This window comes from Ranitomeya variabilis, chromosome 5 (genome assembly GCF_051348905.1).
Source record: "Ranitomeya variabilis isolate aRanVar5 chromosome 5, aRanVar5.hap1, whole genome shotgun sequence".
NCBI classification, from domain to species: Eukaryota; Metazoa; Chordata; class Amphibia; order Anura; family Dendrobatidae; genus Ranitomeya; species Ranitomeya variabilis.
The window spans coordinates 266,131,499-266,242,422 of NC_135236.1; the positions used below are offsets into that span (position 1 = coordinate 266,131,499).

The following is a 110,924-nucleotide window of genomic DNA, read 5'->3' on the forward strand; positions in this document are numbered from 1 at the left end:
TGGCCCTGGTTCGAGCTTCAAGAGAAGGCAACTGGATGCTTCACCTAGGAGCAATCCGACAGATGATACCATGGTGTTTTGCCTATGACAAGGTCAACTATGCCCGATACCTAACCTATTACTATGCCACAATGTCTCGGCTGCCCATAGAACACCCAGAGGTCCATGAATACTTCATGCAAGGTGGCTTTTCGGTCCAGATCGGTAGCAAGAATCCTTTTGGACGAATTCCTGTGGACCAGACCATTGAAGAGACAATCAACAAAGACACCCAGACACCAGGGGGCACAAAAGGCTTCAGCCTCAAAGTTGGAGCTGTTTCCAGGTTCTACCTGACATCAGAGTACCGCAGTATGTACTTGAGGCAGCTGAGGGCCCTGGTAGGCCAACAATATACTGACTTCAGCCATTCAGACCTACAGGTGTCTAGGATTAGAAGAGATGAAGCCGATGTCCAATCTTTCGTTCAACTGCTGGAGACAGGTTGGGTGAACCCCTTCAACAAAGAGCATAATGGTGAACTTATCAGTTTGTCAACAGCGACTGTAGCACCACCAGATGTAGCCAAAGACCTTCAAGGGGCATACAGTATAGGAGAGGATGCATATCAAACATTCAAGGATGAGCGTTTGGGTACCGATAAGCCAACTACATTGTTTCATGACAAGATGACGAAGAACAAACTTAAAACGTTCTCTAACATCCAAATGAAGACACGCAGACAAGGTCTTGGCAAGGAGGTAATTTTGAAGGCTGACAGAAACCTATTTGGCCAGATGATACTTGTAGCTGAGAACAGAAAGCTACAAATGAGTGATGTCTTGACTCATCCCCTGGGTCCATTGCCATGGGCACTTGCCAATGGTGATGGGTCTATCCGCAAGACCAACAAGGCTGCCCTCGCAAGGGAGTTGGAGAGGAATGCTCGTCCTGCAGAAGTGATCCCCGAGCCCTCTGCAACCATCATTGATGGGATGAGCCTGGTTCAGAAACTGAAGGGAAACAATGCAACATTTGGCCAGCTAGCAGGCACAGCAATGAGTCGCGCTATCCATGAGGGTGCTAAGAGCAAGCGCATTGATATTGTCTTTGACGTCTACAAGGAGACATCCATCAAAGATACAGAAAGAGTCAACAGATATGAAGGCACAGGGATCCATTTCAAGAACATTCAACATGGGCACAACATCCAGCAGTGGAAAAAGCTTCTAAGTAGTTCCTCCAACAAGGCAAGTCTCATAAAGTTTCTGGTAGAAGAATGGAAGGCGAAACACCACAGGGAGAAGCTTGAGGAGAAGGAGCTGTATGTCACATGTGAGCAGCTCTGCTTTAAGATCACCAAAGAACAGTGGGAAGAGGCTGCTGACCTTAAGTCAAATCAAGAAGAAGCAGACACACGCCTCCTTCTCCATGCTCTTCATGCAGCAGAATCTGGTTACAAGTCGGTCATCATCACTTCGGAGGATACTGATGTCATGGTCCTGTGTCTGGGCATGTGCCACAAAATCCCATCCCACCTGTTCCAGAAATGCGGTACACAGAACCGGACAAGATTCCTGGATATCACCACTCTGAGCCGAACATTGGGAGGCAGCGTATGTGATTCATTGATTGGTATGCATGCATTTACAGGCTGTGACACCGTCAGTGCATTCGCTGGCCGTGGGAAGATGACGACACTCAAGCAGTTGAAGATGAACAAGACATACCAGGATGCCTTTCAGGAAGTTGGTCGTTCATGGGAAGTGTCTACCGAACTTTTTGAGAAGTTACAGGAAATCACCTGCCACATGTACCTGCCAACTACCCAAACAACTGAGGTAAACAGGCTCCGTTATCAGCTGTTCTGTGCCAGACGTGGAGTGGTAGAGTCAAGTCAACTCCCTCCTTGCCAGGACTGCCTTTTCATGCATGCACTGCGTGCAAACTACCAGGCTGCGATCTGGAGGAGAAGTCTGCAGAGCCAGCCATGGGTTGCAAACCCAACAGACTGCGGTTGGATGATAGATAACGACGGAAAGCTTGTTGTCAAGTGGATGCAAGGGGCACCAGCACCAGAAGCTATTATACAGCTACTGTCCTGCAAGTGTGTGCGGTCATGTGAACTTCCTCAGTGTACTTGCCTCAGCAATGGCCTGAAGTGCACAGACATGTGCAGATTACAGACATGCCAGAACAAGGGTACTGAAGACGAGCCAGTAGAACAACAGTCAGATTCAGAGTCCGATGTTGAAGATATTATGGAGTAACATATATATATATATATATATATATATATATATATATATATATATATATATATATATATATATATATATATGCACATGACATGTTCAGTGTGTATTTACATAACTTGGATTAAATTTTGTTACAAATACTACATCTAGTCACTCCGGGTGGTACCGATATCGTCATATTTGGTTCTTGGCTCATGCTAAAATTCCTGTGGAACACCTAAAGGGTTAACAGTTTTTAAAAATGAGTTTTGAACAGCTTGAGGGGTGTAGTTTGCAAAATGGGGTAATTTATGGGTGGTTTCTGTTATGTAAGCCCCTTAAAGTGACTTCAGAAGTGACTTGGTCCTTTGAAAAGTGGGTTTTGCTGTAAATGTGAAAAATTGCGCATAAAACTATAAGCCCTATTACGTCGTAAAACAATAAGGTTTCATTTTCAAAATGATGCCAATATGAAGTAAACATGTGGGGAGTGTAAATTAATAACTATTATGGGGGGTATCAGTATTTTTGTAAAAAGCAGAGAATTTCAAAGTTAAAAAATTGCCGATTTTTCCAAAATTTCCGAATATTTAGCATTTTTTTATATAGAAAGGTAAAATATATTGACTCCCATTTAGCACTGACGTGAAGTACAATATGTCACGAGAAAACAATCTCAGAATGGCTTGGATAGGTGAAAGCGTTCCAAAGTTATTAGCCCATGAAGTGGCACAGGTCAGATTGGCTTAGGCACTTGGGTACAAATAGGCCTAGGGCTGAAGGGGTTAATAAGCTACGTATATGTAAGGGCTATCATATCAAAAAATAAACTACAGACATGCATCTACCTAAAAATACCAAAGAGAATTAGTCACTCCGCTTGGTACCGATATCGTCAAATTTGGTTCTTGGCTCATGGACTACAGAGACCGATGGCCCTTTAATAGAAATCCCTTAAAAAATGCTGTCGTATATATGACTTCTACAGCACATAAGGCGGTATGGATCACAGAGAATGGTAAGTGGCCACAGAAGGCCGACATACCGTGAAACACAGCTGGGACCTTCTAAATTGGTTACATAAGCGAATAGCATGGTTTTATTTACTTTTTTTTAATTTTTTTTTTTTTAAAGTACTGTATTTTTAGTACTATAAGACACACCAGACCAAAAGAGACACCAAAAATTTTGGTGAGGAAAATAGGTGTAAAAAAAAAAAAAAAAAAAATCTTTAATAAAATAGGGGTCTGTCTTATAGTCTAAATTTCCAGTTGCTTACCTGGGTGGGCCCTGGATGGGAGGAGAGGGTGTCCCAGTGGTGCGAGGCTGCGTGTCCTGGCCTGGAAGGAGGGGTGTCAGCGGTGAGGCTGAGCAAAGTGCGTTGATCTCCTGGCGGTGGGCTTCAGGAAGATGGCCACCTCCAGCGACGCACGTGCAGACAGGGATCTCGGCTGAGGGCCCAGAGCCTCGTCCCACTTCTGCCGCCGCCTTCCTGCAGCAGAGACCCTGCCTCTTGTGACCCCGCTCCACAGGCGGCAACGCCCCTCCTCCCTGTAAGTTATAGTCAGACTATAAAAAGCACCTCAATTTTCCTCCCAAATTTGGAGGGAAAAAGAGTGTCTCTTACAGTCCGAAAAATATGCTAAATGTTGTTGAGGACAGGAAAGAAATGGTCAGTGAGGATTTTGCTGCAGATCGTTTCTCCAACAAATTTCAATGAAAATTCAACTCATAGTTCTCAAACAGTTTTATTAAAAACACAAATAAATCGAACAAAAAGGAGAAAAATGTAAATATATTTATACATACAAGTCTATAACAATCAACTTTACAAATCAATATGTAGAAGTAAGCTACATTAGAGATAAGTAACGAAAAAATAAAGCACACGAGCGACATCACCCTCTACAGCCCCACCAATATGCAGCCTCACAAAAGTGACATTAACCACAAGGGAGTTACAAATGTGAAGAAAATCCAGCTTCATGGAAATGGCAAAATTGGTTGAAAAATAGATAAAAATTCAAATATGCTAAATTGCAGAGATAGCGCAGCAACGCATTTCCGACGCACATGGAGCCATATGTGCTATTCTGTCTCCTCAATTTAGCATGCTTTGATTTTTTATCTATTTTTCACTAAATTTAGCAATTTCCAAGAAGCTGGAGTTTCTTCACATTTGGACACATTTGGAGGGATTCTGCACACCTACAGCTTGGGGAAACCAGAATGCATCATTACCCTTTGCCCGCATATTCCCTCCTCCTCATCACACCCCCTCCCCTTCTCCGCGATCACCCCCCCCTTCTCGCGCATCCCCTCATCACCCCCCCCCTTCTCGCGCATCCCCTCATCACCCCCCCCCCCTTCTCGCGCATCCCCTCATCACCCCCCCCTTCTCGCGCATCCCCTCATCACCCCCTCCCTTCTCCACGCATCCCCTCATCACACCCCCTCCCTTTTCCGTGCATCCCCCTCATCACTCCCCTCCCTTCTCCGCGCATCCCCTCATCACCCCCCCCCCCTTCTCGCGCATCCCCTCATCACCCCCCATCACCTGCATCCCCTCCCTTCTCCACACCTCTCCTCACCTCTCCTCATTACCTCCCCCCCCCTTTTCCACACATCTGATCGACGCTCCTCCTTCTCCACACAGCCCCTCGGCTTGCCCCCTTCTCCACACAGCCCCTCGGCTTGCCCCCTTCTCCACACAACCCCTCATCACCTTCCCTATGCAGCCCCACTCAAGTAACATCAACACTTTCCAAAATCCCTCCTCGGAGCACTCACACGGAGTCCTGGCTCCTCATTCCTATTTGGCCACTGTGCAGCCCCTCGGTCCTCTCCTCTCCACGGCTCCATTGCTCAGCTTCTCCGGCAGCCTCAGCAGTGCACAACACGGCTTCCCGCTATCTGTTCGTCAGTGGACTGAAGGAGGCCCCGCCCCTTCCGGTGACATCGTTACCTCAAAAAAATCTACTCCGTTCTAGACGCTCCCCTCACACATGGCGCCTCCGCCATTCTGCTCCCGGCCGCGCTCCTGCCTCTCCTCATACCCGCGTCTATCTTCTCCTCAGCTCCATTCCCGCGGCCTCCCTGTGCTGCGCGCACGCAGGCTCAGCGGCTCCCGGCGTGATACAGCTGAAGTCCCCGCCTCCATTAGCGGGCCTCCTCGCCCCTCCCTTCACTAGCCAGTCCCCTCCTCTTCCCCAGGCCCAGTCTTTCTCCGCCATGTTAGTTCCTCCAGGTCCCGGCCTACTGATCAGGCCAATTCCCTACATGATCCTGTGGTTGTGGACTGCGCTACGTCCCCGGTGGCAGTAGCGGTGGTCGGAGGACACAGGGCGGGGTAAGTGGGCGGCGGGGCCTGTGCAGAGAGCGGGCTGGATGTGTACTGGGGTCATGTATACACACTGGCACCGGAGTGTACCCGGTGTGTGCCAGGCACTGCAGCAGATGTGTGCAGGCCCCTGTGTAAGGTGTGTGCAGTCATGGCTGCTCCTGTGTGTGATGGAGGGCGTGCAGGGGACCTGTCACATGCATGTTGCTGGCACCTTACATCCCACCTCTGGGTACTGACAGTTCCGTGTGTCATCTATGGGGACCCCTCTGTCACATTTGTGGGTGGTGGTATCACGTTGGGGGCCACCCCTACTGTCATGCGTACTGGGGGGTGGTGTCACGTTGGGGGCCACCCCTACTGTCACGTGTGCGGGGGTGGTGTCACGTTGGGGGCCACCCCCTACTGTCACGCGTGCTGGGGGGGTGGTGTCACGTTGGGGGCCACCCCCTACTGTCACGTGTGAGGGGGTGGTGTCACGTTGGGGGCCACCCCCTACTGTCACGTGTGAGAGGGTGGTGTCACGTTGGGGGCCACCCCCTACTGTCACGTGTGAGGGGGTGGTGTCACGTTGGGGGCCACCCCTACTGTCACGTGTGAGGGGGTGGTGTCACGTTGGGGGCCACCCCCTACTGTCACGTGTGAGAGGGTGGTGTCACGTTGGGGGCCACCCCCTACTGTCACGTGTGAGGGGGTGGTGTCACGTTGGGGGCCACCCCTACTGTCACGTGTGAGGGGGTGGTGTCACGTTGGGGGCCACCCCCTACTGTCACATGTGCGGGGGGTGGTGTCGCGTTGGGGGCCACCCCCTACTGTCACGTGTGCGGGGGTGTGGTGTCGCATTGGTGGCCACCCCTATTGTCACGCGTGCTGAGGGGTGTCACGTTGGGGGGCCACCCCTACTGTGACGTGTGCGGGGGTGGTGTCACGTTGGGGGCCACCCCTACTGTCACGTGTGCGGGGTGGTGTCATGTTGGGGGCCACCCCTACTGTCACATGTGCGGGGGTGGTGTCGCGTTGGGGGCCACCCCCTACTGTCACGTGTGCGGGGGTGTGGTGTCGTGTTGGTGGCCACCCCTATTGTCACGCGTGCTGAGGGGTGGTGTCACGTTGGGGGCCACCCCTACTGTCACGTGTGCAGGGGTGGTGTCACGTTGGGGGCCACCCCTACTGTCACATGTGCGGGGTGGTGTCATGTTGGGGGCCACCCCTACTGTCATGCGTGCTGGGGGGTGGTATCATGTTGGGGGCCACCCCTACTGCCACGCGTGCTGGGGGGTGGTGTCACGTTGGGGACCACCCCCTACTGTCACGTGTGAGGGGGTGGTGTCACGTTGGGGGCCACCCCCTACTGTCACGTGTGAGGGGGTGGTGTCACGTTGGGGGCCACCCCCTACTGTCACGTGTGAGAGGGGGTGGTGTCACGTTGGGGGCCACCCCCTACTGTCACGTGTGAGAGGGGGTGGTGTCACGTTGGGGGCCACCCCTACTGTCACATGTGCAGGGGTGGTGTCGCGTTGGGGGCCACCCCTACTGTCACATGTGCAGGGGTGGTGTCGCGTTGGGGGCCACCCCCTACTGTCACGTGTGCGGGGGATGGTGTCACTTTTGGGGGTACACCCCCTCTCATGCATGCGGTGGGTGGGGTCACTTTGGGGGGACACTCCCTCTGTCACTTGTGTGGGGGGTGGTGTCACGTTGGGGGGGGGGCCTTTGTCATGCTTGTTACACGACTTCCCCAGAGATATTACTAGGAAACTGGTAAATAAAAAAGCGCCGCTCCATCAGGTTTTCTTATTTCAGCGCTGAAGTGGTGCCACTAATGTAAGTTTCCCTGACTCTACTCGCCCATTACTGTCTTCACCTGCTATCAGTGGCGCTCTGGTTGGTCTCCATCAGTTTATGACCTGCTGGGTCACTCCAGTGTGGAGGTCACTACTCAGTGACGAGAACGAGGCCATCATAGACTTACACTGAGCGCTTGTGACTGTTATATCTGGTTTTTGGTCAGTCAGAAGTCGCGGTTACAAGATGGCAGATCGGGACCGGAGCTGTGCCAAGAATAGCCATAGATGGCAGCTGGTGAGTAGAATACTAGGTGCAGGGATCTTGCATTAGTTGCATCACTCAAGTGCTGAAATAGAAGAAAACTGCTGGAGTGGTGCTTTATAGGGGACCTGTCACATCATGAATGCCGGCAGCGTGTTGAAGCTAAACACATAAGCATTTATGTTTGTCGGAAAAGATTATAACTTGTCATGTACTAATGTAAATCCCTGCTCTCACTGATCCTGCATGTCCATGTAGAAGATAAAGCTGTCGATCATAGATTTGGACCACCCATTGGAATCATATGCTCCAAATCATAAGGAACTTTACATTATGACATACCTGCAGTCTGACCTGTGTAGAGGAGGAGCACAGCAGAATGATGTTTAAGCATGTTGAAAAGTGTCACTGCAACCTGTATCTTATTAACTTAATTGAGATCCCTGGTGTCTGTATGGGTCCTGGAGGCCACTGGGTCGTCCTACTCTGTGATTGATAGACAGCTATGTCTACAGGCTCAGTCGTACAGGGCAGACTGTCAGTCACTGAGTAGAACCGCCCACTGGAACCATGCACACATACACCAGGGATTTCAGTGAATAAAATGCAAGTTTTACCTAAACTTTTCCCACAGATCTGCTCCGCTCCTGCTCTATAGCATCCTGTCTGCAGGTCAGATACAATTTACAATATGACAGGTTCTATTTACAGAGCGTATGCCATTTTTTTCAATCTACATGTATAAATTACATCTATATATATGTATGTATACGTATATTTATATATACATATTTTTAGCACATAATCCAATATACTGTGTATAGTTGCAGTGGATACGACATAGATTCTTTTTTCTTATATTCTCCCCCTTTCCCTCCCAAATAGTTTTATGCAGAAAGATGGGTGTTATTAGAACATTAATTGAGACATATGTCATATTAAAAATATATATATATTTGCTTATGCATAATATACGCAGACTTTAAGTTTATAATCCCTAATATAGGATATAGACTTATATTGCATATAGTATTTCCTCCCCCGTTTTTCTCCGCCTTTCCTTTCTTTTTCAGTTTTTTCATTCTCCTGTGTCCCCGCAGTCATATACAGAAAACTAAATAGCAATAGCGAGTGCTATGTGCTCTATTAGAATCGTACTATCGGTGTATTTTTCTTCCCACGCTGGGATCCCGGTGGTGCGCATGCGCGGTCTGTGTCTGTGAGTTCCGGTACTCTGCGTCCATGGTTTCTAGGTTACGCCGGGTACTCCGTCCCTGTGCGGCCGGCCATGTGACGTGGAGACCGGAAGTGGCGGACCTCCTGACCGCGCACGCGCCGATAACACTTGGGCTTCAGCGTTTGGTAGCGCACACTATAAAAACAGCCCATAATGATTTCCTAGCACCCCCTGACGAAGGAAATATCCGAAACGCGCGTCGGGCGCCCGCAGGTTCAGGACCCTACACACCCCCAGGTATTTGCAAGAGCGCTATTGTTGCAGCATTATACCGCTGTGTGTGGACATTTGTCCTGTCATTTTGATTCTGGCACCAGGCACGGAAGCACCTCTTTACATGTGGTGTTAATCATCTTGATATAGTGCACCTTTTTAGAAGTTTCTCTGCACACGATTTGGTTTTGCTTATTGCTGCTACTGCGTACTTTGCACATTCTTATGGTATTATGGCATGACTTTTATATAACGTTTTATATACCGCTGTGTGTGGACATTTGTCTTATTATTTTTGATTCAAGCACTAGGCACGAAAGCACTTTTTAAGATACGTGGTGCTAATCAATTCTGATATAGTGCACCTTTTTTAGAATTTCCCTTGCACACGATTTGGTTTTGTTTACAGCTGCTATTGCGTACTTTGCACATTCTCATGGTATTATGGCTTGATTTTTTCACAAATAAGAAGTTGTAATTATTTTTCTTTTGCACCTTTTAAAAAACTTTTTTTTAAAATTTTTTTTGCACTTTATTACGCACACAGCGTTATCAAATGAAAATATAATAGTTTTTTATATTTTATGCATATACTTGGGGTACAACTGTATAGGGGCATTTTTATCTTGTTCCTGCGGTGATTTCATATATACATGTTTATATAACTTTTATATTATATTGACCAAAAAATTTTTTTATTTACATTCTGTAGTAATTTTTTTGCCATTTCTAGAAATAAAGGCTCATTTAAATGACTCCCTAAGCCTCAAAACTTTCTGGTGTTTTCTGTATCTAAGGTGGTTTTAGTTCTTGGGTCTCCCACAATTTACAATATGACAGGTTCTATTTACAGAGCGTATGCCATTTTTTTCAATCCACCATACGGTTCCCGAGATGTAGGCCTTTTTATTTAGTGATAGGACATCATGAACTATGTGACAGGTTCCCTTTAAGAACAAATATGGTAGCATAAAAGGAACATACGGTACATCCATTCCTGCTCCTGGATACCGGCACATCCTGTTCTTCATCAGCTCTTTACTCATTGCACACAGTCTTTTACTTCTTGAAGTATGTTTCCATGGTCAGGAATGGCGTTTTTTCAGCATGCGTTTTTGATGAGTGTTTGATGCGTTTTTTCATTGCTTGCATTTTTTTTATCACTTGAAATAAAGCTAATTGAAAGTTGGCTTTTGGGAAGGGAAAAAAAGTGATTTTCTGTTTGCAGATATATTGGGGTATGTTCCCATGGTCAGTAAACGCTGCGGGTTGTACGCTGTGTACATCTGCAGCGTCCAACCCGCAGCCTCCAGCTGTTACAGCATAGTTGATGGGATTTCAAGAAATCCCATGCCCACTATGTGTGCACCAGTGCCCGCAGCTCACCCGCAGAGATGGACATGTGGCACGTTTTTCCAGACCGCAGCATGTCAATTTATGTAACGGAGACGCTCAGTCTCCGCTGCTTAAATTATCCATACACTATCGTTGGATGCGGTAAAACCGCATTATCTTCCTAGTCACATGCATATTAAGTGCGGTAACGCAGCTTACTATTCCTTTTGTACTAATTTACAGTAAATAATGGTAAATCTTTTGACACAGCTAGACATATATGGCACAGGAAGTGGAGGAAAGCACAGAGAGATGTCCCCTCCTTTTTATTAAATAATAATTAAAAAAGAAAAAATAAATGTGATCCCCCTATATTTGTCAACCAGCCAGAGTAAAGCAGACTACTGGGACTGGTATTTCAGGCTGGTAAGGATCCAATATCCATGAACTTTACCAGCCTGATAATACCAGGCCACAGCAGTCTGCTTACCTTTGATGGATTGCAGAAATAGTGGGATCGCCTCTAAAAAAACCAAACAAAATAGAGTGGGGTCCCCCTATTTTTGTTAACCAGCCAAGGATAAAGCAGACAGCTGTGGCCTAGTATTCACAGGCTGTCGAGGCCAATGGATTTTGGCCCTCACTAGCCTAAAAATAGCAGCCTGCAGCCGCCCCACAATTTGCACATTCAAAGATGTGCCAATTGTGGCAGTTTACCCGGCTCTTCCCACTTGCCCTGTAGCGGTGGAAGGTGGGGTAATATTTGTGGGGTTGATGTCACCTTTGTATTGTCGGGGTGACATCAAGCCCACGGCTTGGTAATGGAGAGGCATCTGTAAGACATCTATTACTAATCATATAGTTATATGGTAAATAAAGACACAGCGACAATAAAGTCCTTTAATTGAAATAATGACACAGACTCCTTTATTATTCTTAATTAAACCATACTTTCTGCATCACTTATTCCACCGACGTCCTTGTTCTCCTGTAAGAGAATTAAAATAAAAAAGCAACAATATCCTTGCCTGTCTGCCGAGAAGATATACAGACTGTCTCACGACGAGTCCAGCTCTTCTACATCTGGATGCCTTTGGTTATATGGTAAATAAGGACACAGCGACAATAAAGTCCTTTAACCCCTTAATGACAGCCAATACGTCTTTTAACTGACCTGAGATATAAGAGAATAGCCTCCCCATACATGTGACAATCCAGCAGCTGTCGGCTGTACACTATAGCTGACAACTTGCTGTATCAGCCATGATCAGTGTTTGCACCATCCAAATCTGTTTAACCCCTTAGATGCTGCTGTCAATAGTGACTACATCATTATAAATGGTTAAAAGAGTGTGAGGGCTTCCTCTTTAACCAAATTGGTGCCCTCAGATCATGATTTTGTGGTCCTGATGTTTGCCATGGCAATTCATGACCAAATAGTGGCCTTAGGGTACTGTCTCACAGTGGCACTTTTGTCGCTACGACGGTACGATCCGTGACGTTCCAGCGATATCCATACGATATCGCTGTATCTGACACGCAGCAGCGATCAGGGACCCTGCTGAGAATCGTACGTCGTAGCAGATCGTTTGGAACTTTCTTTCGTCGCTGGATCTCCCGCTGTCATCGTTGGATCGGTGTGTGTGACACCGATCCAACGATGCGTTCGCTTGTAACCAGGGTAAACATCGGGTTACTAAGCGCAGGGCCCCGCTTAGTAACCCGATGTTTACCCTGGTTACCATCGTAAAAGTAAAAAAACCCAAACAGTACATACTCACATTCCGGTGTCCGTCTGCTTCCCGCTCTGACTGACTGCCGGCCGGAATGTAAGAGCAGAGCACAGCGGTGACGTCACCGCTGTGATCTGCTTTCACTTTACGGCGGCACTCAGTCAGAGCGGGAAGCAGACGGCAAGGGACCTGACGGACACCGGAATGTGAGTATGTACTGTTTGTTTGTTTTTTTACTTTTACGATGGTAACCAGGGTAAACATCGGGTTACTAAGCGCGGCCCTGCGCTTAGTAACCCGATGTTTACCCTGGTTACCTGGGGCCTTCGGCATTGTTGGTCGCTGGAGAGCGGTCTGTGTGACAGCTCCCCAGCGACCACACAACGACTTTCCAACGATCACGGCCAGGTCGTATTGCTGGTCGTGATCGTTGGAAAGTTGCAGAGTGTGACAGTACCCTTAGAGTCTGACGGCTGTAGTAATCTGTTCAGAAGTTAGAGACATTTAGGTGGTAAAAATACACATTTTGATTTCTGTCATGTCACTTTGCATTAATTCTCCTTTATTATTCTTAATTAAACCATACTTTCTGCATCACTTATTCCACCGACGTCCTTGTTCTCCTGTAAGAGAATTAAAATAAAAAAGCAACAATATCCTTACCTGTCTGCCGAGAAGATATACAGACTGTCTCACAACGAGTCCAGCTCTTCTACATCTGGATGCCTTTGGCTGAACGGTGGCATTATGCCACCATTCAGCCTGACATCCAGACACAGCGGAGCTTGAAGATGATCACCGGAGTTATCCCCGGTGGTCACGTGCATGGCAGTTCTCGCGGTCAGCTCATCTCATCGCGAGAACTGCAGTGTAGGTGTACTTCTGGCAGAAACAAGGTACACCTTTATTTAAATTAGTACATATGCGTAGTAAGCTGCATTTCCGCATTTAATACGCATGTGACTATAAAGATAATGCGGTTTTATTGCATCTAATGATAGTGAATGGGTAATAGTCTCCCCTACATAAATTGACATGCTGAGGTCTGGAAAGAGGTGCCTCATGTCCGTCTCCGCAGGTAAGTCGGAGGCGTCCGTGCACACATTGTGGGCATAGGATTTATTGAAATCCCATCCACTATGCTGTAACATCATGACGCTGTGGGTTTGACGCTGCTGATGTACGCAGCGTCCAACCCGCAGCGTTTACTGACCTTGGGAACATACCCTTGTGGATCTGTCACTATACATCACATGTAATGTCTGATGAGGCTAGTCCAACACCTGCTTGCCCCCGGACACCTCAGAAATAACCTGAACATTTAACTGAATGCCCAAACATGTATGTTAGCAGGCTTTCACAGTTGAACAGAGCGGCACCATGCATGCTCAACTTTTTACAGTTACTGTCCAGACAACTAGATTCCAACTTTTACTTGGATGGACAGTATTCTTTTTTACAGGGAATAACTTCCTGAACGCTGGGGTCTAGCTGCTCAGACCCTCACTAATCCCAAAAATGGGGCTCTGAAGAGTGGAGTTGAGGCCGAGCAGGCACATGAACTTTCCGTTCATTCTCAACAAGGGGACCGAAGATAGCTAAGGGCAGTGCTCCGCTTTCTTCGGGGGTCTCATTGCGTGTGAATGGAGAGAAGACGTGCATGCTCATCCTCTGCTCCATTCTGACAGGGCCCTTCAGAGACCCATTCTCTGTATCGGTGGATGTTTCAGCAGTCGGACCCTCAGCGATTGGAAAGCTGTCCCTAATCCGTAGGGGTTCATTTGTAATCTTGGACCGCTCATCCAAAAATCATATATTGATCTAATGGCGCTAGGCAAAAATTTCCAAATCTGAACATGAGGCTCTTAGTTTAACATTCAGATCAGACTGTATGAAGCCCACTGCCACGTCACAGCGAACCTGTCAGTGAGTCCCTAACTATATATAGTCTTAGGGCTCCTACTCACTTGCTCGAGACTCGGATGAGTCTCGCACGGCAATGCACCTGGTACAGAGGAGCGGAGCATGCGGATGCATGTATTTCTATGCGGCCGCACGCTCCAATCTGGTTTTAAACATGCAAGACTCATCCGAGTTGCTCGCAAGTGAGTAGGAGCCCTTAAAGGTGCGGCACGCCTCCCATTTGGCACAGGCATTTTTAATTAGCAGGAAACACCAAGAGGGGTTCCGCCTAGTTTTGCTTTCAGTTCAGTCTGAGAGTTTGTGGATGGTGAGGTTTTTTTTTTTTTCTCTCCTCCTTTCACTTGGTGTTGGTGCTGTGTGGCGGCCATTGTTGCTGTGGTTTTGTGCCTGTGGGGCAGTATGGCCGGGAATCATGGGGCCTCAGCTTTGAAGCATGGACGCTGTGAGGGGCCCTGCTGATGCACTGCTGCTGCGACAGTGATTATCGCACAACACCACACCTTTAAGGCTATGAAAAGGTAGGGACCCCCTGAGAGGTTTGCCATGATATAGTCTGATTAGAATGTTAACCCCTTCCCGACCTTTGACGCCACGTAGGCGTCATGAAAGTCGGTGCCAATCCGACCCATGACGCCTATGTGGCGTCATGGAATGATCGCGTCCCTGCAGATCGGGTGAAAGGGTTAACTCCTATTTCACCCGATCTGCAGGGAGAGGGGGAGTTGTACTTCAGCCCAGGGGGGGTGGCTTTGCCCCCACGGGCCTACGATCGCTCTGAATGGCTGTTGAAAGTGCAACAGCCAATCAGAGCAATTTGCAATATTTCACCTATGAAAATGGTGAAATATTGCAATCCAGCCATGGCCGATGCTGCAATAGCATCTGCCATGGCTGGAAATCATGTTCTGCCCCCCCCACCGCCCCCGATCTCCTCCCCAGTCCTCCGTTCTGTCCGGTACCCCCCTCCGTCCCCCTGTCCGCTCCCCCGTGCTCCTGTCCGCTCCCCCCGTCCTCCGATCCCCCCATCCTGTGCTCCGATCCACCACCCCCTCATACTTACCGAGCCTCCCGAAGTCGGTCCGTCTTCTCCCTGGGCGCCGCCATCTTCCAAAATGGCGGGCGCATGCGCAGTGCGCCCGCCGAATCTGCCGGCCGGCAGATGCGTTCCATGTACATTTTGATCACTGTGGTAAACTTATCACAGTGATCAAAATAAAAAAATAGTAAATGACCCCCCCCCCCCCTTTATCACCCCCATAGGTAGGGACAATAATAAAATAAAGAAAATATTTTTTTTTCCCACTAGGGTTAGAACTAGGGTTAGGGGTAGGGTTAGCGTTAGAATTAGGCTATGTGCACACGGTGTGGATTTGGCTGCGGATCCGCAGCGGATTGGCCGCTGCGGATTCATAGCAGTGTTCCATCAGGTTTACAGTACCATGTAAACCTATGGAAAACAAAATCCGCTGTGCCCATGGTGCGGAAAATACCGCACGGAAATGCTGCGCTGTATTTTCCGCAGCATGTCAATTCTTTGTGCGGATTTCGCAGCGTTTTACAGCTGTTCCTCAATAGGAATCCGTAGGTGAAATCCGCATAAAAAACACTGGAAATCCGTGGTAAATCCGCAGGTAAAACGCAGTGCCTTTTACCTGCGGATTTTTCAAAAATGGTGCGGAAAAATCTCACACGAATCCGCAACGTGGGCACATAGCCTTAGGGTTAGGGTTGGAATTAGAGTTAGGGTTGGAATTAGGGCTAGGGTTGGAAATAGGATTAAGAATAGGCTTGTGGTTAGGGGTGTGTTGGGGTTAGGGTTGGGGTTAGGGTTGGGATTAGGGTTAGGGTTGTGGTTAGGGGTGTGTTGGGGTTGGGTTGTGATTAGGGTTATGGCTAGAGTTGGGATTAGGGTTAGGGGTGTGTTGGGGTTAGGGTTGGGATTAGGGTTAGGGGTGTGTTGGGGTTAGTGTTGGAGTTAGAATTGAGGGGTTTCCACTGTTTAGGCACATCAGGGGTCTCCAAACGCAACGTGGCGCCACCATTGATTCCAGCCAATCTTGCGTTCAAAAAGTCAAATGGTGCTCCCTCCCTTCCGAGCCCCGACGTGTGCCCAAACAGTGGTTTACCCCCACATATGGGGTACCAGCATACTCAGGACAAACTGGGCAACAATTATTGGGGTCCAATTTCTCCTGTTACCCTTGCAAAAATAAAACATTGCTTGCTAAAACATAATTTTAGAGGAATGAAAAATGATTTTTTATTTTCACGGCTCTGCGTTATAAACTTCTGTGAAGCACTTGGGGGTTCAAAGTGCTCACTATACATCTAGATAAGTTCCTTGGGGGGGTCTAGTTTCCAAAATGGGGTCACTTGTGGGGGTTTCTACTGTTTAGGCACATCAGGGGCTCTGGAAATGGAATGTGACGCACGCAGACCACTCCATCAAAGCCTGCATTTCAAAACGTCACTACCTCCCTTCCGAGCCCCGACTTGTGCCCAAACAGTGGTTTACCCCCACATATGGGGTATCAGTGTACTCAGGACAAACTGGGCAACAACTATTGGGGTCCAATTTCTCCTGTTACCCTTGTGAAAATAAAAAATTGCTTGCTAAAACATCATTTTTAAGGAAAGAAAAATGATTTTTTATTTTCACGGCTCTGCGTTGTAAACTTCTGTGAAGCACTTGGGGGTTCAAAGTGCTCACCACATATCTAGATAAGTTTCTTGGGGGGTCTAGTTTCCAAAATGGGGTCACTTGTGGGGGGTTTCTACTGTTTAGGCACATCAGGGGCTCTGCAAATGGAATGTGACGGATGCAGACCTCTCCATCAAAGCATGCATTTCAATACATCACTACCTCCCTTCCGAGCCCCGACTTGTGCCCAAACAGTGGTTTACCCCCACATATTGGGTATCAGCGTACTCAGGAGAAACTGGACAACAACTTTTGGGGTCCAATTTCTCCTGTTACCCTTGGGAAAATAAAAAATTGTGGGCTAAAATATCATTTTTGAGAAAAGAAAAATTATTTTTTATTTTCATGGCTCTGCGTTATAAACTTCTGTGAAGCACTTGGGGGTTCAAAGTACTCACCACACATCTAGATTAGTTCCTTGGGAGGTCTAGTTTCCAAAATGGGGTCACTTGTGGGGGAGCTCCAATGTTTAGGCACACAGGGGCTCTCCAAACGCGACATGGTGTCCGCTAATGATTGGAGCTAATCTTCCATTCAAAAAGCCAAATGGCGTGCCTTCCCTTCCGAGCCCTGCCGTGCGCCCAAACAGTGGTTTACCCCCACATATGGGGTATCATTGTACTCAGGACAAACTGGACAACAACATTTGGGGTCCAATTTCTCCTGTTACCCTTGGGAAAATAAAAAATTCTGGGCTAAAAATCATTTTTGAGGAAAGAAAAATTATTTTTTATTTTCACGGCTCTGCGGTATAAACTTCTGTGAAGTACTTGGGGGTTCAAAGTGCTCACCACACATCTAGATTAGTTCCTTGGGAGGTCTAGTTTCCAAAATGGGGTCACTTGTGGGGGAGCTCCAATGTTTAGGCACACAGGGGCTTTCCAAACGCGACATGGTGTCCACTAACGATGGAGATAATTTTTCATTCAAAAAGTGAAATGGCGCTCCTTCCCTTCCGAGCCTTGCCATGTGCCCAAACAGTGGTTTACCCCCACATGTGAGGTATCGGTGTACTCAGGAGAAATTGCCCAACAAATTTTAGGATCCATTTTATCCTGTTGCCCATGTGAAAATGAAAAAATTGAGGCTAAAATAATTTTTTTGTGAAAAAAAAGTACTTTTTCATTTTTATGGACCAATTTGTGAAGCACCTGGGGGTTTAAAGTGCTCACTATGCTTCTACATAAGTTCCTTGGGGGGTCTAGTTTCCAAAATGGGGTCACTTGTGGGGAAGCTCCAATGTTTAGGCACACGGGGGCTCTCCAAACGCGACATGGTGTCCGCTAAAGATTGGAGCCAATTTTTCATTCAAAAAGTCAAATGGCGCTCCTTCCCTTCCGAGCCCTGCCGTGCGCCCAAACAGTGGTTTACCCCCACATATGAGGTATCAGCGTACTCAGGACAAATTGGACAACAACGTTCGTGGTCCAGTTTCTCCTTTTACCCTTGGGAAAATAAAAAAATTGTTGCTAAAATATCATTTTTGTGACTAAAAAGTTAAATGTTCATTTTTTACTTCCATGTTGCTTCTGCTGCTGAGAAACACCTGAAGGGTTAATAAACTTCTTGAATGTGGTTTTGAGCACCTTGAGGGGTGCAGTTTTTAGAATGGTGTCACTTTTGGGTATTTTCAGCCATATAGAACCCTCAAAATGACTTCAAATGTGAGGTGGTCCCTAAAAAAAATGGTTTTGTAAATTTTGTTGTAAAAATGAGAAATCACTGGTCAAATTTTAACCCTTATAATTTCCTAGCAAAAAAAAAAATTTGTTTCCAAAATTGTGCTGATGTAAAGTAGACATGTGGGAAATGTTATTTATTAACTATTTTGTGTCACATAACTCTGGTTTAACAGAAAAAAAATTAAAAATGTGAAAATTGCAAAATTTTCAAAATTTTCACCAAATTTCTGTTTTTTTCACAAATAAACTCAGAAATTATCGACCTAAATTTACCACTAACATGAAGCCCAATATGTCATGAAAAAACAATCTCAGAATCGCTAGGATCCGTTGAAGCGTTCCTGAGTTATTACCTCATAAAGGGACACTGGTCAGAATTGCAAAAAACGGCAAGGTCATTAAGGCCAAAATAGGCTGGGTCATGAAGGGGTTAAAGGGACTCTGTGAGCAGAGAATGACTGTTCAAACCAAGCACAGGTGCTCGGTGCTCCATGGCTGAGAAAATTATTTATATACACTTTCCCAGCTGCTTGGTTTCCATCTATCTACAACACCCTTCCCTGGCTCTGTGAAACCAGAGTTGTCAATCAAATAAGGGGGGAGAGTGGAGATAGATGGAAACCTAGCAGTTGGGAAGGTGGATATAAATAAAAGACTCCGCCATGGAGCACCGAGCGCCTGTACTTGATTTGAACAATCATCCTGTGCTGACAGTCCCTTTAAACTAACAATCTCATGTTCAGTTTTGTAAATTTTTGCCTAGTGGCAACAGATCGATATATGATTTTTGCATGTGTGGTCCGTGCCCTTTTTCTACAGTGCAGCATGAATCAGACACTGGCCGCCGTGTTTTAACCCTGAGTATTTTACCGTGAAATGCAGTTTCAAAGATTACATACCGTACTTAAAAGAAATGTCCAGGAACTATAGCAGCACAAGTACATTTTGTTCTGTAGTTTATATGACTCTATGAAGTGATGGTATAGTGTAAGTTTGCTGAAATCAAATCTTCTGTTTAGGTCAAGGTTGCATTTTTAAAGTGAGCCTATTATCAATTTTTTGGGGGGACATGACAGTAGACACAACTGTACAGACACTAGTTCCCCCTCATAAACCTGATACACTTTTTTTTTTTTTTTTTTCCTAGAGCCTTGATATACCAGTCAAGAGAAGAAGCCATATGCAAATCTGGCATGGTGTGCAGGGGGCGTGTCAAGGCGCTTCTACTGCTTCTTCCTATTGCATTGGCACACCCCCATTGCACTTCCAGCCTGATTTGAATACAGTTTCTGTGGTAGGTTTCTTATATCTAGTATTGTTTTATTGGGGGTCAGACTCCGAGTCTGCTATACCACTACTTTTTATAGATAAAAGTATGCTGACAGGTTCCACTTACAGTGACCATACACATTAAGGGTATGTGCACACATATTTTTGAGGGCTGCGGATTTTTCCGCAGCGGATTTCATAACTCCGCAGGTAAAAGGCACTGAGTTTTACCTGCAGATTTACCGCGTTTTTTATGCTGAATTTGTGCGGATTCCTATTATGGAGCAGGTGTAAACCGCTGCGGAATCCGCACAAAGAATTGACATGCTGCGGAATGTAAACCGCAGCGTTTCCGCGCGTTTTTTTTCTGCAGCATGGGCACTGCGAATTGCGTTTTCCATAGGTTTACATGGTACTGTAAACTCATGGAAAGCTGCAAAATCCACAACGTGTGCACATAGCCTAAAGGAAAGTCAGCTGAAGCCTTGACCATCTACTGTGTATGGATGTGCCATGGCTTTCCCTGAATGGTAAGTGTCTTGGGGAAAGAATGGTCAGGCATGTTGGATTTCAGCATGCCTCATCATTTTGTTTTCCAGGTAGATAAACGATGGTGGACCACTTTCCCCCTTTTTGGGCACAGTTGCGCATTTAGTATAGTGTACACATTTAGGGAGGTAAAGAGGAATAACAGTCAGTTAGATGCTTATTTGTGTATCTTCGGTATATGGCCTCCTACAGTGATCACTGTGTGCAGTGCGTTATACGATTGCCTTCCATAGCCCTCACTGTTTTTCTTCTGGGTTTGTGTCTTCCAGGGTTTGTGTGCGGCATCTACATTAAGTGGAGCCATGCATTAGCACTACCAGGTAAGTCTCCAGTTTTCATTCGCTCGGTGTGAATAATTAACCACGTCTGTAACTTCCATGGAAGTCTTAAATAGGAAATGACTAATTCTTTTGTGTGCAACTAGAAATTGCAGGAACGGTGTTAGAAGAAATGCTTCCGGTGGATTACTGTGTGATCTTGTTAGATTCAGTCCATGAGTTCTCCATAGCCGGACTAATATTTCTATATTTATGGCCATAAGACTTTGGTGATAAATGTTAGTTCTTAGGTGATCAGATCATTTCTTGGGTAACGACGATTGGTGTGGGTATACACATTTATCTGCTGTGAGTAATCTAACATTGTCGCAGAACTGCTGTAGCCTATCCAGTATGGCTGTTGTTTTAGTTCCCACAATATTGATTTTGGTGAATATCAACATTTTTATTATCCCTCTCCCACCCTCTTTGGGCAGAGCTAATATTGGGATCAATGGTGAAGAGCCATGAGGTGGGTGTGTTGCTTGTCGGGGCTGTGCCACCGGAGGTTGTACTTGTCATGTGGTGGTCTCTGCTGCTCCTGTTTGCCGTGTAATGTTTGCTAGTAGCCGTGCTACAAGAGCATTCCCGCTGTGTGGTCATATGTTAATGAACCTGGTAAAACAGCCGTGGGCCCTGGTCTCATCTAGTCATCTAGTAGAACATGATGGACCGAGCCAGGCTCGCTCCATTGGGGACTATAAGTTGTAGTAAAGAGGGACTATGCACTACCTGAATGTCTGCGAGAGAAGGACACATCTGACCAGCACCCTGTACTCAGCCCTGCTTGTCATTCATGTACAACCCAACATATATTATACCTGCTATAACTGCATTGTTGTAGGGCTGAATGTTTTATAAGGTACACCATTATTATATCGCCCCAAAACAGGGTATAACACAGCTTGCATCATTATACTGTATAGTGCACTGCCCCACAATCATGTGAATTATAACACTGCCATAATATCACACAGCCCCACAAGTTATGGATAACACACCTTCCATTATATACCGTATTTCCAAAAATCATGTACACTATGCAACACTTTTGTCACATAGCCCCACAAGTCATATATAACACGCCTACCATTATATATAGCGCACCTTCCATTATATAGCATATCCCCCACAATCCTGTAAAGTATATGACTATTATGTCACACAGCCTCACAAACGTCCGGTATAATACACCTTACAGTATATAGCATACCACCCACAATCGTGTACACTATATAACTCCATTATATCACACAGCCTCACATCAGTCCGGTATAAGACACCTTACAGTATATAGCATACCACCCACAATCATGTACACTATATAACTATTATATCACACAGCCTCACATCAGTCCAGTATAATATACCTTACAGTATATAGCATACCTCCCACAATTATCTACACTATATAACACTTATGTCACACAGCCTTACAATAGTCCGGTATAATACACCTTACAGTATATAGCATACCTCCCACAATCGTGTACATTGTATAACACTATTATGTCTCACAGCCTCACAGCAGTCCGGTATAATACACTTTACAGTATATAGCATACCACCCACAATCATGTACACTATATAACTCCATTATATCACACAGCCTCACAACAGTCTGGTATAATACACATTACAGTATATAGCATACCTCCCACAATCATGTACACTATATAACTATTATATCACACAGCCTCACATCAGTCCGGTATAATACACATTACAGTATATAGCATACCTCCCACAATTATCTACACTATATAACACTTATGTCACACAGCCTTACAACAGTCCGGTATAATACACCTTACAGTATATAGCATACCTCCCACAATCATGTACACTATATAACTATTATATCACACAGCCTCACATCAGTCCGGTATAATACACATTACAGTATATAGCATACCTCCCACAATTATCTACACTATATAACACTTATGTCACACAGCCTTACAACAGTCCGGTATAATACACCTTGCGGTATATAGCATACCTCCCACAATCGTGTACATTGTATAACACTATTATGTCTCACAGCCTCACAGCAGTCCGGTATAATACACCTTACAGTATATAGCATACCACCCACAATCGTGTACACTATATAACTCTGTTATATCACACAGCCTCACAACAGTCCGGTATAATAGACCTTTCAGTATATAGCATTTCTCCCACAATCATGTACACTGTATAACATTATTGTATTATTGATGCGATTGTAACTCATGACCAGCAAACAATGTCAGACAAGTGTCTATATAGCATGAGAATTATGAATGAAATGATTGAATAGCCATTGTTACATCAAACATGGTGCACAATGTTCGCACAAGCAGATAATCTGAAGTGTAATTATTCTCAGCACATAAACGATTTCATGCGATGTGCAAACATTTTTGGATACATCCTTCAATCGCTCAATCTATTAACACAATTATCGTAAATGATGGCTCATTAAAGGCAGTGCTGTGGAGTCGGAGCCTGTCGGTATAAAATGGACCGACTCCTAAAATATATAATAAATTGGGTACAGTAGTACAATGCAGGATGTGCTGTAAATGTTTTCAGAAGAATTTGGGAAAGTTATAAAATGTCCTATAAATGTCTGTTCTGTTCCTGATCTATGGATCTCGGCTTTTGGTTGAGATGAATCTGCTGCACTTCATGCACATGCTCAGTAGTCGGGAATCAGAGAAATTGAGGAGTTGGAGGTTTGGCTTATCGACGACACAGCCCTGATTAAAAGGGGTATTCCCATCTCCAAGATCCTATCCCAATATGTAGTAGGTGTAATAATGTTATCAAATACCTCCAATTAGAAATGTAGTATAGTTCTTCTGATTTGTTATGTAGTTTACCTCATGTGCAGGGCATTGCAGTAGCTTAGATATCCCTGGTTACGACCACTCGTATAGTGATAGTTAGCTCTTAGTGGTTTTAAAATGGAGAGTTTTATAACTAATACTAGATAGTGGCCCGATTCTAACGCATCGGATATTCTAGAATATGCATGCCCACATAGTATATAGCCCAGCCACGTAGTATATAGCCCAGCCACGTAGTATATAGCCCAGCCACGTAGTATATAGCCCAGCCACGTAGTATATAGCCCAGCCACGTAGTATGTAGCCCAGCCACGTAGTATGTAGCCCAGCCACGTAGTATGTAGCCCAGCCACGTAGTATGTAGCCCAGCCACGTAGTATGTAGCCCAGCCACGTAGTATGTAGCCCAGCCACTTAGTATACAGCACAGAGCCACGTATGTCGCAGGTTAAAAAATAAAAAATAAACATACTCACCTTCCGATCCGAGGGCCCCTTGTAGTTCTAACATACTCACCATACTTGTAGTTCTGTCGCCTGTGCGCGGTACAGATGGCAGCTTCCGGTCCCAGAGTGTGACGTCATGGCAGGTCCTTCTCGCGCAGGGCCTGTGATGACGTCGCGGTCACATGACCGTGACGTCATGGCAGGTCCTTCTCCCACACGATCCTTGGTACCGGAACCTGCCGCTTGCACGGAGCAGTTACCGGAGGGTCGCGAGGACCGGGAAAGCGGCGGAAGGTGAGTATATAATGATTTTATATTTGTTTTATTATTTTTAACATTAGATCCTTTTACTATTGACGCTGCATAGGCAGCGTCAATAGTAAAAACTTGGTCACACAGGGTTAATAGCGGCGGTAATGGAGTGAGTTACCCGCGGCATAACGCGGTCCGTTACCGCTGGCATTAACCTTGTGTGAGCGGTGACTGCGGGGAGTATGGAGCGGGCACTGACTGCAGGCGAGTAGGGAGGGACTAATCGGACTGTGGCCTTCGCTGATTGGTCGCGGCAGCCATGACAGGAAGCTGGCGAGACCAATCAGCGACTGAATAACCGTGACGGAAGTTGCCGACAGACAGAAGGACAGACAGAAAGACGGAAGTGACCCTTAGACAATTATATAGTAGATACTTCGAAAAGCGCCTTGATCTCCAGCTTTCCATGTTAGCCATGGCCGTTCCACTTCCTGCTTCTGATTGACACAGGAGGGGGTTTCATGTGTCTAAGTGACTAGTACTTTGTGTGAAGAAGGCTAGCTGACCTGTTCATTTTAATATCTAAGCCAGCTTCCTTCTATGTCCTTGCATAGATGGGGAAGGGGTTGGCTCTGGTAGATGTTAAATGAGCCAGTCATTTTGAAGGGAAACTGTCACCAGGTTTATGTTCTGTCCTAGGGCAGCATAATATAATGATAGTAACCCTTAATTACAGCAGTGTGTTGCTTATTGGGATTCTTGTTGCAGTTTTGCTGAAAACGCTGATTTATTGCTGCAGCTCTGCTCTTCTCTAAGCCCTTGCTGTGCAGTTGCGGTTATTCATGAGCTCTTGTTGGCTCCAGCACCACAATTGATGGCTTTCTGTCCACATTTTACGTAGGCAGTAAGTTGATATTCATTGATGGTGGAGATAGCCACAACTCTTGAATGTGGAGGTCTGCAAAATAGGAACTCATCACGGAGAGGACTAGCAGAGCTGCAGCAGTTAAAGATGCACTCCTATCAAAATTTTATCCTATTTATATGTTTCAGACATCATATTTTATAGCGCTGTGTACTTACAATAGCTCATTTTGCTCTTCTACCCAGTTAATTCTTCTTTTCCATTAGGTCTATGACATCATGTGATTAAAAGCTGACTAGCTGAATCCTTCTAAGCTCCATGTAGAAACAGGAGGTCAGTTTTCTCTGTATAAGTCATAAGACACTGCTAAGGTCCCTGGCAGTGGGGAAGTAATGGAGCAGCTGGGTCAGGAGTTGAAGAGGGGAATGATAAATGCAGGGACAAGAGGCTTCCTGCTTCTGCATAGAGCAGAGAAAAGAGAAGAATTATCTGGGTAGAAAGGCAAAATGAGCAATTGTAAGTAGATGGTGCCATATAATATCACTATTACAATATATTAAGAGGATAAAAACTTTGTTAGTAGAGCTTCTTTAACCCCTTTCCGACATCGGGCGTAAATGTACGCTGATGCCGGACACCCTCCCTTTGATGTGGGCTCCGGCAGTGAGCCCACATCTTTCTCGGCACATCTCAGCTGTTTTGAACAGCTGACATGTGCCCGGAATAGCCACAGGTGGAATCGTGATCCGCCCGCTGCTATTAACCCGTTAAATGCCACTGTCAAAAGATGACAGCTGCATTTAACATGCGCTTCCGGCAATCATACCGGAAATCCGCTCATCGGTGACTCCGCCCATTGGTGACTCTGGTCACGTGATCGCGGGTCACCGATGGGTTGGCATGACAACCAGAGGTCTCCTGGACACCTCCATGGTTGTCACTGCCAGTTTGCTGTGAGCGCCGCCCCGTGGTCAGCGCTCATTACAGATCAGCAATTCTGCTACAATACAGGTGATCTGATCATTGCCTGTATGTAGCAGAGCCAATTGAGTTATGGCAGCTTCTAGTCTCCCATGGAGACTATTGAAGCATACCAAAAGTTAAAACAAAAACAAAAAATTAAATCCCTCCCCTTTAACCCCATTCAAAATAAAACAATAAATAAAATTACACATATTTGGCGTTCAGTATTGCCCGATGTAGCAATAAAAAAAAAAAAAAGATAAACCTGATTGCTAAACGACATAGCGAGAAAAAAAGTTAAAATGACAGAATTACTTTTTTTTTTTTTGTCGCCACAACATTGCATTAAAATGCAGTAACGGGCGATCAAAAGATTGTATCTGCACCAAAATGATATAATTAAAAACGTCAGCTTGGCGCGCAAAAAATAAGCCCTCATCCAATCCGAGATCACGGAAAATGGAGATGCTACGGGTATCGGAAAATGTTTCTTTTTGGGGGGGGGGGGAATTTTTTTCACCACTTGGATAAAAAAGAACCTAGACATGTTTGGTGTCTGTGAACTCCTAATGACCTGGAGAATCATAATGGCAGATCAAAACAAAAAACAAACAACTGTGGGATTGCACATTTTTTGCAATTTACCACACTTTAACCCCTTCATGACCCAGCCTATTTTGACCTTAATTTCAGCTTCTATGAAGAGGTAAGTTCCGGACTGGACCAAGGGAACCCAGTGGACGTAGTGTATATGGACTTTTCCAAAGCTTTTGATACGGTGCCACACAAAAGGTTGTTACATAAAATGAGAGTAATGGGGATAGGGGAAAATATGTGTAAGTGGGTTGAGAGCTGGCTCAGGGATAGGAAACAAAGGGTGGTTATTAATGGAGCACACTCGGACTGGGTCGCGGTTAGCAGTGGGGTACCACAGGGGTCAGTATTGGGCCCTCTTCTTTTTAACATATTTATTAATGACCTTGTAGGGGGCATTCAGAGTAGAATTTCAATATTTGCAGATGACACTAAACTCTGCAGGGTAATCAATACAGGGGAGGACAATTTTATATTACAGGATGATTTATGTAAACTAGAAGCTTGGGCTGATAAATGGCAAATGAGCTTTAATGGGGATAAATGTAAGGTCATGCACTTGGGTAGAAGTAATAAGATGTATAACTATGTGCTTAATTCTAAAACTCTGGGCAAAACCGTCAATGAAAAAGACCTGGGTATATGGGTGGATGACAAACTCATATTCAGTGGCCAGTGTCAGGCAGCTGCTACAAAGGCAAATAAAATAATGGGATGTATTAAAAGAGGTATAGATGCTCATGAGGAGAACATAATTTTACCTCTATACAAGTCACTAGTTCGACCACACTTAGAATACTGTGCACAGTTCTGGTCTCCGGTGTATAAGAAAGACATAGCTGAACTGGAGCGGGTGCAGAGAAGAGCGACCAAGGTTATTAGAGGACTGGGGGGTCTGCAATACCAAGATAGGTTATTACACTTGGGGCTATTTAATTTGGAAAAACGAAGACTAAGGGGTGATCTTATTTTAATGTATAAATATATGAGGGGACAGTACAAAGACCTTTCTGATGATCTTTTTAATCATAGACCTGAGACAGGGACAAGGGGGCATCCTCTACGTCTGGAGGAAAGAAGGTTTAAGCATAATAACAGACGTGGATTCTTTACTGTAAGAGCAGTGAGACTATGGAACTCTCTGCCGTATGATGTTGTAATGAGTGATTCATTAATTAAATTTAAGAGGGGACTGGATGCCTTCCTGGAAAAGTATAATGTTACAGGGTATATATATTAGATTCCTTGATAAGGCGTTGATCCAGGGATCTAGTCTGATTGCCGTATGTGGAGTCGGGAAGGAATTTTTTTCCCCATGGTGGAGTTACTCTTTGCCACATGGGTTTTTTTTGCCTTCCTCTGGATCAACATGTTAGGGCATGTTAGGTTAGGCTATGGGTTGAACTAGATGGACTTACAGTCTTCCTTCAACCTTAATAACTATGTAACTATGTAATGACCTGGCCATTTTTTGTAATTCTGACCAGTGTCCCTTTATGAGGTAATATTGTAACTCAGGAACACTTCAACGGATCCTACTGATTCTGAGATTTTTTCGTGACATATTGGGCTTCATGTTACTGGTAAATTTAGCTCAATAATTTTTACGTTTATTTGTGAAAAAATCGGAAATTTGGAGAAAATTTTGAAAATTTCACAATTTTCAAATTTTGAATTTTTATTCTGTTAAACCAGAGAGTTGTGTGGCACAAAATAGTTAATAAATAACATTTCCCACATGTCTACTTTACAGCAGCACAAATTTGGAAACAAATTTTTTTGGGGTTAGAAGGTGATAAGGGTTAAAAGTTGACCAGCGATTTCTCATTTTTACGACAAAGTTTACAAAACCATTTTTTTAGGGACCATCTCACATTTGAAGTCAGTTTGAGGGGTCTATATGGCTGAAAATACCCAAAAGTGACACCATTCAAAAAACTGCACCTCTCAAAACCACATTCAGGAAGTTTATTAACCCTTCAGGTGTTTAACAGCAATAGAAGCAACATGGAAGGAAAAATTGAACATTTAACTTTTTGGTCACAAAAATGATCTTTTAGCAACAATTTTTATTATTTTCCCAAGGATAAAAGGAGAAAGTAGATGCCAAAAGTTGTTGTCCAATTTGTCCTGAGTGCACCGATATCCCATATGTGGGGGTAAACCACTGTTTGGGCGCACGGCAGAGCTTGGAAGGGGAGGCGTGCCATTTGACTTCTTGAATGGAAAATTAGCTCCAATTGTTAGCGGACACCATGTCACGTTAGGAGAGCCCCTGTGTGCCTAAACATTGGAGCTCCCCCACAAGTGACCCCATTTTGGAAACTAGACCTCCCAATGAACTTATTTAGATGTGCGGTGAGCACTTTATGCCCCCAAGTGCTTCACAGAAGTTTATAACGCAGAGCCGTGAAAATAAAAAATATTTTTTTTCCTCAAAAATGATTTTTTTAGCGCGCTATTTTTTATTTTCACAAAGGTAACAGGAGAAATTAGACCCCAAAAGTTGTTGTCCAGCTTGTCCTGAGTACAATGGTACCACATATTTTGGGGGGGGGGACCACTATTTGGGCACACGTCGGGGCTCGGAAGGGAAGTAGTGACGTTTTGAAATACAGACTGATGGAATAGTCTGCGGGCATCATGTCACGTTTGGAGAGCCCCTGGTGTACCTTAACAGTGGAAACCCCCCAACACACCCCTAACCCTAACAAACCCCTAACCACAAACCTAACCCTAGCCCCAACCCTAACCTTAGTTTTAGCCCAACTCATTTTAGCCCAACTCTAACCCTAATGGGAAAACTGGGACGGGAGGGGGAGATCACTGGGGCAGGGGGGAGATCCGTGGGGCAGGGGGGAGATCCGTGGGGCGGGGGGGGGGGTGCTCTCAGGTGCGGGGGGGAGGAGTGGGCTGAGGAGATGCAACATGGAGATGGAGCCGGCAGCAGGTGGGGTGATCAGGGGGGCAGGGGGAAGAGAGCGGAGGTCGTTGTGGAATCGGATGGCGGGGGAGAGGAGGGCAGCAGAGGGGAGTACTGGATGGCAGGCGGCGGCAGAGCAGCAGAAGGGACATCGCTCTGCAGCTCCCACTGAAGGGATCAGGCTGCAGAGTGATGGCAGCCATATTTAACTCTGACCCTCCACATCTAATTGAAGGGATAGCGTCACATGGACACTAGCTCCAATCAGATCTGGGGGGGGGTGACAAAAAGGTCACCCGGAGCGATCGTAGCCCCAGGAGGGGGGGCAAAGCCACCCCCCCTGGGGTCAAGTACAGGTCCCCCTGTACCTGCGGGTCGGGTGACCTTTTAGTGACCCCGGTCACCAGACCCGCAGGAACGTGATTCTGCCATAAGCCACATAGGCATCACAGGTCGGATTGGCACCGACTTTCATGACGCCTATGTGGCGTCACAGGTCGGGAAGGGGTTAATTTTTTTCCCCAGTACACGATATGTTAAAACAATGATGTCATTCAAAAGTACAACTCGTCCCACAAAAAACAAGCCCTCACATGGCCATTTTGACCAAAAAAATAAAAAAAAGTTATGGCTCTGGGAAGAGGGGGAGCAAAAAATGAAAATGCAAAACCAAAAATACCTCTGGTTGTTAAGGAGTTAAATAAGTGTTTTAACTCAACTACTGCAGGTAGCGCAATAATTCAGGACTGGAAACTATCTGAAGATGGGTTTTGTCCAGTTCATAAGTTTTCTATAAAAAAAAAAATAATAATTTTAAGAGCATAGCTGTGTAAGGCAAACTATTAAATTTCATTTATTTTTCTTTGATTGCAGATACCGTTACATTTCCAGTCATGGGGGACATGAAAACTCCAGACTTTGACGATCTTCTTGCGGCTTTTGATATCCCTGATGCTACAAGTTTAGATGCCAAGGAAGCTATCCAAGCAACAAGTGATGAGCAAGAAAACCATCTCAAACCATCAGGAATGTGTTTGGATGAGAATCTGTCTTTGGCCCAGTCTGTACCTGTCCCTGATGTTCCAGCAGTTAGCGTTATTGTGAAAAACACCAGCCGACAGGAGTCATTTGAGGCATCTGAAAAGGACGGAAATCACATGGGTCCAACTTTACTGCAGAATGGTTTTCGTGGCCCTGAAGTGGGCCCTGATCCCCATGCTGTTGGACCAGGCTATGGAAAATTTGAACCAGGATTTATTAATGGAGACAACTCGCGGGGTTACACAGATAAATTAGAATCGCACAAGGCAGAACCATTGCCAACTTTTACCCAGTTTAGCCCTATTTCTAGCCCTGAGCCAGAAGATTCAAAAGAGAATATCCTCAGCAAGCAGAAGATAGCAGAGTCTCCATACTTTCCACAGCCTTCCATGTACGTTCCTGAAGAAGGATGCATGGTCGATTCTATAGGAAAACCCTCGGAACCAGAGCTGAGTATGTTTGATGAATACTGTAAAAAAGAGCAGAAATCTGACTGCATGGAAGCAGAGGCTAGATCTGAGCAAACCCGAGGTATCGACAAAAACAGCAGCTTGCTTGGTTCCTCTATGCCTTTTAGGGATGCTCAGGACAACAGCAATTCTCAGGAGAAAGTATTTTCTGGTGCAGGGGACTCTTTCAGTGAAGCAGCAGGTACATCAACTCTGTCTTCATCTGTGCCACCTAGGCAGCGGATTAAACCTGCTCATTCTAAATTATCATCTTGTGTAGCTGCTTTGGTGGCCTTGCAGGCTAAAAAAGTTGCAGTGGTCCCTAAGGAGGAATCTTTAAATACTTCTAAAGACATTAGTATCCCATTGAAAGAAAGTATTAAGGGTAGTCCAAAGATGCCAAAGTCACCTAAGAGTCCACGAAGTCCTCTGGAAGTAGTCAAGAAGATTATTAAAAACCCTGACAGTCCCATGAGTGTTTGCAGTGACACAAGTAGTAAAGACTCGCCTTCGGTTTGTGCTGGTTCTCCTCCTGCAATTCCCAAAGTTAGAATAAAAACAATAAAAATGTCATCAGGTGAGATCAAAAGAACTGTAACTCGGATTTTGCCAGAAGTTGAATCGGATGATTTGGTTAAATCTCCTGAGGATATTCCTGGGGAAAATTCATCTGGGGAAGATGTCAAATCTGTGCCCTTGGAAGAAGTGACTGACCCAGAAAAGGATAGAACAAAGAATTCTGGAAAAAGTACAACTAGTGTCCAAGGACAAAATGCTGCTGGCACTCAGTTATCAAATTCTAAAGGGGATAAGAAAAAAGGAGTGCACGGTTCAGGTCATCAGAATCCAGGCAGTGGCTTGGCAAAGTCCTCCAACAACTCTCAGAACAAGAAGCAGTCAACAGCTTCCACCAAGACTGCATCCAACTCGACAAGCTTGCTCCCCAAGGCTGTTCACCTTGCCAACCTTAACTTAGTCCCTAATAGTGTCACTTCTACTGTTGCAGTGAAGACTACGGCAGTAAGACAGACGCCAGGAACTCCTATGGCAGTGCCACTGGTACACCAAGTTAAAATGGCAGCGCCTGTTATTGTAGATGCTTTTAATAAACTTTTGCATAGTGCTAATCCTGTCCCAACCTATACTCCAAATTTAAGCCCACCTCCTGATAGCAATATTACACTGCCGCCTACAGGTTACAATTGTCTGGAGTGTGGAGATTCCTTTGCCTTGGAGAAGAGCCTTGCACAGCATCATAATAGACGAAGTATCCATATTGAAGTCATGTGCACTCAGTGCACTAAAACGGTCCAGTTCTACAACAAATGCAGTTTGCTAGGGCATGCCAGAGAACACAAAAGCAAAGGACTGATCATGCAGTGTTCACAGCTAATGATGAAGCCTATTTCTGCAGAGCAGATGCTGGCGACTCCTCCTTTAATTGCCTCTGTCCTGACCACTCAGCCTTTATCTTCCACCCAACGAACAGTAACACCAACAGCCTCACTTGGAGTGTGGTCTGGGTCTTCTTCCTATGGCCCACCAGCTATGCCACTTTATGCAGATCCATATGGACTTATACGCCATGGGTTTAAGTGCTTGGAGTGTAGCAAGCAGGTTGAGGACTATACCTGTCTAGCAGGACATTATCAGAGAGTGATAGAGGAAAAAGACGGACTTGTAAGTGAGACATTTCTCATTATTTGAACTTCTGTCGAATTCAGCCATAAGTTTTAGAAGTGTGTTTATTTCATGTACATTTTATTTACCCCAAACTGCATTTTAGGTCCAGTGTCCTTTTACACGAGTAGATTTCCCAAAATAAGCAATGACTGAGGATATACCAAGTCAAGTTTGTAATCTAACTGTTCTACCTAGTGCAGTCCTCTGCCAGCACAGAGCCATTATAGACCTCTCCAGTCGCCAATTCTGCAGCTTCTACTGACATCTTGTCGACAGAGCAGCAGCTTCTCTTCCTATCTACTTTGATGGGGTGTGACTGCCCATGTCATGGTGATTGACATCCCACACCCTGCTGCCTAACTGTAGGGAGCAGCCTGTCAATCAGCATGACGTCAGCAGTCACACCATGTCTACAGAGAAGCCCGGAAGAGGAAGAGCTGCTCTGTGGACATTAAAGGGAATCTGTCAGCAGGATTGTGCTCAGTAACCTACAGTGTCAGGTCGGTGCCGTTATATTGATTAAAATGATACCTTGGTTGGTGAAATCCGTCTTGTGATTGTTTAACCCCTTTCTGACTTCGGCCGGGATAGTGCGTCTGAGGTCAGAACCCCCGCTTTGATGCGTGCTCCGGCGGTGAGCGTCGGCATGACAACCAGAGGTCTATTGAAGACCTCTATGGTTGTTGATGCCGGATCGCCCCATTCAAAATAAAACAAAAAAATTTCAAACCTACACATATTTGGTATCGCAGCGTTCAGAATCGCCCGATCTATCAATAAAAAAAAGAATTAACCTGATCGCTAAACGGCGTAGCGAGAAAAAAAAATTGAAACACCAGAATTATGGGGGTTTTTTTCGCAATAACAGGCGATGAAAAGAACGTATCTGCACCAAAATGGTATCATTAAAAACATCAGCTCAGCATGCAAAAAATAAGCCCTCACCCAACCTGGCACCTGCCTGAAGAAGTGTTTTTTTTTTTCTTCAGTATGTACAGTTATTCAATATGTCAGCAAGTCTGCATTACAAATACCTAGTCAGAGCACCACATAACCACCCCCCCCCACACACACACACACACAGGCCGCCCGGAGCACGAGCATATCATTAACACAAAACTGAAAAATAAAGATTAAAGAACAACCATAAGACGGACTTCATCAACCCAAGTATCCGACACTGTGTGTAGGTTGAGCACAATCCTGTTGACAGGTTCCCTTTAACCATCAGAATCACCGGCTTTAGAGGTCCACTAGCTGAACAGCCCGGCGTTGCCTGGGCATAGTAAATATCTGTGGTTAGTTATAGCACCTCACTTCTCTTATTTTCCCATCACGCCTCTCATATTCCCCCTCACACCTCTCATTTTCCCCCTCACTCCTCTCATTCCCCCCTCACTCCTGTCATTCCCCACTAACACTTGTCATTTCGACCTCACATCTGTCATTTTCCGATCACTCCACTATTTTCCCTCACTCCTCTCATTTTCACCTCACACCTCTCATTTTCACCTCACACCTCTCATTTTCCCCTCAGTATATACATGTTTGTCATCTCCCTTATATATAGTATACACTTGTATGTCATCTACTGTATATAGTATATACCTGTATGTCATCTCCCCTGTTTATAGTATACACCTGCATGTCATCTCCCCTGTAAATAGTATATACCTGCTGTGTCATCTCCTCCTGTATATTGTATATACCTATGTGTCATCTCCTGTATATAGTATATACCTGTATGTCATCTCTTCTGTATATAGCAGAGGTCCCCAACCTTTTTTGCACCAGGGACCGGCTTTAAGCAAGACCAGTTTTCCATGACCCGATGGGGGTGGGGCAGGGGCGGGTCTTTGGTCATATGGGGGTGGGGTTATGGAGAGATGGAGCTTAGTGCATACTTATCATATAATTATGACATTTATAATGAGAATGTGATTCAACTTACCATAGGTTCAGAATGAGTGGGAGCACCATGCTTGTTTCCCTGGTGCTCTGCACCATTATTGCCCCATAGCTGTGCCATATAGTGCTCTGCACCATTATTGCCCCATAGCTGTGCCATACAGTGCTCTGCACCATTATTGCCCCATAGCTGTGCCATACAGTGCTCTGCACCATTATTGCCCCATAGCTGTGCCATATAGTGCTCTGCACCGTCCATTATTGCCCCATAGCTGTGCTGCTGCTGCAATAAAAATAATAAATGACATACTCACCTCTCTTGCTTGCAGCTCCTCAGCGTCCGGTCCCGGCGTCTCTCCGCACTGTCTGATCAGGCAGAGGGCGGCGCGCACACTATATGCGTCATCGCGCCCTTTGACCTGCACAGTCAGTGAGGAGAGACGCCGGGAAGATGGAGACAGCGCCCGGCGTGTGGAACGAGGACAGGTGACTATGTAATATTTACCTGCTCCCGGCGTCCCGCTCCTTCCCCCGGACAGCTGGTCTTCGGTGCCGCAGCCTCTTCCTCTATCAGCGGTCACCGTTACCCCTGATTAGAGAAATGAATTATGCGGCTCCGCCCCTATGGGAGGTGGAGCAGCTTATTCATTTCTCTAATGAGCGGTCCCACGTGACCGCTGTACAGGGGAAGAGCTGCTGCACCCGGAGACCGTGGGACGGGCAGGGGGAGCGTCAGGATCGCCGGGACTAGGTAAGTATGCCTCAGCGCCCTCTCCCCCTCACCCGCCGACCCCACCGCCGACCGTGACTCGAGTATAAGCCGAGGGGGCACTTTCAGCCCAAAAATTTGGGCTGAAAATCTCGGCTTATACTCGAGTATATACGGTAGCTGTCAGCGGTGCCGCGGACCGGCTGAAAAACCCCAACGGCCCGGTCCCGGTCCACGGACCGGCGGTTGGGGACCTCTGGTATATAGTATATACCTGTATGTCATCTCCTCCTATATATAGTATATACCTGTATGTCATCTCCTGTATATACCTGTATGTCATCTCCCCTGTATATAGTATATACCTGCTGTATGTCATCTCCTCCTGTATATAGTATATACCTGTAAGTCATCTCCTCCTGTACATAGTATATACCTGTAAGTCATCTCCTCCTGTATATAGTATATACCTGTGAGTTATCTGCTCCTGTATATAGTGTATATACAGTGGGGCAAAAAAGTATTTAGTCATTCAGCAATAGTGCAAGTTCCACCACTTAAAAAGATGAGAGGCGTCTGTAATTTACATCATAGGTAGACCTCAACTATGGGAGACAAACTGAGAAAAAAAAATCCAGAAAATCACATTGTCTGTTTTTTATCATTTTATTTGCATGTTATGGTGGAAAATAAGTATTTGGTCAGAAACAAAATTTAATCTCAATACTTTGTAATATATCCTTTGTTGGCAATGACAGAGGTCAAACGTTTTCTGTAAGTCTTCACAAGGTTGCCACACACTGTTGTTGGTATGTTGGCCCATTCCTCCATGCAGATCTCCTCTAGAGCAGTGATGTTTTTGGCTTTTCGCTTGGCAACACGGACGTTCAACTCCCTCCAAAGGTTTTCTATAGGGTTGAGATCTGGAGACTGGCTAGGCCACTCCAGGACCTTGAAATGCTTCTTACGAAGCCACTCCTTCGTTGCCCTGGCGGTGTGCTTTGGATCATTGTCATGTTGAAAGACCCAGCCACGTTTCATCTTCAATGCCCTTGCTGATGGAAGGAGGTTTGCACTCAAAATCTCACGATACATGGCCCCATTCATTCTTTCATGTACCCGGAACAGTCGTCCTGGCCCCTTTGCAGAGAAACAGCCCCAAAGCATGATGTTTCCACCACCATATGCTTTACAGTAGGTATGGTGTTTGATGGATGCATCTCAGTATTCTTTTTCCTCCAAACACGACAAGTTGTGTTTCTACCAAACAGTTCCAGTTTGGTTTCATCAGACCATAGGACATTCTCCCAAAACTCCTCTGGATCATCCAAATGCTCTCTAGCAAACTTCAGACGGGCCCGGACATGTACTGGCTTAAGCAGTGGGACACGTCTGGCACTGCAGGATCTGAGTCCATGGTGGCGTAGTGTGTTACTTATGGTAGGCCTTGTTACATTGGTCCCAGCTCTCTGCAGTTCATTCACTAGGTCCCCCCGCGTGGTTCTGGGATTTTTGCTCACCGTTCTTGTGATCATTCTGACCCCACGGGGTGGGATTTTGCGTGGAGCCCCAGATCGAGGGAGATTATCAGTGGTCTTGAATGTCTTCCATTTTCTAATTATTGCTCCCACTGTTGATTTCTTCACTCCAAGCTGGTTGGCTATTGCAGATTCAGTCTTCCCAGCCTGGTGCAGGGCTACAATTTTGTTTCTGGTGTCCTTTGACAGCTCTTTGGTCTTCACCATAGTGGAGTTTGGAGTCAGACTGTTTGAGGGTGTGCACAGGTGTCTTTTTATACTGATAAGTTTAAACAGGTGCCATTACTACAGGTAATGAGTGGAGGACAGAGGAGACTCTTAAAGAAGAAGTTACAGGTCTGTGAGAGCCAGAAATCTTGATTGTTTGTTTCTGACCAAATACTTGTTTTCCACCATAATATGCAAATAAAATGATAAAAAAACAGACAATGTGATTTTCTGGATTTTTATTTCTCAGTTTGTCTCCCATAGTTGAGGTCTACCTATGATGTAAATTACAGACGCCTCTCATCTTTTTAAGTGGTGGAACTTGCACTATTGCTGACTGACTAAATACTTTTTTGCCCCACTGTACCTGTGTGTCATCTCCCCTGTATATAGTATGTACCTGTATGTCATCTCCTTCTGTATTAGATCTCGTTCACACATTATTTGGTTAGTATTTTTACCTCAGTATTTGTAAGCTAAATTGGCAGCCTGGTAAATCCCCAGCCAACAGGAAGCCCTCCCCCCGGCAGTATATATTAGCTCACACATACACATAATAGACAGGTCATGTGACTGACAGCTGCCATATTTCCTATATGGTACAGTTGTTGCTCTTGTAGTTTGTCTGCTTATTAATCAGATTTTTATTTTTGAAGGATAATACCAGACTTGTGTGTGTTTTAGGGCGAGTTTCATGTTTCACGTTGTGTGTGTTCAGTTGCGTGTGGCGACATACGTGTAGAGACTTTTGTGAGATGAGTTTTGTGTGGCGGCATGCTTGTAGCAACTTTTTGTGTGTCGAGTTGCATGTGACAGGTTAGTGTAGCAAGTTGTGTGCAGCAAGTTTTGCGTGTGGCGAGTTTTATGTGTGGTGCGTTTTGAGTGTGCAAGTTTTGTGTGAGGCAACTTTTGCATGTGTAGCAACTTTTGTGCATGTGGCAATTTTTCCGCGTGTGCAAGTTTTGCGTGTGGCGAGTTTTCCATGAGGTGAGTTTTGCACGTGTGGCAAGTTTTGTGTGAGCCTAGTTTTGCATGTGGCGAGTTTTGCATGTGACAAATTTTGCGTGTGGCGACTTTTGTGTTTCGACTTTTATGTGGCGAGGTTGGTGTATGTGTGGTGAAATGTGTGCTGAGGGTGGTATATGTGTTCAAGCATGTGGTAGCGTGTGGCGCATTTTGTGTGTGTGTGTTCATATCCCTGTGTGTGGTGAGTATCCCATGTCGGGGCCCCACCTTAGCAACTGTACGGTATATACTCTTTGGTGCCATCGCTCTCATTCTTTAAGTCCCCCTTGTTCACATCTGGCAGCTGTCAATTTGCCTCCAACACTTTTCCTTTCACTTTTTCCCCATTATGTAGATAGGGGCAAAATTGTTTGGTGAATTGGAAAGCGCGGGGTTAAAATTTCACCTCACAACATAGCCTATGACGCTCTCGGGGTCCAGACGTGTGACTGTGCAAAAATTTGTGGCTGCAGCTGCGACGGTGCAGATGCCAATCCTGGACATTCACACATACACATACATACACGCACATTCAGCTTTATATATTAGATAACCACTGTGTGCCAGCAGAGATCTGCACTGGGCAGAACAGACAGGTAGTTGCTAACTACCTGCCTGTTAGTTCTTGGGCCCTTAGTAAAAACAGAAAAAATAATAAGTCCCTGATAATCCTTTTAAAGGGCCACTGTCACCCCCCTCCAGCCGTTATAAACTAAAAGAGCCACCTTGTGCAGCAGTAATGCTGCATTCTAACAAGGTGGCTCTTTTAGTTTTAGGTTCAAGTATACCCCAAATAAAGCGTTTTTATACTTAGCCACAATTCCTTTCTCTAGCCAGGTAGGCGGGTCCTCACTCCCCAGCTTGACCAGCTCCTCTGCCGTCACTCCAATCTTCCTGCGCTTTCGGCGCCGCCCCCTCAGCGCTGTTCGTTTCAAAACCGGCGCCTGCGCAGTGTACTGGTGTCCTGCGCAGTGTACTGGTGTCCTGCGCAGACGCAGTAAGCTCTGGCCGTCTGACGTCCCGGCCAGGCTTGCACACTGCGCCTGCGCGGGCATTGTGGCCGCCGGCCAGCCACCTTTAGAATCCCCGCCCCGCACTGTGCATAATGCCCCGCCCCCTCCTCCCTGGACATTACAATGGGGCAGCGGATGCGTTGAAAAACTGCATCCGCTGCCCCCGTTGTGGTTTTATTTCACACCGTGCGTCGGCCCGACGCACTGCGACGGGCCCGTACCGACGCTAGTGTGAAAGTAGCCTTAGATGCTGCTGTCAATCTCGGACAGTGTTATTTAAGCTGCGTCACATTCGGTATTGCAACGTCCGGTAACGTCTGATCTATGGAAATATGAAATGGATTTAACAAATTAGGTGATTATTGTAAAGAAAATAAAAATTGAAAAAGCCATTTCTCGGTTGCCACAGATCCATCAAAAAATCTATATAAAGTGATTACAACATTGTATCCCAAAATAGTATCATTAAAACAACGGATCAGCACGCATAAAAACAAGCTCAGGGAAATGGTGACATAAATAATAAACTAATTTATTTTAAAATACAAATTACAGAATTTTTTTTAAGCCATTCTAATAATAATTAAAAAACAAACTTGTATATATGTATTTTTTATGTAATAGTACCATCCTAAAAATCAGGTTGTCAGGTAATTTTTACTGCACGTTAAACACTTCTAAAAATTAAGCCCAAAAAACAATGGAAAAGAATGAAAGCTCAAAAACTAACAAATGGCTATGGCTGGAAGGTACTGTTGTCCAAGTAAAAGATGCAATCGTATTTACACCGGTCGGTCAGAAATGAGCTCTCATCTGCCTAATCTTTCACCTATGTAAAGTTGCCTTTCGACTTGGGCTATGGCCATTTTTATATATTTAGATTGATGAACTTGAAGTATTCTGCTGTATCCATTTAACAGATATTCTCAAATATAATGCCAATATATATAATGCTATCTACTTCCAAAAAGAAGTAACAAATAAAAAAATGTCCTCGTATAAATTATATTTTGTATTGTCTTAACCAAACTTCTGTTTGATTTCCATTAAATTCTATTTTTTGCTTCTAAGCAGTGCCCTAATCTCCAAATGCTTACCTATTGCTTTATATTTCATTTCTTTCCATAGACCTGCCAGGTGTGTCAGATGATGCTCCCTAACAAATGTAGTTATGGGGCTCACCAGCGCATTCACACCCACAAGTCTCCATACTGCTGCCCAGAATGTGGCGTCCTGTGTAGATCTGCTTATTTCCAAACCCATGTTAAGGAGAACTGCCTGCATTATACACGCAAAGTGGCTTTCCGGTAATGGTCATCATTCAATTTTATCCCAATTTTTCATGTTGAAATAGTGAACCCATCTCATCCTATGTGAAACCTGACCTCTACGTCGTACTGTAATCGGGTACCAGGTGTCCTTGATCTTCTTCAGTGACGATTGTGATGGTACATGAAACAAGTGTGGTATAAAAGGTTCTGTATTTAACAGGCGTTGTCCAACATGACCAACTTGTGATTGTTATAAAAAAAACAAAAACAAAACATTTTGCCTATCTTTTTATGTTAACTCATTAAAGGGGTTGTCCTCTAGTAGGACAACTCATTTCTCAATCTGAATGTTTGCCCCCCATGAAAATGAGAACCCCTATACTCCCCTCCGGCTTCGTCCCAGCAGTGTCTGCATTAGTGTTCGCAGGGCTCCCGTGTCTGTGTGTTGTGACACGTGAGCCCTGCGCCCTGTCCGTGGTGGTATCACTGTACCCTCCTTTGGACGTATTAGTAATCAAGAGGCAGTAAGAGGCACACGTCAATACCCGGCACTGCACCCGGTACTCGGATCGGAGCGTGCGGCCGCGTAGCAATGCATGCAGCCGCACGTTCTGCTCCTGAGTGCTGGATATTGACGTGCGAGACTCATCCGAGTTTTTCGCATGTGAGTATGAGCCCTAAACGGCAGCCGAGGTTCTCCTTTCCCCTTGGTTAGGCCTCTTTCACACTTCCGTCTTTCAGCTCCCGTCACAATCCGTCGTTTTTTGACAATGCAGGATCCTGCAAAAAAGTTTGCAGGATCCTGCATTTTCTCATAGACTTGTATTAGTGACGGATGGCCATCCGTTTCATCCGTCGTGCACTGGATCCTGCGTAAAAAAATTCAGATGAACGTTTTTTCTGCACGTCGGAAAATCGGTCAGCGACGCATCCAGCGATGCGTCGCTGCCTGTGAAAAGCAGGAATCCAGCGACGGGTCCCGCCTTTTCAAAGAGAGCATGCGTGGAAGAATTTCCCGTCAGGAAAATTCTCGCTCGCTCTTTCTCTTTCTCTTTCTGTTTTTACTATTGATGCTGCCTATGCAGCATCAATAGTAACAAGATATAATGTTAAAAATAATTTTAAAAAATAAATCGCAATATTCTCACCTACCGATGTTCCCGGCAGCTAGTGTTCCTTCCTAGTAACACATTGCGAAATCTCGCGAGACCGCGACTTTTTGCGAGATTTTGCAATGTGTTACTAGGAACGCTAGCTGCCGGGAGCATCGCTGCGTGGGAACGCCGGTAGGTGAGAATACTGCGATTTTTTTTTTTTTTTTTTAATTTTATTTTTTTAACCTGGTTTGTGTTGTGTATGCGTTTTCACAGCGGAAAACCGCTGCGTAGACGCATACACAACAGGTGCACATAGCCTCGACGGGTCCATCAGAAAGACAGGCCCAGTGCACACTATTTCCACAATCTGCACAAGTTCCGTCTTTCAACGTCTTGACGGTTCCTGTGCAGATTTGGAAGACGGAAGTGTGAAAGAAGCCTTACATATACATCTGAAGGAGGGGACTCTGACAACATGATTGATTGTAGGGTTCATATGTCATAATAAACACACACAAGCCCTGTGAACGTGAGTGTAGACAGTGTGGAAGCTACAGCGGAGGTGAGTGTTTTTATTTTCATGGGGGTAAACGCTCAGATCAAGAGAGGGTTGTCCTAGTAGTGGACAACCCCTTTCAGTTTGGAAAAATGCTGAGTGGAGGAACAATATGAATACTCATCAGCTAGGGTATATTTTATAAAGTGTTCCTAAAATCCTACCATCATTCTTTGAATGAACACTTACCGAGGCTGCACCCCTTGCCTAAGTGTGGATGAAGGGCACAATCAGCAATTTTTCATAAGCAATAACGTGTTCTCAGGAACTTTTTAATGTCCTCCCTTAAAAAATAGATAAAAAAGGCTCCTGTGTTCTGTATGGCTTTTAATTTGGCTTCTAAAATTCAGTTGTGAGCACGGCTGTTTACAGATTTAGTGACGTATAATGCAGCTTGTTGTCCATGTCGTTTTTTTTTTTTTTTTTTTTTTTTTTAAATAAATTGTGGACTTTCTTTCTTTTCAAGAGATGTAGTAATTTGAAAATAGGTACCGTAATCCATCAGATTGGTCCTATTGGAGCCAACAAGTAATCGTGATTGCCTATCCTGCTTATGATTATAGACCATTATGGAGCCAACTTGTAGTGTGCCAGATCTATTTGATGGGATATATTTTTCTTGCAAATGAGAAAAAACAAGTTACCATGCAATGGTATAACCTATGTATACATAATGTTGCACACAATAAAGGGTGTCTGTTGGCACAAACTGACAGTATAGATTAAGAATATAGAAAGGAATATAGCCCTGAAATAAATCCCATCTTAGTGTTCTCATCGCTGATTCTGCTCTGCAGGAACTGAAGTCTAATCAAATATGCTAATTGGGGTGCTCAGTGTACCCTCGGTGTAACCAAGAGGCTAGGTGCAATTTTCCGCCCACCGGTTTTGCATGCCTGCACTCATTCAATGAGATCATTGATTTTCCTTTAGCGAGCTTTTTCTGCAGAAAACTTAGACAAGCTAGTGCAGTCACTCCTATCCTCGTAGGAGATATGGCCTCCATACAAATCACATTTTTATTGTTGTAATCGTTGCCTCCATTCCTCAGAAACCAAAGTTTAATCACATACACTAATTAGGGAGTTTAGCGCAGGCTTGTGGCCAAGTTTTTACATGTTCTCACTACCCTCAATGGTGAGTGACCGGGTAGCGAGAAAACTCCCTAATTAGTGTATGTGATTAAATGTTGGTTTCTGAAGAATGGTGGCAACAATTCCAACAATAAGTGTGATTTGTATGCAGGCTATATCTCCTATAATGATATTTGCTTAGTTTATACTGTCAGTTTAGGCAGCAGGGTTGTTCTGAGGTCCACTAACCTATTTTGGAAGCCACTTCCAATGCTGAGATGGAACAGAATAGAAACCATAGATGGGAAGGCCTGACCCATGTTGCCCACTTTGTCCCAGCAAGTTGCTCAGTAAGAAACAAGTGACTGCTCAAGAGGGTAATATGCTTAAGACATACCGTAGTGCTTTTCTGTGAGAACATGGTTTTATAATGGTGACATTTTTTATACACTTTTATAAAAGGTTTTTTTTTCGTTATTACCGCTTGTTTAAACTGATGTAATTTTTCTCGCAGCGTAGCCAGTTACAATACTGATTCTCTTGTGCTACTCCTTTAGATGCATTCACTGTGGAGTCGTGTTTATGTCTCTGGGTTTGCTGAAAGGTCATATCCAGGACAAACATTGTGAGGTGTTCCACAAGTGCTCCTTCTGCCCCATGGCCTTCAAGAGCACAGAAAGTACAGCTGCTCATATCACTGCCCAGCATCCCACAGCAAGCCACAAGAATGCACAGTAAGTGGCCTTCCCAGTCCATAAATCATCTACAGGTTCCCAACTGTACACCTGATAATGTGTTTATAAACAATATGCATAATTATTTTGCCTTAAGGTACCTTCACACGAAACGACATTATAACGATATCGCTAGCGATCCGTGACGTTGCAGCGTCCTCGCTAGCGATATCGTTTAGTTTGACACGCAGCAGCGATCAGGATCCTGCTGTGATGTCGCTGGTCGCTGAATAAAGTCCAGAACTTTATTTGGTCGTCCGATCGCTGTGTATCGTTGTGTTTGACACCAAAAGCAACGATACCAGCGATGTTTTACACTGGTAACCAGGGTAAACATCGGGTAACTAAGCGCGGGGCCGCGCTTAGTAACCCGATGTTTACCCTGGTTACTAGCGTAAAATGTAAAAAAAACAGACAGCACATACTCACATTGCGTCCCCTGCAGTCTGCTTCCTCCTCTGACTCAGCGCCGCAAAGTGAAAGCAGCACAGCGGTGACGTCACCGCTCTGCTCTCACTGTACGGCGCTCAGTCAGTCAGGAAGTGGACGCAGGGGGACGTGAATGTAAGTATGTGCTGTTTGTTTTTTTTACATTTTACGCTGGTAACCAGGGTAAACATCGGGTTACTAAGCGCGGCCCTGCGCTTAGTTACCCGATGTTTACCCTGGTTACCAGGGGACCTCGGCATCGTTGGTCGCTGGAGAGCGGTCTGTGTGACAGCTCTCCAGCGACCAAACAGCGACGCTGCAGCGATCGACATCGTTGTCGCTATCGCTGCAGCGTCGCTTCGTGTGAAGGTACCTTTAGTTTCTGGTAATTGTAGCAAGTTAGCAGGCAGCATGTGATGTGTGCATATCTGGTACGATTGTGCAGAAGGGACTTGAGTAGTTGTAGTTTGAGTTTAGTTGAAGATCTAGATTTGCTAACCAAGAAACTTCTACTGTTTTTTACCATATGTTTTGCGTTGCAGAATAATCTACAAATGTTCGTGTGAGACTGTCTTCAATAAGAAGAGACTTCTGCACCAACATTTCTACCAGAATACAAACTCTCTGCTAGTCAGTGTCTTCAAGTGTCCAGAATGCCAGCTTGCTTACATGCAAAAACAGCTACTGGTGCAACATCTTAAGGTGAGGCGTGAAAATGAAATGCAAGTAACGCTTGTTCACATTTGTGTTGGAGGCTATGATCAAAGCAATGAATGTTACAGCGCAGTCTGGTGGACCCCATTATAAATCACTTGGGTTGATCAGGCTCGGGTGGAATGTGTCATATGACTGATCCAGCAATGTAATCTAGGTTGTTCAGATGGCTCTAATATACTTCCTACATGGTGGCCTGCCGCTCATCAGATAATTCATCACTAATCAAAAGTGCTTGCAGGATGCGTTTTTTCACCATTGACTAACCTTAGCGACGCATTTGCGACGCATTGCCACATGTCGCAACCGTCGCGCGATGGTTTTGCTGTGTTGTGGCGGACCGTCGGATGCAAAAAACGTTACATGTAACGTTTTTTGCTGCCGACGGACCACCATTTCCGACCGCCCATGCGCGGCCGGGACTCCGCTCCCACCTCCCCTCCCACCTCCCCGCACCTCACAATGGGGCGGCGGATGCGCTGGAAAAATGCATCCGCTGCCCCCGTTGTGCGGCGTATACAACGCTAGCGTCGGTAACCTCGGCTCGACGCACTGCGACGGGCCGAGCCCGACGCTAGTGTGAAAGAAGCCTAACTGATCTCTGACTGTGGCAGGGTGGAGGAGTATAACCTGTAACACAGTGCCAGATATCTGTACACAGAGAATTATTTATTCTCTGAAAAGTCTCCCAAGATTTGGGTTGTTTGTTCACCTTAGGCTATGCATGGTCAAATAACTTGTCTGATGACACAGGCACAGCAGCTTTACACTGAATTTGTGAGCAGCTTCCACACAACTTTTTTAACCTCTGAATGAAAAAATCTCATGAACATTGGATGTACATTCAACTCTATCTATTCTTACGGACTGTATCATGATGGTCATAATAGCCATCGTAGCAAGCAGAAAAAAGAGACATGCATATAGTCAGGGACCACCAGAGAAATTACAATATTTAGTATACAAAAAACGTTAAAAACCTTTAATAGAGGTATTTGAAATACACACCCATTGGTGGGATATAGTAACGCACCAAAATGTACATGTAGATAAAGGTGTTGAACAGACATAAATTACTCTGGCATCTGTGTAAGAAATCCATATCAATATTTTGGCACCAAATACACAGCCACACTCACTATAGATTTATAGAGGGCTTGCAAAGAATCCTCTCAATGTTCTTTGCGCCTAGTATACAAAACTGTTTATAGGATCTCTTTGACATACTATTTTTCAGAGTAATTTATGTATTTCCTGCATACATATCCTGCATGTCTATTGCTCCATTCCCTGACAGCAAGCAGCTTGAATGGTAAACATATCATTCATTCTCTGAACTGAAATATCCTGCATGTCTATTGCTCCATTCCCTGACAGCAAGCAGCTTGAATGGTTAACATATCATTCATTCTCTGAACTGAAATATCCTGCATGTCTATTGCTCCATTCCCTGACAGCAAGCAGCTTGAATGGTATCTGAGTCATTCTATCTTCGGCATTGAATCCTTCATATATCTATATATGTTAGCCATCTTATTATGCAATTGTTTGTGTTTATAGATATTTAACTCACTTCTGCTTGTCCTTATGCAGAGAGATCACATAACTGTTTCAAAGGGGTTTATGATCCATGTAGACCTGGACATTTGTTTATCTGATCACTACATTTATTGTGTCCTGCTGTCTCAACTGAGTTAGATTGATTGGTAACGAGAGGGGGAGGGAAAAAAAAAAAAAAGTGAGATCTAAGAGCTAGCCTTCTATAAATGTAGACATAGCTTGGGGATGCATTCGTGCAGGGGTGCATTCGTGCACTATTATTCGTGTACTTTTATTCAAAGTACTTTTTTCTAAGTATTCGGCAGTTATGACAGGGCAGGAGACAGGTAAGACAATCTAAATCTATTCCCTATTCACTCAAAACAGAACAAATACTCACCATATGTATTTGTATAATCTATATCCTGGCTGCTGCATTCACTCACATTCACCGCCCTTGCATAAACTCTTTACACTCCATCCATATCGGCCCCTCTGTCCTTGCCTCTCCTATGTATATGTCATGTCGGACGCTGTTCAGACCAGGTCGTCCGACAGACAGCGGTAATTCCGCTTTTGTCCACTATGCGCTCATTGGCGTTGGCTAGATTTTATCTAACTGGTCCGGGGTTAATTTACCTGGTGCTCGGATTGGAAGCTGGGCCATGCCCACTGCCTTTAAATAGTTCTCCTGAACATTGGGAGTCGCCGATTATAGCTTCTGTCTTGTGCGTGGTTATCTCGGTCTGGAGTGGTGAGCTAAGTAGTTGGAGTATCGTTGCTCGTGGTGTATTTCCCTTTGTCTTATTTTCTCCTTCCCATATTTGTATTTGTTTTGCCCTTTGCATTTATAGTGTATTCCTGAGTGACTGCGGCGTGGTGCTTATTTTTCCGTTATCCTTGTCTGTGCTAACTGTGGGTATTGGAGTGTGGTCTCTTAACTGGTGGTGGGGTTGAAACAGGAGATAGGGCGAGGGTGGAGGCCCAGACATGCACACCATCAGTGTATACTCTGGGAAGAGGGTTAGTCAGGGTTTCCCTAGTCTGAGGGAAATCGCAGGGGCCCGGGTTATTAGCTCTTTCCTACCTAGGTCTCCCGTGACATTATAATCGGCCAACATTATTTCCATGGATCCCATGATTTCCATAACCCGCCAGTTGGAGGCGCTGTCCCTACAGGTCACTGAGTTGAGGGGGGCAGTGCAGCAACAGGGACTAGCAGTATCTAATGTGCAAGCCGGAGTTACAGGTAAAATTGCTGAGCCTAAGTTTCCTTTGCCTGAAAAGTTTGCTGGGGAACGCAGTAAATTTCTTTCTTTTTGTGAAGCTTGCAAACTGTATTTCCGTATGCACCCGATCTCCTCCGGTAATGAGGCTCAGCGTGTGGGCCTGGTGTTGTCATTATTAAGCGAGGATCCCCAAGCATGGGCGTTTTCTTTGCCGTCTGATTCTGCTACATTTAACTCAGTGGAGAGTTTTTTTTCTGCTCTAGGACACATTTACGACGATCCGGACAGAATGGCTGTAGCAGAATCTAAGATACGCACTATTCGCCAGGGGGAGTGTGTTGCAGAGGATTACTGTTCTGAATTTCGCCGCTGGGCGGTCGACACACAGTGGAATGATCCCGCGCTGCGGAGTCACTTTATTCATGGAGTACCTGATAGGGTTAAAAAAGCCCTCCTGATGTACGAGACTCCTGCTTCACTAGATTCCGCTATGAGTCTTGTTGTCCTCATTGATCGCCTTTTGCGTCAGGGGGATCATGAGACGCCGCCTGTGGGAGAAGGTTTAGGTTCACGTGAGGTTGCTGCAGGTGAGCCCACGGAACCTATGCAAATCGCAGGGGTATCACATGTTAACAATCGAGCCCCTGTACTCAGGAAGCAGGGAGCCTGTTTTTACTGCGGTAAAACTGGTCATTTTATTAATATCTGTCCTCTGCTGTCAAAGAAAAACGCAACGGCGGAAAACTTCTAAGCTCAGAGGGTGTGGAGGAGTCCAATCTGAGCTTATGTATGTCATCCATGATTGTTTCTCAGTGCATGCTCCCTGCCAAAGTTGTTGTCGCTGGCAGAGAGCTGCCAATCACTGTTTTTGTGGATAGTGGTTCTGCCACAAATCTCATTGATGAGGAGTTTGCGCGCACTGCTGGTTTTAGGATCGAAAAACTGCCTCATCCTATCCGCGTGGTCACCATCAATTCTGCTCCTCTCCCACAGGGTGAGATTACTGAGTTTGTGGCTGAGGTTAAACGCCACATTGGGGTTCTTCATTTCGAGCAGGTTACATGTAAGGTGCTCAAGAGTCTTCCGGCACAATTGGTTCTGGGTTTTCCATGGTTGTCTACACACAACCCGGTTATTGACTGGAAAACTCAGGACATGATTCAGTGGAGTGATTTCTGTCAGGAGAATTGCTTGGCCACATGTGTTTCTGCTGTGACTTCAAGCGTTCCGGAGTCACTTCTGGATTTTGTGGATATGTTCTCTGAGAAGGGTTGTTCAGAGTTGCCACCGCATCGCTCCTATGACTGTACTATCAGGTTTAAACCAGGGGCCAAATTGCCTAAAGCAAGGATGTTTAACATCTCCGGTCCGGAGAGACAAGCGCTAAAGGATTACATTGCTGAAAGTTTGAGCAAAGGGCACATCAGGCCTTCATCCTCACCAGTGGCAGCAGGGTTCTTCTTCGTTAAGAAGAAAGATGGTGGACTACGGCCGTGTCTGGATTTCAGGGAGTTAAACCAGATTACGGTTCGTGATCCATACCCTATGCCATTGATACCGGATTTGTTCAACCAGGTGGCAGGTGCTAAGTGGTTTACCAAGCTTGACCTCAGGGGGGCGTACAACCTCATAAGAGTCCGTCAAGGTGATGAGTGGAAGACGGCTTTTAATACCCCTGAGGGTCATTTTGAAAATTTGGTGATGCCATTTGGGTTGACAAACGCACCTGCAGTGTTTCAACATTTCATAAATGATGTGTTCTCTCATGTTTTGGGGAAATTCGTTATTGTGTACCTAGATGACATCCTCATATATTCTTGCGACCGTGATACTCATTTAGATCATGTCAGGCAGGTGTTACAGCTTCTCAGAGAGAATAAGCTATATGCAAAACTGGAGAAATGTGTATTTTCGGTACAGGAGTGCCTTTATTGGGCTATATTGTGTCTGCTTCTGGTTTTAAAATGGACGCCGCTAAGGTGCAAGCGGTGTTGCATTGGTAACGGCCTGATAACCTAAAAGCTCTTCAGCGGTTCCTTGGGTTTTCTAACTACTATAGGAAGTTTATCAAGGATTTTTCTATCATTGCTAAACCGCTAACTGACATGACTAAAAAGGGTACCAATTTCTGAGGCTGCTGTGTGCGCATTTGAATCTCTTAAGAACAGGTTTGTTTCGGCTCCCATTCTTGTGCAGCCAGATGTATCAAAACCTTTTGTTGTAGAAGTCAATGCGTCTGAGGTTGGTGTGGGGGCGGTGCTGTCACAAGGCTCATCCTTGAGCGGTTTGCGTCCATGCGCCTATTTTTCCAAGAAACTGTCGCCCGCCGAACGTAACTACGATATCGGCAACAGAGAGTTGTTGGCAATCAAATTGGCCTTTGAGGAATGGCGACACTTCTTAGAGGGGTCGGTTCATCAGGTTACTGTTATTACCGACCATAAGAATTTGCTTTATTTGGAGTATGCCAAGCGTCTGTCTCCCAGGCAGGCTCGCTGGGCATTGTTTTTCACGCGGTTCAACTTTGTTGTCACTTACAGACCTGGTTCTAAAAACACTAAGGCGGATGCTTTGTCCAGGTGTTTTCCGGGGGGAGAGCCTCTGGAAGATCCAGTACCCATCCTCCAAAAGGGTGTTGTGGTTTCAGCTCTCACTACCGAGGTTGAGGCTGAGATTGCCGAGGCCCAGGAGGAGGTACCATCTGAGCTTCCCATCAACAAAACGTTTGTACCGCTTCATCTCCGCTTAAAGGTTTTGGCGGAGCATCATGATGCTGTCCTGGCTGGCCATCCAGGGGTTAGGGGTACCTTGGAGTTGGTGTCACGTCGGTTTTGGTGGCCCAAGATCCGACTGGACGTGGTCTCATACGTGTCAGCTTGCACCACGTGCGCTAGGACTAAGACGCCCCGCTCCCGTCCTGTTGGCACACTACTTCCTCTCGAGGTACCTAGTAAGCCACGGATGGAAATCTCCATGGATTTTATCACTGACTTGCCCTCCTCAGCTGGGAACACTGTCATCTTGGTGATTGTTGATCGGTTCTCAAAAATGTCGCACTTTGTGTCTTTGCCTTCGTTGCCTAACGCTAATACTCTGGCTCAGGTATTTGTGCAGGAGGTGGTCAGACTTCATGGGGTTCCGTCTGACATCGTTTCTGATAGGGGGTCTCAGTTTGTGGCAAAATTTTGGAAAGCATTTTGTTCATGGCTGGGGATCAAGTTGTCTCATTCTTCGGCGTTTCATCCTCAGTCAAATGGTCAGACCGAGCGTATGAACCAGAATTTGGAGCAGTACTTACGCTGCTTTCTTTCGGATAACCAGGAGGAGTGGTCGAAGTTCCTTCCTTTGGCTGAGTTTGCCATCAATAATCACCGCCAGGAGTCGTCTGGGGAGTCTCCGTTTTTTTGTGTTTACGGGCTTCATCCTCAATTTTGTACTTTGAGTCAGGGGGGCTCTTCCGGCGTCCCGGAGGAAGACCAGTTAGGAGCACAATTATCATCAGTCTGGAGGAGAGTGAAACAGCGCCTGTTGAGTGTGGGTGCTAGGTACAAACGTGTGGCTGACAGTAGGCGTGTGCCAGGTCCGGACCTGAGTGTGGATGACTGGGTGTGGTTATCCACAAAAAACATAAGACTCAGAATACCATCCCTTAAATTGGGTCCACGGTTTATTGGTCCATTTAGGGTCGCCGCTGTCACTAACCCAGTAGCGTACTAGTTGGAGCTTCCTACGGTGTATAAAATACACAACGTGTTCCACAGATCGTTGTTAAAGAAGGTTGTGGGTCTTGTGGACGCAACACCAATGCCTTCTCCAGTCTTGGTGGATGGTAATTTGGAATTTGAAGTCTCCAAGGTGGTTGACTCTCGTATAGTGCGCCACACTTTACAGTACTTGGTACACTGGCGTGGTTATGGGCCTGAGGAGAGGTCCTGGGTACCAGCCTCGGACGTTCATGCGGATCGGCTGGTCAGGTTGTTTCACCGCCGCCATCCGGACAAGCCGGGTCCTATAAGCCGTGAGGGCCCTGGGGTCCCTCGTAGAGGGCGGGGTACTGTCTTGTCGGACGCTGTTCAGACCAGGTTGTCCGACAGACAGCGGTAATTCCGCTTTTGTCCACTATGCGCTCATTGGCGTCGGCTAGATCTTATCTAGCTGGTCCGGAGTTAATTTACCTGGTGCTCGGATTGGAAGCTGGGCCATGCCCACTGCCTTTAAATAGTTCTCCTGAACATTGGGCGTCGCTGATTATAGCTTCTGTCTTGTGCGTGTTTATCTCGGTCTGGAGTGGTGAGCTAAGTAGTTGGAGTATCATTGCTGGTGGTGTATTTCCCTTTGTCTTATTTTCTCATTCCCATATTTGTATTTGTTTTGCCCTTTGCATTTATAGTGTATTCCTGAGTGACTGCGGCGTGGTGCTTATTTTTCCGTTATCCTTGTCTGTGCTAACTGTGGGTATTGGAGTGTGGTCTCTTAACTGGTGGTGGGGTTGAAACAGGAGATAGGGCGAGGGTGGAGGCCCAGACATGCACACCATCAGTGTAAACTCTGGGAGAGGGTCAGTCAGGGTTTCCCTAGTCTGAGGGAAATCGCAGGGGCCCGGGTTATTAGCTCTTTCCTACCTAGGTCTCCAGTGACAGTATAGCACTCATGCTCTGTTCACATTGCTTAACAACGCAGATCCATTCAGTTCCACCATCCAACACAAGAGACGCTCTCACAAATCACTTAACCATCTGCTCACTCTTTCTATTCTCCTTCTCCTAGTCGCTGGAGACCTCTCTCCCAACCCCGGCCCCCCATGTTATAGCCAGTCAAACCTCCCAATTGCTACACCCAGAAATCCCTCTAACCTTATTAATATTCCATGCATGCCTTCGGTCTCTTTCAATTGTGCCCTTTGGAATTCTCGCTCTGTGTGTAATAAACTCTCCTTCATTCATGACTTCTTCCTTTCTGATTCTCTTAATCTCCTGGCTCTTACTGAAACCTGGATCCAGCAGTCAGACACCACCGCTGCTGCTGCTCTTTCATGTGGTGGACTACACTTTTCTCATACCCCAAGATCAGACAACCGAGCAGGTGGAGGCGTTGGTCTGCTCCTTTCACCCAAATGTACCTTCCAAGTTATCCTCCAAGTACCCTCACTTGTATTCCCTTCCTTTGAGGTCCATGCTGTCAGACTCTACGTCCCCTTCTCCATGCGAGTGGCGGTGGTCTATCGTCCTCCCGGCCCCTCTCATCAGTTCCTGGATCAGTTTGCCACCTGGCTTCCACACTTTCTCTCCTGTGACACCCCCACCCTTATCATGGGTGATTTCAACATCCCCATTGCTTCTCCTCTCTCCCCATCTGCTTCTCACCTTTTATCTCTAACCTCCTCTTTCGGCCTCTCGCAGCATACTAACTCTCCCAACGCATGAAGATGGAAACTCCCTTGACCTGGTCTTCTCCCGGCTTTGCTCAGTGGATGACTTCACAAACTCCCGTCTCCCGCTCTCTGACCACAACCTTCTTTCATTCTCTATCAAGAACTGCCATCCCGCTCAGGTCACCCCCACTTTCCACACTTATAGAAACATACAGGCCATTAACACCCAGAAACGTATGAAGAACTTGCAGTCCTCATTGGCCCTAATCTTCTCCATCTCATGTCCAGATTCTGCTCTGAAGCATTACAATGAAACCCTGCAAAGTGCCCTGGATGAAGCTGCACCTCCTATACATAGAATAACTCTGCACAGACGGCGACAACCGTGGCACACGCTGCAAACACATTTCCTGCAGCAGTGCTCCAGGTGCGCCGAATGTCTGTGGAGAAAATCTAATCTAACCGAAGATTTCATCCATTATAAGTTCATGCTAAAAACATACAACTCTGCCCTTCACCTCTCCAAACAAACCTATTTCAACACCCTCATCACCTCACTGTCAAATAACCCTAAACGTCTCTTTGACACTTTCCAGTCCCTACTCAACCCAAGAGAGCAGGCCCCAACCACAGATCTCCACGCTGACAATCTGGCCAATTACTTCAAAGAAAAAATTGACCACATTCGACAGGAAATCATCTCCCAATCTCTTCATACCATGCACTGTCCTCCCTCCCCCACTGCATCTAGTTCACTCTCTGACTTTGAACCAGTTACAGAAGAAGTAGTAAGCAGGCTCCTTGCATCTTCTCGCCCGACCACTTGCACCAGTGACCGCATTCCGTCACATCTCCTCCAGTCCCTTTCCCCGGCTGTCACCTCTCACCTAACAAAAATATTCAACCTTTCCCTCACTTCCGGTATTTTTCCCTCCTCATTTAAGCATGCCATCATACATCCATTACTTAAAAAACCCTCCCTCGACCAAAATTGTGCCGCTAATTATAGACCTGTCTCTAATCTTCCCTTCATCTCTAAACTCTCGAACGCCTGGTCCATTCCCGTCTTACCCGCTATCTCTCAGATAACTCTCTTCTCAACCCTCTTCAATCTGGCTTCCGTTCTTTACACTCTACTGAAACTGCCCTCACTAAAGTCTCTAATGACCTACTAACAGCTAAATCTAATGGTCACTACTCCATGCTAATTCTCTTGGATCTCTCTGCAGCATTCGATACTGTGGATCATCAGCTCCTCCTCACTATGCTCCGCTCCATCGGCCTCAAGGACACCGTTCTCTCTTGGTTCTCCTCCTATCTATCTGACCGATCCTTCACTGTATGTTTTGCTGGTTCCTCCTCCTCTCACCTTCCCCTTACTGTTGGGGTTCCTCAAGGATCAGTCCTAGGCCCCCTCCTCTCCTCTTTGTATACCACCCCTATTGGTCAAACAATCAGTAGATTTGGTTTCCAGTACCATCTCTATGCTGACGACACCCAATTATACACTTCTGCTTCTGTTATCACACCGGCCTTTTTAGAAAACACCAGTGATTGTCTTACCGCTGTCTCTAACATCATGTCCTCCCTCTATCTGAAACTGAACCTGTCAAAAACTGAACTCCTCGTGTTCTCTCCCTCTACTAACCTACCTTTGCCTGACATTGCCAACTCTGTGTGCGGTTCCACCAGTACTCCAAAGCAACATGCCTGCTGCCTTGGGGTCATCCTTGATTCCGAGCTTTCATTCACCCCCCACATCCGATCACTGGCTCGCTCTTCTTATCTGCATCTCAAAAATATTTCTAGAATTCGCCCCTTTCTTACTTTCGACTCTGCAAAAACTCTTACTGTCTCACTTATTCATTCTCGTCTGGACTATTGTAACTCTCTACTAATCGGCCTCCCTCTTACCAAACTCTCCCCGCTCCAATCTGTCCTGAATGCTGCTGCCAGGATCATATTCCTCACCAACCGCTACACCGATGCCTCTACCTTGTGCCAGTCATTACACTGGCTACCCATCCACTCCAGAATCCAGTACAAAACTACTGCCCTCATCCACAAAGCACTCCATGGTTCAGCACCATCCTACATCTCCTCTCTGGTCTCAGTCTACCACCCTACCCGTGCCCTCCACTCCACTAATGACCTCAGGTTAGCATCCTCAATAATCAGAACCTCCCACTCCCGTCTCCAAGACTTTACACGTGCTGCGCCGATTCTTTGGAATGCACTACCTAGGTTAATACGATTAATCCCCAATCCCCACAGTTTTAAGCGTGCCCTAAAAACTCATTTGTTCAGACTGGCCTACTGCCTCAATGCATTAACCTAACTATCCCTGTGTGGCCTATTAAAAAAAAAAAAAAAAAACCAACATAATCAGGTTCCTCGCATCATGTTCTCATACACTTTATGCAGTTAATAGCACTCTGTGTCTGTACTGCTACATACTTGGGCTGTTAACTGGTTCATGCAGCCTTACATGAACACCCGATCCTTACACTATGGCTGGTCCAAATAACTAAAGCAATTGTTACCACCCACCTCTCGTGTCTCCCCTTTTCCTCATAGTTTGTAAGCTTGCGAGCAGGGCCCTCATTCCTCCTGGTATCTGTTTTGAACTGTGATTTCTGTTATGCTGTAATGTCTATTGCTGTACAAGTCCCCTCTATAAGTTGTAAAGCGCTGCGGAATATGTTGGCGCTATATAAATAAAAATTATTATTATTATTTGAAATGCCTCTTTTAAGTGTTTTTAAAGTTTTTTGGCTTTTTGTATACTCTAAATATTGTAATTTCTGTGGTGGTCCCTGACTATATGCATGTTTCTTTTTTTTTTCTTCTTGCTACAATGTGTTGACATGCTTCAGGTTGATCCGTCCAACTGTTGATGGTGCCCTCCTACTTCTGTTTTTGCATGTGTCCAAATAGCCATCGTGCTACAATAAGTCTGCACCGTTGAAAGACTATGTACACTTTTTCAATGATGCTATTCATTTGCTGCTTAAGAGAAATGTGTCACCAGGTGTTTGCCACCTAATCTGAGAGCAGTATAATGTACAGTGACCCTGATTCCAGTTATGTCACTTACTGGGCTGCTTATTGTAGCTTACATAAAATCATTGTTTTCTCAGCAGATTATCACTAGAGAACTAATAAACCTGCCATGTAGTCCTCTATATTCATGATCTTTGTATAACCCTGCCCCCACCACTGATTGGCAGCTTTCTGCCTAGGCAGTGTACACAGAAATCTGCCAATTAGTGCGGTAGGCGGGGTTATACAGAGCTCAGCATTCACAGAACAGATAGATCTGCAATAGATAAAACCAGTGATTTTATCAAAACTACAGGAAGCATCCCGGTAAGTGATACATCACTGTGTTCAGGTTCTCTGCCCCCACATCTTGCTGTTCTCCAATGGGTTAAGAAAAACATGTTGTCAGATTCCTTTTAACCCCTTCATGACTGGAGGTATTTTTGGCTTTGCGTTTTTATTTTTTGCTACCCTTCTTCCCAGAGCCATAACTTTTTTATTTTTCTGTCAATATGGCCATGTGAGGGCTTTTTTGAAAGACAAGTTGTACTTTTGAACGACACCATTGGTTTTAACATATTGTGACCTGGAAAAAGGGGAAAAAAATGCAAGTGTGGTGAAATTGCAAAAAAAAAAAGTGCACAGTTGTTTTTTGTTTTGCTTTTTTACTAGGTTCATTAAATGCTAAAACTGACCTGCCAATATGAACTTGTAATGACCTGGAGAATCATGGACACCAATCATGTCTAGGTTTTTTGTTATCTAAGTGGTGAAAAATTCCAAACTTTATTAAAAAAAAGCCATTTTCTGATACCCATAGCGTCTCCATTTTTTGTTATCTCGGGTTGGGTGAGGGCTCATTTTTTGTGCGCCGAGCTGACGTTTTTAATTATACCATTTTGGTGTAGGTACGATCTTTTGATCGCCTGTTATTGTATTTTAATGCAATGTTGTGGCGACCAAAAACGTAATTCTGGGGTTACGACCTTTTCTGACTAAGCCATTTAGCGATCAGGTTAATCCTTTTTTCTCTATCGCCTCTCATCGGGGGACACAGTAACCATGGGTGTATGCTGCTGCCACTAGGAGGCTGACACTATGCACAAAAAAAGTTAGCTCCTCCTCTGCAGTGTACACCCCACCGACTGGCATTATACTCTTCAGTTTAGCTTAGTGTCACGGGACATCACCGTTTCTTGCGCTTTGCGGTGCTCCAGGAACATTTTCAGTTCGTCGCCCTGCCGTTCGGTCTTGCAACCGCCCCAAGAGTTTTCACGAAGATCATGGCGGCGCTGATGGCCATCTTGAGGGTCAGAGGTCTGGTTCTGTTTCCATACCTCGATGACATCCTCATCAAGGCTCCGTCCTTTTCTCAGGCTCACAAAAGTCTGTCCATCGTTCTCGACACCCTAACCCGTTTCGGGTGGCTGGTCAACCGGAAGAAGTCCTGCCTTATTCCTTCTCAGCGCATCATCTTTCTGGGCATGCTCTTCGACACTCGTCAGACCAAAGTCTTCCTTCCCGAAGACAAGAGATCCATCCTTCGTCGGGACATACGCTTGCTCCAGGGCCCTCGGCCTCCCTCCCTGCGATCGGCCATGAAGGTTCTGGGGAGGATGGTAGCAACATTAGAAGCGATTCCCTTTGCCCAATTTCATTCGCGGCCCCTTCAGCAAGCTGTTCTGTCCCAGTGAGACAGGTCTGTCTTCTCCCTGGATCGTCCGATCCGACTCTCTTCCCGGGTCAAACGGTCCCTCAACTGGTGGCTGACATCACCTCTCATTTCCCAGGGCAGGTCTTTTCTTCCAGTTCACTGGCAGGTGGTGACGACGGACGCCAGCCTGCTCGGCTGGGGTGCGGTGTTTTGCCACCTGACGGTTCAGGGCCGTTGGTCAGCGCAGGAGTCAACTCTGCCGATCAATGTCCTCGAGATTCGGGCCATCGTTCTGTCCCTCCGCCACTGGGAAAGGATTCTTGGGGGCCTACCAATCCGAATCCAGATGGACAACGCCACGGCTGTGGCTTACCGCAACCACCAGGGGGGGACTCGGAGCTCCTTGGCCCTTGCCGATGTATCCAAGATCCTCCTCTGGGCAGAGGCAACGGTTCCGGTGATATCCGCGGTGCATATGCCCGGCGTGGACAATTGGGCCGCCGACTTCCTCAGCCGCGAGGGTCTCGCGGCAGGAGAATGGTCATTGCACCAGGAAGTCTTTCATCAGATTTGTCTTCGGTGGGGGACTCCGGACGTGGACCTCACAGCGTCTCGAATGAACAGGAAGGTTCCTCAGTTCGTCTCCAGGTCTCGCAATCCTCTTGCAGTGGGCGTCGACGCTCTGGCCATTCCTTGGTCACAGTTCGCGCTGCCCTACTTGTTCTCACCCCTTCCCTTGCTTCCCAAACTGTTGAAAAAGATCAAGGCGGAAGGGGTGCCGGTCATTCTGATCACCCCGGATTGGCCCAGGAGACCTTGGTTCGCGGAGATCGTCAACCTTCTCGCAGACGCCCCCTGGCGCCTTCCAGACAGACCCGATTTGCTTTCTCGGTCCGATCTGCCACCCGAATTCTCGGTCGCTCAGTTTAACAATGTGGCTGTTGAGACCTTAGTTCTAAGCGCTTCCGGCCTTTCGGACCGGGTGATTCACACCATGATCCAGGCTCGGAAGCCTTCGTCTTCCAGGATCTACTACCGTACCTGGAAGGCCTACTTCCGTTGGTGCGAGTCCAACCACGTTCCATCTTTGTCCTTTTCCCTGCCTTCCATCTTGGCCTTCCTTCAGGCAGGACTGGATTCGGGCCTTGCTCTTAGTTCCCTAAAGGGCCGGATTTCTGCGCTCTCCATCCTTTTTCAGAAGACTTTATCTTCTCGGCCACAGGTTAAGACCTTCCTTCAAGGAGCAGCCCATGCTGTCCCTCCGCATAGCGCCCCGGTGGATTAATGGGATTTAAATCTGGTCCTGGACGTTCTGAGGGTTTCCCCCTTTAAGCCTCTCAGGGAGATTCCCCTGTCAGTTCTTTCGTGGAAGGTGGCCTTTCTTGTGGCCGTCACTTCTATCCGCCGTTTTTCCGAGTCGGCGGCCCTCTTGCTGACCTCCGTTCTTGGTCATTCACCAGGACAAGGTGGTCCTCAGGCCTCCACCTTCCTTCCTTCCTAAGGTGGTTTCCACCTTCCACCTCAACGAGGACATCGTTCTACCTTCTTTTTGTCCAGCTCCGACTCATCCTCCGGAGCGATCGTTAAACAAGCTGGACCTCGTCAGGGCAGTAAGGATCTACCTGGATAGAACATCCGCTTTCCAGAAGACGGATTCTTTTTTCGTCATTCCTGATGGCACGTGTAGAGGCATACCAGCTTCTAAAGCGACTATTACTCGCTGGATCAAAACGGCAATTCTGGAGGTTTACCGGGTCAAGAACAGAGTGCCCCCTCCTGGGATTAAGGCTCACTCTACCCGGGCAGTCGGCGCCTCCTGGGCGGTGCACCACAGGGCTTCCGCCCTACAGCTTTGCAAAGCGGCAACCTGGTCTTCCATCCACACGTTCGCAAAATTTTACAAGGTCCATACCTACGCTTCGGCGGATGCCAGCCTAGGCAGAAGGATATTGCAGGCAGCAGTGGCGAGTCCTCTGACCTGATGGAAGTCTGTTTTTCCCACCCCAGGGACTGCTTTGGGATGTCCCATGGTTCCTGTGTCCCCCAGTGAGAGGCGATAGAGAAAACAGAATTTTTGGTTGTTTACCGTAAAATCTGTTTCTCTGAGCCTCCATTGGGGGACACAGCTCCCTCCCATGTTAGTTTTCGCTGTTCTGTGTTCTATGACTGTTCTCATGTTTACAGTTCTCATGTTTGTGGTTATGTTTCAACCTTACTGTTTTTCTCCTACTGCTTTCTCACTAACTGAAGAGTATAATGCCAGTCGGTGGGGTGTACACTGCAGAGGAGGAGCTAACTTTTTTTGTGCATAGTGTCAGCCTCCTAGTGGCAGCAGCATACACCCATGGTTCCTGTGTCCCCCAATGGAGGCTCCGAGAAACAGATTTTACGGTAAGCAACCAAAAATCCTCTGTTTTTTTTGTTTGTTTTTTTTGATCGGACAAATCTAAACGCGATACCAGATATATGTATGTTTGATTTTTTTTTTTTTTTCATCTTGAATGGGGCGAAAGGAGGGTGATTTGAAAATATATATATTTATTTAAACCTTTTTTTTTTCACTTTTGGCATGCTTCAATAGTCTCCAAGGGAGACTGGAAGCTGCCATAACCCGATCGGCTCTGCTACATATAGGCGATGGTCAGATCGCGTGCATGTAGCAGAATACCTCACTTGCTGTGATCGTCGACCACCGGGTGGCGCTCATAGCAATTCAGCAGTGACAACCATAGAGGTCTTCAGGGTCACCGATGGGCGATTCCTCCCGCGGCTGTTAGTGGCACATGCCAGCCGATCAGATCAGCTGTCATGTGCCGGAAAAGGTGCGGGCTCATCTCCGGTACCCACACCAAATAGGGGGAGGCGTCCAATGATGAATAGATCCGTCATTGGTCCTTAAGGGGTTAAATACAAAATTGGGTAATATTTTAGATAGTCCTTCTTGCATTGTTGCCTATGTTTTCCTGTGTTGACACAAATGCTGACAGTGCACACCTTCTGGCTGACATGGTTTTCTTGTTTATAAAGAGCCTGCTCTCTCTGTGCGGCCCCTTTCACAGCTGAGTCTACAAGAGGTAGGGGAATCACACATTCTGTGTCTGTGTAGAGAGGCAGATCTCGTGACCGAGCCTGCATCAGGAGGGCGAGAGATCAAACGCACCCATCTGTGCCATCAAGTGGGAGAGAAGACTACACAGAGGCCTTATTAGAAGGGTTAAGCAGTAGGGGGATGAGGCTGTGCTATCACACTGCAGATAAATGCATAAAAGTTTCCAAACCTTATATTACAGTGGCTGAAAATAAATGCAGGAATGAAGATTGCAACTTTTTGATTTTGGCTAACAACTAACCTGGAAAATAACATTCTTCATTGTTATAGTGGCCCATATCCTTCAGGCAGTTAAGGACCGCCTGCTGTGTATAATCTGTGACCTGTCCAAATCCTTAAAGGGGTAGTTTAGATTGAAAAAATAAAATCTGAAGAATCCTATTAGTCACACAGACATGTCAGATAAGCTCCTAAATCCCCTTCCACCTAAACTTTTATTTATGCTAACTGTAGTTATAGAAAAGAAAAGCTAACAAGCCAGTATAAAAAAAAAATCACTGATACACTGAATAGATAATACTTGTTAGATCGGTGTGGATTCCAGGAGACCAATGTCGCCATACTCCCTTCGCCACAAGTTGGAAGCCAGGAGGTATGGGGTTATGTATACATTCCAGACACCACATAAAACCCATTAATAAAAAAGTCACACTGACATTTCAGAGAAGAACCACAAAGATCAGTAAGTTTTTTTTATATATATATATATATATATATATATCTCCAATAAATACATTTCTTTAAATAAAAAACAAACAAACAGAAGTACACATATTTAGTGTCGCCGCGTCCGTAATGACCGGACCTATAAAACTGTCCCACTAGTTAACCCCTTCAGTGAACACCATAAAAAAGGCAAAAAACAATGCTTTATGATACCGCCGAACAAAAAGTGGAATAACACGCAATCAAAAAGACGGATAAAAATAAACCTGGTACCGCCGAAAACGTCATCTGTCCCACAAAAAACGAGCCGCCATACAGCGTCATCAGCTAAAAAATAAAAAAAATTTGCCCTCAGAATAAAGCGATGCAAAAATAATTATTTTTTCTATAAAATAGTTTTTATTGTATAAAAACACCAAAACATAAAAAAATGATATAAATGAGGTATCGCTGTAATCGTTCTGATCCGAAGAATAAAACTGCTCTATCAATTTTACCAAACGTGGAACGGTATAAACTCACCCCTCCCCCAAATGAAATTCATGAATTGCTGGGTTTTGTTCATTCTGCCTAACAAAAATCAGAATAAAAAGCGATCAAAAAATGTCATGTGCCCAAAATGGTACCAATAAAAACGTCAACTCGTCCCGCAAAAAAACAAGACCTCACATGACTCTGTGGACCAAAATATGGAAAAATTATAGCTCTCAGAATGTGGTAACGCAAAAAATATTTTTTGCAATAAAAAGCATCTTTTAGTGTGACAGCAGCCAAACTTAAAAACTCACTATAAATAGTAAATCAAACCCCCCTTTATCACCGACTTAGTTAGGGAAAAATAATAAAATAAAAAAAAAGTATTTCCATTTTCCCATTAGAATTAGGGTTGGGGCTATAGTTAGGGTTAGGGTTGGGGCTAAAGTTGGGGTTGGGGTTAGGGTTTGGATTACGTTTACAGTTGGGTTAGGGGTGTGTCAGGGTTTGGGGTATTGTTAGGGTTGGGATTAGGGTTAGAGGTGTGTTGCGGTTAGGAGAGGGTTGGGATTAGGGTTAGGGGTGTGTTCGGATTAGGGGTGTGGTTAAGGTTAGGAGTGTGTTGGGGTTAGAATTGGGGGGTTTCCACTGTTTAGGCACACCAGGGGCTCTGCAAACGCAACATGACGTCCGATCTCAATTCCATGCAATTCTGCGTTGAAAAAGTAAAACTGTGCTCCTTCCCTTCCGAGCTTTGCCGTGCGCCCAAACAGTGGTTTACCCCCACATATGGGGTATCAGCTTACTCAGGACAAATTGGACAACAACTTTTGGGGTCCAATTTCTCCTGTTACCCTTGGGAAAATACAAAACTGGGGGCTAAAAAATCATTTTTGTGGATTTTTTATTTTCACGGCTCTGCGTTTTAAACTGTAGTGAAACACTTGGGGGTTCAAAGTTCTCACAACACATCTAGATAAGTTCCTTGGGGGTCTAGTTTCCAATATGGGGTCACTTGGGGGTTTCTACTGTTTAGGTACATCAGGGGCTCTGAAAACGCAACGTGACGCCCGCAGACCATTCCATCAAAGTCTGCATTCCAAAACGCCACTTCTTCCCTTCTGAGCTCTGCCATGCGCCCAAACAGTAGTTTTCTCCCACATATGGGGTATCTGCGTACTCAGGACAAATTGCACAACAAAAATTGGGTTCCAATTTCTCCAGATACCCCTGGGGAAGTACAAAATTGGGGGCTAAAAGATCATTTTTGTGGGAAAAATTTTTTTTTTAATTTTCACGGCTCTACGTTATAAACTTATGTGAAGCACTTGGGGGTTCAAAGTGCTCACCACACATCTAGATAAGTTCATTAGGGGGTCTGATTTCCAAAGTGGTGTCACTTGTGGGGGGTTTCCATTGTTTAGGCACATCAGGGGCTCTCTAAACGCGACATGGCGTCCTATCTTAATTCCAGCCAATTTTGCATTGAAAAGTCAAATTGCGCTCCTTCCCTTCCGAGCTCTATGCGCCCAAACAGTGGTTTACCCCCACATATGGGGTATCGGCGTACTCAGGACAAATTGTACAACTTTGGGGGTTGAATTTCTCCTGTTACTCTTGGTAAAATAAAACAAATTGGGTCTGAAGTAATATTTTTGTGAAAAAGTTAAATGTTCATTTTTTTTTTTTTAAACATTCCAAAAATTCCTGTGAAACACCTGAAGGGTTAATAAACTTCTTGAATGTGGTTTTGAGCACCTTGAGGGGTGCAGTTTTTAGAATGGTGTTACACTTGGTTATTTTCTGTCATATAGACCCCTCAAAGTGACTTCAATAATGTGATGTGGTCCCTAAAAAAAAATGGTGTTGTAAAATTGAGAAATTGCTGTTCAACTTTTAACCCTTATAACTCCCTAACAAAAAAAAATAAATTTGGGTTCCAATATTGTGCTGATGTAAAGTAGACATGTGGGAAATGTTACTTATTAAGTATTTTGTGTGGCATATCTCTGTGATTTAAGGGCATGAAAATTCAAAGTTGGAAAATTGCGAAATTTTCACCAAATTTCCGTTTATTTTCACAAATAAACGCAAGTAATATCAAAGAAATGTTACCACTAACATGAAGTACAATATGTCACGAGAAAACAATGTCAGAATCACAAGGATCCGTTGAAGAGTTCTAGAGTTTTTACCTCATAAAGGGACAGTGGTCAGAATTGTAAAAATTGGCCCGGTCTTTGACATGCAAACCACTCTTGGGGGTTAAGGGGTTAATGCGACATGCTTAATGGAAATAACCTTAGAATAGGTTGTTCATTACACGCATTATTTACTGTGATTCAATAATTTTGTCTTTCGTAATGTATTTATGCTTGTTTTTTTTTTCTTCTTGAGCAGACTGTCCATGGCCTTCCTAAAATCCCAGAAGATTCATCGAACACACAATCGAAGTCAGATACTAATTCAGAGAAAAATGAAGACTCTACTTCAGCATCAAAACTGGCTGGCAGAGGAGAGGGCACCTCCACTACCAACAAGAGAGACGCCAATTCACATCACAAGCAGAAACTATCTGGCTACACGTGTGGAGAGTGCTCCGAGTGGATTCTCGACAGAGAGACTTATGTCTTCCACATGAAGAAAAGTCACGGCAGGGTAAGCCTATAGGAAGTTGTCCTGCACACGCCGTCATACGCACAGCCAAGCATGCCTGACAAACAATAGTCAGCTGTAACTTGTAGTGTGTTTCACTTAAGCTACAGAGTACATTTATTGCACAGCTTTGTAGGTAGGTGATCATTATTTTGACGTTTCAGAAACTAGCTTTTCCCTTCTCAGTAGTCATGTGTTTTGGTTGCAAATGATGATGCCTTGTAGTGGTGATAATGCTGTACACATTGCCCAATAAGAACATATGAACTTGGTTAGATGTGCACCTCATCTCTTGCGTTACCTGCACTGAAATCTCTGAGGAGTGATTATCTCCAGCTAAAATGTGCAAGTTATGTAGAGAAGTATTACAGTGGCATGTAAAAGTTTGGGTACCCCTGGTAAAAATTACTGTTATCATGAACAGTTAAGCAAGTTGAAAATGAAATGATCGCTAAAAGGGTCTAAAGTTAAAGATGACCCATTTCCTTTGTATTTTAGGCAAAAAAAGTATATTTTCATCCTTCACAATTTTTAAAATTCCAAATAGGAAAAAGCTTGAGCACACTGCATGGTTAGTACCTAGTAGTACACCCTTTTTGCAAGTATCACAGCTTGTAAATGCTTTTTGTAGCCAGCCAAGAGTATTTCAATTCTTGTTTGAGGGATTTTCATCCATGCTTCCTTGGGAAATTCTTCCAGTTCTTCCTGAGTCGCTGCAATCTCATCTCTTGAGTTCTCGGTGCCGAGACCTCCATCTGCGCATGCGCGCCGCCTCCGTGGCCATTTTCTCTGAGTCCACCGCACAGGAGGAAACCCATGGAACTGCTGGGGGCTCCACCGGAGACCAGCATGAGCACCACTGGGCAGCACCGCCGGACACCCTTGTGGCACCGGCAGCAGTGCCGGAGACACCCGCAGCTAATGCCACAGCAGGTACCTGGAACAAAGTGCTTTTTTTTTTTTTTTTTTACTATTTGACATAGACAGGTTACCAATTTCAGTGAGAAGTGTGGTGACTCTATGGAGTAATAAATAGTTGCCTGGACTCCCTCACAGATTGCAGCTGACAACAGGGGGCAGCCCCTGGGCATATGTATCACTGTAAATAAGTTTTAGGCTGGTTTCACACTTGCGTTTTGATCTGCAGCGTTTTAAAAAAAAAACGCATGTGGCGTTTTTTAGACGCATGCGTTTTTGCGGCAAAAAAAAAAACCGCGGCAGCAAAACGCGGCGTTTTCCCGCATTTACATGCGTTTTTTCCCGCGTTTGCGTTTTTGAAACGCATGCTGAGAAGTGTGTGACAGCTGCCAATCATCAAAATCAACTAGAAAACACACTATTAATAGAATTAGCTAGGGTTAGGGTTAGGATCCCTAGGGTTAGGGTTAGGGGTAGCTTTTTATTAGAATGTCCTGGTCACCAGGTCACTGATAAGCCACCCCCCACCATCAAGGTGATAAAGGGATCCAAACCCTACCCCTAACCATAGGGATCCTAACCCTACCCCTAACCCTAACCATAACCCTTGGGATCCTAACCCTAACCCTAACCATAGGGATCCAAACCCTAACCCTAACCATAACCCTTGGGATCCTAACCCTAACCCTAACCATAGGGATCCAAACCCTAACCATAACCCTTGGGATCCTAACCCTACCCCTAACCCTAACCATAGGGATCCAAACCCTAACCATAACCCTTGGGATCCTAACCCTAACCATAGGGATCCTAACCATAACCCTTGGGATCCTAACCCTACCCCTAACCCTAACCATAGGGATCCAAACCCTAACCTTACCCCTAACCATAACCCTAGGGATCCTAACCCTAAGGGTTAGGATCCTAACCCTAAGGGTTAGGGTTAGGATCCCTAGGGTTAGGGTTAGTATTCCTAGGGTTACTAGGGATCCTAACCCTAACCCTAACCGTTACCCTAGGGATCCTAACCCTAACCATAACCCTTGGGATCCTAACCCTACCCCTAACCCTAACCATAGGGATCCAAACCCTAACCATAACCCTTGGGATCCTAACCCTAACCATAACCCTTGGGATCCTAACCCTACCCCTAACCCTAAAACGAAAACGCGTCAAAACGCATGCGTTTTTAATGTTAAGTATAGGAAAAAAAACGCATGCGTTTTTTTGCGTTTTTTAGCGCTAAAACGCAGCTTACAAAAACGCAAGTGTGAAACCAGCCTTTGTCTACGTTCACATTTGCGGTCTGCGCCGCAGCGTCGGGCGCCGCAGCGTCGCCGCATGTGTCATGCGCCCCTATATTTAACATGGGGGCGCATGGACATGCGTCACACTTGCGTTTTGCACCGCATGCGTCACTGCGGCGCACGCGTCCGGGCGCAGAGGACGCAGCAAGTTGCATTTTTGCTGCGTCCAAAATCAATCAAAAAAAGGACGCATGCGGCGCAAAACGCAGCATTGTGCATGCGTTTTGCTGCGGTTTTGTTTGCGTTGTGCGTTGCGTCGCCGACGCTGCGGCGCACAACGCAAATGTGAACGTAGCCTTAGGCAGGTGTTGAAAAAAGCTGTAACGTCACAGTGTTCGTTACTGGGAAGCTGCAGCGGCGCACCACACATTGGAACACCCCTCATCCCATCCTGCCTCCTCCAGCAGCGACCCTGGGACCCCGCTTCACCACAGCCACCACCCCCAGTAAGCAATAAAACGCATGGATTATAAGAAGCACCACCATTTTATTTTTAAAAAAAATCCTATTTTTTTTCCTCAAAATTTGGGGTGCGTCTTATAATCCGAAAAATATGGTACATTTTGAACTGAGGAAAGGGCAACTTGAAAACGCTTTTGCGATCTTCTTATAGCCTTCTCATGCTTTGTGGGACGCCACCATTTTCAGAGTGCTAGATAGCTGCTTAGAAGAACCCATGGCTCTTTTTTTGGCTCAAGGTTAGCGGAGGCTGGGTTTTTATAAAGCTGGTAAATTTGCATCACCTGACCTTTCCTAACGATGATGGTGAACAAGCCACAACCGTGAACAAAGTTATCTTCGCACCCAAATCTCTAACGGTGCCCAAACCGTTGCATATACTTCTTTTCCTTTTCGTAATTTTTAAAATTTAAAAAATGAACTTTTTTTTGCCTAAAATACAAAGGAAATTTCAAAATCTTTAAAGGGAACCTGTCACCCCCAAAATCCAAAATGAGCTAAGCCCACCAGCATCAGGGGCTTATCTACAGCATTCTGTAATGTTGTAGATAAGCCCCCGATTTAACCTGATAGATGAGAAAAAGAGGTTAGATTATACTCACCCAGGGGCGGGCGGTCCGGGTCCGATGGGTGTCGCGGTCCGGGGCCTCCCATCTTCATCAGATGACGTCCTCTTCTTGTCTTCACGCTGCGGCTCCGGCACAGGTGTACTTTGTCCTCCCTGTTGAGGGCAGAGCAAAGTACTGCAGTGCGCAGGCGCCGGACCTCTCTGACCTTTCCCGGCGCCTGCACACTGCAGCACTTTGCTCTGCCCTCAACAGGGCAGACAAAGTACACCTGCGCCGGAGCCGCAGCGTGAAGACAAGAAGAGGACGTCATCGTAAGAAGATGGGAGGCCCCGGACCGGACCACGACGCCCATCGGATCGGATCGGACCGCCCCCCCCCCCCCCCCCCCCAGGTGAGTATAATCTAACCTCTTTTTCTCATCTTTTAGGTTACATGGGGGCTTATCTACAGCATTCCATATTGCTGTAGATAAGCCCCTGATGCCCGTGGGCTTAGCTCACCGTCGATTTTGGGGGTGACCGGTTCCCTTTAACTTTAGCCCTTTTAAAGATCATTTCATCTTCAACTTAACTGTTCACAATAACAGTAATTTTCACCAGGGGTGCCCAAACTTTTACATGTCACTGTATGTTCAGTAGCACAGACACAATGCCATTTAAATTTATTACTGGAGCTAAACCTCATCTTTTATTTCAGAGTTATAAAAGAAGTAAGAAGTGAGAGCTCTGGCAATATCCTCCCTTGACCTGCTGCCTATTTAACCACTTTCCGTCACCATGCTGCCTTTTCACATTCTAATAGAAAATGCCACTTTTAGTAAGGACGTAAATAGGCAGTGAATCTTCCCCCTGCATCGTGATCCTGGGACTCCTTGTGTAATAGGACTCGCACCCACTCCTAGCACAGACACAGCGGTGGGGAATGATTGCTCTCAGTGCTCTGCTGCCAATGAATCAACCATTTAATTTGCTGCTATCAAGTGGCCTCAGCTTGTAGGGAGATTGACAAAGGTAGATCACTCCTGATGACACTCCATTGGCTTCCTATAGTTTCATTGCTGGGAGTTGATCTTGCAACCTTATGCCTGAAAGTGGCCTTTGGTGTGCTATAGTGCAAGGCCTCATAGATTGTTCTATTGGGCTGCCTGTCCGTGTGACACGAACAGCCTGGATAATGCACTGCACTACATAAGTAGTGCGTTGTCAATGTGATTAAAGGATCGAATCTTGCTCAGCTCTGTGAAACAAAATGTTAAGTTATTTTTTGTGCAAAAGCTGTTTAAAAAATGTTATGTTATATATGGGGTATCACTGTATTTGTCTGTATTTCTACTACACGGTGAATGTAAAGAAAAATAAATAAATATATATATGCAAAATACAATGCCAGAATTGCTATTTTTTGGTTATCAATCTTGCAAATAAATGGAATAAAAAGTGATCTAAAAGCTATATGTACCATAAATGGGAACAGTGAAAACTACATCTTAACCCCTTAACGACCGCAAATACGCCTTTTAACGTCGGCAGTTAAGGGTACTTATTCCTCAGCGCTGCTTTCTAACTGCTGAGAAATAAGTCGATAGCGCCCCCCAGTTTTGGAAAATCTCTAGAGTTTCAGCTCCTGTGGGTAGCTGAAACCCTGGAGGACATGATTCGGGTTGGTTTTTTACCGTCCCCAGTGTTGCGATCACCGTTATTCACGGAATAACGGTGACCGCAAAAAAACCCCCCAAAAAAACGATTTCCCATTTATTCTATGTTTATATGATCTAGCATACCAGAGGAGAGAAAAATGGGGTCTCCCAAGCCCCCACAGTATCTCAGGCATCCCCCAGTCTCCGACTCTGTCCCCCTGCCCTCGGCGTCTTCTTCCGGGAAGAAAATGGCAGGTGCATGCGCAGTGCGCCCACTGAGATAGGCTGGCCGGCAACAGTAGGAGATTTTTCCTATTGGTTGATTATGATCACTGTGATCGGGTCTATCACAGTGATCAAAATAGAATTTAAAAAAATGAATCACACTCCCCTTTATCACCCCCTTAGTTTGGTAAAAATAATACAATAAAAACAATGTATATTTTTCCATTAGGGTTGGGGCTAGGGTTGTGGTGTTGGGGCTAGGGTTGTGGTGTTGGGGCTAGGGTTGTGTTAGGGTTGGAGTTAGAATTGGGGGGTTTCCACTGTTTAGGTACATCAGGGGGTCTCCAAACGCAACATAGCGCCTACCATTGATTTCAGCGAGTTTTGCCATGAAAAAGTCAAACGGTGCTCCCTCCCTTCTGAGCCCTGCCATACGCCCAAACAGTGGCTTTCCCCCACGTACGGGGTATCGGTGTACTCTGGAGAAATTGCACAACAAAATTTGTGGTCCATTTTCTCTTGTTACCCTTGTGAAAACAAAAAAATTTGGGTCTCAAGTAAATTTTTTGTGAAAAAAGTAAAATGTTCATTTTTTCCTTTCACATTGCTTTAGTTCTCGTGAATGCACCTGAAGGGTTAATAAACTTCTTGAATATGGTTTTGAGCACTTTGAGGGGTGCAGTTTTTAGAATGGTGTCCTTTTTGGGTATTTTCTGTCATATTGACCCCCCCAAACTCACTTCATATGTGAGGTGGTCCCTAAAAAAAAAAAAAAAAAAAAAGGTTTTGTAAATTTTGTTGGAAAAATGAGAATTCGCTAGTCAACTTTTAACCCTTATAACGTCCTAACAAATTATTTACAAAATCGTGCTGATGTAAAGTAGACGTGTGGGAAATGTTATGTATTAACTATTTTGTGCGATATGACTCTCTGATTTAAGGGCACAAAATTAAGTTTGAAAATTGCAAAATCTTATAAATTTTTGCCATTTTTCCGTTTTTTCATAAATAAACGCAAGTCGTATTGAAGAAATTTAACCACTAACATGAAGTACAATATGTCATAAAGAAACAGTCTCAGAATCCGTGGGATATGTTGAAGCGTTCCAGAGCTATAACCTCATAAAGGCACAGTGGTCAGAATTGTAAAAATTGGCCTGGTCACTAAGTACAAAATTGGCTCTGTTACTAAAAGCCATCCTATATCTCCATTGACCGAAAAATGCTTACCATATGGCCCTCAACATACAGTGATACAAAAGCAATAATTTTTTGAGGGAGTATTGGATGTATTAAAGTAATAAAACCTAAAACTTGTATGTGCCCCAAAATGATGGCCCTGCCAAGTTCAACTTATCCTTACATAAGACAAGCCCTCATACAGTTATTGATGGGGGAAAAAAATGGCTCCTGAAATGTAGCAATTTAAAAGAAACATAAAAACGTGTATGAATGTTGTGGCACGATCATATTTATTAAGAAAATTGTATTTTTGACCTTTTTACAATTTACGTCTATTGAAAATGATGCTATGGATAGGACGGAGCTGACATATGGCTAGGACGGGCTGCTGTTGGAATCACGTGACTCGGGCCCTTTTTAATTACATTCTTAGAGCACCCCTTTAACAATGCTAGATTCTGAAATAACTTTTGGGTTTCTTTTTTTAACCTAGCAAACAAGTTGTTGTTTTTTTTACCTCTTGGTATTTGTGAGGAAATTATTTAATTTTGATGGATGTCCCTATGCTGACTGACACAGGAATAAATGCACTACTTCTAGATAGGTGACCACTGCATTATTCCTAAACCTAAGATTATACCATGTGGGCAAAAAGCGGTCACTTGCTGCATTAGTCTTATTCCTTGCTGCAGTATGCACATGTCTGTGTCAAATGCCATCACCGGAAGGCAGAATGCAGGAACCACGGGGTATCAATGAATTGATTCCAAAAAGTTTGGAATGAAAAAGAACTCTGAAGAATCCTTTTAATCCCTTAACGACCGGAGGTCGTTTTTGGTCAAAATGGCCATGTGTGGGCTTGTTTTTTGCGGGACAAGCTGTACTTTTGAACTGCATCATTGGTTTTAACATATTGTGTTCTGTAAAATGAGAAAAAAATTCCCAAGTGTGATGAAATTGCAAAAAAAAAAAGTGCAATTCGACACTTGGTTTTTTTTGTTTGTTTTTTAACCATGTTCACTAAATGCTAAAACTGACCTGCTAATATGATTCTCCAAGTCATTACGAGTTAACAGACACCAAACATGTCTAGGTTCTTTTTTATTTACCGTATATACTCGTGTATAAGCCAAGTTTTTCAACACTTTTTTTGTGTGTTGAATACGCCCCCCTCGGCTTATACATGATTCATTGTCCCAGAAAGACAAGTGGAGGAGCAGCGGGTCAGAGAGGCAGGAGCCCGCAGCTGCAGCTAAAGCCTGTGCCGCTGCTAACGACAAATTAATTTTCACTACACTGGCAGTACATACTCATTTCTTTTCTAGTGCGCACAGTTACAGCCGCAGCCACCGGCTTCTATCACACATCCTACTTACCTTCCCTGAGTGCCCTCTATGCATCTAGTTCTGGCACTAGCAGCTGTTCCTGCTGAGCGATCACTTGGCCCCGCTCATTAAGGTAATGAATATTCTCCACTCCCATTACCTTAATGAGCAGGGCCACGTGATCACTCGAACGGAAGAGCTGCTGGCGCCGGAACAAGATGAAGCAAGGGCGTGCAGGGAAGCTTAGTAGGATGTTTGTTTTTGTTTTTTTCATAGGAACCATGCATGCAAGGACAGGGATGGGGAGCCATGCATGCAAGGACAGGGATGGGGAGCCATGCATGCAAGGACAGGGATGGGGAGCCATGCATGCAAGGACAGGGATGAGGGGACAATGCATACCCGGCTTATACTCGAGTCAATAAGTTTTCTGAGTTTTTCGTGGCAAAATTAGGTGCCTCGGCTTATACTAAGATCAACTTATACTCGGGTATATACGGTAAGTAGTAAAAAAAAATCCCAACTTTGATTTAAAAAAAAGATTTAAAAAAAAATGGCGCCATATTCCGGAGACCTGTAGTGTCTCTATTTTTCGTGATTTGGGCCTGGGTGAGGGCTTATTTTTTGTGTACCGAGCTAACGTTTTTGATACCATTTTGGTGTAGATACGATCTTTTGATCGCCCGTTATTGCATTTTATTGCAATGTAGCTGCGACCAAAAGAACGTAATTCTGGCGTTTTGAATTTTTTCTTGTTACGCCGTTTACAGATTGGTTTCATTCTTTATATTGATTGGGCGATTCTGCATGCGGCGATACCAAATATGTGTATGTTTGATTATTTATATATATATATATATATATATATATATATATATATATACATATATATATATATATATATATATATATATATATATATATATATATATATATATAATATTTTTTAAACATTTTGTTACTTTTTGCATGCTTCAATAGTCTCCATAGGAGACTACAAGCTGCAGTTGTCTGATCGCCTGTGCTTACCAGGGCGGCGCTCATAGCAATCCGACTATAACAACCTATATAGTTGTCTGCTGAACACCTTTTGGTTGTCATGCCAACCCATCGGTGACCTGTGATCATATGAATGGTCACCGATGGGTGGGATTTCCGACACGCTTCCGGTAAGTGCGAGTTAAATGCCACTGTCAGAGATTGACAGCGGCATTTAACAGCCTCCGTTGGATTGCGATTCCACCCTCGGCTGTTAGAGGCACATGTCAGCCGTTCAAATACAGCTGACATGTGCCAGGAAAGGTGTGAGCTCATCGCCGGAGCTCCCATCAGAGGGAGGGATTCTGACGTGGGCGTACTATTACGCCCAACGTCAGAAAGGGGTTAAGAATAATTTAATGAAAAGGTAAACATGAGTTTAATTATATTGGATTTACTGAATAGCAAGAGGCAGCGTAGTGTTAAAAAATACATTTTTGGACAACTTGATGATCACCATAATATTTGCTTTTCTTTAGAACATGAAGAGGTACCCATGCCGGCAATGTGAACGTTCCTTTAATTCTACAACTAGCTTACGACGACACGCTAGAAACAACCACGATACAAAAAAGGAGTATGCCTGTTGGTAAGATATTAAATTATATTTCCTTGATAGTTGTACATACTCATTGGTTCTGCTTACATTACTGAATACCCTATGCCTTAGTTATTTTATTGTAGGTATTTTTGTTTTATTTTTTAAAAAGTCAAAATGTAAAAAATTTGAATAAAGAAAAGCATCAATTTGATAACAACTAAGCACCTTACATTTGCTGCACTTAGTCAAGGGCTTTAATCCTGTACTACTGTAAATTGATGGCATGTATTTAAAGAAGCACTCCCATCAACATTTTTATCCTCTTAATATATTGCATCATCATATTATATTGCACTTCATACTTAAAATTGCTCATTTTACCTTTCTATCCAGTTAATTCTTCTTTTCCATTAGGTCTATGACATCACATCATTAACCCCTTTTTGACCTCGGACAGGATAGTACGTCTGAGGTCAGATCCCCTGCTTTGATGTGAGCTCCGGCGCTGAGCCCACATGAAAGCCGCAACATGTCAGCTGTTTTGAACAGCTGACATGTGCGTGCAATAGCGGCGAGTGGAAACGCGATCCACCCGCCGCTATCAACTAGTTAAATGCCGCTGTCAGACGCTGACAGCGGCATTTAACTACCGCTTCTGGCCATCCGGCTGGAAATGTGCTCATCGCCGACCCCCGTCACATGATCGGGGTCAGCGATGCGTCGCCATAACAACCAGAAGTCTCCTTGAGACCTCTATGGTTGTTGATGCCGGCTTGCTGTGAGCCCCACCCTGTGGTCGGCGTTCATAGCAAGCCTGTAATTCTACTACATAGAGGCGATCTATGCTTCGCCTCTATGTAGCAGAGCCGATCGAGTTGTGCCAGCTTCTAGCCTCCCATGGAGGCTATTGAAGCATGGCAAAAGTAAAAAAAAAAATGTTTAAAGAAATATGAAATGCATAAAAAAAATATAAAAGTTTAAATCGCCCCCCTTTCGCCCCATTAAAAATAAAACAATAAAAATAAAATCAAATATACACATATTTGGTATCGCCACGTTTGGAATCGCCCGATCTATCAATAAAAAAAGGATTAACCTGATCGCTAAACGGCGTAGCGAGAAAAAAATTCGAAACGCCCGAATTAAGATTTTTTTTGGTCGCCACGACATTGCATTAAAATGCAATAACGGGCGATCAAAAGAACGTATCTGCACCGAAATGGTATCACTAAAAACATCAGCTCGGCACGCAAAAATAAGCCCTCACCCAACTCCAGATCCCGAAAGATGGAGACGCTACGGGTATTGGAAAATGGCGCAAATTTTTTTTTTTTTTTTTTTTTTTTTTTTTATAGCAAAGTTTGGAATTTTTTTTCACCACTTAGATTAAAAATATCCTAGACATGTTTGGTGTCTATGAACTTGTAATGACCTGGAGAATCATAATGGCAGGTCAGTTTTAGCATTTAGTGAACCTAGCAAAAAAGCCAAACAAAAAACACGCGTGGGATTGCACTCACTTTTTTTTGTCATTTCCAATTTTCTAGTAAAGAACATGGTAAAACCAATTATGTAGTTCAAAAGTACAACTCGTCCCGCAAAAAATAAGCCCTCACATAGCCATATTGACGGAAAAATAAAAAAGTTATGGCTCTGGGAAGGAGGGGAACGAAAAACTGAAAATTCCAAGGTCATGAAGGGGTTAAAAACAGTCTAGCTGTATCCTTCTAAGCTCTATGTAGGAACAGGAGGTCAATTTTCCCTGTGTGCGTCAAATCACTGCAAAAGTCACTGGCAGGGGGGGGAGGAAGATCAGCTGGGTCAGGAGTTGAAGAGGGGAATCATAAATGCAGGGACAAGAGGATTCCTGTTTCTACATAGAGCAGAGAAAACAGAAGAATTTATCAGGTAGAAAGACAAAATGAGCAATTGTAACTAGTACACAGTGCCATATAATATGATGATTTCAATATATTATAGGGAACCTATCACCTTATTCAGCGCATGTGCTGCATTCCATAAATAGTTATATAACCCCCTGACTCCCCCTGTATACCCACCCAAAAACCTTTTAAAGTTCTCTCGCGCTGTATGTTAATCCTATTGGTCTGGTCCCAGAGGCATCCATTCTGGGCTCTCTACCCGTCCTCCCAGCTCTACTCTCCATCCTCCTGCTTTGATGTGGACAAAGCCGGGCCAAATCTTGCACCTGTGGTCAGAGCCAAAACATCAGTACGCATGCTCCAGCACGCGGTTTTCCGGTTCATGTACCTGAACTATTTCACCACCATTCCTGTGCGCATACGCACTGATGTTTGACTCTGCCCGCAGTAGGGTATAGCTTAGTGCCCAGGCGTGAGCTGGCGATTTCTCTATTGTGGGATTTCGCCCGGCTTTGTGGATGACACAGGAGGCGTCAATCAAAGCAGGAGGATGGCGAGTAGCAGCCGGGTGGAGGAGTATAGAGCCCAGAATGGATGCCCTTCAGACCGAACCAACAGGATTAACATACAGCGTTGGAGAACTTTGAAATGGTTTTTGAGGTGCATAAAGGGAAAGTCAGGGTGTTAGATAACCATTTATGGAATGCAGCACAAGTGCTGAATAAGGCGGTAGTTTTAGTTGATACATGGCAAAACTGGTGACAGGTCCTCTTAAAGAGGATAAAAACTTTGATGGCATTGCTTCTTTGAAACTGCACAGTAGCGAGTTGTTTACCCCCCACAATCCCCACCTCAGCTGTTGGAAAAGACCAAGAACCCCAAGTAGAGAATAGATGTAGCCAATAGGGTTGAGCGACTTTTATTTTTATAGGATCGGGTCGGGTTTCACGAAACCCGACTTTCTCAAAAGTCGGGTCGAGTGAAATCGGCCGATCCTATAAAAAAGTCGGGGTCGGCCGAAACGCGAAACCCAATGCAGTGCAATGGGATACTATGGTTCCCAGGGTCTGAAGGAGAGGAAACTCTCCTTCAGGCCCTGGGATCCATATTTAAGTGTAAAATAAAGAATTAAAATAAAAAATATTGATATACTCACCCTCTGACGAGCCCTGGTAGTAATCGGCATCTTCCGTTCCTAAGAATGAGCGCGTTCAGGGCCTTAGATGACGTCACGGCTTTGTGATTGGTCGCGGCGGCCCACGTGACCGCTCAGCGACCAATCACAAGCCGTGACGTAATTCTCTCAGGTCCTAAATTCCTCATTCTAGGAATTTAGGCCATGAGAATTACGTCACGGCTTGTGATTGGTCGCTGAGCGGTCACGTGGGCCGCCGCGACCAATTACAAAGCAGTGACGTCATCTAAGGCCCTGAACACGCTCATTCTTAAGAAGGAAGGCTGCCGGAAAGAAGCAGGGCACGTACGAGGGTGAGTATATACCTAATAGGAATATACTCACCCTCGGCTTCTTTCCGGCAGCCTTTCTTCTTAAGAATGAGCGCGTTCAGGGCCTTGGATGACGTCACGGCTTTGTGATTGGTCGCGGCCGCCCACGTGACCGCTCAGCGACCAATCACAAGCCGTGACTTAATTCTCATGGCCTAAATTCCTAGAATGAGGAATTTAGGACCTGAGAGAATTACGTCACGGCTTGTGATTGGTCGCTGAGCGGTCACGTGGGCCGCCGCGACCAATCACAAAGCCGTGACGTCTTCTAAGGCCCTGAACGCGCTCATTCTTAGGAACGGAAGATGCCGATTACTACCAGGGCTCGTCGGAGAGGTGAGTATATCAATATTTTTTATTTTAATTCTTTATTTTACACTTAAATGTGGATTCCGATACCGATTTCCGATATCGCAAACATATCGGAACTCGGTATCGGAATTCCGATACCAGATTCAGAAGATCGCCGACCTCATGGCCGACCCCACACAGGGGTCGGGTCAGGTCGGGTTTCATGAAACCCGACTTTGCCAAAAGTCGACGACTTCTGAAAATGGTCGACCCGTTTCGCTCAACCCTAGTAGCCAACTCTATTGGACCCTACAATTACATGATTGCCAGGTGTTTCCTGGCTTAGATCAGTTATGCCAGTGATGTTTTCTTTTTTAAATGGGATCCCTATTGATGGAAAATAATTTGTTTCTCCAAAAAATCTCAAATAACCTCTTGCGGGACAAATTTAGCAAAAATAAAAATAAAGGTATATTTTGAAATAAAAATATTAGCATTGCATAGAAACAAAACTACAATTAGGTATTTACACTACCACGAAAACCTGACAAATGTATTCAACAGATTATTTAGCATGAAACGGAAACATTAAAAGTAAACAAAATTAAAGAAAATGTATATCTGTAATTTATATGTACACCTAAACATAATTCAATTCAATTCAACTAAGTCTCAGACTAACCTGTTAGTGCCAAAAAAAATAATTTTGGCAGCTGAAATAAACAATTTTGGCACCTTCAGATCTGTTCAATAAGACTACGTGCACACGTTGCGGTTTTTGCTGCGGATCTGACGCTGCGGATCTGCAGCAGTTTTCCATGCGGTGTGCAGTACAATGTAACCCTATGGAAAACAAAAACCGCAGTGCACATGGCTGCGGAAAATTCCGTGCGGATTCTCTGCGGGAAAAAAAGAAGGAGCATGTCACTTTCTGCGGATTCCGCAGCGATTTTCAACCTGCACCAATAGGAAAGTGCAGTTGAAAACCCGCAGAAGAAACCGCAGGAAAATCCGCAGCAGAATTCGCAACGTGTGCACATACCCTAAAGGTTGTTATAATCAGGGAAAGGTCATTGATGAGTATTTTTTCATTTTGGCATATGCTCAGGGCTAGGTAGGAGACTCTCCTCCACGGACTGGGCACCATATAATTGGTAAAAAAAAAAGAATTAAAATAAAAAATAGTCATATACTCACCCTCTGGCCCCGGAGTCTTCCCGCCTCTCATCGGTGCACGCTGCTGCTTCCGTTCCTATGGATGGTGTGTGTGAAGGACCTGCGATGACATCGCGGTCTTGTGATTGGTCGCGTGACCGCGACGTCATCGAAGGTCCTGCACACACACCATCTACAGGAACGGACGCCGCTGAGGAGATCGGCTGTCTGCAGGTGAGTATAAGCATTTTTTTAATTATTTTTAAACATTCTATCTTTTACTATTGATGCTGCATAGGCAGCATCTATAGTAAAAAGTTGGTCACACTTGTCAAACACTGTTTGACAAGTGTGACCAACCTGTCAGTCAGTTTTCCAAGCGATGCTACAGATCGCTTGGAAAACTTTAGCATTCTGCAAGCTAATTTCGCTTGCAAAATGCTAAAAAAAAAACGCAAAAAAAATGGGAAAAAAACGCAAAAAAAAAGCGGATTTCTTGCAGAAAATTTCCGGTTTTCTTCAGGAAATTTCTGCAAGAAATCCTGACGTGTGCACATACCCTAACTCGGAGGTCAGGAGTGCACAGGAGAGGGAGGGGGTGTACAGCACTGCGGAGAAGCAAAGTGCTGCTGGAAAATGTAGTTTTAGCAGATAAAGATAGGATCACGTATTCAGTTATAAGGCAGATAAAAAATAAAAAAGACGTAAAGGTACAATAAAAATTCATTATGATATTGTTAGTCTATATATTAACAATAAGCATGCATTTACAGTCATGGCCAAAAGTATTCACACCCCTGCAATTCTGTCAGATAATACTCAGTTTCTTCCTGAAAATGATTGCAAACACAAATTCTTTGGTATTATTATCTTCATTTAATTTGTCTTAAATGAAAAAAACACAAAAAGAATTGTTCTAAAGCCAAATTGGATATAATTCCACACCAAACATAAAAAAGGGGATAGACAAAAGTATTGGCATCGTTCGAAAAATCATGTGATGCTTCTCTAATTTGTGTAATTAAGAGCACCTGTAACTTACCTGTGGCACCTAACAGGTGTTGGCAATAACTAAATCACACTTGCAGCCAGTTAACATGGATTAAAGTTGACTCAACCTCTGTCCTGTGTCCTTGTGTGTACCACATTGAGCATGGAGAAAAGAAAGAAGACCAAAGAACTGTCTGAGGACTTGAGAAACCAAATTGTGAGGAAGCAAGAGCAATCTCAAGGCTACAAGTCCATCTCCAAAGACCTGAATGTTCCTGTGTCTACCGTGCGCAGTGTCATCAAGAAGTTTAAAGCCCATGGCACTGTGTTTAACCTCCCTAGATGTGGACGGAAAATAAAAATTGACTAGAGATTTCAACGCAAGATTGTGCGGATGTTGGATAAAGAACCTCGACTAACATCCAAACAAGTTCAAGCTGCCCTGCAGTCCGAGGGTACAACAGTGTCAACCCTTACTATCCGTCGGCGTCTGAATGAAAAGGGACTGTATGGTAGGAGACCCAGAAAGACCCCACTTCTTACCCCGAGACATAAAAAAAGCCAGGCTGGAGTTTGCCAAAACTTACCTGAAAAAGCCTAAAACGTTTTGGAAGAATGTTCTCTGGTCAGATGAGACAAAAGTAGAGCTTTTTGGGCAAAGGCATCAACATAGTTTACAGGAGAAAAAAAGAGGCATTCAAAGAAAAGAACACGGTTCCTACAGTCAAACATGGCGGAGGTTCCCTGATGTTTTGGGGTTGCTTTGCTGTCTCTGGCACTGGACTGCTTGACCGTGTGCATGGCATTATGAAGTCTGAAGACTACCAACAAATTTTGCAGCATAATGTAGGGCCCAGTGTGAGAAAGCTGGGTCTCCCTCAGAGGTCATGGGTCTTCCAGCAGGACAATGACCCAAAACACACTTCAAAAAGCACTAGAAAATGGTTTGAGAGAAAGCACTGGAGACTTCTAAGGTGACCAGCAATGAATCCAGACCTGAATCGCATAGAACACCTGTGGAGAGATCTAAAAATGGCAGTTTGGAGAAGGCACCCTTCAAATATCAGGGACCTGGAGCAGTTTGCCAAAGAAGAATGGTCTAAAATTCCAGCAGAGCATTGTAAGAAGCTCATTGGTGGTTACCGGAAGCGGTTGGTCGCAGTTATTTTGGCTAAAGGTTGTGCAACCAAGTATTAGGCTGAGGGTGCCAATACTTTTGTCTGGACCATTTTTGGAGTTTTGTGTGAAATGATCAATGTTTTGCTTTTTGCTTCATTCTCTTTTGTGGTTTTTTCATTTAAGACAAATTAAATGAAGATAATAATACCAAAGAATTTGTGTTTGCAATCATTTTCAGGAAGAAACTGAGTATTATCTGACAGAATTGCAGGGGTGTGAATACTTTTGGCCATGACTGTACAGTGTTTTGTGAAAAAGAATGCGATTTTTGGGAATAACCCTTTAATATTATTCTACTCGTCAGTATAACACTGGCAATACTAAATATGTAACGACTGGGTAATCCTGCGTTCCACAGGAGTCAAGCTGTGTTACTTCTGCTGTCTCCTGAATACACTGGACAGCAGGGTGGATTGATTTAAATCACGCCGATTTAAATCATGATTTAAATCACGATTTAAATCAAAAGATTTTTTTCTATTTAAATCGGATCGATTTAAATCATGATTTTAATCATGATTTAAATCACTGATTTAAATCAAAAGTTTTTTTTTAATATAAATCACGATTAAAATGAGAAGTGAGAGCAGTGCGCATGTGCGCCCATAGTTACACGGACGAAACTAGGGGCAACGATCTAACGCCAGGGTGAGGGGGGGACCCCAAAGTAAGTAAAAATCTTTTTTGTTTTACTATATGGCAATAGGTAGGTGTTTAAAAGCAGCATGTCTTAATTGTATAAACTATTAATAGCCTCCACATTTTGTTCATACTGCCCCTTTAATTCCACACTTCTAGCTTGGTTTCACTTTTGGTTTAGTTTCTTTTTCCATTCAGTTGACATGCCCAAACTTGTTGGATAGTCAGCATCCTACAGAAACCTCTGGAAGAGCATGGCATTGTGAATGTTACACATATACAGCCTTTATTCTACTGAGTTAAACAACTCAGCTTTATCTCATGATGGAAGAACCTTTGGATGGTAAAATATTTTCCTCAAAAAGCAGTTTATTGAAAAAAATCCGATTTAAATCAAAAAAATCCGATTTAAATCAAAAAAATCCGATTTAAATCAAAAAAATCCGATTTTTTTGATTTTTTTTAAAAAACATTGATTTTTATCCACCCTGCTGGACAGTACCCACAGGAGCATTATGACAATGCAAGAACGATCATGCTTATGACTGCTATCATTCGACGTTGATGGGTTAAATACAGCACAGTGGCTCATTGGTTAGCACTAGTGATGAGCGAATATACTCGTTACTCAAGATTTCTCGAGCACGCTCGGGTGTCCTCCCGAGTATTTTTTAGTGCTCGGAGATTTCGTTTTTATTGCCGCAGCTGAATGATTTACATCTGTTAGCCAGCATAAGTACATGTGGGGGTTGCCTGGTTGCTAGGAAATCCTCACATGTAATCAGGCTGGCTAATGGCTGTAAATCATTCAGCTGCGGCGATGAAAACTAAATCTCCGAACACTAACAAATACTCGGAGGTCACCCGAGCAACGAGTACACTCGCTCATCACTAATAAAGAAATTTGACAATGAGTCTCGAAGGTGCATATGAACCAAAGGTTTGAAGTGTTATGAATGGACACATGGAGTAAGTTTGATGTGATTATATGGCAACTACTTTTGTGCAGTAAAGGTCAGTCTACATGGAGCGACCGGTGACCCAATACGACCGCTGATCTGTAATCTTCTTTCAGCGGTCGTTTAAATGTCTGTTTACACAAGCCAAACAAAGTAAACGATGTGCACAAAGCGATCAGTAACACAATGTGTCCGTAAAGTCATGGTGCGCTTTTGACCAGTCACTGGAAAGCAACGAAAAAAATGATAGAAATGTGAAATCTGCTCCAAGTAAAAGAAAAACTCTCCCAGTTTTATACCTATTCAGTGCAGTTTGATGTGGGCTCTATTTGTTGCCCTACACACATCCAAACGATAGTGAAGTTCTTGCCACACACGGGTAAAGACTAGTGATGAGCAAATATACTCGTTACTCGAGATTTCCTGAGCACGCTCGGGTGTCCTCCGAGTATTTTTTAGTGCTCGGAGATTTAGTTTTCATCGCCGCAGCTGAATGATTTCCATCTGTTAGCCAGCATAAGTACATGTGGGGATTGCCTGGTTGCTAGGGAATCCCCACATGTAATCAAGCTGGCTAACAGATGTAAATCATACAGCTGCGGTGAGGAAAACTAAATCTCCGAGCGTGCTTGGGAAATCTCGAGTAACAAGTACCGTATATTCGCTCATCACTAGTAAGGACGTCTGGTGTAACAGAGTGAATAACGTCTGTGTTAAGTGATTAATGTCATTGATACGTTCAGTGTACACATGTTGCTTCATATAACCCCAAAAGTAAAAGTTTAAGGACGTTAGATTCGGGGATCGTGGTGGCCATGGCTTTGCAGAACCCCTGCCTATCCACTGCCGGCGGAATGTTCTATCCAGAAACTCACAAACAATGGTGGCTTGGTGTGGAGGAGCGCCGTACTGTGGAAAGATGACACATTCTGGAAATTGTGGCACTGCATTCAATTCCAGCATGTCAAAATACGTGTTTGCCGTCACAGACCGCTCCGCGAAAAAAACTGGGCCTATCACCTTATCATGTGAACATATATTCCCCTTAAAAACACTTTTTAATAATAAATATTAAAAAAACACTTACCCAGTGAGAAAAACTAGAGTTAGATACCCAGATAACTAACAAAAGATTGACAATTTGCATATACCGTATATACTCGAGTATAAGCCGAGATTTTCAGCCCAAATTTTGGGGCTGAAAGTGCCCCTCTCTGCTTATACTCGAGTCATGGTCGGCAGTGGGGTCGGCGGGTGAGGGGGAGAGAGGACCGTCGCATACTCACCTGGTCCCGGCGCTCCTAACGCTGTCCCAGCCTGTCCCATGGTCTCCCTCGCTACAGCTCTTCCTCTATTCAGCGGTCACGAGGTACCGCTCATTAAAGTAATGAATATGGACTCCACTCCCATAGGGGCGGAGCCACATATTCATTACTGTAATGAGCGGTAACGGTGACCGCTGATTACAGGAAGAAGCTGCGGTACCATGGGACAGGCAGGGACAGCGTCAGGAGCGCCGGGACCAGGAGAGTATTTCATATTCACCTGTCCGCGTTCCATTCGCCGGGCGCCGCTCCGTCTTCCCGTCCTCTTGCAGTGACTGTGCAGGTCAGAGGGCGCGATGACGTATTAGTGTGCGCGCCGCCCTCTGCCTGAACAGTCAGTGCGGAGAGACGGGATGCTGAGGGGCAGCGACTAGAGGTGAGTATGTGATTTTTTTTTTTTATTGCAGCAGCAGCATTACATGTGGCACAATACTATATGGAGCGTCTATGGGGCCATAAAGAACTGCATGGAGCATTATATGGGGCATTATATGGAGCATCTATGGGGCCATAACTGTATGGAGCATTATATGGGGCATCTATGGGGCCATAACTGTATGGAGCATTATATGGGGCATCTATGGGGAAATAACTGTATGGAGCATTATATGGGGCCATAACTGCATGGAGCATTATATGGGGCATTATATGGGGCCATAACTGCATGGAGCATTATATGGGGCCATAACTGTATGGAGCATTATATGGGGCCATAACTGCAAGGAGCATTATATGGGGCCATAACTGCATGGAGCATTATATGGGGCCTTTTATGGGGCCATAACTGCATGGAGCATTATATGGGGCCATAACTGCAAGGAGAATTATATGGGGGCCATAACTGTATGGAGCATTATATGGGGCATCTATGGGGCCATAACTGCATGCAGCATTATATGGGACATCTATGGGGCCATAACTGCATGGAGCATTATATGGGGCATTATATGGGGCATCTATGGGGCCATAACTGCATGGGGCATCTATGGGGCCATAACTGCATGGAGCATTATATGGGGCCATAAAGAACTGCATGGAGCATTATATGGGGCTCCTGATTCAATATGGATATTCAAAAACACTTAACTGATGTCTCAATTGATTTTACTTTTATTGGTATCTATTTTTATTTTTGACATATACCGGTAGCTGCTGCATTTTCCACCCTAGGCTTATACTCGAGTCAATAAGTTTTCCCAGTTTTTTGTTGCAAAATTAGGGGGGTCGGCTTATACTCGGGTCGGCTTATACTCAAGTATATACGGTAGATACCCTACAGTAGACCTACAATCGCCCCTGCCTGGCTGTGGAGGTAGGCACCCTAAGGAACGATTTTTTGGCACCCCCACTCAACGTGGACTATCCCTCACTTCCCTGTTACAGCCCTATAGATATAGGTTGGAAAACAATATCAAATAGAATAGAAATGAAGAGAGTCTTTTCTTAAATCCAGAAACACTTGGTGGCCGGGCGGGTGACATCACTTTCACTATTATTGAACTAGTCAAACCAAAAATTAGAGGTGACCTGGACAAGATTATTTTGAGACTGGAGACGGAGAGGATATTCAGATTGCAATCCCTCTGCCCAAAAGGATTAAACGAATGTCTCTCCTATGCATGCTTTATTTAATTTAGATTATTGGTGGTATTGGTCATAAGGCCTTTGTGTATTTAACTTTTTTGACCTGGCTCCTAGATTTTTGATGGGGATAGGTTGTTTGAACTGCATATTGATGCATTCTTCTACATGAGCCACATTGAGAGTCTGTGTATTGTTTTTTCTCACTGGATAGGTGTTTTTTAATATTTATTATTAAAAAGTGTTATTAAGGGGAATATATGTTCACATGTTAATTTTGTTTCCCATTATATTGGATTGAGATTAACACTATCACCTTATCATGCATCAGGCCACACCACACATTCACTTTAGGGGTGTTACATTCGTACTCAACGTAGGCATGAGGATGTTCAGAAGCCCATATTCGGACGTTATGGCTATGAACATGTCCACAGATATGAAAGGTCGCCTCATCGCTAAACACAATCTTCTGCAAAAATCTTGCACCATTGTCGATGTCATGAAGCATATACACTGCTCAAAAAAATAAAGGGAACACTAAAATCCTACATCCTAGATATCACTGAATGAAATATTCCAGTTGCAAATCTTTAATCATTACATAGTGGAATGCGTTGAGAAGAATAAAACATAAAAATGATCAATGTAAATCAAAAATAATATCCCTTGGAGGTCTGAATTTGGAATGATACTCAAAATCAAAGTGTGAAATCAAATTACAGGCTGATCCAACTTCAGTGGAAATGCCTCAAGACAAGGAAATGATGCTCAGTAGTGTGTTGGCCACCAAGTACCTGTATGACCTCCCTACAACGCCTATGTATGCTCCTGATGAGGCGGCGGATGGTCTCCTGAGGGATCACCTCCCAGACCTGGACTAAAGCATCCACCAACTCCTGGACAGTCTGTGGTGCAACGTGATGTTGGTGGATGGTGCGAGACATGATGTATATAAATAAAGATTATTATTATGTCCCAGATGTGTTCAATCGGATTCAGGTCTGAGGAATGGGCGGGCCAGTCCATAGCTTCAATACCTTTATCTTGCAGGAACTGCTGACGCACTCCAGCCACATGAGGTCTGGCTTTGTCCTGCATTAGGAGGAACCCATGGCCAACCGCACCAGCATATGGTCTGACAAGGGGTCTGAGGATCTCATCTCGGTATCTAATTGCAATCAGGCTACTTCTGGCGAGCACATGGAGGGCTGTGCGGCCCTCCAAAGAGAAAAAAGTGTTCCCTTTATTTCTTTGAGCAGTGTGTGTGTGTGTGTGTGTGTGTATATATATATGTGTGTGTATATATATGTGTGTGTATATATATATATGTGTGTGTATATATATGTGTGTGTGTATATATATATATATATATATATATATATATATATATAATGTGTGTGTGTATATATATATATATATATATATATATATATATATATATACACACACACACACACACACACACACACACACACACACACACACACACACACACACACACACTCACACACACGCTAGCTGTTTCCAGCCAGCTAACGCTCGGCACGCTCATTGCTATCTAATTAACGCTGCTGGTAATTAAACTAAAGTGAATAATGACAACATTCAATAGCGCTTACGCAGGTGGTAAATTAACTTAAAATTAAGTTAATAACAATAATAATCGTTGTCCGGATTTTCCTGCGGCCTGTAAGATGGACCTGGCGCCTCTTCTTGGCTCATTTTGTTTGGGAGAATGCGGATGCAATTAAATGTACGTTTACCTTGGCTGAAATGGTTGAATTACATAGAAAGGAAGTGCTGCATGTGGTAATGTGGGGGGGCGGAGCCTCGTGTGGTAATGTGTGGGGACGGAGTGTCGAGTGGTAATGTGGGGGGACGGAGCCTCGTGTGGTAATGTGTGGGGATGGAGCGTCGTGTGGTAATGTGGTGGGACGGAGCCTTGTGTGGTAATATGGGGTAACGGAGCCTCGTGTGGTAATGAGGGGGAACTGAGCCTCGTGTGGTAATGTGTGGGGACGAAGTGTAGTGTGGTAATGTGGGGGACGGAGCCTCGTGTGGTAATGTGGGGGGACGGAGCCTCGTGTGGTAATATGGGGGAACGGAGCCTCTTGTGGTAATGAGGGGGGACGGAGCCTCGTGTGGTAATGTGGGGGGACGGAGCCTTGTGTGGTAATGTATGAGGACGGAGCCTTGAGTGGTAATGTGTGGGGACAGAGCCTTGTGTGGTAATGTGGGGGGCGGGATTATGTGTGGTAACGTGGTGGGGGCGGGATTATGTGTGGTAACGTGGTGGGGGCGGGATTATCTGTGGTAATGTGGGGGGCGGGATTATGTGTGGTAATGGGGGGCGGGATTATGTGTGGTGATGTGGGGGGCGGGATTATGTGTGGTGATGTGGGGGGTGGGATTGTGTGGTAATGTGGTGGGGGCGGGATTGTGTGTGGTGATGTGGGGGGGATTATGTGTGGTGGGGGGGATTATGTGTGGTGGGGGGCGGAGCTACTGTGCAGGGGGCGGGATTAACGAGTGTGATGTGGAGGGCGGGATTATGTGTAGTGGGGGGCGGGATTATGTGTGGTAATGGGGTGGGGGGCGGGATTATGTGTGGTAATGGGGTGGAGGGCGGGATTATGTGTGGTAATGGGGTGGGGGGGCGGGATTGTGTGGTAATGGGGTGGGGGGCGGGATTGTGTGTGGTAATGTGGGGGGCGGGATTGTGTGTGGTAATGGGGTGGGGGCAGGATTGTATGTGGTGATGTGGGGGGCGGGATTATGTGTGGTAATGGGGTGGGAGGCGGGATTGTGTGGGGTAATGGGGTAGGGGGCGGGATTATGTGTGGTAATGGGGTGGGGGGCGGGATTGTGTGTGGTGATGTGGGGGGGTGGGATTATGTGTGGTAGTGGGGCGGAGCTACTGTGCAGGGGGCGGGATTAGCAAGTGTGATGTGGTGGAGGGCGGGATTGTGTGGTGGGGGGCGGGATTATGTGTGGTAATGGGGTGGGGGCGGGATTGTGTGTTGGGGCGGGATTGTGTGGTAATGTGGTGGGGGGCGGGATTATGTGTGGTGATGTGGGGGGCGGGATTATGTGTGGTGATGTGGGGGGTGGGATTGTGTGGTAATGTGGTGGGGGCGGGATTGTGTGTGGTGATGTGGTGGTGGGGGATTATGTGTGGTGGGGGGCGGAGCTACTGTGCAGGGGGCGGGATTAGCGAGTGTGATGTGGAGGGCGGGATTATGTGTAGTGGGGGGCGGGATTATGTGTGGTAATGGGGTGGGGGCGGGATTGTGTGGTAATGGGGTGGGGGGCGGGATTGTGTGTGGTAATGGGGTGGGGGGCGGGATTGTGTGTGGTAATGTGGGGGGCGGGATTGTGTGTGGTAATGGGGTGGGGGCAGGATTGTATGTGGTGATGTGGGGGGCGGGATTATGTGTGGTAATGGGGTGGGGGGCGGGATTGTGTGGGGTAATGGGGTAGGGGGCGGGATTATGTGTGGTAATGGGGTGGGGGGCGGGATTGTGTGGTAATGGGGTGGGGGGCGGGATTGTGTGTGGTAATGTGGGGGGCGGGACTGTGTGGTAATGGGGTGGGGGCAGGATTGTATGTGGTGATGTGGGGGGCGGGATTGTGTGTGGTGATGTGGGGGGGTGGGATTATGTGTGGTAGTGGGGCGGAGCTACTGTGCAGGGGGCGGGATTAGCGAGTGTGATGTGGTGGAGGGCGGGATTGTGTGGTGGGGGGCGGGATTGTGTGGTAATGTGGTGGGGGGCGGGATTGTGTGGTAATGTGGTGGGGGGCGGGATTGTGTGGTAATGAGGGGGGCGGGATTGTGTGTGGTAATGTGCGTATTGTGTGTGGTAATGTGGTGGGGGGCGGGATTGTGTGTGATAATGGGGTGGGGGTGGGATTGTGTGTGGTAATGGGGTGGGGGCGGGATTGTGTGTGGTAATGTGGTGGGGGGCGGGATTGTGTGTGGTAATGTGGTGGGGGGGCGGGATTGTGTGTGGTAATGTGGGGGGCGGGATTGTGTGTGATAATGTGGTGGGGGGCGGGATTGTGTGTGGTAATGAGGGGGCAGGATTATATGTGGTAATGTGGTGGGGGGCGGGATTCTGTGGTGATGTGGGGGCGGGATTGTGTGTGGTAATGGGGTGGGGGGCGGGATTGTGTGTGGTAATGGGGTGGGGGGCGGGATTGTGTGTGGTAATGGGGTGGGGGGCGGGATTGTGTGTGGTAATGGGGTGGGATTGTGTGTGGTAATGTGGTGGGGGGCGGGATTGTGTGGTAATGTGGTGGGGGGGCGGGATTGTGTGTGGTAATGGGGTGGGGGGGCGGGATTGTGTGGTAATGTGGTGGGGGGGTGGGATTGTGTGTGGTAATGGGGTGGGGGGCGGGATTGTGTGTGGTAATGGGGTGGGGGGCGGGATTGTGTGTGGTAATGGAGTGGGGGGCGGGATTGTGTGTGGTGATGTGGTAGGGAGCGGAGCCACTGTGCAGGGGGCGGGATTAGCGATTAATCACGATGCGCTATATATATATATATATATATATATATATATATATATATATATATATATATATATACACATACACATACACATACACATACACATACACATACACACACACACACACACACACACACACACACACACACAATATATATTACACAACACACAGTTTTGCAGTTTTGGTCCTGCAGAATTTTTGCTTTCTTGGCCTTTTTCGGAGAGTATGAATAATAACACCAAAACGTTTTCTCAACTCATGGTTAGTGGTTGGGTGAAGCCATTTATTGTCATATTACTGTGTTTTCTCTTTAAATCATAGTGACAACCAAAAACATCCAAATGACCCTGATGAAAATTTCACATACCCCATTACGTAATACCATGTATTGCACCTTCTAATATCAGTGACAGCTTGAAGTCTTTTGTGATAGTTGCAGATGAGGTTCTTTATTTTCTCAGATTGTAAAGCTGCCCACTATTCTTGGCAAAAAAGCCTCCAGTTTCCTGGTCTGTCTAGCATGAACTGCACCCTTGAGATCTCCCCAGAGTGGCTCAATGATTTTGAGGTCAGGAGACTGAGATGGCCACTCCAGAACCTTCACTTTGTTCTGCTGTAGCGAATGACAGGTAGATTTGGCCTTGTGTTTAAGATCCTTGTCATGTTGGAACGTCTTAACTACATCCCATGCTTCCTGGCTGATGATTGCAAATTTGCCTCTAGTATTTGCTGATAACATGCTGCATTAATCTTTCCTTCAACTTTGACCAAGTTTCCTGTGCCTTTGTTCTCACACATCCCCAAAACATCAGCAATCCAGCTCTCTGCTTTACAGTAGGAATGGTGTTTCTTTCTTGACCTCTCTCCAAATATAACGTTTATGGTTGTGGCCAAAAAGTTCAAGTTTGGTCTCATCACTCCAAATTACCTTGTTCCAGAAGTTTTGAGGCTTGTCTCTGTGCTGTTTTGCGTATTGTAGGCAAGATACTTGGTGGCATTTGCGCAGTAATGGCTTTCTTGTGGTGACTCGACCATGCAGTCCATTTTCCTTCAAGCGCCTTCTTATTGTGCATCTTGAAACAGCCACACCGTTAGTTTTCAGAGAGTCCGGTATTTCAGCTGATGTTATTTGTGGGTTTTTCTTTGCATCCCGAACAATTTTCCCTGCAGTTGTGGATGACATTTTTGTTGGTCTACCTGGCCGTGGTTTTGTTTTTACAGAACCACTGATTTTTCGTCTGTTTTATACAGTTCAACTACCTTTTCCCGTAGATCTGTTGACAATTCTCTTGCTTTCCCCATGACTCACAATCCAGAAGTTTCAGTGGCTGGATGAAAGATGCAAGAATCTGTCTGGATCCTAGAAACTCATTCCGCTTTTATGCACACACACTGATTACAAGCAAACAGGCGACATGTCAAGATGTCACCTTTTAGTAGCCATTCAAACCCATTTGTGTAAACTTCTGTGCATGTTGTTATGCCAAAATCTCCAGGGTATGTGGAATTTTGATCAGGGTCATTTGGATGTTTTGGGTGGTCATTTGGATGTTTTGGGTTGTCATTATGATTTAAAAATAGAAAACACAGTAGTTTGACAATAAATGGCTTCACTCAACCACTAACCATAAGTGGAGAAAAAGTTTTGATAATGTTTGTGTAGACATTATAAATTTGAACATGGTATGTAATGACATTATGGTCTTCAATGGAGAATTTAAGAGGTTGAACAAGGAAATGACATCATAATTATTTTTTTCCTTTTTTTTTAATATATCTTTTGTTTAGCTCTATGGATTCACAAAAACGCATGAAAAAACCCCATAAAAAACACGAGTATTTTCCACTGCGTTTTTCTGTCAAGAGATGCAGAAACCTTGCAGAATTTTCTGCAAGCAAATACGCATCGCGCGCACATAGCCTTAGTGTCAGCAGTACTTGTCACCTGTGAACCTATAGTATATAGAGCATTTTCTAAATTTGCATTTGATGGACCAGAGTGGAACAAAAACAGCCATTGTATTGTAAATAAACCTTTAATCTATTTTCAGTAAATTTGCTTTAAAATGAGTTTTTTATGACCTTTACAGTGAAATAAAAAGTGGCTGTATTGCCCCACCTCTGTTTGTTTGGTTTTTTTAGCTTCAAATTTTTGATCCCTTTTTCATGATCTAGTCCATGCACATGTCCTAGTATAGCTGCCCTATCCTCTATTATCTGCCTACATTATAGTTCCGGTACATTATGCTTGGAGTGTTAAAGGTGAAATCTGAGAAAAGAGAACAAGTTCATAAAGCTTGGATCACTGCTACGAAGAATAAATACATATATTATGTCTTTCAGCTATTGCACAGAGAAACCTACTTTTGCCAAGCCGTCCATGCTGGCCAATCACATCATTTTAATGCACGGCATCAAAAACCCCGAACTTACTCAGATGCCCTCTTCAAAGTCAACAAATACGCCTGCGGAACGTGGAGCTCAAGAGCAGGTGCAGTTTTTGTCTTTTTACATATCATGAATAAAACATGAATTTTAGAATAGAGGAAGTCTATCCATGCTTGAATGAACCATACATTGGTAAATCAGTTTCTCAGCAGAAGCCAAAGTTTGAAAGTTCATTACTTTTGATGTTCATTGAGAAAATGATTGTCACAGTTCGTCCAATCGAGGAATGGGGCGTGCTAAGCTGTCGGTATGGTGATTGACAGCGCAGCCATCCAATCGGATGCTGGGGCATGCTGAGCTGCCAGTGTCTGGAGTGACAGTTTAGCCTTCCAAGCAGGACCAGGGTGTGTCGGGGCTTCATCCATGTGTCTCTTGTCCAGAGTAATTACCTGGCTATTTAACCAGCTTTCTGCCTGTGATTGCTGCCAATTGTAGCTTTGCTCATGTGTGTGCTTGCTCAGTTCTCCTTGTCTGGTGTTAACTGCTTGACCTGGGATTTGTCTTGACCATCCGCTTGCCTTGCCCTTTTATCCACCTTCTTGGAATATTGACCTCTGACTGTATCCTGAGTACACCTTTGTCTCACCCATCTATGACCTACTCTCTTGGCTTTTGACCACCCAGCCTCATGGCTTATCAATGAGTAGTGACTACTTCACAAATTATTTTTTGGGGGGCCATCCACAAAAAACTGGAAAACAACAATTTCTTCCACTTCTTATTTATTATTAAATTGATATTATTACCTCATGGGTAAAATATTTTGGAGAGTAAAATGAGTAGCACAAGATTTCATTTGCTTTCTGTTCCTTTGTCTCCGTTATTCTAGACTGCTGGTACAAAGAAAGCAATCAAAAAGGAGCTTGAGGACTCTGATGCGCAAGATGGTCCAGATGCTAAGAAACTGAGAGCAGCGTATAAATGTGCAAAGTGCAGCTTCACTGCAGACAGCAGCAAAGAGTTTCTGGAGCACATACCTCAGCACAAGAGCGACAACTCAACGTGCCAGTGTGTGCACTGCGGCTTATGTTACACTTCCCAAATATCACTCAACAGACATCTCTTTATTGTGCACAAGGTCAAGGAAGAAGAGGATGAGGAGCAGCAAGCAAACCCTGACACAGAAAAGCAGTTTCCAAGCGCCAAGTTGGAGCAGTCATGGGAGTGTGCCCACTGTGATTTAACCTTTGATCTTCAGAGTGCGCATGCTGCTCACATCCGGACTCACAAACCAAACCCCGATAACCGACAGAAAACAGGATCCCCAAAAGCGTAATAAATACAGGACTTCAAAAGAACATATGTGATTACAAAACATATGTTAATGACTATAAAGAGCGAAACTAAAACTATTTTTACTGAGAAACTGAGAGGGATGTTCATTTAAATTAAAAATAATAGTAATTAATAGTAAGGGTACTGTATTTGTTTATGTGGACTGTTAAGCGTTCATTTAGGACACGTTTACCCTTTTACGCAGACTGGCAAGGCCCAGCAATATGAGGGGGACAGCAGAAAGACAAAAGGGAAAGTGTGAAATGTAAGTTTGTTTGTTTTTCCAGTTCTTTAACACCGAGTCTTCTCATCTCTACTCCAGTATCCCAGTATTCATGTTCAGTTCGGTTTGATCGATTAATCTGTCTTTTGAAGAGATTTGTATGTTTGTGAAAATGAAAGCTGTAAATGGTCCTTTTCAATTTAGTTTTTTTTCTTCTGCATTATGGTAGGATTTTAAGCACTTAAATGATGCAGGACTTTATACATGGTTTTGTACATTTCAGAAAAAAATATATATTTAAGGGGTTATTCTGGAAAGAAAAAAATATCATCACCTATAGGGGATAACTTGCTGATTTACTGGTGGTATGACTGCTGGGACCACCAGTGATCTCAAGATCGGTGCTTTAGAACCTAGAGAATGGGGCTCTGTAACCCCATGCTGAATGGAGCAGAGGTGCACATGCATGCTAAGGTCTGTGGGCCTGCAGAGTGCGGACCTAGTGATTAGAGTTGAGCGAATTGGGATAATAAGCGAATAAGCTGCAGTGGGAACCCGGATACCTGGATCACGCTGGCTGATCCGCGCTCCATTTGCATGTGTCGCAGCTGTGTCACAGCACATGCATGGAGAGCCCAACAAACAGGCTCTCCATCTATGTGCTGTGACACAGCCGCGACACATGCAGCTGCAGCGCAAATCAGCTGATCAGCCGGACACAATCCAGGAAGCCGAACAAATTTTCTCAACTCTACTAGTGATCAGTAAGCTATACCCTAACCCTATCCATAGGGGTTGACTTGTTGGGCAATAACCCTCTAAATTGTGCAGTCATATCCAAATAACAGACAACTTAAAAGATAGAGGATGGCTAAAGGATAGGAGAAGGCAATTCACAGGAAGCATTTTAATTACATGAACACAGGTGGAAATATTCTTTGGGGTCTTATGGCAGATTTACGAAGTGACTTTATAGAGGACCTTTCAGCTCATGTCTGAATTTGCAAGTACTTGCACTTTTGTCTAAAATGGTGCTGTTCCTCTGTTAACAGCCACAAAATAACTAGGTGGGAACATGCAGGATAATGGGAGGAAGACAGCTCATTTCTTTGTTTAAAGAGTATCTATCACCAGTCTCTGGCTACACTCTTAATGGAAAAGTAGGCAGCTTCAGACTGGAATTTTTTTCTAAATATCACATTTTAACAAATAGGTTCCAAGCATCTCTGATGTCCTCCTAAAGGACCTGTCTTTCTGCCAAATGTCTGGTCTGAACTTTCAGGTCATGGAAGACCCAGATTGGTGATAGGTACTTTTTAAGTTTTACATAGTTTTTACACATTTATTACATAAAAAAAACTAATAGCCAACCTTCCAGTTCTTTAGTATCACATTTCATTTTAAGCGGTATTTAATTTTATAGAATTGTCTACTTATGGAAACCAAGTCTTTTGACTATGCAGAAAGACTGTCCAGTTTTTTTTTCACTTTATGTAAGATTATGACATGGGCTCATTATTCTATAAAAAAATATAGAAAAAAGTATCAATTCAGCTCACCACTTATGTTTTATAGATAAGTATCCCAGGAGACTTCCAGGGTAGACAGTCTGTGGTGTGGGTGTGATGCACGGAGTAGGCACTAGTCTGGCTTCCAGGTCAAGTAGCTCTGAGGTCCAAAAGGTGATGTTCTCCAGTATCAAAGGAAAGTAGTCAAAAGATAGCCTTCATATAGGATTTTAAAAAATTAGCAGAATGTGCACATATAGATGATTGATTCTACACGAAACGTGTAAGCATTAAGCGTTTTCTTGTTTATCGTGCACATTCTCCCAATTTTTTTTTTTTATCCTTATTAATCTGTCACTTCGTTTGGCACAGTAAATTGAGAGAGAAATTAGTTAGTGTATATACGATATATATTGGTATTTTCTATGAGCAAATGCTTTCCAAGGCCTCTTTATCGACGTACCACCCTGCTTATGCAGATATGTTTACGTGAAATTACTATAAAGCTTTGTCAGTGGCTCATTCTGTGCTGCCCAGCAAGAAGAGTAATATCTATTGTATTTCCCCTAGTTTATGACAAGTTATATTTTATGTTGCTACTAGGAAACGTGTAAGGAATATTATATTAGGTGTTTATGCTGCTTGAATTTATCATTAATGGCTTGAACCCAGCCATAAATCTACAGGCAGTCGGAGAGCACAATTAGGCACTTCTTGTTTTGAATGTACTTGTAGCAGGCACCAATGGTGAAAGTGGTCAAACCCACAACCCACATCAAAATCACCCAATCCTAGAGAGGAATGTTCACAATTTAACCACCATCTTACATATGGCATGTTCTACATAGAAAGTGTAATGTTTATGTAACTGTATTACTTCTCATTACAGCCTGTATTATCCAGAGCAGCATTCACGTCTCGGCTGAATTTTCCTGGAATCTGTTCTCAAACTGATCTCTAAATGTTAACAGCTAATGATAGTGTACTCTTCCCAGAACGCAAATCACTGGAGAGGCCATTTTGACGCATCCGTGAATTATGGTCCTAGTATGGACAGGCCACTATTCTCGAGCCAAAGGTCGGGTTAGTAGACTCGTCGCCAGGTCATACTTGGGTTGTGACTCAGGGCTGGTTTCACACATCTATAAGTTCTGTGCAGTCTTCAACTCTGAAGCCTGCAGAATTATAAATGCAGCTCGGGGCTATATTAGTAGCTGTAATCTGTCTTAAATACTAAATTCTAAGTAGTGAAACATCTGACAGCATAGCGTTTGTATGTACAGGTGGAAGATGGCAAACTAAACAGATGTAGGATAGACTCTGGCATTGCAGATCCTGACTGTAAGACATGCTTCTCTTCAGGCCTTTAAATTCTGCTCTTACTCTTGTGCACAATGGCAATCATGTACACATAAGAAGAGTAACTAATGGTTACCACAGGCCTTTGTCAATTGTTGCTAGGTCCTACCAATATTGGTGGAATCTTTTGGACAATGTATAGGGTGTGTATTGTAAGAAAACTACCTATTGTTTAAATCAGGTTTTTGTTACATGTATTTAAAAAAAAAAAAAAAAAACACAATTAGTAATCCTGCAATTTTCACACTGGCACTTTTTTTTTTACACTCGTACTACCTATTCTTTCAGGAAGAGTTTTCCACAAACGTCCATAAAAAGCTAATAACACAGGATCCAGCCATCACAGTAGGTGGTGTCTCATCTAGTTCACCTTCTCAGTCACCTTTGTACATGTTCATTAGACACTTCTGTACAAAAATTAGGGTCGGGATCTTAGCCAGTGTGAAAATGGCAAGATTTACCGTATTTTTAATACAGATTGTGACATGTAAAATAGAACAATAGGTCATTTCCTGATTATACATTGCTTTAAAGACTCCTAAACTTATTTTTTTAAATTCATTTTAATGTGTACCTCCTGTTTCAAAAGTAAAAAGATCCTAGTATGGGTCAGAATAATCATTTCTCTAAGTTACATTAGTAGAGTTTTTTTGCTGGTAACCTGAAACTTGGACTGTGAAAGTCTGCCCGAAACTAGGCAGCGTCCTCCTGCCATTTTTAGTTTGGGAGAGAGCATCCTAGGATTTGACAGTACTCACTCCCTGAAGGTGGTAACTAAGAGTGACAAACTGGACGCTGCATAGTTTAGAACAGACCGCACCACCGAACTCTGGCTCCGAGCTGCAGGTTACTAGCAAACCCTACACTGTAATAGTGTTTCTCTTGAAACTGGAGGTATGCTTTATTTTCAGTTTTTCTGTTTGTTTTTATATTTTTTGTATACTAAAAGAAAAGAAAAAAAAGCCAAACCTAGATATTGTAAAAAAAAAGTTAGATTTTACAACATTATTTAAAAGGACGGTATCAGCCCAGAATGACTGTTCTAACCAAGTACAGGCACTCTGTGCATCATGGCGGGGCGAAACAAATAAGTGCACCTTCGCACCTACTTCTATATATGCCCCTCTGTAGCTCTATAAAGCCAGAACTGTCAATCACTGGTTGGCGATGGAGGGAAAACAGCAGGTGGGACTTGGTTTGAACAGTCATTCTGTGCCGACAATCCCTTTAAAGTAACATGTGCCCTTAGCAAATTGTGCTAACAAAGCTGTGAAAAACACTAAGCTGCTGTGTGTGAATTGAACCTAGTGACTGCAAAGGGCTACAGACAATGGATTGTCTCACGTTGGATTATTTTTGTTCGGGGATCTACCAGACATTTTACCATTCTTCATACTTCATCATAAAACATTGTTCCTCATTTTAAAAAAAACAAAAAAAACAACGTGAACAAATATACAGACTGGCTTCAAAAAAATAAAAACATTCTGGAGACCTTTTTACCAAGTGTATCCATTTCTATACATGGTAAGTATTTAGGGTTAGGTACCATTTGTGCTTCATTTGTTGTACTTTTGCTTCATTTCTTAATGAAGTTTCTTTTTTTTTTATTTTGGATACATGAATTATGAAAATAACCAACGATTTGATCCAGTATAGTTAACATTAGGTAACACTGCTTACACTCATGTAGCACATGAGCTCACTCATATAACCAGCTGTTTAAAAATCCATAGGTTCAATAGACAGATATAGGGGGCTTTCAATAAAGTGAAAGCCAAAAGCTTTAAAATGTCTAAAACAAAGAGAGCAAGTACTCGTCTTTCCCAGGTCCAGCGCTGGCTCTCCACTGCTGGTTGCTCCGATCTCAGCGTTTTGGATGCAGCGCGCACCACCGCTACGTCAATAACTGAGCTCAGCGGCTCTTCTGAGGCAGACAGCTCGTGCTTCTGCGCTCAGGCTACAGCAGTGATGTGCGCTGCCAACGTGACGTCACTGCTTTTGCCAAATTGGACCTGAACAGTGACGGGGAGTCTATATTGGATCTGTGAAGAGCGAGTACCCGCACTGTTCATTGTTTTATTAGTAGGTATTTTAGAGTGCCTTAGGTCAACTCTAAGTTCTAAAATAGGATGGACCATAGATCACTGAAAAAAAAATAGCTTGGACACAAAAAAAGTTTGAATGTCATTGGTCTGTAAGGGTAAAAATGTGTCAAATTTCCAGTTGAAAGTTACAACTTTCACAAAGTAGATTTATGATCTTTCTTATAGGCCGGGATTTTACACTGACCAAAAGTCTTTGACCAAATCTGCCTGTGACCATCATTCCCCTTACAAAAAAGAGCATAACATGGCCCACAATCTACATTATATCAACCGCTATTTAGATATTGTCAGGGGACATTACCTCCAATTAATGTGTAGAATGATTACTCCCAGGCCTCTGAGCGCTCTCCGTTTATGTGACAACCAGTTGTTGCCATTGGTGGCCATGTACGACGTAATTCCCACACTACTTCTGCAGAGCAAGCTCGGGATTAGTCTAATAACCCGGCTGGTAAGTAGTGACTGATGGCAGAATCCGTGCATCAGAAAATGTGAAACTATGAACATTTCCATTTACCTGTTTTCTGCATCATTTAAGTGTGAAAAATCTGAAACCAGGCATTGCTTGCTCTTGTATTTCCTAAGCCAGTATATGCAACATTACTTTCCATGTTCATGTCTGCAATGTGCTGCTGACTCCACCTTGTTCCCTCCAGAAAGGTTTCTCAAAGTATTCTGCCCACGTTCTAGACTAGCCTATTATAACCCAGTTTTCAATGTTATTATGACTTATTGAAGATTGTTTTTATTGTATTTAAATGTAGTCATATTGACTATGTATACATATATAAATATAAATAAATATATACTTTTACATTTTTTCCCTTTTTTTATTTTTAAGGTGCTCATTCGCTTGACATGTATACATTATACTATATCCATTCAGTTTTATATGTACATATGTGCATGACTATTTATATAGAATACGATAGTATATGTATTTGCGTGTGCATATATGTATGCAATCATGTCGCCTATTTATAAACTGCCTTTATTTCTCCATTTGCCATATACTTGTAAACCTTGCACAATTTTCATACATATTATATACTAAACACCATGAGGCTTTTTTTGCAGCATTGAACATATCTGCATCACATTGTTGCAATATTTGCTGGATCTTGTAGGATTTGATTGTGTGACTGCTAAAGCTGTTAAGGTTTCCTCCAGTCCAGGTTTGGCTTGAAAGTCTGTATTGTAGACTTGTGAATGCTCAAATCGCACACAGGCAAGATTGGGCGGGATCCATACTTCTGACCACATTCATACTAGACGTGTGTGGCCTTACTCAATTTACTTGTATTTAGGAAGTCCACACGCGTCTAGTTGCAATGTGGCTGGGAGTATGCACATCGCATAATTGCGGCCACATGATCTCCCACTCTAGGCATCGGGAGAATTCTGGCAGCGTGCTGTGTCTGATGGGAGTATTCTCAAGTATGCAATCACAAAAGTCACTGCAGACTTTTATGCCAAACCTGGACAACCCCCTTTAAGATATTAATGACCTGTCCTTAGGATAGATCATCAATATCAGATCAGTAGGTGCTGATACCCAAAATCCCCACTGTTTAGCTGTGGCAGTGGACAGATGTAAAACTTGAATGGAGCTGTACTTTGTAGCTATACTCACTGTTTAGCGGCTGCCGCCAAGTACTGCAGATCAGCTCCTACTCAGGAAAAAAATAGCTTATCTGCAGTATCTGACAACAGCCGCTACACATTGAAGGCAAGTGTGCTGTTCAACTCCATCCAATTTTTACATCCATCTGCGTTAATACCATCTGATTAGTGGGGTGCTGCATGTTGGACCCTAACCAATTTGGTACTAATGATCTATTTTAAGGATAGGTCATCAATATTCTATCCCTGGACAATCCCTTTAAAATGTGTCAGATACATTACACTGCTGTTGCCTCCTAGGCATTATCTAAAATCCATTCATGAACCCATTTGAAGGTCACTTTGCGAAGCCCCAAAAAATGGGTATACAACTGGAGGATTTTTTTTTTGTCCAATTAATATCCGCAAAAATCAGGAAATTCAAATAGTTTCAAGTAATAGAACCGTATAAGATTGTTTACACGTCGTGTTTTTTTGCCATAAAAAAAAATCATTTTACTGTCCCTGCAAAGTGAATGAAATCTCATGCACACTATACTTATTTGTTCCTCGCAGATTTGAAGCAGTTTCAGATCTGTAGCATGTCAACTCCATCAGCATTTTTGCAGCATTTTTTCACCCATTTTAATGAATAGAAAAAGAGACAAGCCAATAGATTTGTTTTTGATGCGGAAATATCTGCAGTAAATACTTAATGTGTGCACAGAGGAATCTACGAACATACTAAATACTGCAGAGAAGACCCTCTCAATAGACTAAATATCCAAACGGCTACGTTAAATTGGAATTTCATCTAAAACGTATGTTATGACAAGTCAAATATATAGAATATATATTGGTGACCACCCATATCTTCTTGCTTTGGGGTCTCCATAACTAAAATTCCTATTCTTCAAATACAATGTCAGGGATTTTCCTGACACCATATATTTAAAGAAAACCCATCTGAGATGAAGCTGTGAATTGCTGTAGTCATTTATTGCTTATTCCGAGTTGCTGTTTGTGGCCGCTTCGAGCTCATTCACACAGTATTAAATAACGGTATGTTTTGGTGTCATTGCCTGAAAATCTGCATGAGATAATTTTCAAGAGAACTCTTTAGACCGGAGCACTTCTATGTCATCCTATCAAACCTGAACTAGCGAGATTAACAACTCTTCCTGTCCCCTTTTGGAAAAGTGTAAGGGAGTCTGACCTGGGGCCATGTTACCTTAGAATGATACATGGTAGACATCACTAGCCTCCGCACTGATTGGGCGGTAGATGTAGTGTTTGTGTGTCCAGATTAGGTAGGCGCCCTACACGGCCATCCATGACATGCTGCTACGTGGCACTGCACCTTCTTCTCTATCATTATTAAATGTATTATTTGCAGAATAATTTGATTTCTTGCTGAGCCAAGTTTTCATACATCATATACAGTAATTTAATGAAAAAGAGAAATAATTGCTATTTATCGTGTTGCCTCTAAAGATTAGGATTTTGTCTACTTGTGTTTTGATACAGACAAATCTGAGTATTTCTACCCTCTTTTATAATAATGTACATAGCAACCTGTCTGTAAATTTCTGTTATAAGGATGTTCTCTTTGTTCAATCTTCTGAGGATTGTATGTATGTTTGCTTCAGAATATTTCAAATAAAAGACTTAAACAGAAAGCCTGAGTGGCTATTAATGTCTGATTAGAAATGCACTTAGATGCTGCATAGGCTTATTTGTGACCTGCACAATATCAGGCATGTGTGCATTATGGACCGCAATGTGGTACATAATATAGAATTAAAGAGGTTGTCCATGTTTGGGATTTAAATGCATGTATTTAGGGTTAGAATTATTTCTGCAATTTGACTTTTACATGCACTTTGTTTCCTTGAAGATTCAACTTTATTTAAGTTGGCTGTGGCCATAAATCAGCTGCGAGGAGCTAGAGAAAGACAGTTACAAACGTATGCATCAGACTGTCAGAACGAGCTGACAGATTCTCAGATAACTTATTCTACAGCCAATAATACAGTGCAACTCCAAGGCTATATAAGACAAATAATGTAAAGAAAATTATGAAACCCAGTTGCAAAAATGATTTTTTAGCCCCAAGTACATTAGTTTTTTTTTATTAAATGCAATGTCCCAAAATGTGATCCGCTCCATTCATTCCCTATGGGGCTGTTGAGCTTTGTTCTGTTTTTTTCCGGATACCCCACAGACAATAAATGGAACGCTGATTAGGCAAGCAATCTGTAGCGCCATTTTGTAATGAGAATAAAAGTTCTCAATCAGTGACAAAAAATTCCCTGATTCCCTCGATCGATGCAAATCCCAGCAGTGGTACACAGACTGATAAGCAAGTTCTAACATATTCTGCATATGGGTGATAAAGGGGATGTCCAGTTTAAAAAGAAAAAGTACACCCTTACTACTTCAGTAGGAAGGGTAGGAGGGTAAGTTGCAGACAGGTCCTGATTAGGGATGAGCAAATAGCTTCGGATAACTCCTTACCCGAATAGCTGAAACACTTACCGAATAGCTGCATCGGGAACCCGGATATCCGGAGCACTCCCGATAATCACCTGCTCGACAACTCAGCTGCATGTGTCACAGCTGTATGACAGTCACAACACATCTATGGAAAGCCTGTTTGTTGGGCTCTCCATGCATGTGTTATGACTATCACACAGCCGCGACACGTAGTGGCGGCGCCGAACAGCTGATTATCGGAAGCGCTCCAGGTATCTGTGTTCCTGATGCAGCTATTCGGTAAGCGTTACAGCTATTCGGATAAGGAGTTATCCGAAGCTATTTGTTCATACTTAGTCCTGATACGTAAAACCTTATAATTCAAATGGGGTGTACTTAGTTTTTCAAATGATTGTAAACACTGCCAAAAAATGTAATGCCAACAGTGACAAAATATCAGCTAAATAGATAAAATAATCTGACCAATGCCTAAATAATACCGCTATATAAAAATGATTGTAATATTTGCAGTGGACACAAGCGGAATGTTGCCTCTAAGGCTGGCGTCACACTTGACATATGGAAAATTGGTCCGAGTCTCCTTGCCGAGAGTCGCCCGAGTGTCATACGAGTACAATCCGATTTCACACAGCTAGCATCTGATTTACATCAGAGTGCAGTGCCGGGGCATAGTAACTAACTATGGTTAGTTACAACAAATACTAATGATTATATTGCACATAAAAAAAAAAAATTTACATCACATATTCAACACTACAGATTTGGAACACAAATGATTACCCAAGTATTGATAGTATTTTATTTTCAACTCATTCAAGAGCCTTTTGATAAACATTTTTGGTTTTTTTCCTTCCGGTGCAAAGATGAACAGATTTTTGGCAGTTCCAACTCTTGAACAGGCCACGTAAAGTTGACCATGAGAAATGCATGGAGCTTGCAAATCAATCTCTACTACTTTCAAGGACCGTCCCTGAGCCTTTTTAATGGACATTGTAAATGCCAGTCGAACTGGAAACTGGAGGCATTTAAAATTAAAAGGCAAATCAGATGGAATGAGTGGAATTCTTGGAATGAAAATGAACTGCAGCGCCTCACTATTCTCTAAACACAGCCTCATACAGCAGCACCTCACTTCTCTCATTTTCCCCCCTCACACCTCTCATTTTCCCCCCTCACACCTCTCATTTTCCCCCCTCACACCTCTCATTTTCCCCTTCACACCTATCATTTTGACCTCACACCTGTCATTTTCTGATCACTCCACTATATTCTCCTCACTCTTTTTCCACTCACATCTCTTCATTTTCACCTAACACCTCTCATTTTCCCCTCACTCCACTATTTTCCCCTCACTCCTCATTTTCACCTCACTCTCATTTTCACCTCACTCCTCTCTTCCCCTCACATGTGCACATCAACTTCCTGTTATGAGCACAGCGGTGTAATCCGTGAGACTCCTCCTTTTCCCTTGACATCATGCCTCACAGGAGCAACTCCATTCTGAACATGACGGAGCTAGATGTGGCCTGCGCCTACCGCGCACTGATACTCTGAAGGCGGCGGCCCTGATTGTAGCTCGCAGCAGTAAGCCTTACTTGCGGTGGACACCGCGTACACTTAGACTCCCTCCCTGCGAGTTGACGGCCTTTGCTGCCTTACACTGGCTCATAGTTCCAGTTTTACTATATGGATGCAAATTAAGTAACTAATTTTGGGGCTCCATCAAGCATACTACTGTATCTGGCACACTGATGAAGGTCCAGTACCGACTGAAACGTTTGTGATTACTGTATGTAAATAAACCCCCCCTTTTTTGCATCACAACACTTTGGAGTGTGCCTGTCACTTATATTCTTTGTATTGTCAGGTGACATAAAGCCCCAAGGTTAGTAATGTAGAGGCATCAATAAGACGCACCTATTACTAAGACCATAGTCACATTGTGTTTTCTTACAGACACCCAGAAAAAAAGTCCTTTAATTGAAAGAATGACACAGACTCCTGTAATATTCCTAATTAAACCATACTTACGCCCTTGCCCATTCCCCCGATGCCCTCGTCATCTGCAAAAGAGGTAAAAAAACAAACAACAGTATACCGTGTAAGAAAGTCCTTACTGAGAGCTGGAAGAGCCGGGAAAAATATGTAGACAACTCCTTTTATCAAGCTGAGACTGAAGTTTATTCGGAGATTTCGCAGCAGGACAGCACATGGATAGTCAGAAATTTAGCATGTGAGCACGAACAGGAGTCCAGACAAACAAGGTAACGCTGGGACATCTGGCGGTGGTCTGGCCCTAGCTTGGCCATGGTGTGGCATGGCGGCAGAATAGCGATGAAATGGCCATGTTGTGGCACGGCAGCAAGTTGGCGATGTAATGGCCTCGAACAACAGTAACAAGGGCTTTTATACATGATACAGACAAAGAAAGCTCATTACAGCAAAAAGGGCGTATACATAACATCATACTGCAAAAAAATACACATTCACATTCACAGACAAAACAATGGTTAAATGTAATGATTTTGAGGCTCTTTACGCCAAACTCCATTAGAACTCATAAATCTCCATGTTCCTCTTAGTAACTGTCATTGTTCACTTAATACACTTATTAATTATATGTTTACCCTTTCTCTATTCAATTAACCCGTGTATATGCCAGCTATACCTGCTAATGGCTATGATCTCATCTTATGTCTCCAATCTGTCTATGACTTTCAGAAGTACATCTTAGAATTAGTTCGTTTCTAACTTTGTACAAGATGGCTGCTAGAGCCAACATGGCTGTTCAGTATATTATGGCTGACCATTCTCTTACATACCTCACCTTTCCGCAGAGATGCTTTTAATCCATTTGTCCCATGACCGGTCCAGCTCTGCTACATCTAGATGGCAGGCTGCATAGATGCATGATGCATCCATACAGCCTGTCATCTAGTCGACACTGAGCACCGTGTGCTCAGTGTCTCCCTGTGAACTGCTGTTCCCTGTCTGAGGGCACCGCAAGAGTGAGAAAGTTCTGCTCGTGGTGCCGTCTGACAGGTCCTTTCAGACGTCAGTGTGAACGCCGTGGGAAAATTTTCTACGGTGTGAACGCCGACGTCACTTAAGTGGAGTGAGTTAATTGGCTGTGAACTCATAGGACCTGTCAGATGGCACCGCGAGCAGGAGAGCTTTTCTCATGCTTGCGGTGCACTCAGACAGGGAATAGCAGTTCACAGGGAGACACTGAGCACACAGTGCACAGTGTCGACTGAATGACAGGCTGTATGGATGCATCAAGCTTGGGGCTTGATGTCACCTGACAATACAAAGGTAACATCAACCTCCCCAACTATCACCCCACTTGCCTCCACTACAGGGCAAGTGGGAAGAGCGAGGCTAATTACCAGAATTCGCGCATCTTAGAGATGTGCCTTTTCTGGTGCGGCTGAGATCTCATGTTTTTAGCCGGGGGGACAGTATCCATGGCCCCTTCCTAGACTATTATCAGCCCGCAGCTGTCTGGCTAGCCTTTGCTGGTTATTAATTATGGGGGGACCCTACGTCCTTTTTTTTTTTTAGGGTCCCCCATTTTAATAGCCAGTAAAGGCTAATTATACAGCTGTGAGCTGATATTAATAGCCTGGGAAGCTCCATGGGTATTACCGCTTTCCCTGGCTATAAACATCTGACCTCAGCTGTCGGCTTTCCTTCTGCTGGTTCCAAAAATTGCGGGGGGAGCCCACATCAAGTAATCTTTTATTAATTAAATACATGTCCAGTAATTTGCTCATACACTGTACTACTTGTATTTGTCACTGTATGTAATAGATTTCTTCTATCCTGTCGACTCCTGCAGTGATTTTACCGAACATGGCAGATGAATTGCCGGCTTTTCTTCTATCTATGTATCTATGTAATATATATACATGTATATATGTGTGTGTCACTGACATCTATATATCTATGTATTCTATATGTATATATCCAATCTATTCTATTCTAACCTGTCAGTGTGATTTAACTGTATGCAGCTCATGAATTGCCAGCTTTCCAAAGGATACGGGTGCGTAAAAATCAGACAGCACTCGCATGATCCGAGTGATGTTTGATTTTTTTCTCGCACCCATAGGCTTGGGTGAGTCTCCGTGACAATCGCAGCATGCTGCAATTTTACACGCATGCTGAATACGCCCGAGAAAATAAACGATGATGTGAGCTGCCCCATAGATTAACACTGGCGCAAGTGCTATGCGATGTTTTCTCGCATAGCACTCGCCCATATTTTATGGTAGTGTGATGCCGGACTAAGGTCGACAACACATCCAGTTTACACGAGGTGATGAGCTGCTGATTAAGGGTAATTTTTCTTCCTGCGTAAAAAAAGAAAAATAGTTCCATGGGATCTAAGGGCCGGAATTATTATATGTGGAGTTTTCTTTGTCTGTTTTCTTTTTTCTTGTGGTATTAGTTGATGTTTTTTGTGCCAAATTATTCAAAATAGAGCATGTGGTTCATGAATTTTACTCAAAATCAAAAAATTCTGTTTTGTCTTCTTGCGCTGTTTTAGAGAAAAAGTTGCATATTCTGCTTAAATGTTGTTAAAAATTGCATAAAATCACTCCAAGGACAATTGATGATTGATCGCTGGCCAGGTTTATATTGGTTAATAACCATGTACGCACATTCAGGCCGTCAACCTCCATGTAAAAGGCCTTTAAAGGCAATCTCTCAGAAGTATCAACCTTCCTAAGCCACCTTTAAGGGCATGTAGGTCATAGAAGGTTGAATAGATAACTTGATATCTGAGATTCAAGGTCTTATTCCAGAGAAATCCACTTTTCCTAATATGTAAATGTGCTGTTCAGGGCTATGGGCCGGATACTGATCTCCCTGAGAATCTGACTCCAGAGATTATTTTAAATAAAAGGTGAAGTTACCAGTGTGAGACATGTAATGACTGACAGTCTGCTCTCTTGATCTACATGTCTCACACTCCTGGCACTCATTCTTTTATTTAAAGTAAGCTTTGGAGACATATTCTCAAGATCATCTATGTCGGGCCCATAGATCTTAAAAGGTAATTTACATATTAAAAATGGAGATTACTCTGAAATAAAATATCAGATCACAAATATCAAGGTATCATTTTATTCAACTTTCTATGACCTGCATCCCATATAAACTGCTTAGGAGGGTTGATTCCAATGGCAGATGACGTTAACCCCTTACTGACACTGGACGTATTAATACGCCGATGTCAGTATCCCCTGCTTTGATGTGAGCTCCGGCGGTGAGCCCAAATCTTTTCGGGGACATGTCAGCTGTTTTGAACAGCTGACATGTGCCTGCAATATCCGCGGGTGGAATCGCGATCCACCCGCGGCTATTAACTAGTTAAATGCCGCTGTCAAACTCTGACAGCGGTATTTAAATCACACTTCCGGCCATCAGGCCAAAAATACGTGCATCGGTTACCCCCGTCACATGATCGGGGGTCATTGGTTTGTCGGCATGACAACCAGAGGTCTCCTTGACACCTCTATAGTTGTCAGTGCCGGATTGCTATGAGCGCCACCCAGTGGTCAGCGCTCATAGCAATTCAGCTGCATAGAGGCGATCTGAACTATGATCTATGTAGCTGAGCCGAACAAGTTGTCCCAGCTTCTAGTCTCCTATGAAGACTATTGAAGCATGGCAAAAGTAAAAAAAAAAAAAAAAAAGTTTTAAAAAAATATATACACTACAGACCAAAAGTTTGGACCCACCTTCTCATTTAAAGATTTTTCTGTATTTTCATGACTATGAAAATTGTACATTCACACTGAAGGCATCAAAACTATGAATTAACACATGGGGAATTATATACTTAACAAAAAAGTGTGAAACAACTGAAATTATGTCTTATACTCTAGGTTCTTCAAAGTAGCCACCTTTTGCTTTGATGACTGCTTTGCACACTCTTGGCATTCTCTTGATGAGCTTCAAGAGGTAGTCACCGGAAATGGTCTTCCAACAATCTTGAAGGAGTTCCCAGAGATGCTTAGCACTTGTTGGCCCTTTTGCCTTCACTCTGCGGTCCAGCTCACCCCAAACCATCTCGATTGGGTTCAGGTCTGGTGACTGTGGAGGCCAGATCATCTGGTGTAGCACCCCATCACTCTCCATCTTGGTCAAATAGCCCTTACACAGCCTGGAGGTGTGTTTGGGGACATTGTTCTGTTGAAAAACAAATGATGGTCCAACTAAACGCAAAGTGGATGGAATAGCATGCCGCTGCAAGATGCTGTGGTAGCCATGCTGGTTCAGTGTGCCTTCAGTTTTGAATAAATCCCCAACAGTGTCACCATCACACCTCATCCTCCATGCTTCACGGTGGGAACCAGGCATGTAGAGTCCATCCGTTCACCTCTACTGCTTGTTTCCTGTCCTTAGCAGTGGTTTCCTAGCAGCTATTTTACCATGAAGGCCTGCTGCACAAAGTCTCCTCTTAAAGGGAACCTGTCACCTGAATTTGGCGGGACCGGATTTGGGTCATATGGGCGGGGTTTTCGGGTGTTTGATTCACCCTTTCCTTACCCGCTGGCTGCATGCTGGCCGCAATATTGCCTTGCGCAGGCGTGTACTCCGGAGGACAGAGAATGAACTTCAATCCAATATTATTCAGGTGACAGGTTCCCTTTAACAGTTGTTGTAGAGATGTGTCTGCTGCTAGAACTCTGTGTGGCATTGACCTGGTCTCTAATCTGAACTGCTGTTAACCTGCAATTTCTGAGGCTGGTGACTCGGATAAACTTATCCTCGGAAGCAGAGGTGACTCTTGGTCTTCCTTTCCTGGGTCGGTCCTCATGTGAGCCAGTTTCTTTATAGCGCTTGATGGTTTTTGCCACTGCACTTGGGGACACTTTCAAAGTTTGCCCAATTTTTTGGACTGACTGACCTTCATTTCTTAAAGTAATGATGGCCACTCGTTTTTCTTAGCTGCTTTTTTCTTGCCATAATACAAATTCTAACAGTCTATTCAGTAGGACTATCGGCTGTGTATCCACCAGACTTCTGCACAACACAACTGATGGTCCCAACCCCATTTATAAGGCAAGAAATCCCACTTATTAAACCTGACAGGGCACACCTGTGAAGTGAAAACCATTCCCGGTGACTAGCTCTTGAAGCTCATCAAGAGAATGCCAAGAGTGTGCAAAGCAGTCATCAAAGCAAAAGGTGGCTAATTTGAAGAACCTAGAATATAAGACATATTTTCAGTTGTTTCACACTTTTTTGTTAAGTATATAATTCCACATGTGTTAATTCATAGTTTTGATGCCTTCAGTGTGAATGTACAATTTTCATAGTCATGAAAATACAGAAAAATCTTTAAATGAGTAGGTGTGTCCAAACTTTTAGTCTGTACTGTATATAAAAGTTTAAATCACCCCCCTTTTTCCCCATTCAAAATAAAACAATAAAAAAAAATCAAACCTACACATATTTGGTATCGTCGCGTTCAGAATCGCCCGATCAATAAAAAAAAAGGATTAACCTGATCACTAAACGGCGTAGCGATTAAAAAAAAAAGTAAAAACGCCAGAATTACGTTTTTTTGGTGTCCGTGACATTGCATTAAAATGCATTAACGGCCGATCAAAAGAACGTATCTGCATCAAAATGGCATCATTAAAAACATCAGCTTGGCACGCAAAAAATAAGCCCTCATCCAACCCAAAATCACAAAAAATGGAGACGCTACGGTATTGGAAAATTGCGCAATTGTTTTTTTTTTTTGTTTAGCAAAGTTTGGAATATTTTTTCAACACAGATAAAAAAGAACCTAGACATGTTTGGTGTCTATGAACTCATAATGGCCTGTAGAATCATAGTGGCAGGTCAGTTTTAGCATTTAGTGAACCTAGTAAAAAAGCCAAACAAAAAATAAGTGTGGGATTGCACTTTTTTTTGCAATTTCACCGCACTTGAAATTTGTTTTCCTGTTTTCTAATACAGGAGACGTTAAAACCAATGGCGGTGTTCAAAAGTACAACTCGTCCTGCAAAAAATAAGCCCTCACACAGCCATATTGACGGAAAAATAAAA

At 44.2% G+C, this 110,924-nt stretch overlaps 1 protein-coding gene across 3 annotated transcripts; it reads left to right on the forward strand.

Annotated features, from left to right (window-relative positions):
* The first annotated feature begins 5,211 nt into the window (after positions 1-5,211).
* ZNF592 (zinc finger protein 592) lies at positions 5,212-96,868 on the forward strand. 3 transcript variants are annotated; one of them, XM_077264223.1, is made up of 10 exons: positions 5,212-5,565; positions 20,517-20,567; positions 30,317-32,613; positions 40,125-40,303; positions 43,551-43,727; positions 44,699-44,858; positions 64,355-64,612; positions 73,748-73,857; positions 92,176-92,323; positions 93,110-96,868. In XM_077264223.1, exons 3-10 carry the CDS (start codon positions 30,337-30,339, stop codon positions 93,554-93,556), a joined length of 3,756 nt encoding a protein of 1,251 aa, XP_077120338.1. In that variant the 5' UTR covers positions 5,212-5,565; positions 20,517-20,567; positions 30,317-30,336; the 3' UTR covers positions 93,557-96,868. The 3 variants fall into 3 exon arrangements, with proteins under 3 accessions (XP_077120338.1, XP_077120339.1, XP_077120340.1); XM_077264224.1 differs by lacking the exon at positions 92,176-92,323 and having other exon boundaries at positions 93,110-93,212; XM_077264225.1 differs by lacking the exons at positions 73,748-73,857; positions 92,176-92,323; positions 93,110-96,868 and adding an exon at positions 68,559-69,236.
* The last annotated feature ends 14,056 nt before the right edge of the window (positions 96,869-110,924 follow it).

Coding starts and splice junctions, on each gene's coding strand:
- ZNF592 (XM_077264223.1), top strand. CDS start 30,337: ATGGGGGACATGAAAACTCCAGACTTTGACGATCTTCTTGCGGCTTTT. Junction 44,859..64,354: donor TACTGGTGCAACATCTTAAG/GTGAGGCGTGAA, acceptor CTTCTTGAGCAG/ACTGTCCATGGCCTTCCTAA. Junction 73,858..92,175: donor AAAAAGGAGTATGCCTGTTG/GTAAGATATTAA, acceptor TATGTCTTTCAG/CTATTGCACAGAGAAACCTA.